Source organism: Poeciliopsis prolifica, unplaced genomic scaffold (assembly GCF_027474105.1).
Source record: "Poeciliopsis prolifica strain line A6 unplaced genomic scaffold, Auburn_PproV2 SCAFFOLD035, whole genome shotgun sequence".
Lineage (NCBI taxonomy): Eukaryota > Metazoa > Chordata > Actinopteri > Cyprinodontiformes > Poeciliidae > Poeciliopsis > Poeciliopsis prolifica.
This window is the reverse complement of record NW_026562410.1, coordinates 5,482,966-5,625,169: the sequence shown is the minus strand read 5'-3', so window position 1 is coordinate 5,625,169 and position 142,204 is coordinate 5,482,966. Positions and strand designations below refer to the sequence as shown.

At 41.3% G+C, this 142,204-nt stretch overlaps 8 protein-coding genes across 14 annotated transcripts in view; 3 read left to right on the top strand and 5 right to left on the bottom strand.

Annotated features, from left to right (window-relative positions):
- The window catches only part of LOC129374213 (heterogeneous nuclear ribonucleoprotein D0-like), a 5,661-nt gene extending 1,999 nt beyond the window's left edge, over positions 1-3,662 (bottom strand). For 2 of the 3 annotated variants that reach the window (XR_008607476.1, XM_055052494.1), the window contains exons 1-5: positions 3,163-3,662; positions 2,490-2,658; positions 1,091-1,471; positions 894-993; positions 27-182 (exon numbers count right to left, since the gene is read on the bottom strand). Coding sequence is in view for 2 of the 3 variants with exons in the window: in XM_055052494.1 (XP_054908469.1) it covers positions 27-182; positions 894-993; positions 1,091-1,471; positions 2,490-2,658; positions 3,163-3,329 (973 nt within the window). In the remaining variant the exon portion in view is untranslated. The remainder of the gene's footprint in view (positions 1-26; positions 183-893; positions 994-1,090; positions 1,472-2,489; positions 2,659-3,162) is intronic. The other variant, XM_055052495.1, reaches the window with a different exon arrangement.
- A 600-nt stretch (positions 3,663-4,262) lies between these two features.
- enoph1 (enolase-phosphatase 1) lies at positions 4,263-7,832 on the top strand. Its single transcript, XM_055052496.1, has 6 exons — positions 4,263-4,619; positions 5,080-5,181; positions 5,307-5,509; positions 5,631-5,763; positions 5,874-5,997; positions 6,825-7,832. The coding sequence occupies exons 1-6, from the start codon at positions 4,536-4,538 to the stop codon at positions 6,962-6,964; spliced, it is 786 nt and encodes a 261-aa protein (XP_054908471.1). The 5' UTR covers positions 4,263-4,535; the 3' UTR covers positions 6,965-7,832.
- A 239-nt stretch (positions 7,833-8,071) lies between these two features.
- Positions 8,072-13,999, bottom strand: tmem150c (transmembrane protein 150C). The gene is made up of 11 exons (XM_055052718.1): positions 13,441-13,999; positions 12,725-12,860; positions 11,674-11,757; positions 11,346-11,399; positions 11,239-11,274; positions 11,083-11,150; positions 10,598-10,725; positions 10,345-10,528; positions 9,814-9,944; positions 9,267-9,321; positions 8,072-8,706 (listed from the first exon to the last, which is right to left on the bottom strand). Exons 3-11 carry the CDS (start codon positions 11,754-11,756, stop codon positions 8,582-8,584), a joined length of 864 nt encoding a protein of 287 aa, XP_054908693.1. The 5' UTR covers position 11,757; positions 12,725-12,860; positions 13,441-13,999; the 3' UTR covers positions 8,072-8,581.
- A 711-nt stretch (positions 14,000-14,710) lies between these two features.
- sec31a (SEC31 homolog A, COPII coat complex component) lies at positions 14,711-33,543 on the bottom strand. Its single transcript, XM_055052377.1, is given in 29 exon segments — positions 14,711-16,111; positions 16,875-16,946; positions 17,032-17,151; positions 17,349-17,591; positions 18,023-18,078; positions 19,693-19,985; positions 19,987-20,089; positions 21,024-21,126; positions 21,512-21,619; positions 22,441-22,665; positions 22,920-23,093; positions 23,505-23,650; positions 23,743-23,869; positions 23,960-24,138; positions 24,600-24,711; positions 25,619-25,891; positions 26,806-26,847; positions 26,925-26,999; positions 27,082-27,297; positions 27,384-27,536; positions 27,775-27,936; positions 28,035-28,134; positions 28,793-28,935; positions 29,413-29,553; positions 30,252-30,347; positions 31,265-31,463; positions 31,563-31,686; positions 31,897-31,976; positions 33,339-33,543. Coding segments are annotated over 28 exon segments (4,044 nt in total). The 5' UTR covers position 31,976; positions 33,339-33,543; the 3' UTR covers positions 14,711-15,931.
- A 620-nt stretch (positions 33,544-34,163) lies between these two features.
- Positions 34,164-48,491, bottom strand: lin54 (lin-54 DREAM MuvB core complex component). 5 transcript variants are annotated; one of them, XM_055052373.1, is made up of 17 exons: positions 48,364-48,491; positions 45,701-46,431; positions 43,657-43,768; positions 43,444-43,574; positions 40,899-41,054; positions 40,573-40,774; positions 40,150-40,220; positions 39,861-40,058; positions 39,691-39,782; positions 39,479-39,550; positions 38,579-38,681; positions 38,346-38,483; positions 38,056-38,258; positions 34,827-37,550; positions 34,668-34,756; positions 34,489-34,528; positions 34,164-34,289 (listed from the first exon to the last, which is right to left on the bottom strand). In XM_055052373.1, the coding sequence occupies exons 2-14, from the start codon at positions 46,400-46,402 to the stop codon at positions 37,349-37,351; spliced, it is 2,382 nt and encodes a 793-aa protein (XP_054908348.1). In that variant the 5' UTR covers positions 46,403-46,431; positions 48,364-48,491; the 3' UTR covers positions 34,164-34,289; positions 34,489-34,528; positions 34,668-34,756; positions 34,827-37,348. The 5 variants fall into 5 exon arrangements, with proteins under 5 accessions (XP_054908348.1, XP_054908351.1, XP_054908347.1 ...); XM_055052376.1 differs by having other exon boundaries at positions 34,609-37,550; XM_055052372.1 differs by having other exon boundaries at positions 34,668-37,550.
- Positions 48,492-49,043: 552 nt separating this feature from the next.
- Positions 49,044-53,884, top strand: cops4 (COP9 constitutive photomorphogenic homolog subunit 4 (Arabidopsis)). The gene is made up of 10 exons (XM_055052456.1): positions 49,044-49,215; positions 49,923-50,002; positions 50,106-50,257; positions 50,691-50,794; positions 50,883-51,036; positions 51,138-51,288; positions 51,997-52,167; positions 53,015-53,130; positions 53,248-53,332; positions 53,662-53,884. The coding sequence occupies exons 1-10, from the start codon at positions 49,142-49,144 to the stop codon at positions 53,793-53,795; spliced, it is 1,221 nt and encodes a 406-aa protein (XP_054908431.1). The 5' UTR covers positions 49,044-49,141; the 3' UTR covers positions 53,796-53,884.
- Positions 53,885-54,634: 750 nt separating this feature from the next.
- LOC129374203 (placenta-specific gene 8 protein-like) lies at positions 54,635-57,468 on the bottom strand. Its single transcript, XM_055052485.1, has 5 exons — positions 57,338-57,468; positions 57,092-57,201; positions 56,310-56,434; positions 55,063-55,171; positions 54,635-54,989 (listed from the first exon to the last, which is right to left on the bottom strand). Exons 2-4 carry the CDS (start codon positions 57,174-57,176, stop codon positions 55,067-55,069), a joined length of 315 nt encoding a protein of 104 aa, XP_054908460.1. The 5' UTR covers positions 57,177-57,201; positions 57,338-57,468; the 3' UTR covers positions 54,635-54,989; positions 55,063-55,066.
- A 7,947-nt stretch (positions 57,469-65,415) lies between these two features.
- adamts6 (ADAM metallopeptidase with thrombospondin type 1 motif, 6) lies at positions 65,416-130,191 on the top strand. The gene is made up of 25 exons (XM_055052428.1): positions 65,416-65,595; positions 68,174-68,576; positions 69,562-69,926; positions 76,011-76,185; positions 77,347-77,570; positions 77,692-77,775; positions 79,446-79,591; positions 81,846-81,889; positions 84,691-84,796; positions 87,898-88,044; positions 90,761-90,902; positions 96,107-96,214; positions 99,075-99,220; positions 101,556-101,619; positions 103,607-103,709; positions 105,155-105,288; positions 109,566-109,689; positions 110,349-110,429; positions 112,983-113,146; positions 114,226-114,364; positions 117,336-117,465; positions 120,567-120,771; positions 120,859-121,035; positions 124,370-124,526; positions 126,783-130,191. The coding sequence occupies exons 2-25, from the start codon at positions 68,486-68,488 to the stop codon at positions 126,890-126,892; spliced, it is 3,366 nt and encodes a 1,121-aa protein (XP_054908403.1). The 5' UTR covers positions 65,416-65,595; positions 68,174-68,485; the 3' UTR covers positions 126,893-130,191.
- Positions 130,192-142,204: the final 12,013 nt, after the last annotated feature.

The window sequence follows — 142,204 nt, the reverse complement described above, 5'->3', positions numbered from 1 at the left end:
GTATCGATACGTCAGCAAACACTCACTGTTGTAGTCGGTATATCCATAATAATTGTTGTAGCCAGAGTAATCGTAGCCTCCATAGCCACCATATCCTTGATTGCCATAACCATAATTTCCATAATTCCCATATCCCTGATTCCAGTAGTTACCATAACCCGGGTTCCAGCTTTGGTTGGGTCCTGCAGACAAATAACACACAGACCACAATGTATTAATAGAAGATCATCTATATGCTTTTTTTTTCTTTCTTTTTGCCTGCCAAACTTCAAATATGAACTTTATTTTAGCAACAACTAAAGCAGATAATTTTTTAAAAAATGTAATTTTTGCTGTGACGGATAAAATTCTATGTTTCAACCACATAATTTGACAATTTAAGAGTAAAACACAAAGATTATATCACAAAGCATGACATTCAGAATAGTATAAATAGGAATAATACGATGTTCTTTAAGTACAATAACCGATTAATTTTGGGAATTATTACTTTCTCACGACAGCAGATTCTGCTGATACATTTTCCCAGAAATTATCGTGATAACCAATAATATTGTTGCTTTGAGAACATTTTCAAGTAAAATGCCGTTAATGGCAAAAAATGCTAAAAAGTTGGCCCTCTCAACGACTAACAAGCTTTTAATTTGGTAAGAACATTTAATGATGGAGCACCTTAAATGTCAAAAATAAGACTTAATGACAATAAAACCAAACAGAATCAGAACCATAAAATAAAATGGTCTGTGAAAGCTATGTAAACACTATTTCCTTTCAAACATTATTAACGGTGAGATTAGTTCTCATAAGTCTGTTTTGGGTCATGTGCTGCTTTCCTGCTCCATTCCCTGAACCGACCACCAGGTGGAGCTGGAGGTCTACCGTGAGAAACTCACCCCCACCTCTCCCTCGAGACCTGGAGGAGTATCCTCCTCTGCCTCCCCAGTACTGCTGCTGCTGGTACTGCTCCTTGGACACGGCCACCTTCACCTCACACTGAGGGAACCAATCACACTTGTTTATTGTACCTTTTACAGACGCCACTGCACGCGACAAGACAAAAAACAAATAAATAAAAAAAGACAGATGGAACCTTGCTGAGCCCGATATTGTGGTATTTCTTCTCCATGATCATCTTCACTGGTTCCTCCTCCTTGAAGGTGATGAAGCAGAAGCCCCGCCGCTTGTTCGTTTTGGTCTCCATGGGAAGCTCGATGGATTCCACCTGATTGTTTACAGCACAGACATGGCGTCCAGTGGGTTTAAGGAAAATAATAGCGCGGGCACATTTGTAACTTAGGAGACCACGCACCTCTCCAAAGGCACCGAAATACTCTCTGACTTTCTCCTCGGGCGTGTCTGGGGACAGCCCACCTACAAAGATCTTCTTCACGGGCTCCTTGCTCTTCATGGCCTTTGCTTTTTTGGGATCAATCACTTTCCCGTTGAGCTTGTGTTCCTTCTGTGAGGCAACCTTCGTGGAAAGAAAGCAAATAGAACAGCGGAAAAGAAACAGAGCCTTTCAAGGCATGTTTAACATAAGAACCAGTTTAAGAAAACACCAAATATATTAGACTGATATCACGGCAGAAAAAAAACAAATACAAAGAAAATAAATGTAACTCTGCAGAGATGCAGTAATGGCCACTGCTAGCTAAAAAGTTAGTTGAGCTAAGATTAAAACACTTATCATAAATATTAGCTCCATTAACACTACAGCGCTACCAACACCTCGCTTAGCAGAAGCTAATGCTAAAGTGCTACACAAACATGTTATTAAGATAACAATGAAATGCTAACCAACATTATGTTTAGCATAGGCTAATCCCAAAATGCTAACTTCAACTGAAATTATATCTGCCCTTGAAGTACAACAATGACCATAACAATCGACAAGCTAACTTTCAACACAGACGTCAAACTTTACTTGACTAAAGTTTTATAAGACGACAAAGAAAAATTAGCACTTTTGAGCTCATTAGAAAAAGCTCCAAAGTGGAAGCTAAGTGCGCTAACTGTTTTCAAAGTTAGCAAAAGCGCTAAATGGAAAGGGAGCTCCAGTAATGTGCCCTCTTCTTCTTCAATAGCGCTTTCTGGCAGTTTACAAACTTTGTGCATTACTGCCATCAACTGGACAGAGATGTAATTCAGAAATTCATTTTCCTTATTTATCTTCAAAACTTAAAATGACTAAATTATATACTAAGTATGTATATAATTTACAATTATGTAAATTATATACATACTTGTAATTTGTATGTTTACACAAACATACAAATTAAATCCTCTCAAATGCGCCCTCCACTGCAAAGATGGTATAAAAACACCTTAATACGTTTCCATTGTGAAATATTTCGCCAACAGTAAGTCCAAACTAGGCGTCAAAGAAATAAAGTGTCAAATAAATTTAAAAATTGAATAATTTGCTCTCCAAACTTAAGATGCACAACAGAGTTTCTAGAGAAGCGCAGCCTCCAGCAGCAAAGGGATACCTTTTCAACGCTTTCTGGATTTTTAAAGAGCACGAAGCCGAAGCCCCGTGAGCGCCCGGTCATAGGGTCCAGTTTTAAAGTGCAGTCCACCACCTCCCCGAACTTTGTGAAGTAATCCTTCAGGTCCTTCTTGGTCGTGTCCCAGCTGAGCCCTCCAACAAACATCTTCCTGGAAACAAAACAGTCCACTTCCTTTACTGCTGCACTGTTTACAATGAATGCAAGTGTCATTACATTCATAATGATGTAATTGCAAAAGGCAAAGTGGACAGCAATGCAATAAATGTGGTTGGAGCAATGTGACTTTGTGACGTCAGAGGAAATCCTAGTTTGAATATTGTAAATTCATTAATTGATCATAAAACAAGAATAATCATTTGCTTCTGGCAAATGTATGACTTTGACTGATTTTTCTATCAAACATATAATGATGGAGTAAAACAAGTCCATCCATGCACCGTGACGACAAACTGTTGCATGCAAAGCTGCATAAAACACCACAGTTTTTGGACTTTTATTACAAACACGCTTTGCTTTCCTCTAGACGTGTTCAGGTGCCAGCAGAAAAAGTTGGTCATTAGGAATCCGTATAGGTGACAAACCATGACACGCTGCCCACCTGGGTTAACACGTCATAAACAGTAAATACGAGCGGAGTCGCCGTAAAACATACCCTTCATCCTCCTCATTTTTACTGGCATCGATCTTCGACCCGTCGGCCTCTCCTCCCATCAGGCCACAGTCCCCAGAGGTGGACATGGGATCGTCACAGTTGCCCTCCCCATCCTCCTCCATTCTCATCATGCTCGAGTCTTCGCTGAATTCATAATCTTCCGACATGTCTCCGATCGATCAGCAGACAGCGGCTGCAGAGGGGAACACAAAACGACACAGTGCGAGAAGGAGCTAAGCTAACGGTAAAGCTGACAGCGAGTGGCTCGAGAGGCAATTTGTTGTCCAGTGCGCTTCGAGGAAAGAGCCGGTCCCGATCAGGCGATCAAAGTCGGCTCGCAAAAAAAAAAAATCTATCACAGACTGAAGTTCAAATAAGCGGATTGCTTTTCAGGAGGAAAGAGATAGAGTTTTGCATAAATTTAAGGGTTAATTTCTGAGCGTCGTTTTGTTTTCATCGCAGTGACTCCTTCTGCGCTTTCGAAACACGTCAGTAAACAAAGTGGAATGGCATACAGCGCCACCTATCGATTCGGAGTGTGTAACGTAAACACTCCGTTGAAGAATAAATAACGTATTGCATATTCATTTTAGTAACTAAAAACACCGTCAATTGACAAACACAACAAAACACTTTGAGCTAAGTTTAACCTTAAAGAATACAAACCCACATACATATATTAGTGGTGACTACCAAGTTATTTAGTCTGATTTTTGTGTTAAAATATTGCTGAAGGGGTGGTAGTAGTGTCTTATTATTTTGCCCCACCCACCTCTGCCCACCCAAAAATATGATATGATGTCGGGAAATCATAATTATTAACAGGAATAAATACTTTAAAACATAACCCTGTGTATTTAATTTATATTGTGTTTATATAGATAGATAGATAGATAGATAGATAGATAGATAGATAGATAGATAGATAGATAGATAGATAGATAGATAGATAGATAGATAGATAGATAGATAGATAGATAGATAGATAGATAGATAGATAGATAGATAGATAGATAGATAGATAGATAGATAGATAGATTACAAAATACCACTCAAAATATCACTACCTTGGCAGAAAAAATGAGATAATATCGCCACCTGCTGGACTGGAGACTGAAGTGACAGCAGAACATGTGAGCTGGTCATAGCTTTGTGCAGTAGCTAACGGCGGGGTAATGGCGTCTTCAGTCAATTAGAGGTAAACCCCTGGTTTGCCGTGAATTGTTGCTAAACTCTCCCGTGTCCCACCTGTCCGGCCCGGAGAAGAAGCCGGAAAGAGAGGGGCTGCCGCCGGGCTGTTGCATAGCACTGCTGCTGCTAGCTTAGCTAACGTCAGCTAACCCACTGCCAGCGGTAAACACTCGGGTCAAAAAATGGCCTCGGTTTCGATTCCTGCCTGCACCACTGCACTTTTACTGGACATCGAGGGAACCACGACGCCAATCACGTTTGTTAAGGCGAGTTTTATTTGTTTAACTCTTCAGTCTTGTTCAAAGAAGATTGGGTCGTGCTAACTGCTTTCTGGTACCGACGAGCTCTCAGTGAAACATTGTTTTGTCTTTTTATTTTGTGTTTAGCTTTCTTTCTTTTATTGTTTGCTCAGAAATCATACAGATCCTTTATGCTGGCTTCACGTTCAACGATTCGTGACGTAACTAGCGCTTTCCTCTCGTGAAGGTCGACGTCATCAACCAAGCCCCTTTTAGAGATTGTTTTCCTTTTTTTGTTCTTTTACCCAGTCACGTCTGTAGCCACGGGGATTGCCAAACGTCTTTGTATTTTACTTAAGAAGCATCAAGACCAAGGGAGCCTGAATGCACCACAATATTAGATGCGCTTCAGGTCATTTATTTATTTATTTTTAAAGAAATACAAACAATTAACTTTCTGTGTTGGCGATTTTATTATCTTTTTCAGGACATCCTGTTTCCTTATATCAGAGAGCATCTTGAGGATCATCTGTCCACGCACTGGGAGGAAGATGAGTGCAAACAAGACGTCCACCTGCTCAAGAAGCAGGTGAGTTGTGTGTTACACTAAGAATCACTGGAGGTCTGGGAAACACTCAGCGACTCGACAGAGGAGGAAGTGCTGACGGCTCTCCCATCCATCATGCCCTCTAAAAGCCCGGCCTGTCCTTTCAGATCGAAGAGGACATGAGGCAGAACCGGGCGTGTCCCGTCCACACCGTGGACCAGACGGTCCACACGGACGAGGAGAAGGCCATCAGGGAGGTGGTGGAGAGCGTGATGTGGCAGATGGCGGCGGACAGGAAGTCCACGGCGCTCAAGCAGCTGCAGGGCCACATGTGGAGGGCGGCCTACACGTCTGGGAGAATCAAAGGCGAGTAAGTACGCCGACGTGTTCGCTCGCTTCCCAAGATTTCAAAAGACTAAGGATTAATGTCTTTATTTAAAGAAAAAACACATGTCTTGACGACGTTGTGTGTGTGTTCCGTTTGCAAACAGGATCTACCCCGACGTGGTGCCGTCCGTCAAAAAGTGGCGGGAATGCGGCCTGAAGGTTTACATCTACTCCTCTGGCAGCGTGGAGGCCCAGAAGCTCCTGTTCAGACACTCGGTGGAAGGAGACGTTTTAGACGTGAGCCGCTCGTCTAGACTTAACCGGGGGGGGATTTTTTTTTTTTTGCTCCCGTGAAGTTTGGTCCAGTTTCGTTGTCCCAACTGTTCCGATCCTGTGTGTGATTCCAGCTCTTCGACGGCCACTTCGACACCACGATAGGAGCCAAAGTGGACTCAAAGAGCTACGAGAGGATCGGCGAGCGGATCGGCTGCCAGCCGGGAGAAATCACCTTCCTCACCGACGTCAGCAGAGGTGAGCCGCGCTTCGCCTTGTCGGACCGGCTGGACCGGACCAGCCGGTTCCGCCGGCTTCCTGTCTGTTCTGCTGCTCTGAAAACCGTCGACTAAAAATGACGAAGGAACAACTGACGTTTAAAACAAAGACGTAGATATAACTGCAAATTCAGATTTGAGCTAATTTCCAGTTTTTCATGGAGCCATTATGTTTAATTTCAGAAACAGAATGACACTGAAAGTACCAGTCAGTTTATTTACAATCATTTTTCTTATTATTCTGGGACCTTTTTGCGAATGTTAACATTCAATAAAGAAAACGTAGCCCTCGTTTAAGAAAAAGTGTTATTTACATTAAAACCTAAAAAGATTAATATAAAAAATACAGCAGATTTCCTGTTGTAGATATTTACCAAAAATAGGTTTTGTTGCTTGCAAAAAGTGAGGTAATATTTGTGACTCCAAGTTGCTTCATGTAGATGGACTGATGAGACAAAAATGTCTCTTTGGATTGTAACCATGTTTGTCATCAAGACTAAAACCAAATATTTTTAACACTTTGGCTTCACTATGTGACTGCGCCACTCGTACAGGACTGGGTGTCAGATGAAGAGGCTTCAGGTGTCAGATTAAGATGCTTCAGGTGTCAGATTAAGATGCTTCAGGTGTCAGATTAAGATGCTTCAGGTGTCGTTACATTTAGGTCGACAGATTGAAACTCCTGACTCCGTGGTAAACGTGCGGCGAGCCGTTGTCGTGTTCGGGCTGCAGAGCGAGCCTGGCTCGAGGTGAAAGCTTGTGTCAAATCGTCTTGACCCGTCCTCACCCGTGGTTTTGTGGTTGCAGAGGCCAAAGCGGCGGAGGAAGCCGGGCTGAACGTCCTGCTGGTGGTCCGGCCCGGAAACATGGAGCTGACGGACGAGGAGAGCGCTCACTACAACCTCATTACCTCCTTTAGTCAAGTTCAGCTGACGGGGCGAGCTTAACGCTGACGCAGTCCGCTTCTCCTCTCCCATCCCTGACTTTCTCTCTTTTTTTTTTTTTATCTACTCTGGTGTTCTTGATTTTGACTGTTGGCAGAAACTGGGACTTTTTATTTTCTTTTGTTCACTGTATGGCTAATTATGTAGCCTTGAATTCCTTTTCTTGTAACAATGAAAGCCTGCGCCCTGCATGGTTTTGAAGCAAAATTCTCTACCAGTCGCTTAGGTAGATCTCTGCTTTGACTAGACCGTTCTAACACGAGAACGTTGCTCGTTAGGGTCACTCCACCTCCGTCTCAAGGGTCTTACGGCTTTCCAGCAGGGTTTATTTCCACCAATAGAAACCCCAAAACATTATGCTGCTACACGGCGGAGATGATGTTTGCATTGTTGCTCTTTAAGCTGTGCAATTCTTTTTTTTTAAACAATGCTTTGAATATCTCTACGACTGTATAACCCTGTTTGTTCTCCGACAAATCTGTGACGCCTTCACAGAACATCTGGATTTCTCAGTCTCTCCGAGGAGATGCTACGAATGCAAATTCAATCGTCGCCCTTGCAATTTTCACCAATCATTGCGACTTTTCTGCAAATCGGACCAATCTCTGACCAGTTTTCAGTTTCATCCCTTTCTGACCAGCCACTGCAGCTCTCCACCTTAAGCTAAAAGACGAGTTAAGCCACATGACTCTGTCATATCAAGCCTGTTGCTGCCTGTTTTGCAGCCGTTGCACGTCAGTCAATCCCTTTTTTGTTTCTCTACAGTTTGCTGTTGCTTCCCACATATTTAAAGTAAATTTTTATTGCCGGTCAGTCAGATATTGAACGTTAGAAACAACACAGCAATAGCAACAATGACGTGAGTTTTTTTTTTTTTTTTTTTTTTTTGGGAGGGGGGGGAGGGGGGTATGGGGGGGGGGTTCCTGAATAAGGAAAGATTACAACTTGATGAGAAAATCAGAGGAAAGGGAAGGTTATGTGCAACATTTTTTTTTACAAGACCATGTTATGGAAAAAATAAAGTTTAAAAAGAAAAATCACAAATTTATGTAAAAGATGCTGCAAAATGAGTAACTTTTTACCAAAACGTAGACAAAAACAACTAAAAGATTCTCTGTCCAATGTAGTTTTATTTAAGGGTATCAGAGTAAAATAGCTGAATAGAAATAGCTTCAGATTTTCATTTGCTTCCACTTAACTATTATTTGCTCCTCTTTTTTTTTCTTTTTTTTTTGTTGGTCTATTCCATAAAATACATAGAAGTTTGACAAAGTGTGGAAAAGCTGAATGCTCTTTGCTTGGCGTTTGTATCCCTGAGATCACGGCAGGAACGCCTTCATGTGTACAGAGTGACATAACCACCAGCAGAGGGAGGTCGGTGTCATGGCAACCCGAGCAGGACAGTGAGACTGCAGATGGGTGCTATACAATCGCAGAAAACCGTGAGGTCACTACTTGACGTTTGAACTTTTAGGTGAACCGTGTGTCTGACTGCCACTTTCCAGCTGTTTGTGTATGAGAGTGATGTATCCGTTCCCCGTTTTGTAAAAACGTGGTCTGCCTGTGCGACGGCGAGACGCGCTTCCGTCGGGACCTCTGGTCGTGTTTTAGAGCGTAGAATCACTGTGTAGAAGCACTCCGGCGCGCGCGGCGCCGACGGCAAGCGCTCGCTCCCTGCCAGAGTGCGAAAGTCTTAACCCCTCCGCAGGCGGGCGGTGTCTGTCTTAACGTGTGCCGTCTGTCGCCTGTAACGGAGGAAAACGATCAAATGTGTAAACGGAGTCGGTACTAATCCAGAAATAAACACCTTCTCTCACACAAGATGCCTGCGTCTCTTTAGTTTGAACAATTTTTTTTTATTTTTATTTTGACAAGACTCTGGTATGCTATGATTGAATAGCTAAACTTTTACTCGTAGGAAACTGTCAGCATCTTCGCTTTGAAGCAAAAATTAGTTTTTAGCTAACAGCTACTCGCTGTCATTGTCACTATGTGCAGGGGATAAATAAAATGTTGTGTGAACCAGGTTTAAATGGAGCCACGGATGTACAATAAGGAATAAAAGATTCTATCTTATTTCACTCAGACACTTTTTCCTTCCACTCAACTTTCTGCCCCATCTAATATGCTTGGATACATCAATGGAACATCCAGCTTTAATAACTTTGTGGTTTTCTCCTCAACGTGGAAGGAGTCAGGTACTTATTAATTACTTGTCTTATGTATTTAATACTCAGAATTAGTAAAACTGATTTTTAGATTTTTATAGCTAAAAATGATTGACATAAACATCTGAAGTATTTACCTGTGTAACGAGTCCAAGAAGGACTTTTTGATCCGATCTGCTGAAATGAATGAGCCTTTCACATGTATGATGCGTACCAAACAAGAAAAAAGAAATCAAAATTCATGTAATCACAAAAATACAAATTTTTCTGTCATGAAAAACTCAACTTTAATAAGTTGAACACTTTATTGCTTTAAAAATGTAAAATCTATTTGGCATTTCTTCCAGGTTGGTGGTATGATATTTTTACCAAGGCTAAACCAGCCATATGTCACATCCAGCTTAGCGGTGGTCAGCACCAGTTAGAAGAAATAACTAACTTTCCTTAGATGGAGACATAAACTGTAACAAGTATCTTATTAAGACATCTCAAAATAAATCCTGAAAATAAAAAAAAATCTATATGTGAAACATTAATACAAAGCATGTCATTGTAACCAACTTGAATAGTGAGATATGTTCATCGTCTGCAGGTGTTCGAACACAAGACCTTGTGGCATTCCTATGGCTCTGGTTGCAACTCTATGGAGCCATCAGCATCTTCATGCTGACTCTTGGCGCTCACCGTGTCTCTGCACACCACCTCAAAGCGGCAGTGACGAAAGTCGAAGGCAAAAGTGCTGATGTATATGAGGAAGAGCATGACCACGGCCCACTGGCAGCGAACCGTGTGCATGTGGGGGATAACAGCCAAGCCTGCATTGGGAGAGTCAAGGATGAAGACGGGAAGGCAATAACTGAACATTAAATCTCACAAATATAACATTAAGACAAAAAGCAAACAGTGGTGGGCTCCAAATAGAGGAGCTAATTTTTCATTCAGCGCTTTAGCTCTTTTAATCATTTGGACAACGTTTACCCCACTTAAGTTCTCCTACATAAATTTTTCTAAATTTTCTAGGCTGTTGTGAAAACTAATGTTTAGTTTAAGTGCTTCAGAGTTAGCCTGGCAAACTTTTGAGAATTGATGTCCACCACTGGTAAACAAAAAAGAATCCTAGAACATTTCTAATAACCAACAGGCTAATTAATGTAACTGAACACAAGACAATCCGAGACGCAGGTTTTCCTTTACTACCTGAGAGTGAAAGGATACCATACTTCAGTATAATGCAGAGAGAGATGGCTGCAGACAGCACCAAACGGCCGATAGCAAGCACCCTCCCCTGGTTGTTCAGATTAACTTTCCAGGTGATGTAAGTCTGAAGCCAGCAGTACAAGTTGCCCAGTCCAAACGCCAGTAACGTGCCCATGTTGTGAGTCACCCTCATTGCCAGGAGCTACAAAAACGGACACGAGTCAGTCTGTCGCAGTGTCATAAAGTCGATTTCTTAATGATCAGCGTTTACCTGGAAGTTTCCCACAATCGTCATCCCAAAACAGGCGACGGAGAAACACACCACACTGAAAACGTTCAGCCACCGCTTGTCTAATTTGGTCTTCAGCTGAAAGTACCTGAGGACGCCCACGACAAACGCTTAAACAGAGAAAAAGCAGGAAGAGCCACAGGGGTCAGCGAACCGATCATTCGAAATAGAACAATTAGGATTCATACCGCTTAAACATTTACATATTTTGCCAAACAACAACCACAAAAATTAATATATTTCATTGGGATTTAATGTGAAAGAGCGACACCAAACGGTGTACAATTGTGAAAACGATACATGATGCTGAACATTTTTTTTTTTTTACAAATAAACTGAAAAGTGTGGTGTGCACAAGCATTCAGTCTCTTTTTCTTTTTCTGAGTGCAACCAATTGCCTTCAGACGTTGCCTGGTGACGCCTAACGCCAGCAGCCTGGACTTTGTGTCTGAACGGCGTTTCTTTACCTGCGAACGCTGCCAGGTTCAAGATCTCACTGAAGTAGCAGCTGGCTGGGGGGAAATTCCCTGTGATGCTGATAAAACACAAAGCATGACAAAATAACAGCAAGCGGCTCCGGCTTCACTGTTCAAAGGAGAAGGAAGAACAAACGCAGTGTGTACCTTATGAAAGGAGGAAGTGCAGATAGATTTCCCTTTCTAGAAATGAAAGAAACAAAATCTTATTCTAGGGCTGCACTGAGTAAATCCTCAGAGAGGGTCAGTCGTACCTGTATTCCGAGGTCAGAGGCAGCACTTTCCCATCATAGAGAGCTATGAAGTACCTGTTTGAGCACAAGGCGGCAGAACAGAAGCACAGAGGCGCGTTAGGAACAGGACGCGCTGCAGTCCTACATATTCTTCTTACAGTTTTAAGATTGTAGAAAAACCTTTTTGCCATTTGATTGAACAAATCAAAAGCACATCAATAAACTATCGATGAGTCGTGCTGATTCTTGAGTTTTTTTTTTTTTTTGTCCAATCTCTATTTAATGTTCAGGCATTAACTCTTTTACTTTTTCATTTTCTGAATGAAGGTCAAAAAGAGGTTGAACTTACACGACCCAAAGTCCAGCAGCAGTAAACATGGAGAGGACAGGAGGCAAGAGGACCAGCGGTCTGCACCACCACATGTTCACCATTCTGATGTCACGCACACACACGCACCACACGCACACACACGCACACACAGCATTACTTCACATGAAGATAATGAACTCTTTGTCAGCTTTAAAGCATACAGAAAACAAATAAGTGTGTTTATATTTATCCATTTCTAGTTGTCAGTTTTATTTTCATGCACACACATTCATATATATGTGTGTGTGTGTATATATATATTATATATATATATATATATATATATATATATATATATATATATATATATATATATATATATATATATATATATATATATATATATATATATATATATATATATATATCTATCTATCTATCTATCTATCTATCTATCTATCTATCTATCTATCTATCTATCTATATATATATATATATATATATATATATATATATATAGATATCTATCTATCTATCTATCTATCTATCTATCTATCTATCTATCTATCTATCTATCTATCTATCTATCTATATATATATATATATATATATATATATATATATATATATATATAGATAGATATCTATCTATCTATCTCTATCTATCTATCTATCTATCTATCTATCTATCTATCTATCTATCTATCTATCTATCTATCTATCTATATATATATATATATATATATATATATATATATAGATATATAGATATATATCTATCTATCTATCTATCTATCTATCTATCTATCTATCTATCTATCTATATATATATATATATATATATAATATATATATATATATATATATATATATAGATATCTATCTATCTATCTATCTATCTATCTATCTATCTATCTATCTATCTATCTATCTATCTATCTATCTATCTATCTATCTATATATATATATATATATATATATATATATATATATATATATATATATATATATATATATATATATATATATATATGCCTTCATCAATCACAGAAATGAGCGATGATGGCCTGCAGGTCTAATGAACCCTCACCTCAGCCTGAGTGCGGCGCTCTGGTGCTGGAAGAGTCAGATCTTTGGGGTGATTTCCTCATGCACACAGCCGCTCTCTGGATCCTCTTCACCTTGGCTTCAGGCCTTCTCACTCCGTTCAGATGCAAGCGAGTCGACTGTTCAGAAGGAAAAACCACATTCCTCTTCTCTGCAGGAGACTTTATAGGTCACTTTCCCATAGCGCAGTCTGCTTCACTTTTTCACCATCTTCTCTTCTTCAGTCAGAGGCGTCATCAGATTTGTTGCAGGACTGACTGCTACCACAGCTACTTTCCTTTCATTTCGCTTTAAATAACGCAGTTTTGAAATGAGTTGAATTAAACGCTTCCCCTTCCTGTATTTTTAGGTATTTTTAAATTGAGCTGAACTGAATGCATCTCTTCTAAGAAATATTGCATCTTCCTCTTTTTTTTTTGCAATGAAACTAATTATTAAAATACATTTTAGGGCAGATGAAGCTGATTACATTTGAACCTGAGCTGCTCTGTCACATCTGGAGGGAGAGTTTTTACTGTCAACATATTTTAACACTGAAACTGTCGAGAACGCAGAGAAATCTCTTCCCCCGCTAAATAACAGACGGAGCGAGTCGGACGTAACGACGTCACAAGCACTTCCCGACACGAGACGTCACGTTCCTGCGTCCTAAAAGCGGCAGGACGGAGGAAGCGGGAGTTCCACCGTGTGAAACCTTACCCCTCTCTGGGTTCGGTGGGTTTTCTTCAGTGCAGGTGGGTTCGGTTTAATAGAACATGGACGGACCTTCCCCGAGGCTTTAGCTGCGTTCAGACCGGTACATGGACGGGAAAAGAACCAGGATGTGCCAGGCCTCCACGACTCGCTCACCTTGTTTTTATACAAAGAAGAAGAAAGTCAGACTCGCTTCTGATTGGCTCATTTAGTTTCTAAGGCACGAGCTTCTGGAAATACAGGTGAAGGATGGAAAACACTGAATCATGTTATTATAGAGTAATATCATGACTTTTATCATTTAAAATAAATTTACTTAAAAAAAAAAAGAATTCTTGATATTGAAGCCATAAATGATTTTTCCATTAGAATCCAATGGCTGTATATTAAAATATGAACATTTTACACAAGAATGTAATCGTGTATGATTCAAGAGTTTATTAGTAGTTTTACATGTGCTTCTTTATAAATCTGAGTAAACAAAGTGGCTCCAAATATGATCACAGATTCCTGGAAACTCCAGACTTCAAAAACTATAAGACAGAAATAGGACTTTTTCATTGCTTTTGTTATAATAAGTGTAACATTACTCATATTCCTGTGCAGATTTAAATTTAAGATTATTTATTGTACCATGCATTTCATACTGTGATGTAAAATAAATCACACAAGCAACTAAAATCTGACTGAAAGACATGTTTATTCATATTTTATTGCTATAAATTATATCACTTTTTTTTTAGTTAATAGGAAAACCTCTTTTTTCCCCTGCATGGTCCCACTGGTGTTTTGAAGATTTATTGATGTCGCCGTAATTTTTAGCTAAGACTCACTATTCTGGTGGCGACTTCAAAACATTATTTCCAGTTGCTCAAACTAAAAAAATAAAACAAAAAAGGCCTCATCTGATTTGTTGCAGGACTGACTGCTACCAGAGGTACTTTCATTTCATTTTGCCTTAACTCAACTCATTTTGAAATGAGTTGAGTTAAACACTTCCCTTCTTTTAATTTCCCTCTAAGTATTTTTAAATTGTGCTGAATTGAATTATTAGAAATATTACATCTCCCTCTTGTTTTTTGCAAAGAAACTAATTATTAAAATAGATTTTAGGGCGGATAAAAGCAGGACAACAGCTGCTGCTGTTCAGCCATTAAACCTGGTGACAGGAAGAACGTTTCCTGACAGCTCTAATGACAGCTCTGTCACATCTGGAGTTATAAAAAGTAGAACAAACAAAAAAAAAAAGACAAAAAACAGAAACAAAGACATAAGGTAATTTGTAAATAAATACTATTTATTGAAAATATTGCCTGTAGTCAGTCAGAAACAAAAAGACTTGTTTTCTCCTAGAACAGAAAGTGAGGTCGACCAATCAGGCAGCAGCCCTCATCGTTGCTGGAATGAATTATCAAGTACAGACTCCTTCCAGGTTCCCTCTGAGGTCCGATGGATCAGCACAGAATTTTCTCCTAACATTTTAAAGACAGCCGAGCCGAATGTGTGTGTGTGTGTGTGTGTGTGTGTGTGAGAGCATGCATATGCTGAAATACGATAAGCTTGTTTCCATAAAGGTCATTGCACGCTGTAGAGCCTCGTGATTACACTGCTAAAAAACATCAAAGTAAGACGAAAATAAAAACGAATTTAATAAAAACATAGATATTGTCAATAGGAGGGACTTTGCTGCTGTGTTGGTCGTCCAACGTGTTGACCGCAGCGCCACCAGTGGTGAAAGTAAGCGAGCTGAACTTGAGATCACAACACGAACATGGATTTGTGAAAAAGTAACTGGCCCTAATTACATAATACCCAGTTTGTTTTAAGTTTATCAACATGATTTTCTAAAGGTTCATTGCAAATTTTATGGACCTAAATTAAAGAAGAAAAAAAAAGAAGAAATTTGTGGATTGGAAGGCATAGAAGCGTTGATGTAGTGCACAGATTAGAGATTATAAAGACGAACAAGCGAAAGTTTCCTAAATCTGAAACTTGTCGCATCGTTGAATGAAATGTGAGCGAAAAGCATGCAGCAGAAATCTGCTATTAATACATAATTAATGCTAGCTTTAATTTGTGACATTATAACACTGAGTAGGAACACAGATGTCCCGTTTTTTTCACCATCATCACTCCTGACAGTTTTTTTTCTATTATTTTACACAGTTTTACCTTAAAAAGAGGTTTTGCATATTATTTGCCGCATCTGATTTAAACCCGTGGTTCAGAACCCGCCAGCCCATGTAAAGGCCGGTGTGGTATTTTTCTGAATAGCCCTTAATTTGACTCAATATTTACTTTCACCACCGAGCGTGACCGACCGCATGGCTTGTTTGAGTTGCGTCGTAAAACAAGAACAAACAAAACAAAACAAAAAAACGCAAATGGCACTAAGAACAGCCGACCGTTACAGCTGAGAAGTCTCAGGAGTCGTTCGCGTCGCTGACCGAACGAAGCAGCTCGTGAAACGGGCGACCGGCGGCGCCGCACTCGGATCTCAAACGCCGAGCTTGTTGGCTTGCGTCAGCACCACCTTCAGCACGGGCATGAAGGCCGACGTCTCGCTGAAGTTGCTGCTGCCGACGATGTGGGTGTGGATGTTCAGGCCCTCGGCGTAGGAGCGAGACTCCACGCTCCGCGCTATGCTGTGGAGTCCTCCGATGATGGCAGGAGAGAGCTGAGCGGAGGAGAAACGGCAGCGTTAGAAATAAATTCAATTCAAGGAAGAAAAAAAAAGTGTCTCATTTAGAGAATAAAGTCATAATCTTATGAGAAAATCTGGTTACGAGAATAAAGTGGTGGAGCAAAGTTGTAATAATATGAGAATAGAGTAATCAAATACAAGAATGAATTCATAAAATTAACATAAAGCAGAAGTATTACAAGAAAGTTGCAAAATACGAGAATCAAATCATGAAAATGAGAGAAAAGTCATAATGATACAAAAACAATGTCACAAAATATGAAAACAAAGTTATAATAGGAGAAGATCGTAGTAATACAAGAATAAAGTTATATTACCATAAAAAAGTTGTAAAATACGAGAATAAAATCATAAAATATCAGAAGAAAAGTTGTGATAATACCATAATAAATTCATGATATGAGAAGAATGTCATAATAATAAAGTCATATTATCCCAAAATAACATGACTTTTGGTATGACTTTACAACTTTAATTATTAAAATCAAAGTATTTTTTTTTTGTATAATAAAAATAAATATTTTTATTTATTTATTCATTTTATAAATTTTATATACAATATAAAGTTGTAAAAAGATGCATATTTGACGACTTTAAAGTCAGCAGTTTGGATGAATTCATGTATTAAAGTGGTCTAGTCAAAGTCAAAGACGTGCACACATACTGGTCATCCAATCTGGCCGTTTTGCGGTGAAACATTTGCGCCAAAGTCGCCGTGGCAGCGAGACACACTCACCGTCTGCTCCCTGAGTTTGTCGTAGAGCGCTTCCAAGCGTTTGTTGGCGTCGTCGAGCTTCCTCTTGGTTTGCTGTGAGGAGAGGACGAATAAACAAAGGCTCAGGTGTGTTGAACGGAGACAGAGGCGAGGCAGAGCTCGTCCACGACAGACTCACAGGGTCGGTCGCTACGGCCAAGCATTTCTGGATCAGACCCTCGAACGTCGTCTTCAGCACCAGGTGTTCGTCGGGGATTGGCTTCTTCATGATCTTCTCAGCAGGGATCGACTGCAGAGTCTGACAGCAGCGAACGCCGATCAGAGGCATTGTACATTTAAAAAAAAGATGGAAGGAAGTACATTTTGCGCAAAAATATTTTTAGACTAATCAGAAATTTTCTAAAAAAAAAACCACGTGATTGAACATTTGTGAGCAAAAGACGTCAGAAATGTTGTGTTTGAAATGATATGGACAGATGGCCATTAGATCCGTACCTGGATGGCGTCTCCTGTCGGTGCTCCAGGTGGGCCCTCCATGTTGGAGTTGGGCATTGAGGCTGGGTTCATGCTTTGACTGGGGAGCTGGGTCTGGTGCATGCCTGAGTATGGGCCCTGGGGGCCCTGCAGCAAATCCTGGGGGCCTCCAGACGACATGGGCTGAGCCTGAGGGTCGGCGCCCGGCGGGGCCAGAATGGGAGCCGTGATCGGGGTGGGTGGGGTGTAGTTCTGTGGAACCTGCTGTGGAGAAAAAACAATCATAAAAACAAAACATTTGCTCTATTTCAGCATCTAAAAACTCCTGGACTGGTCAAATGAGGAAAGGTGCGTTCCAGGCTATATGCAGGTCCATTTGTAGTTTTGGAGCCTTTGTGCTGTTTGAAGATTTAGTGTTTTGTTCGGCCTTTTAAACCGAGTTCTAGACTCCAAACAGGTAGGAACTGTGTGTTTCTCTCCAATCTGTCCTGAATCTTAATGAACGTAATCTGTTCAACAACAGGAGTGGAACCCCCCCCCCCTGTATATTTGTGCATCATTTCTGCAACACTAATGCTAGCATGCTAGCTAAGTGAAACATGCTTGTGGTCCATGGATGGAAACATTTATATAATAGCAGTGTCTGGTTTTGTTGTTGGTTTTTTTTTTTATATAAATAATGAATGCAGACTCACCTTCTTCTTTGGGGCTCGGGTCAGAGCTGGAGGGTCGTTCCAGCCATTCTGGGGTCCTACACACACACACACACACACACACACACACGAACACGCACGCACCTCAGCTGTTTGTTTTACCTTTTCTACATTTGCCAGCACACAATGTTCCACATTTGGCCTTTCTGACTCCTTTAACAGAGCTAGATGAACTCAGACACAGCTAGAAAACTCTTCATTATTCAGCATTACACTCTACATATGTGTTTATACACAAAACATTTCATATAAAGACAGTTCTTTATGACATTCAATATCTTTAAAACTGGTTACCAAGTATAACAATCATTTAAATTTCACATGAACATATACTAATGAATGAAAGTGAAATTAAAGTTTGATTTCTTTGCCTGGATAGTTTGACAACCAAAACAAATCAAAACCCCACTCCTTGTTGGTTAATCATTCTGAGGTTAGAGACCAATGCAGTCTTTATTGCATCATTAATTTGAAGTCATTACCTACAGAAAGCCATGCAAATTAACGCCACATCATTCCGACATTTTCCCAGTCACGATTTCTGTCTGTCTTTTTTGCTCTCAGCCAATCAGTGAGCTAGCAGCGACCACGAAGGGAGAACCGCCGTTCCTGACCCACCCTGCAGCGTGGCTTTATCTTGTATTCAGTTTAATCAACGTAACTAAATCATGTCATGTGCTGAATATTTTTAATTTTTGTAGAAATTTAGAAAAAAAAACATCTCTCAGAGACATAATTATTCTTCAAAGGCGTCCCTCATCAGTCAATTTGCAGAAATCAAACAATATTTTTTTGTTTAAATCTTTTTTAGTTGAGCAGAAAACTTTTGAATTAATCTGTGACTTTAGGAGTCTCTACAAACACACGTCTGCCAACAAGAACAACACATTCTGTTAAGTTTATTATTATTTATTCATATTTTTATTACAATTAGCAACTGTTTTTAATTAAAAAAATAATGTTCTCATTTTCTATAACTTTTTTAAGAGTAGGGCCAGCCACACGGCAACACAATGAGGTTAATGTTAGCATTTTAGCTCATTTTGACATGTAAGCTAAAGATAACCTGAGTGGAGTAAGTCACTGTTAGCCAACATGCTACTGAAAGCACAGATGCTATTCATAGCATTCTAGCTAACCATAGCATCTTAGCTAACTTAACCTGGAACACTAATGATTGCTCAGTAATTGGCTCAAGTCAATGATACTGATAGCATCTTAGCTAACAGTAACATTTGGGCTAATTCTGAACGTTCTTACGAGACGCAACAAAAACTATCTGATGTTTTAAGCTGCCAAGGTTTTTACACTTAAACTTTAGGACTGCAGAACATTCGTGTCAGTTTTTATTTTTCAGAAATTTTCTATTTATTATTACGATTATTATTATTATCAATACCACTACCTTTTTACATTTTGTTTTACTTTTAAGTTTTACTTTTCTAAAATTTACTTCATCATCTTCGTTACCATTATTATCACTACCTAATTTTTTTTACTATTCTTAAAATATGTAATATGCTTATTTTTTACTACTCCTACTTCTAATAGTACTACAAATACTATCATAACTCATGTGAATCTTCCCTGTGAGGGTGAGTGAGCTGGTGAGCAGGACAGACAGAGTGAGAGATGATCAGAGCCATGCAGACCTGTTCTCTTAGAGGCGGGGATCAGCCCGGGGTCGGAGTCTAGCTGTGTACCTGAGCCTCCGCTCGGTGGAGGATGCAGAGGAGGCGGCATGTACGACACGGGAGATCCTGGCCCGCCGTGCTGGAAAGACGCTCCGGAGGACGGCGGAGCGGAGAAGGAAGACGAGGTGGGAAAGAAAGGAGGGCGAGAGGGAGGAGAGGAGGACAGGCCGTGGCTGGCAGGAGGCTGGCCCGGATAGAGAGGAGGCGGGACGGGTTGGGTGTACTGAGAGAGGAAGCCCGGGGGCTGAGGGCTCAGCAGGAGGACTGTGAGGAGGAGCGGTAGAAGAGTACTGAAGAGGCTGATAGACAGGAGCCCCCCCAGGTCCAGGCGGGTACTGGTTGATCTGGGGGTAGGCTGGGAGGCACACGGGAAGTTCTGTTAGTACAACAAAACAGCTGCGACGTGCAACAGTACGGCTACACTGCAGGCTCTACGTGTAGCTAGAGAGGAGTCGATGAGCAGAGAGCTGAGAGCTCACACAGACGAGTCATAGACATTCCAGAATCAGGCGTTAGAATCTAACATTTCCACAGACAAATGTTGTTCTAGAGAGCAGAGCTGAAGGCGTTCACTGGAAATGACATGTCAGAGAAAGTTGCCCCTACGCTGCTAGTTGGACTGGAGGTCAGAAGGATGCTACCTTCTCCCCCGAGCCTCTTTTACTTTCAAAAAAAAGAAAAGACAAATCTCACTGTTTGGGAACATTTCTGTTCATGCTCTGGATTGAAAACGCTGCCAACAGTTACTTTCATGAAGGAAAGCTGCTTTAGAAGCCCAGATGGGATACAGACAGGAGATCAGTTCAGCAGGTGACAGCTGAGCAGATAACCTGAATATCAGCTTGTACACATGTAAGAATTTATGGCAAAAAAAAGCATAATATTTTACACAAAGACCTGAAATCGAGTTAGCGTTAACAGAACTAATGAAGGCCGCATGAAATTCCTAGTAAGTAGAACTACATGACCAATAAGTTTAATTTGGATTAGTGCAGCTAACGTTTTAGCTAGCGGTGCCCACCACTGCCTGGTTCTGGTTCAGAATACCAGTGTCTCATAGTGTAAGCAGCTACATCAGTTCAAGACCTCAGAAAGTGCTGATCTGGTCGTATTAAGCCCGATTAGTGTATCTGGGCATCACAGGAGCTTCATTTAAAAGTTCTGCAACATTGACTGGATAATACATGTCATCTATCTGGTTTCTAAAACAACAAGACATGGAAACTCACGTTCGCATCGACAGCTTCATTACACCTGGACACCAATAACACACTTGAAGTCCCACTTACGCTGGTACTGATGAGAGTACATGTAGCCAGGAGTGGAGGAGGCCGAAGGGGCTGCTGGTGTGCTGGAGGCTGGCAGGCCGAACATCGGGTTTGGAGGCTCCGCCTGAAAGATTGAAGCAATTTCAGTGAAACTAATAGCAACAGAAAGAGGGCGAGCTAATTACCTACTAAACTGGCTCCCACAAAAATCCATTCAGCTAAAGGCTGCGGTTCATTATCAAAGAACGGCAAGTGTTTACACGTATGAAGAAAAATGCAAGTCGTGCAATGAAATAATCCAAACGGAGACAATTGGATGAGAGGAAACGCATCAGAGCCTCAGGAAAAAAAGAGGAAACGGTTGACAGGAAGTGGGCTACCGAAGCGGGCATCGCCATAACGAAGCAACAATTTTGGACCTGGAGCATGTGTCCGACACATAAAAGTTGGATTTATTTGATCGTTTTGAAACAGGATGCATGTCAAGTCAGGGATGGAGGTTTGTGTACCTGCTGGTCTGGGGTGTTGCCTACATGAGGAGGAGGAGGAAGAGGGACATTTGGGAGGGCTGTGGGAGTTTGGTTACTCCAGGAGGTGACGGTGGAGGCAGCCCTCACCTGAAGCAAACAGAGACACAGGGTGATGCAACAGAGGAGGGATGGCCACAGCATGGGACAGAGGGAGAGGAACGCCACCAGGAGAACATCACTATGAAGACGAGTTAAAGGGAAAGCTTTGGTTTTTAAAAAAGGGATGAAGTACCGATGAGCAGTCGGAGTGAGCTAGGTAGTTCTCATTTGAAGCGGAAGCCATGTGTCTTTTTCAGGCAGATGGTGTCATTTTACAGCACAATCACGTTACCTTCAGTCGCTTTAAAAATGATACATACGCTGATATGGCTTCAAAGAAATTTACTTTGCAATTTAACGCCTAGATATTGGGACTTTGTCTCTTTAAAAACTCCTGCTCTTTCTGAAACTCCACCATCAGGAAGTCACCACAACATGGCTCCTCTATCAACCCTATAGAAACATTTTTACCACCATGTCACTGAGAAGTGACTCATACAATTAGTTCAGCAGGTGCTCAGTTCTACCAGGTGTTTGCTCATTGCTACTGGGTAGGGTTTGGGTTCCCCCACTCAGTCTGAAGGAGCTGAGTGGGGAGTCAAGGAGGAAGGCAACTTGGAGAAAGCTTGGAAACTGCAGGTCTGAGGAGGCGTTTTGCACAGCACAATGGTTGCCATGGAGATTAAAGGATTTCTCAAACATCATAAAAGAATCAAAGCAACTCCAATTGGGTTTTTCATGTGGGAATGACATCATGACGTGACGTAAAGCTAAAAAAATAAACGTTGATTTTACGCAATCCTGCCCCTTTAAACCACGACTTGTAAGAAAACCTTTGACCCCTTGACGGGTTCGTTAGGAGAACATACCGGCTGGTAATACTGTGGCTGAGGTGGGGCAGAAGCAGGCGTAGGGCCCGGTGCTGGAACTCCCGCAGCAGGTTGCGGGACCAACGCCGGCTGGACCTGAGGGAACGGATGCTGGGGGAGAGCTGGGCGGCCGGGCAGCTGAGATGCAACTCTTTGGGTTTGTGCCGGCGCTGCTTGCTGCCCTAAAGCCCGGATCAGACGGTCCCGGAGCTGCTGCACCACAACCTGGAGGGACGGAGATCGAACTGAGACCCAACACTCAGGAAACACGGCCAGGCTTAGGTCCTGCGCACTCAAACCCATATGTGCACTTCGACTGAGTACACACTTCATAGAAGGGTGTAGGGTGCCATTTTTTAAAATTTATTATCGTTAATTCACCAATTAGTGCATACAAAACAAACATTACAGACCAACAAACAAACTCCAGTGTATTTAGGTTTAACTGAATGAACCATGGTAACAGCGGTGCTGCAGACCTGGTTGGTGTTGTCGGGCAGGTATGTGATGGCCGTGGACAGACCGCCCTGAGAGGCCAGCAGGCTGGCGTACTGGCTCATCTTCTCAGCCAGCAGGATGCCGATCGCTGCAGGTCCGGAGCGCTGAGTCAGCTCCACCGCCCGACGCAGCACCACCACCTTCTCCACTAGGTCCTGAGGCAAACGAAGGTGGGATAATCTGAATAAAACATGCTCAGGATCATCTATATTTCAGTTTTTATGTTTGTTCTCTCCAGGTACTCCGGCTTCCTCCCACAGTCCAAAAACATGACTGTCAGGTTAACTGGTCTCTCTAAATTCTCCCTAGGAATGTGTGGATTCCTAGTGTGTGTGCATGGTTGTTTGTCATGTAATTGTGTGTGTGGTGCTACAAATGCTGTGCAATGTAGTCACTGTGCTGCAAAACTATTTATTACCTAAAGAATAAGTAAATTTTTTTAACCAAAAATAGTACTTCAAAATATTGCGATAAAATTCTAAGTCTATTTCGCCCACTCCTACAGGAAGTCGGCCATTTTGAAGCCTCCCCATTCAGTTTGCAGCGTTAAGAAGAAATCCACAAACCTGCAGGGAAAGAGGGCAGTGTCCATCCTGAGCTCTGCTCCAGCAGGACACCAGCTTCTCCACGTTACCCGCACAGATGTAGCACAGACAGGCCTGAGACTGGAGCTGCGGGTCCTCTGCTGCCTCCAGTCTGCTGCCGAGAAGGTCTGACAAACGGAGGCGTAAAAAAAAGAAGGTAAAGGTAAAGGTGGTAAAACTGGGATAAGTTTATAACAAGAACAGGCGCGTGACGCCTCACCGCAGAGGGAAGAGAACTCCTCGGGCCGAGCGTAGGTCATGACGGCAGCCATAGCCTCCCTCCAGTTCTGCAGATCGCACGTCTTCAGGATGTCGTGCCAGTCTTTCATGACCACGGCGCTGATCAGCTGCGGGTCAGACGCAGACTTCCATCATAAATAATAGACTCTCTTTAATGAGCAAACTCTCACAGCGGCGGTTTTTCCCCGAGGAGTCACCTTGGTGATCTTGCTGTTTGCTTTGGTGAAATACTTCCTCTGGGTTTTCTCCAACAGGTCGGCTCCTCCGGCGATCGCCAGGATGATGCTGTCTGCCATTCGGTTGTCATGGAGACAGAGCTCCACGGCGCCCTGAAAGTCTCCAGTCAGCAGGGCCTGAGTGATCAACCCGTCCACATCTAATGAAAAGAAAGTAAATACAGTGACTTTTTTATATGAATAGTAATTTTTTGAAAAATAATTTGCTATAAATAATCTGCATAAAAACATCCTGGTCTGGTCAATCTTTAAAATGGACTAAACGTTATTTCCTCAACAATTAAAGCCAAATTCGTTCCAATAAATTAAAAAAAGTTTAATTTGAGCTTCTGCAACATGCTATGTTGGTTTAGCACATTAGCATCAGCCACTGCTAAATACTATGTTGGTTTAGCACATTGGCATTAATGTGATGCCCGCCACAGTCAGAGCTGTCAGAAAACCCAGTGCTTCACGGTGTGGTGTGTCAGAAACTACATCGGTTCAAAACCATATCTTAAATATGTTGTGAAAAAAAAAGGCTTTATTTGGCTAAAATTTTTCAACACAGTTTTATGGATTCTTTCTTTCTCTCTCTCTCCTTGAGCCAGCATGGCGATACCTTGACTGACGCAGAGATGGACTCCTCCTGCAGGAGTGGGAACTGGAGGGGGGATCTCTGCTGGTGTCGCAACAAGACTGCTCTCCTCCACCTCCACCTGGGCTGTCAGGTCCTGAAGCATAAAATGAAATGTTTTCTACATCTAAAAGCTGCAGAATAACTTCAAATCATTAAAAAAGACAGAGAGGACTTGCTTTGATGCAAGGAGTACAGTAAAGGCTCAATTTTGTGGTCCAACACATTTAAATCTGATTGCTACCTTTTTGTGACTGTCATCTTATTTGTAATGAGTTTTATGTCCATAAATCCTTTTTAAACCTCTGCAGCGCATTTTGCATTGCAATTTTTTACACATTATTTTCTCATATATTTTTCCAAAATGGTTCTGCAACAAATTTGATTGGAAATAACAGGTGTTAGGAATCACAACACGCAAACAGAGATATCTTCTGTGATATTTTCAGAATTCAGAAAGTCTAACATGGCATCATGTTGGATGTGCAATTCTTGCACTGCACAAAAATCCACAGGTTTAATCTTTTTCAATGGAAATGCTGCTTTGTTTGCCTAAAACGTCCAACACACTTACGTCTACGATCCTTTCTTTTTTCTTTTTTTTAGAGACTTACTCACAAGCCAAGAAAATTTTGGGAAGTTCTTAAAATGCAACCGAGTTCAACTGGAATTTTCTTTTGCGCTGCCGTGTGAACAGGAGTTATTCAGCATGAACGCAGCACCTTCACTTGAATGAACCCACATTACTCTGACTGACAGATATTCTCATTGATTAATCTCCTCTCAGTGGCTCCTAATAGAGAATCACCAGCGGTATGCAGCGAGCTGAACAACTGGCACCGAGGACAGAGAGCAAGACTAAACCTGCACAAACTTTTCCCAAACAGTGGAGACAATAAACCTTACTTCCAGAGCAACTGCATTAAAAAGCACCTGCGTGAGCCTGTGTTTAGTCGTGCAGTGATATTAAATGCAGCTTAAGAATAGTTCTCATCAAACTATACCTCATTCAGAGGAATCTCCTCCTCTTCGTCCTGTTTCTCCTCCTCCTCCTCTTCCTCCTCTACCATGTTGGTGTCCAGTTCGCTGTCAGGACCATCTTCCGGCTCTGCCGGCTCCTCGCTGTCCGGATCTGGTGTGGAGTTCAGCTGGAGCGCGGCTGCAGGCTGGAGGTTTGAGGCAGCGATCAGGTCGAACGCTGCCTCTGGAGAGTCAGCAGGGGGCGCCAGGCTGAGGTCCGCTGGAGGCAGTGGAGAAGCGGGGGCGGACAAGTCCGGCTGTAGAGCAAAAAGACAAGTTCGGGACGGAGACGAGACGAGATGGAGGATTTGAGAAAATTTTTTTACAAATATAAAGAAAGAAACAAACAAGCCAATGTCTGATTTCATTGGTTGGAAACATCTCTGGGTTTCATGTTACAAGGAGTCGATGTATGGAAGGATGGACAGACATAAAAATGGTGGTCAAACAGACAAAAGGGTTGGGAAAGATGGTGGACAGACAGCTGGATGATTGAAGGCACAAAAATGGTGGATGGATGGATCCAACTATTTACAAAAATACAAATAAGTGAGATGAAGATTTTAAATAAAACAAAACTCCCCGTATTTATTCCTTACCAGAATTTTCTTGCTACATAAAACCATTTTTTCTGCTCTTTATGGCTGCTTCAAAGTTAAATGTTGATTTATATGCAAATTATTTTAATTTGCTTTCTGACTGGGAAGTTTGTTAAAATAGGATTTTATTTCAGTTCGCTTTTTTTCACCCCAACTGAGTGAAAATCCTGAAGCTACAAAAACAGGAGATGAAATCTTGCAACACTTCCTTATTGCACAACCTGACAAACCCACAGCCTCAAGCCTGATGATGCACAACTATCATCACAATAATAACAGTTATTACTTTTGGCAGAAAATAAATGTTACTAAAACAATTAAGTTAGTGCATTTTTACTAATAATAATGGATGAACTGGGTTCCTGTCTAAGAAAGAAATTCAAATAATTTACTAAATTATTTGAATCTGCTAAATTGGTACTGCGGCCATAAGATGCAGCATTAGTCCAACGCCATGCTGCTTTTGCTCTGAGAAAAAGTTGAGTAATGAGCACAATTTTTTTTTTCTGGACGCATCTTCCCAAATGCTAAAAAATTCCCTTAAAACATAGAAGTTAAGCGTTTCAGCTTACCTGAGAGATGTTAGCAGGTTTCTCCTCTAAAGCTGCCGAAATCTGTAAACATGACAAACACATTTATCACAAGACGTCAAGATGAACAGACAAGCTCGAGGCTATGTGAATGCAGTCACCTTGGAGGCGACCTCCTCTTTGTTGTAGCCCAGGAGCTCCAGGTACTTGCTGCGAACATCGCTTTCGAAATTCACCTAGCAGAAAGAAATAACTTAGAAACAAAAAGCGAGTGTGTTGTACTGGAGACTCTTCTTTGAAACAGGCCGACACTCCTACCTTCAGGAAGGACCAAACTGTTCTCTCAAACTCGTTGGCAGCCACGCTGATCTTCTCCTGGCAGAAGTCCATGAAGCCGCCCGAGCTCAGCGTGGCCTGCAGCCGGTCGGAGCGCTCCAAAAAGGCCGTTTCAGTAACGACCTGACTGATGTGAACGACGTGGGATGCGGGCTGCTGAGGCTTCGCGTTCTCCAACGACACCAGCTTCCCTCCGAACTGGGAGAAAAAACAAAAACAAAACAAAAAACACAGAATATAAACGATGCCGGTTTCCACTAAATAACGGAGCAAAGCTGACTCACGGCAAAGGAGGCTCCCACTGGTCTGCGGATCCACTTGGGGGGCTTCTTCAGGGGGTTGACCGCAGCCGGAGCGGCGGGGGTTTGCGGCAGCTGCAGAGGAGGCAGCGGCTGCCCCGTCCCAAACGGGTCCAGGTTCCCAAAGGAGTTGCTGATCTGAAGCGGAGCAAAGAAAGACGCACTGGAAATCTCACTAACTCTCGCAGCACAAAGCAGAAATGATAACAGATGCAGAAGCAGTCATGCTTTTCACAGCTAAAACGTTTTGCCGTGATTTTATGTGTGAATAATAATAAGACACATAGCTGAAAATCATCAAGTTTCTTTTCATTTATCATGAAGTTCATTTGATTCATTGCTTAAATTGCGATGGGCTTAATAGTGAAGCTCTCACCTGATCGGCATGCCTCTGGCTCTGCGCCTGGCTGCTGCCTCCCATGATGGAGTAGATGTCGATGTGGCCGTCGAAGCCCGCGGCCGACAGCACCGCGGGGTTCCTGGGGCACCACTGGATGTCAAAGCACCACTGGCTGCTGGTGGGCAGCTCGTACAGAACCTGGAGGTTTAGGCCAATTGTTCTCTTGTGAACCAAATGCTGAGAAGGTGAAGAAAATTTAGACGAACCGACGTGACAGACAGTAGGGGAGGCGTTACCTCTCCTGTGTTGGGGTTCCAGCACAAGATGCGGCTGTCCTTCCCGCAGCTCAGGAGCAGCTCCGGATCGGCCAAGCTCCAGGCGATAGCCAGGACCCCTCTGCACAAAACAGAGCAGCATCATTAGGCCAACTGGGTCGGGAGACTGAAAGGTTTTCACAGCCACTCGGCTCCTTCAGACTAGCCAGCAGCAATTAGCAAACACCTGGTGGAACTGCTGAGATCATTATAGGAGCTACTCAGAGTAACGCCGGAAAAGACCTTGTTAAAGAGTTAATGGAGTCATGCTGCGATGACTTCCTGAAGGTGGAGTTTCAGAAAGAGCAGGAGCTTCTTAAAGAGACAGAGGGCCAATTTCAAAGCGCTAAATTTCAAAGTTTAAATTTCTTTTAAGTCATATTTGATAAAAATAGTATTTTTACAACAATTCAAGGCAACATAGTTACTTCACTGTGCTATAAAATGCCTGAAAAATACATAATACAGCCCCTTAAAGTGTAGCCATTTCTGTTTCTGTGTGATGAGGCAGCGTGTGGCCTAAGGAGATTAACACCCTGCATCAAGGTGAGCATAATTATTACTTTTTCTTTAGAGGCAAACAGGAGATTTAACCAACTCTGAAATGTCAAAAATGACCAAAAAGACTCTCAGAGACATGCAGCACTCATTACAGACTCTGTTTACATTTACATTATAAAAGCCTAAATATAAAGACTGGTGAATAAAGCATGCCAGAGGAAGGGAACAGAAGTTTTTACCGCGTGTGGTGCTCTAAAATCTTGAGAGGAGAGGAAGCGAATCGCAAGTCCCACATCTGGATGACCGGCAGCCGGTCGTCTTCTGAGGCCAAGACCAGCTGAGTGGCCACTTCAGGGTTCCAGGCCAGCCCAGAGCAATGCATCTGGAGGCAGACGCAGGAGAGCACAGCAGCAGGGTGAGAGCCGCTCCACAACAGGGCAGAAACTAACGGCTATTTTTAGTGATCGATTATTCTCACGATTAAGCAATTAATCATATAAAAAATGAAAAATTCTACAGATGTTTTCTTTAAGCCTTTTTACCTAAGCGATGTTGGAACTATATTAAGCAGTGCAAATAAACAAATTATTCAATTCCTTTTTAAATAAGATTGTATTGCCTAAAATGCAATAGCATGCAGTTCTTTTAGTAAATTTAAAATTGAAACTTGAGGAGTTTTGGCTAAAACTCATTTAGTTGCAATATATTTTGTACAGTTTTGGCTCTGGGTCTCTGTACACCAGTTGACAATTAATCGATGACCAAACTAGTCGTCCATCGTTCCAATAAGCGATAAATCACAATGAATTGTTTCAGCCCGGCTCCGTGATGTTCTGCACGCGCTCGGCGGAGGACCTACTCTGTTGCTGTGGTCGCTGACTTTGATGATGAGGTCGTTCTTCCGCAGGTCCCACACCGAGGCCCTGCCGCTCGGGCAAGCCGAGGCCAGGATGTGCTGGACCTGTTTGTTCCACGCCACGCAGCTGATGTCCTCCTGCGGCTTCAAGAAAAAAACCCCGATATGTTTTAATACATTCGATAGAACTCAACATAGACAATATGGAGAGTGAAGTGTGCCAAATTACAAAATATAAAATTACTTTTGAAATAACTTAAATCTGTCATTAGTTTTTTGCAGTGTAAAGAAATACAGAAATAATTTGATAAATATAGAATTCATTATATGTGTCTCATGTGAAAGAATTGATTTCATTTTAAAGACTACATGTTATTATTTTATGATTTAATTAATTATTCCATGCTCCTATGCTGAAGCGTATCATCAATTGATACATTTCACGATTTATAACTATAGTTTAAACTATAGGCGGGATTAAAGCAAGATCCTGACATCTGATTGGCTGATTCAAACATGAGATTAATTCATAAAGTGCTTCAGTACAGAAACATGAAATAATTTATTTCTAGTTTTTAAAATGAATACCTTTATTTGAGAAACAAATAAATCTACGAATAAGTCATTTTCTATTTTCATTTCCAGTTTTATCAAATGAATGACAACTGAATTATTTATTTAGTCTAATTTGGCTCTCTTCATGTTCCACAATAATGTTTGAAGGTCATCTCAGTTGCAAAGTGAAGACTGGCATTTTTTTCCAACTTTTGTTAAAGCAATTTTTAACTTTCAGCAAAGTTAGATATTAATAAAGCCTAAAAATGCTGCAAACATAAACCTACCTGCGCTTTAGGTCCTGGTGTCATGGGAGAGCCAAAATTATTCATGTCCCAGATGTAAATTTCTGATTCATTCCCACCAGATGCAACCAAGTTTGACTACGGAAAAAAAAGGGAAAATAGTCAGAATAAAAATCTCCTTGGAAAAAATTCATACCTCTTAAACTTTCCCAGTGGTTTTCAGGTAATTTGATTGGTGTGTTTCACTGACACAAACCATCCAACTAGGAAAGTGGTTTTCAAAAGTAGCTAATAACTAAAACTAAAAAATGTGTCATGCATTTTATTATTTTGAGACCATTATCAAGTAAAACACTGATACAGGTTGAATAATGCAAGTTTGTTCTCTCACAGTTCAGAACATTTTGTTCAAATCTTGTTTGAAATTTAATTTGGATTTTGTTCAGAACTCTCCACGCTGAAACTGGAAGATGTTTTAAAGTATCCAAGATGAAACATGCCACCCAAAAGCAATACATCGTAAGGAAACAGAAAAAAAACCCACAAACGAAACCATAAATAAAATACATTATTAATGATTGATCATCAAAATGGAAACTAATTGAATGACAGCTTATTGAGGCAATTTTAGCAAGTTCTCACTTAAAATGTAAAAAAAATAATACAAACAAACAAGGTTTATGTCCTCTCATTACTACTTTGCAATTCAAAAAATACTTTATTGATCCCAGAGGGTAATGAAATGTTGCTGTCGCTCATATTAATTCAAATTCTTCAAAGATTTGTTGCAGCTGGTGACAGATATGGGAAGTAAAGATCCCCTGTAGCAGTCTATATTACAGCAAACTTGAAGAAGCCTCTGACTAAAGACACTGTTTTTCCAAGACAAATTCTCTCCTGAAGAGAATGAGCTGCTGGTCCAATAATTTTCTTGATTTTATATTTTAAAAAGTAACGTGAAAAAGGTTAAAAAAAAACATGAAGATTTTTTCCATTGGAGCTAAAAGGGAAATAATTTAGACAAAAACAATTCTCGGGGCCGGAAGGCTATATACCTGGAAATGGTTGATGTCGAGGGCCCTCACTGGCCCCGTGTGCCTGACGCTCTCGGCTACGATGACGTCGCTCTCTCCGGCCATGATCTTGGCGGCGTCGTACAGGATGACGTTGCCGTTCTCCCCGCCGGCGATCAGCACGCCGGACGGGTGGCCCTGAGCGTCCATGCCAGATGGGCCCCACACCAGTTTATGATATCTGTGGGGAGCAAAAAAAAAAAAAGTGAACGTGTGAGAGGAGAAAGGGCAAAACGCACACACACACAAAAACAGGAGAAATAGAGAAACTCTTCTCCACCTGTGAGTGGAGGAGAAGCTGCCACATGACTTCATGTCCAGAGACGGATCAGCCAGGTCCAACTCGAAGATCTCAAGGGAGGCACTGGTGCTGAAGGAGGCGTCCAGCTGCTGGGCGGACGTTCCTGCACAGACAGAACCGGAGAAGTACAGCATTTAAGTAGACGGGTCTTCCTTTCCTTAAACCACAGAAGCAAGTCATTTACACAAACCATGGCAACAAAGACTCCAAGATTCACTTATATTCAAGAACAACCTTCCTTTTGATACCTTTTGGTGTCAAAAGGCCAAAATAATAAAGTTAAATCCCTTTATTTTCGTTATTAGGCTCAAACCTGTTGCCAGGTAGATCGGGTGATGCTGAGCCGGACTCCAGCTCTGAATGGCTGTGCGGCTGATCTCTTTGAGTTTCATCCTGGACGAAAAAACAAAACCAAAAAAAAAAGAAAAAAAATGTTAGAATGTGACATATTAAAATTATGACAGAACTGGTGAAAGCTGTGCTGGTTTGTTGGGAGTGGGGGGCCGTCATGCAGCTTTTCTCCCAACATCTTTTTTAGAATTTTTTTTTTCGACACTACGTTTAGTTTTTTTTTCGAGTGAAGATTTCTGCACACTCTACCCTCTCTTAGTAGCTTCATTACATGGAGCCAAAAAAAAAAGTGCATCAGATACGCACACACCTGCTGTTTAAGCTAAAGTGAGAAGACCTATTGTTTATACACAAGATATTTAAAATCATATTTTGTATTGGTATGTTTTTGTTATTTTTTTTATTTTAGCCTTTAAAATACCAGAATAAGTATATGACATAATATTTTTTGTTATTATGACATGTTAAATACAATGTTACTCAGTACTTCAGTAGATTTTTGTATTTTCTTTATCCCTACTTGAGTCACTTATTAGTTTTACTTCAGCAGAACAATGTTCATTTAGCTCTCACTTGAGTGCAAATCGTTGGCTACTCTACCGCTTTTTCATTTAATCACAGCAGAATTTTGTTTTCAAGAAAATCTGTGATCTTATAATGCAGATCATTGTAAGATCAAGGTGGATAAGCAGAAGAGCAGACTGTAGTAACACTGCTGTTCAGAGTTAATCATTCTAGAAGCAGAACAGATGCAGCAGGCTGAACTTGGGGCCATTTTTAGCTCTTCCCAAACCTGATAACATACATGGATGCAACAAAAAGAGAGTGACACTGAATATTCTCAGAAACAATAGGAAACACTGAAAAGTTTGAAATGGGGCCGGTTTGAATGGCTCATGCTGCACAAAATTGTTTATATTGATCTTCCAGAATCTGATCTGTCCTTAAAGAGACAGTAACCTAGCACGGCTTCAATGACACTTTAGAAATATGTGGCATGTTTTTCACACTTGAGTCTGATTCCAGGACAGCTTAGTTCCAGAATAACAGACACAGGCCTCGTTTTCACACTGCCTCTATGATTCATATGAAGTGACAGAGGGGGAATTTCACAGAAAGGAGGATTTCTCTCAAGAAATTGAGAATCTGGATTGATTTCGCAGGGAAAAACACTCGAGCTAACAGCAGGAAGCTAACAGCTGATGCAGGAGAGCAAAAAGCTTTAAAGAGTGGGAACACTGCTGCTGAAACGCAGCCCGCGTGCCACTGTCAACTCCACAAGCTGTCCGCGAGAGCGTTACCTGTTTTCAGTTAGTGCCGTAGTAGCAACATAAGCAATGAAAATCAGTAGCAGACCTACACACTCGCAGACAGAGATCTTATTACTTCTCTAAAGCGGCTTACCTTCCCCTCCGAACCGCTCCTCACATGAACGCAACAACGAAACAAACACACGCAGCCTCCGGCCTGAGGAAGTTCCCGTTTCGAGTCTGCTCCGGTGAATAACGGGTGTGTAGACAGAGGAACAGGCTACCGGGTCCCGGCTGCGGACTCTCAGGACAGGTTTCCACGTCCCCACTGGTCTCCATCAACGTGGCACTAAGCAACAACCTCCTCCCACGAAGAAGAACGCCGGCTTCCGGGTAGACGAACCGCACCGTCTTCCCCTTGCTAGCGAGCTAAGAAGCTAAGATAACTCATGCTAATTTCGTCAAGAGCAGCTGTTCTTCATAAAAAAATGCGTCTTATTAAAGGATTTTTTTAAATTTTCCGTACATTTCTAGTATTTAATGAATAAATATAAAATGCTTAAAAACAAGCAATACTACCTTATAAACTATCCAAAAATGACAAATAAAAAAAAACTATACGTTTCAGCGCTTCCAGATCTTATATTTAATTAAGCACATACATTCATACGTTTAGATTTAAAAACAGACATATTACTTGTCTATTTTTGTTACTACACACCATAAACTTTGCTTGAAATCTTAGTTTTAAAATCAAAATGTATGAGTCAAGGTTTGCCAATGAAAATGTTATCTAATTCTGTTGAAATCAACATAATCATCCACTTACTCAATGTCTGATTATTATAACAAAGGAAGAATTGTTATTTTAAGACACTTTTATGTTACATATTGTGTACTTGAGGCTTATTCGCTTTTAACAGACACCCTTTAGAAAAAGGCACAGACGTGTTTGGGGGAAAGAAACTCTCACACCGTGTCTACTTCAAATTTTATTTGCTAAATTACAAAGAAAAACAAAAGACAAAGTGGTCCATTTTTGTCAACACCACCCAGATGTCCAGTGACTCATCTCCAACTCTGTATTCTGCAAACCAGGCCAACTCTGAAAGAACAATGAGGAAATGTTAATTGGTGTAGAAAAGGCAAAACCTCAACATGACCTTAGGAAAAATACCCTCATTTTAATCTTTATCTATAATCTCTCCCATACATGCATGTGTATGGGTCAGATGGGTAGTGATTGATATAATCATTGGGACAGCTATGCACATGGCAGAAACATAACCGATGACAATACGTACCTGTAAGAATGGAAAATCAGCTCCTCTTGATCAACATATTCTAGAAAACAAAATGAGGTCAGACGCTTTAACAAGAAATGTTCTAATTAACTCAATGTTGAGGAATATTTAGTCTCTTACACAAACGTGCTTAAAATACACATAATAAGCGAAGAAATGGCAACTAAACGTTTTAATACCCAGGTAGAAAGACAAACTCTCGGACTCCTCCAACACGCTGCCGCTGCACGTTGTCCAAGCCGTCCTTTTCCGCCTTCCTCTTCTTCTACTGTGGATTAATGGTTGTCAGCAGCGACAACCAAGGTGTTGCCACCCACCTGCAGCTCTAATTTACTCACTTTCTGCCGCTACCGCCACGTAGCGGCTGGAATGTGCCGAGACGCGTCATGCTCGTGTTCCGTTTCTTTTTTTGTTAGCAAAGTATTTTCATGAGTTATGATAATTCATCGAAAAAAAAAGGCTCGCATCCCAAGAGTAATTTAATGGATATCATCAACGTATCATTGTGAGCTGCGCGGTGACGTAGTCGTCCGTACTGTTGGTCTGCTACTGGCAGAACACTGCCATCAAGTGGTGGCATTGGAAAATCAAATATTCAGCAAACTAGCTTCTTTTCACGTTGACACGTGCAAACATTCTTACCTGGTGGGGAAGAGTGTGTTGCACCCTGTTAACTAAATACAATGGTGACTGCATATGAACCTGATTTAGGGGCCATTTTTGTAAAAATGGAATAAAAATAGTTATAATCCATTGAAGTGTTTCAAACGCAGACAAAAATTCAACAACTGGCGATTTCTGACATGGGCAACCACCCAGGGCGACACGAGACCTCAGCATGTGTAATTTTAAAGCCGCAATATTTCTGCACATACAATAGTAAAAAAAATAAATTGATCATATTGAAGCGGGTGAAAGCATTTGAAATTAAACATCTCCGTGTGACACCGGCTCATAAAATCTGCTGGAAATTCAAAATGAAGTAAGTTTTAGCAAATTGTCTTTGCTAAAACTAGCAAAGACAATTTCAATTTTGGGCAAAACGCATCACATACTTAATCACAAGGCTCCTCTTGTTTCATATCATCTCTGATATTACCACACCTGAAAAGGCAAAAACTCAACATGACCTCAAGAAAAACACCCTCATTTTGGTCGAGTGGAAGTTCGGGGTATAACACAGAATCGGTTTACTTCCTGGAAACATTCAACAAATGTTTAGTGACGGAGAAGAGGAGGTACAATTTAAGAGGTCAACTTAATTAACAAAAAGATAACACTGTTCATACTGCAAGGAGGAGTATGTGTATCAATTTGTGGAGCGTATATGGAATGGAATGAGAGAGGAGTTGAAGCAATGCACAAACAAGCTACTTTGCAAAGCAATACAAAAAAAAGAGGAGCTACTAATTGAGGAGGGGTTGTACTGATGATAGAAATTGAAATAGTCCCAGAGAAAAAGTTATTGAGTCATGAAGTGTTATAACAGTCCAGATATAATCAAATATGAACCGTATCAAATATGTAAATAATGTCTAGAAATTATTGTGACATATTCTGTAAAAGAAGAGGAATGGGAATACAGGGCAGGATTGAGGGCTGCATAGCTGAAGTAAACAACGATAAATATTGGTTAATTAACCATAACACCAAGCTTAATATCAATATTGGTATTGGTCAAAATTTTCATATTGGTGCGTCCCTAAATTAGACTGTTTGTGGAAGGTGGCATGGGTTTATACATTATTTTTTTTGAACAAATGCAGCAAGTAAACCTGGAAAGTTCATTTCAAAAACCGGAACAAAAGTCATCTTGGCTGTGAACGTCCAGTATGACGTATTTAACCTACTGACCGTATTTTTAGTGTGGTTCTATTGTTGCAAAGTTCTGTTTGAATTCTGGGTTTCTGAGCAGTGAGGGCCTGTTGCTTTTAACCTCCCCGCGGCCGTCGCGCTTTTTAAAGCTTGCGTCAGCGTGCGAGCAAAGCCAGCGATGTGTCGTTTGCAGCCGACGTCACAGCCGGGCTTCCGAGTTGATGCAAGAAGACCGTCACTTCCCGAAACCACGCACCGCACACATTAGTGCGAGCCCGCCGGACCACGCGAAGGGTGTTAATTTACTCTTTTACGACCGCGGGAGGGTTAAAACTAAAGTTGTAGTCGGACGAAAACAGCTGGTGTACATCCCAGTAATTTGTCAATATGACATGGATCTAATGTTTTCTCAAGTCAGCTGTGAGTTCATGTGCAGTATGCGTTTAATAAAGCACAAAAGAGCACCTGGGGAAAATGTGGAACTCTATCAGTCTGAGTGTGTTCAGCTGCTACGAGGAGGGCTCTCTCTCTCTCTCTCTCTCTCTCTCTCTCTCTCTCCTTTTATCTCTCTGTACACCTGTAGAAAATCTCCACTTTCTGCTGCTGGAATAGCTTAGCCTAGCCTCAGTTAATAATCGACAGACTGCAGAGCTCTAAACCTTGCATATTAACACTCACACTTGATTACAAAGATTTGTTAAAATAAATATAAAAAAGATAGTTCGTCTACTGATGAACAAAGATAAACTGTTGACATAAAACAGTTCTTGGAAAATGTCAGGATGGCAAAAGAATAGAGTGTACAAAACAAAAACAGAGAGGAGAGGAGATCCGGAGAGCCCTTAGAGGGCAAGAAATCGGGCTGAAGTTCATGTTTCGGAGGCAGTGTGCTCTGTCCTTTTGTTTTCCAGCTCAAGTCTATTAATGCAGCTTAACTCCAGCAGTCTGGAGGATCTCTCCGCTTTCAGCGTTTCCGGAGGGCAGCCAGATGGTCCGGCTCTTCCTTGCCCAAGAGTTTGCGGACAGAGAGCCAGAAGAGTTTGGCCTAGCAGTTGATGGAGGCGCAGTCTGTTTTAGCTTTCCCGGCAGAGCTGATTATGCTCATGAGGCAGTGTCCGAACTCCTCCAGGATCGCCCTCTCCGCCTCCGCCTGAGGCTGACGAGTCTGTTCGGCCCGTTTGGCCTGCTCTAGTAAACACTCGCACGTCGCTTCCAGCACTTCTTTCGTTACGAACGTGTACGGCAGCCTGCGGCAGGAAAGAAAAGACAGAGGTATAAGCAAAACGGCACGTTTATTCGTGTTGATTTTTTTTTCTTCCTCAAGTTCAAATGTTTGCAGAACTAAGATGGACGATGTCATTTTACAGTGGCAGCTGCAGGCTAGGCAATGATAAAGATTTAAATTAAACTGCCTTTCATTATTTTACGAAGATGACGATACAGATTTTGATTAGACGGAACGTCCATCACTCCTGGATTACACTAGAGAAGAAGGGTGGCAAGAACACACCCCAGAGGAACGCCGTTTCTGATAGATCTTATAATGGCGACTCACTTCAATTTTCAATTAAGTTAACGACTGATCGCAGCAGAAAGGCTCAAAACAAACATTTTTAAACTGTACATTTTCATATATTATAGTTCTTAAAACCGATTTTGGATATGAAATGGCAAAAAAACAAAACAAAATAAACTGATAGCTGCATTTCTATTGAAGTAAACGTTAGAAAAGGACGGAAGTGTTTTGAGTACCTCCCGCCTCCACTTGATATAATGGGAGTCGTCCTCATCAGCAGGTCTGAGATCTGTGAGGACAGTTTGGTCTTGGCTGCCGTCTGCTGCTGGACCCTCACTTCTGCCGCGTCAGCAAGGTGCATGAGCGTCTTCCTCTCCGGGCTCTCCTCAAAGTTTTTGCAACCGATACACTTGCAGATGGACGAGCACATGATCTTTGCCTTCAAGATGAGAAAAAAACGTCATTAAAAAGGAGAGAAAAAAAAAGGGATTTTTTGTTTTTTTGAATGAGACGGCGGTACACAGACCTCATAGCACTCGCAGTAGTTCTTCAGGCAGCCCGACCGCTTGCAGTTGCAGCCTTTGCTGTGCCGGCGGTCCGACTCGCCCTCTTTGCCTTTGCCAATTTTAGGTTTGAAGGCCTCTGGGTTTCTGTCCAAGCAGGTCTGTAAAAAAAAACAAAAAACAAACAGTATCCTCTCAGTATCCATCAAACGGTTTAAGAGACAGTATCCCTGCAGACACCAAACCTGGAAACTACCTTAATGGCTTTGAGTCGTTCCGTTTCGTGCTCCAGGTTGTTGAAGCAGTTGTTACAGTTACAGTTATTACAAAACTCTCCGTTTGCAAAGCAGTCACAGTACCTGAGGGAGGAAACATGAAATAAATTAATTTTGATGCTTTGCTCCTCCGCTAAAATTGTCTAAGAACTCGACATCAAGTCTGAGGCAGCAGAAGTAAAGAAATTCTGCCACCTGCAGGTGGGAGTTGGCATCATTTAAATCCAAAGTTTTGGACGGTATTTGCAAAATAAAGAGAGAAAAAAATAGCAATAAACTCACAATTATTATTAAATTACACAATTTTTAGAGGAACACCTACAAAAAGTAATGTAATATAATATGGAACTCATTAATAATGCATGTTCACTCTCTTTACTGATAAACATTCATTTAGTAAACAATATTCAAGACTGGAAAACATTTTACATATGCTAAAATTAAAAAACAACTAAAAACTACAAATTAAACTAACATAAAAACCACACACACACCTGCAACCATAAATAAAATGCATTAAAATATCTCTGAACAAAATTGCAATTACAAAAAAATCTTAATGATCAGAATTGAAATTGGAGATCATATTACTTTGTTATATGACTAATCGATCGTCAAAAACCACAATCATAACGAAAAAAAGTTTACCTTGTGATGAGGCAATTTAAACATAAAAAGCTTATTATGATTCAATGTAAAAAATTAATTAAAAAAAAAAAATCAGCCATTATTGTGTAATTTCTTTTCCTCGCTCATTCTTTCTTCTCCAGATCTTGAAAGTGATGAAAGCTAATTCGACACTTTGCAGGACGCTGGATGAACCCTGACAGTGAACACATGTCCCACTACCACATTGACGGAGCAAAACCAGTCAGACTTACAGCTTGAGGCACTGTGACTTGGTGCAGTTGCATGGTTTTCTGGGTCTTGAGGTCGTCTCTGCTGCCGACACGCTTTAAAGCAACGATTATATTACAACACGGACAAATCAAAGAGAACAAGTATGGCGTCTAACATCGTTAGAGACAAAGTAAATACAATCTATAAACAATAACTATAAAGGCCAAATAAAATAAAAGCTGTCCTGTCTTACCCATTATAAGGGAGTTTGGCCTGAGTTTGGATGCTGCTGGACGCAGGAAAACTAGAGCTGCTGGCGAGCGTCACAAACTGTGACTGCTGGAGCTGCAGCAGAAGACGTTCCCACATCAGAAATGTTCTACAAATGCTTCAAGAAAACCAATAAAGAAAAGTAGTGCTAACCTGTGTGACGTATTGTGCTGGAACAACGGCGTAACCCACGTTGCTGCCACCGGGGGCAGATGTGAGGACGGTCCCTGGGGGCAGGTTGGTGAAGTTGGGCTGGATCTGGGGCAGAGGGGTGGCGGGCATGATGAGCCGCTGCTGCGCCTGAGTGGCAGTGACCACTTGTGGTGCAGATGTCAACGGCTTAGGCGCCACCTACAGGCAGCAGAATGCAAGAGGACAGCTTAGGGAAATCCGCACACACAAACCCCCCCAGAAACCAGCGACCACACGGCGTCTGCTTTACTTGTTTCATTGTCTGTTGGACGACTGGGACCGACATCCTGACCGCTCCGGTGTTCACCACGATAGGTTTACCTGGAAAACATAAAACACGCACACTATAACACGCTTTAAACGATTAATTTAATAATCGATTAATTGCCGATTAATCAGATAAGACTAAAATTGGCACATTCTGTAGGGTTTTAAGCCTTTTATAAAATATTAACAATACTTGAAATACAAATAAATATTTAAATTCCCTTTTCAATTCTTAAATGCAGTTGTTCACTGTATTCTCCAGTTAACGATTAACTGATTACCAAATTTGTTAACGATCATTTCAATAGTTGATTCATCGCGATTAATCGTTTCGTCCCCATTTCCTGCCAACACAAGGAAGCTAGCTCTGAATTAGCAGATGAAGCAGAAGGAGTGTAGAGTTTACCCGTGGGCACTGAGCTGGTGTTGGGAGTGCTGGGCTGGCCCACCGCGCTGGCCGTGGTCGCCGTGACGAGGCGGACGTAGTGAAACCTGCTCCCCGGCACCTGAATCTGCTGCACGTTCGGCTGGGTGGCCAGAGGGATAATGGTCTTGAACTGGGGGCTGCCCACTCCTCCCACGGCGACGGACTGGACAGGCTTAATGTTCTGAGGCGGTTCAGAAAGAAGCAACAGAGCGAGGTTGATGATTGCGGGGTCATTGAGCAGAAAACCCATAACTGGAATAAAGAGAGAGCAGGGGATTCTGCAGACATGCAGCAGGTGGCCTCACCTGCGCCGTCGTCTGGCTGGTGGCCACCTTGACCGGAGATGCAGGCGCCGACTGCTGGACTGCAAGAATTTGCTGGCCAAGTGCGACATTGACGGGCAGAGCTACCGACTTCTGGCTGGTGTTGGACGGCGGGGAAGCCACAGACACCACGGTTACCTGGACGACACAAATAACATGCAGATTAAATATTTACATATCAGTGTCATAGCTAGGTTTTCTCTGAATACAAAAGGGATTTATCTTTAGGTACACATAAAAAAATATCTATAAACATATACATATATATGAATATTGTATTGCATAAAATGCAATGATAGCATTCCTTTAGCGTACTCTTGATAATTTTAGCTAAAAAGAAAGAGAAAAAAAAAAACTTACTTTACTTTCTGCTTTACTTAACATCAACACTGTGAAGAGCTGATCTGTTGATTAGTGTTTTGATCAATAATTGGATAGCAAAATGTGCTTACCAAAAGATTTTGTCTTTTTACACAATTTAAAGCAATTGAAGCTCAAAATATGCGCTTGAGATTTGAGCTTTCACACAGAAAGAATATCATTTTTGAAATCTTCAAAGCAAAATGCAGACATTTTTTGCACAATTTTAGTTTAATTACTGCTCTGAGTGTGCTGTTCCTTTAGCAATTGGTCTTTTTTTGAGTCTCTATACTCAAGTTAGCAATTAATTGACAATTAATTCAGTAATGGTGCAGGGTTTCCTCCAGTGTATTATCAGCCTGGCGGACCACCAGGCTTTACTTATGCCCCCACCAGGCTTAGCTAGGCCTGTCGCGATAAATGATAAATCAATTAATCGCACAATAAATTAAAACTATAGATGTCATTTCAATTATCGGCTATATCTTTTCTTCCTACCTTTTTCTCTTACTGTTGATGACACTGAATGAAAAAAGGCTCAACTCCAGTGCTCTCCACTCACCCTCTCTTCCTTATTTCTTAGTATAATGCCCAGCGCGCTGCACGATCTTATGTCACCGATTGTCGGCCCATTATCAAAACCTGAGAGACATTAGCCGACAGAATCCTCGGTATAACGGTTCGATCGAACCGTATTGTGTCCGACAATGGACACAAAATAATAAATCCAGTTCACTAATATTAATCAATTCCTTACTACAATCTACCTGCAACGCATGTAGCTAGTGTCAGTCTGACTGAATGAAAATCATTATAACCTATTTATGTCACGTTAACGAAGAACAGCTGAAAAGTTACCGGGTTTTCTGGTAGAAATCCAACTCCTCCCCTAGTTATTTATATTTTCTTTGCACGAACTGTTGAATAAACATTCATGTTGTTTCCGATGTCTGCTGGACTTCGGGTTGCACCGTGTCAGCTGTTCGGGATTCCCTCCGTTTCCCCTCAGAAAGCAGGAGGAGAATCCGCGCTTTCTGATTGGCTCCCGGTCACATTCAACAGGCTGCGTTCAGCTCCCAGTCTGGATAAATCATTGATTTAGATAGGAGCGATCTACCGTAACACACAAGTGACAATCTCAGAACGAAGAACGTTCTAAGATTGTCGTTCGGGGTAAAAAAAATCCTGTAGTTTGAACTATTGCATCAGGCAAGTCAGATTCTTCTCTATTTAAATCTAATTATTACTGAAGGGCAATATACTATACAGACTTCATAATCTGTACTCTTTTGGTTGAATGCAGTATTTATTTCCACTTTGGCTTCATGTTGTTTACGTAGCTTTTATTCAAGTACATTTATTGTTAATGGAGACTGAGAATCTATTTCAGTCTCCGTCTATTTTTGTTTTTGGTTGTTTTATTTATTTTGTGTATCAGTCCCAGTGTTAAGTGTTCTTTTGAAAGTAAAGTGCATCTATCTGTGGCAGGAAATCGCATGTATTATTATGTAATTTCCATTAAATCAATGTAAAAAGGTCTTCAAACAATATTATTGTTTATCGCAATAATTTTTTTGAGACAATCGCCCAGCAAAATCTGTTATCATGACAGGCCTAAGCTTAGCATTGCTCATTTATTTGAGTTTTTTTAAATGTCTACATTTTTTAAGACTTTATAGCTGGTGTTCAGATATTAATCTTCCAATAACACGTAATTGCCAAGTGATATTTTCAAATTTCCTGTCAACTTTAGACATTTTTTAACTCAAAAACACAACGGGACACTGGATGAATAACTGCCTATGCCCCAACCACCAGGCCTCGCAAGTTTTCAGGGGGGAAACTCTGTTGCGTAAAACAACAAAAAACAAAACAGCCTCTCCTATTAAGCACCTTTTACCATCCAGTTATCAAATTAAATGATCTTATTTGCAATTTGTTACACATTTCTAATTCCAAATGAAACAAGCATATGTGGTCAGGTGAAAAATCTGCAGAATGTGCCAATTTTACATCTCATTAATCAATTAATCACCAGATTAATCAATACAATGATCAGTAACTAAAAGCACCGTCAGCTGCGGGCCTGACCGGGCTTCAGAGCTCGGCGTTTGGCACCATCCTTAGCCTGAACACACTGAACCCAGCAGCTCTCCCAGCAGCTCACCTTGCTGGGAGTCTTCAGAGGCGAGATGGCGATCTTTTTGCCAGGAATGCTCTGGATCGTAGTGTTGTGGGGCTCGGACAGCGTGATGGTTTTCGGCGACATCACCGGAGACGTTTGTGTCACCACGCGCCCTAGAAACGCACCGCGGGGCATTAACGAAGCAGACATGCATCGAATGCAGCAGGCAGTCCTGGCGTCAGAGGAGACGCTTACCTGCGATAACAGGAGTCACCGACGTCTGAGGACTCAGGCCTTTGCTGTTGACCGTCTTTGTGATTATGAACTTGATTGGAGCGGTTGAGGATGCTGGTGTTTTCTTGGGGATCTAAAGGACGCGAGCAATTAAAAAAAAAAAAATAGGAAAGAAAATAATAAATCAGCGTTACTTGCAGCTGATTTTTTTGAGGAGCCCCGATAAAGAAAAAGCACAAAACTACGACTTTTAAATTCATACCTACACACATAAATGTTAGACAACAGAAAGTAATCATTCTTTTCAAGCTTTCTGGTTTCTTTCCATCGTCACGGTTATTAGGATCATATTCCTCATTGGCAGTCTATGTACAGGATCTATGTACAAAATACACTTAAAATTCACCCAATTGCTGTATTAAAACTCAGCTGACTCCAGCAAGTGTTTTCAAATAAAAACTGAGCAATATTCTCTTTTCATTACAGAGAATAGACTAAATATTGTTTTAGTTTTCTCCATTTGAGCCCAGAATGACAAGCAAACTGAATGTTTTTGATCTGACAAGAAACATTTTTAGTTTTGGATCTACAATCCCATTGTGATATATATATTTAAAACAGTAAAATCAATAAAATAATAGTTTGTAGTTTATTGTATGTTTTTTTAAATCACAACATTTTTGGTAATCTTAGTGATTAAGTACTGACGCTTTTGACTTTGGCCTACATGACAAGATGTTTGGAGACACCAGATGTTTGTTAATAAAAAAAAATTAATAAAAAAAAAAATCCTAATGCATTCATACCAGAAGTTTTTCACCAATATTGCTAACTATATTCAGTGTCATTCAAATCAAAAGCATAAGACTGATGCAATGTGGAGCTGAATAGGTCTGTCCCAATAACAAATTTAGCTGGAAGATAAATTGGACTTTTGTTGATGTTTCGAGGGCATTTTTAAATGTTTAAATATTATGTAGCAAAATATAAATCTGTAAGATCACTTAAAAAAATAAAATAACTAATAATAATAATAAAGAGGCTTTGAATACAAATCAGAGTTGTGGAGAGCTGTTGCCGGGTAAAATATATTCAGAGAAAATATTTCAAAGTCGAGATGCGTGATGCCGATAGGCTCCAACCAAAGATGGCTGATTTAAAAGGCGCTCCAACAAGTATTAGCATATTAGCATATTAGTATCAGGGTGCACACCCTCATGCTAACAGGCTGTTGCAGTTTTTGCTTTTTCTTCCCTTCCACTAAGAGTTGTTTGCTTTTCAGCTGAGTCGCACTGCATGGGAGAAGGTTGCAATTCACAAACTTCTGGCATCTTAACAAGGATCCATGTAACAGACTTTCTGTAACCTCTTATGATTCATAACCCTGTATGCTGGGCTCTATTTGGCGTTTGTTTACACAGAGGTCTTTGGTTACTATACCAGCCAGGTCTGCAATCCACTAAACCTTTGTGCGTGTGAAACAATATTTACAAAGCAGAACACGTTAAGCACATGAGCAGAGAAGATGTTTAATAGAGAGTAGAGTTTAGATTCATGCAGAATGCTGCATGAACCTGTGCTAATCTAATTAGAGTAGTAGATAGCTTAGCCTGTTGAGGAAATAAAGAAAATATCTCAACAACCGGATGTTACTAAAAGAAACAGAAGACGACAGCATGTAGTAGGAAGACGATATGTTCAATGACTAGCATGAAGAAATGTTGATTCAGATGTGATTTTCATTGCGTTTCCTATTTAATGGAAACAGCAATTGCACAATTGTGCTTTTTCACAACTGACAGAACATCACCAAAGTTTTTGTGCACATTTGTAGTGGAAACACAGTTACTGACAGTAGAGCAAACTTTGGCTCTTGTTCAGTCGGTTGTTTCAGTCATCATGTTTCAGTGCATTCACCACTCGGGTGAAAGAAGGACAGGCTTTAATTCTCCAACCAGAAGGCAGAGTGTCAAACTGGCTAACGCAGGTCATCAATAACAATCCTCTGTTGTTTTTTTAACAACTGTTAAATCCTCAGTGGTTGTTCCAAACTAAGCATTATTACCTGCATGGTCTTCAGCTGTTGGGCCTGTAACGTGGTCACCTGGTTGCCAGTGCTCCCCACCACTGGTTTCAGCTCTCGCCCACCGATAGTCACCACTTTGAACTGCGGCGCTGGAGACTTCGCGTCCCCAGAAGTCTGTGAAACTCCGGGCTTGCTGCCCATGTGGGGCAACTGGACCACTATCGGCTGCCCCGACTTCCCTATCGTCGTGACCAAAAGTTTCTGCCCTTCTTGCTTGATGAGTTGGGCCGGCGCAGCTGCAGCTTTCGCCGCCTCCGTGGCTTGAGCCGAGGCCACCTTGTTCAGGATGATCTGGTGGTTGGCGGCAGAAATGGCGAACGAAGTCGCGAGCTTCTGCGTGCCGCTCGTGGAAACCGTCGTCCCGGTGAGGCTGTCTGTGGTTTTGGTCGCAGCTGTGGAAGTAGCCAAGGCGGGCTTGATGGTGAACAAGGTCGTGACGGAAGACTGACTCCCGGCGGCGGAGTCGGCAGCCGCAGCGGTGGTCACGGCCTGGACGTGCTCCGCCGGAGCGGCGTTGGAGCAGATGTTCAAACTTTCCGATGTCACGGGAGCGTCCGTTTCCATGGGGACAGACGTGTCATGCGGGGGCTCCGGCTGGGAGTGAGGGACCTCCTCTATGGCCTCCGTATCCATGATTTCATCAGGAAGGAGACTGTTGAGCTCCGGTGACACCACATCCATGCTTGCTGTGTCTTATCTCTCTGTTAGGCCTACAAAAAAAAAATAATAATAATAAAAAAAACTTTTCTATTAGACGTGTCAAAACTGAATGGAATACAAGTCTCTAATCAAACAAATCCATAAAATACCCAAAAAAGAAACAAGCCAACAAAAAAAAAACAAATTCATGAGTGAAGTTCATTATTATTCATTATCATTATTATTATTTTATTGATGCACTGTCATGGTAATAAACTTTGCTGGACAATAAATTATCCCATACGTTACAGCAATAATCAATAATATTGTTGTTTTGAGACCGCTCCAGTCATGTGGCAATGGCACAACAACACATCTTCAAAGACACACAAACTTTAAAGTTGCAATGAACATTTAATGCTGGTACTGGTGTTGGATATGAGCAGAGATGCGCTTATTGAGGACCGAGACTCAATTCATTTCTCATTTCTATCCAAGATGTGTTTTACATTCACAACCCATAGCTTTTGTCTTTAGATGTCATGCTTCGTTTGCACGTTTAATGCATTTATCTGCTCGTTTTTCTTCTGCAATCCAAAGTGCCTCCCTTGCTTTGCCATGATAACTGAAACCAAAACAATGGGGGCAAAATTAAGAGGACGGTTCATTATCGGGACGGCGACGCGCACCGAGGGTTAAAACAAACATAAAGCTAGCCAAGCCGCAGCTATCCGGGGAGCTGACACCAAAAATGCCCGCTTTGAGAACTTGACCTGTAAAGGGAGGGAAGATGAAACGAGCGCAGTGACGAGCTGGAGGCTCTTTCGGGTCTTGACAGAAGCTTGACAGCTGACGGCGGGTCCGCTAGGCCGCGCCGTTCATCTGCGGCGTATCTTTGTCTTTGCCGCACTCTGCTCCACGTTAATCCAGCGAAACGCTCACACATGAGCCCCCCGCCACCCGCCGTCCCTCCCGCCCCGTATTTACTCCACATAGACGCACTCGCTGCTCCAAGTGTTTTCCCCCCAGGAGCCTGGAAGGGCAGCCGACAGCCGCGGGCCGCGTTAAAAAAACAACCCGAGACGCGATGTCGCTCGGGCTGAAAGACGGCGGGGGGAGAAAAGCGTCAAGCTCGCCGCGTTACTATTTCAGGCCGGAGTTGGATTTCGAAAGATCCGCCATTTTTACCTCGTCATCAACTCGGCTAGCTCTCCGGCTAACATTGTCCATTTCATATTCTCCCCCCCAGTCTACTTTTACAGAGACAACTCGTTCAAAAAAAACAAACAAACAAACAAAAAAAAAAACCCTAGAAACAAGCTCTGGAAATTAATAAGAAACTTGTTGGAAATGTGCACTCGGCGATGGGGTACATTCTTTCTACACGCTGACAGTGTAAACAAAGCTAGCTTTCATTAATTGCTCCTGTCACCTGAGAAATCCATTTAGAAGCACGCCAGCTTGGACTGGTACAGTTCCAGTTCAAGCTGCTCTAACTGTGTGTTTTCAATTAAACAGGCTCCACTGTGTAGTCTGATTCGACTTGTGCTCATCAGCAATAATTTACACATCTTGTATTAAACAGGTCAGTCGCTTAAAAGAACAAAAATTGCGTCACTAGACCGACCGTACCTGTCATTGTCCAGGTGAAGCGTTTACTTTATGGTAAGTTAACCAACCAGACGGTTCACAAAATATCCTACATTGAAAAAAAGTGTTCCCTTTGTCCCGAAATTGTTTAAACATTCACCTTACTGTACACGATCCTTCCTATGGAGACTCTGCGCCTTCCTGGCTATCTTTATGATCAGAAGCAGCAGCTTCATGAAGCCAGCCCAGCGGGCAGGACAAACTGACTGTACTAGCGAAGTTGCTGAGCTGGCTAACCCGAGCTAGCTAGCACAACATTATACCTCAACATTATTTACATCCTCAACTTTGCAGCTTCCGGTGGGATACGCTGCAGCCAAGCGTAGAGGAGGCCGATATGCAGCCGTGCTTACCCGAGATTTCAACGCTGGGCAGCGTTTCCAGGTGAAGCGAGGAAAGGAAAAGGCGATTGTTCAAAATACCGCGCCGAGCGCCATTCCTCCCTGACATTTCACAGAGCGGCCACGCCCTCCACGTTCGACGTCACAGTGACACTTTGTTTAAAGGTACAGCGCGCTTTTTACTCATAATCGAAATGTAATTAACGTCGTCACAAATCTGAAACGCATTTTAGAAATATATAAATTCGAAACACCGGTGATATTAAGCAGGTTTCCTTTATAAAGAATTGCAATGTACACTTTAAAACCCATGAAAGTGGAGAAATAGCACCAACAAGGACATTCCAAAACATTTATGATGATGTATTGGTCAGGCCGTGTGTTCGGTCTTTGCTCGATCTACTCACTTAGTCCAAAAAAAAAAAAAAAAAAAAAAAAAAAACTTTCAAATCCACTTAATTATGGTGTGGGCATGGTTTTAGTCCTGGTCATATTTTCTGGCCTCAATTGCCCCTTGTTTTTAATTTATTTTTTCAGAAACAGCATCAGACGCTCCAACTACCAAAAAAAACTTTTGTGGGAGACATTGTACCTGTATAATATGGACAAATTACTCTCTCCTGGTCAGTAGTCAGAGTCAGTCCCTTACGTCAGAGCGTTCAGCGTGCGCGCTCATGTGACTCGCAGGAGGACTGACGGCGCACGCACCTCCAGCCCGCACACGCGCAGAGAAGAGAGGCTAGCAAACCGGCTGTTGTTGACATTTTTTTTAGCAACACATTTCGCTACGATGGCGGCCGAAGTGAGACAGGAGCTTGCACAGTTGATGAATTCAACCGGATCTCACAAGGACCTTGCTGCCAAGTACGTAGCTATCAGCGGACAATGACACAAGCTGCTAATAAGAAACGCCGCATTCGTGTTTAGCTAGCAGCAATGTAGCTTTGTTAGACTTAGCTATGCTAATATCATTCACTCAGTTTTATTAGCCACCTAGCAATTCGTTAGACTGAACGCTTCAGTCTGACAGTGTAATTTAAGAGTATTTTGTGTTCACGAAGCAAGAGGTTACTCTGGGTTATTGATGTACTTTTGCGATGCTTGCTGACTTGCATGGAAGCTAATGTTGCTTTTTAATTTGCAGGTAGTAATAAAAAAAAACTAAAACGAGTTACAATTACTAAATGTCAAATGATCCGCAGATATTGTGGGTAAAATCTTCTGAGTGTATGTTCTTATGAAGACCGACAAATACTGTACAAGATGCTATTGAACTTCCATTTTCACTTGCTGTCTGTATCCCCAAAAAGCAGTCAGTGGCGATTCTTTTATTGTTCTAAGAGTGAATGACTTAAACTACAAGGACATGTCGGATGTTGAGTTGATCAGGACTTTTGACTTGCAGAAAAATGATCAATTTCAATCACTGGCCTGGTGATTGGTATGTCCAGCTTTCTTGCTGAACTGTTTGTTTCTTCTCATTACCTTAACATGAAACATTTATGTCACATTTTTAAGAAGACTTCCACAAGAAACCTTAATAGTGCGTGTGATCGGTAAAATCTCTGCAGATACCGACAGATTTTGGAGAAAGCCATTCAGCTTACGGATGCAGAGCAGCTGGAGTCCTTGAAGGCCTTTGTCGAAGCGAGTATGCATTACGGATGTTTTTCTCCTGTGGCCAGCCTTATCTACAAGTCTGTTTTTTGTCGAGCGACTGTGAAATGTCACGCTTTTTGTTTTGTTTTCGGCAGTGGTCAATGAGAACGTCAGCCTTGTCATCTCGAGACAGCTGCTGACCGACTTCTGCACGCACCTGCCCAACCTGCCGGACGCCACGGCCAAAGCGGTGTATCACTTCACCTTGGAAAAGATCCAGCCGAGGGTCATCTCCTTTGAGGAGCAGGTAGATTTCTTTATGTTCTCCCACAACCTCCACGGAGATTTCCTTTTGTTTGTAAAAGTATTTTTTTCACATATTTGTTAAAACTGTCACCACGTCGTGACGGTAGAAGATTGCACGGATAATCTGTGAAAAGATTCAACTTCTCCGCCGCTCCCGGTTAAAAACCACCAATCAGAGCCAGAGGGCGGGTCTTAGTGTTGTCAAACATCCTCGTAAACGTGCTGAGAAACAATTCACCGTTACAGTAAAACCGCCGTCATCTGCTAACTAACCTTAACGTTCACAACAGGCTCTGCTAACGGGGAGTGACAATTTAAACAAATATGTAAAAAAAAAATATATATATTTCTTATGAAAGTTGCATCCTTCAGCTTTAATTCCTTGTAATGTTAAAGAAAATGTGCATGGCTAAATAATGCTCCTGTGTCTTCAGGTGGCGTCAATCAGACAGCACTTAGCAACCATTTATGAAAAGGAGGGAGACTGGAGAAACGCCGCGCAAGTTTTAGTTGGCATTCCTCTGGAAACCGGGCAAAAGTACGCAGTTCGTTTACAGATCAACATTCAGATGTCTGGAAAAGTTTCACGTTATTTGAACGCCTCTTTGCTGCTCCCCTAAACGCAGACAGTATAACGTCGACTATAAGTTGGACACGTACCTAAAAATTGCCAGGCTCTACTTAGAAGACGACGACCCTGTGCAAGCGGAGGCCTACATCAACAGAGCCTCGCTGCTTCAGAATGAGTCGTCGAACGAACAGCTGCAGATCCACTATAAGGTGCGCCATCTCTTCATCGAAAACACAGCCGGGGTGCGAAGTCTTCACGGTGAAGTCTGTCCGCCTGTTGTACTGCGACTAAAGCTGTTGCTCTTTGCCAGGTGTGCTACGCCAGAGTCCTTGATTTCAGGAGGAAGTTCATTGAAGCTGCGCAGAGATACAACGAGCTGTCTTATAAGTCTATCGTCCACGAAAGTGAACGACTGGAGGCGCTGAAACACGCCCTGAACTGCACCATCCTGGCCTCCGCAGGTACAGAACATCTGACTTTGACTCGCATTTTTCAGAAATGATCTCATCAGGTCTTTCCTTGCTTGTCGTTATATTAAGGATGCATTAATATGAACATTTCGGTCAGTATATTCCATATTACTATTGCTGGCCAATAATCAATATATACCAATCTTAATCAAAAAACGAAACATAAACATTTATTCATTTGTAGCGTACTCGCCACTAACGGTCAATAAAGTTCCTTGGCGAAACACAAAAGAGAGATTGTGAGGAGAGGAAACAGGACTGCTGTGTAAACAGACTTCAAAATAAGAGCATGAAAACAGGCTTCACTAACCAAAACTTCAACACAGATAGTCGAGCTTTATTTAAACTGAGTTTACCAGGCAGCCTAGAGGATTAGGATTAGGATTTATTGGAAACATTTATTTAGGGGAAGTCAAGTATGCTAGTTGTTTTCAAAGTTAGCTAAAGCGCTTCGCCAAAAAAAATGTCTTGCTAATTCTGGCTACTGCAAATACCACATGACCAACCCTGCCACCTTCCTCTTGAGAAACACAAACAAGATGGAAATAATTGTCGGTTGTTAATATCGGCCAGTTTTACTTATCGAGCCGATTCTGGTATTTTGAAAACTTGATAACTTTGCCCGATAGCGCTTCTTTTTTTTTTTCTGTTTTTTTTTTGTGTCATGCTTCCCAACATTCTGTTTTTGATCCGCCGCAGGACAGCAGCGCTCCCGTATGTTGGCCACCCTCTTCAAAGACGAGCGCTGCCAGCAGCTGGCCGCTTACGGGATCCTGGAGAAGATGTACCTGGACCGCATCATCAGAGGGAACCAGCTGCAAGAGTTCGCTGCGATGCTGATGCCCCATCAGAAAGCCACAACGGCAGACGGTAACAACACAGGACCGATTTCTTTTTTTTTTTCTGTTGTTGTCGTTGTTTTTTTACACAACAGAAACTCATACGTTGCTTAACCGTGCTTTACACCAACTGTGACCAACCTTTTTTTTTTAGTTTTTTTATGAGTCCTTAGATAATTTGGTCCTTAGCATAGTTCAACAAAGTTTTATCTTATCATATGCAAACAAAGCTCATCAAACATGAGCAGTTATGATCGCATCCACAGCAGATTAACTTTTTAATCATCTTAGTCCGAACAGAGTTTTGATTCAGATCTGATGGTTTTTGACGATAACAGTAATAAGCAGATTTAGTGTTGGCAGATTTCTTTGGGTATTTTACCGCTTTTAGTTTTAGTCGTTTTATTTTCAGGGAACTTTAAACTTGAGACAGTCTGTGTGTTTCATTGAAAACCAAACATACACATTCAAAAAGTCCAATTTCTTTTTCTGAAAAATTTAAAGGGACAAACAAAAGCGATTGGAACCGATCCTTCTTACAAGAAAATGAAATATAGTCCTTCTGGATGCGCCGTTCTAAAAATTTGAGCCAATGATTCTATCCAATATTTATCTATACATAAATTTTTCTATGCTTTGAAAAAACAACCATAGTGCTGATATTGCTTCTGTGCTTTAGGAAAAAAAACCCACAATCCTCTGCTGCATCACTGTCACGCAGCCAAGACCCTCCCCTTCCAGAAACACAAATGGCAACAATATCATCTAACTTTTATTTAAAGAATCGATACGGATATGTTTTTTTTTTCTTTTTTTTTCTAACTTTACAAATTTGGCAACAGCTTGACAAACTGGCTAGAGGAACTCTCTCGTTTCAGGCTCCAGCATCCTGGACAGAGCCGTGATCGAGCACAACCTGCTGTCGGCCAGCAAACTCTACAACAACATCACGTTCGAGGAGCTGGGAGCGCTGCTGGAAATCCCCCCGGCGAAGGTGACGGCTTAGCGTTCTCATGTTCAAACAGAGCACATTGCTCTGTTGCGGATGTGCGTGTTGTCCTACAGGTTACGTGTTTCACCGGCAATAAGCAAACAGCGTCTCTGTGTCTAGGCTGAGAAGATTGCTTCTCAGATGATCACTGAGGGACGCATGAACGGCTTCATTGACCAGATAGACGGCATCGTTCACTTTGAAAGTGAGTCTCTGTGATCTGGCAGGATGATCGGTTATGATTATCGCCGAGTTCTAAGATTGTCATGAGGGGAAGATCGGGGCAAAAAATTGTCCCCCTCCCCATCCCATCATGCAGGTGATATAACCTCTTGGGAATTTATTCGTCCCCAATGGGGGATATTGGCATTTCAGTTCAGTGTGTCCAAGAGAGCAAAAAAGTTGCCTTTGCACCGAGCAAAATGGACCATTTTGCACTAGCAAAATTGTTCCGTCTTGCGTCCTGAAGGGGGCAGCCTCATTAAGCTGCCTGCATGTCGTCCTTCACCTGGTTGTTCTCTGTGTCTCTGGCAGCCCGGGAGCCCCTACCCACCTGGGACAAGCAGATCCAGTCTCTGTGTTTTCAAGTCAACAACCTGCTGGAGAAGATTCGCCAGGCGGCTCCAGAGTGGGCGGCTCAGACTATGGAAGCCCAGATGACCCAGTGAACATCAGCACGCCTCCCCCGCCTACCTCCATCTTCCTGCTCAAGCAGTGTCATTTCTGAAGCCCCAGTTATTAAAACACCCGAGAAGAACTTCATGTTGTTTGTATTTTCATTTATTTATTTTTTTATGATGGATATTGTTTAAATAACAACAATCCTCCAGCCATGGAGGAAGAACGACTAATAATTAACATGTTAACAATCTCATATGTAATAAGGTTGACAACGAGCCGCGTCAGAGGCTGGTGAATACTTGTTGGTAAGAGAGATAAATCTAAAGTTAAAAGTCACCTGTTGAGCTAAATAGTTTTAAAAGTCGTGAAAGAGAAACATTATTCAAAATTAAACTTCATGGATCATTGGTAAACGTGGACAGCTCTATTAAAGCAGGAGTTTGGCTCTTAACTCATATCATCCAGGGATTATGACACCATAAAAACATCTGACATGAGCAGGGTCATGTAGGTGTGGGTCATTTTCCCCGTTGCCTGGTAGTTATTTAAGAGGAGGAGGAAAAATTGTCCAAAAAGATCTTCCCGTGGTATTGAGACTATTAATACATAGAATATTCTCAATACAAAATAGAGAATAGGAGAAGGAAACAGTGAAGAGTAAATGTCAACCCAAAAACGAAAAATAAATAACATTTTGAGGTTTATCTCAGAAACGTTCTAGAAATTTATTAGCTGAATCTAAAAATTTCAAAGTTTTTTTTTTCTTAAAAAAAAAAAAAAAAAAAAAAAAAAAGAGGGGGTGGGGGGACCGGAAAATGTAAGACAGGATATTTTGTAGACTCGGAAAACGAAAGAGAATTCAGGAGCAGAAACACAAAGAGCTCAGTGTCCATTAAAACCATTTAATTTAAAATCAAGCTTTCAGTGCCTTCCTGTGGAAGATGACGACATTTTTTACAAGCTGGTGTTGACAGATGGAGAGTTTTACAACATGATATCGAACTATTATACATCATAACTCGGCAGGAGATAAATGTGGAGCAAAGGTCAGAGGATGAAGGAAAAAAAGAATCACGAGGTTACTGGTGGAAAAGGTGAATGACAACGTAGAAAAAAAACACAAAAAACAACGTCGTAAACAGAATTTCGAAATCAAGAGAGAAAGAAAGGCTCCTCTTCATCAGTCCAGTGTGAGGCGAGATGGGGGGCTTTACGGCTTCTCCGTCGTCATGACGTCACGTCTACAAGTCACAGAGGAAACGCGCGTCAGTTTCGCCCTCATAATGACGCAAACGCCGGATGGTTTCCGCTCACCTGGTCAGAAGATGCCCTGCTCCTTTCTGCGGTCGATGTCCCGCTTCAGCTGGCAGGTGGCGCACAGCGGGCAGCACCCGGCCGCCAGGTAATCCCAACACAGCGACCCCTGCAGGAGCACAACATTGTGAGAGGCCGCTCCCTCCTGACCGACCCGATGAGGTCAAGAGGTCAAGAATAAGCCCGCTTAAACAATAAAAACAATAGCAAAAAAAAAAAAAAAAAAACACAAAAAAAGAAGCATGGATGCCAGGAGGAAGTCCAGTTTGTGTGGACATAAATGTGGCGTGCGCTCAGCAGGGGGTTGTAAATTTATACAGGCTTTAAACAGGAACTGGGAAACAAAAGAGGTTCCTGCAGCTTCTGCATGTTTTTGGTTGACTAGATTTTCCTAAAAAAAAAATAAAATAAAATAAAAAAACACTTTCAGTCTTCGCTTTTCACCAAACCCAAAGGCTTTTTGATCATCCAGTTTTTGGCAGAAAGAAAAAAAAGATAAATCTTGCAGGAAAAAAATAAATGAATAAAAAATTTACAAATCGCGAAATTATCGAGCAAGTTTTCAGTCATCGTGCGATGGATTGATTTATTGCTTATTGCGACAGGCAGGCCTATGTATTCGTGAAAGAAATGGGAAAAAAAATCTTTAGGGGCCACCCCCCCAAAATGAGAGCCCTGGGCTACTGCCCCGTTAAGTCCATTTTAAAGTAAGAACAACAAACCAGTTGTGATTCCCACCCAGTACAAAATGCCGGATAATTCCAAAATAAATACATTATCTTGACAATGCAGCTAAACTTCCTGGGAAAATACTGCAAGAACACGACACTTTTAGCTTGTGGAGGTAAAACGTGAGCGTTTTTAGACGCATTTATTCTTTAAAAGTTTGTTTAAAGTGATGTCACTATGTGGAAAGATGCCAATGTGGCGACAGTAATGTCCCTCATCTCATAAATGGTTCCCTGGGCCCTGTGGGCTCCATGCCATTCTTACACTGTGAGGATGGACAGATAATTATTCAACCAACTTTTGAAGTTGCTAAAAAGATACTTACTTTAACCACCCATGCTCTGAAACAGTCATTTAAATATTAAATTGAATCCATCTTGTCAAATTGCATTTCTGGGTTCTTTCAGGTGCATTCATTTGAACCGTTTCCCAAAGCTCCCTTTAATGGGACATTCTCCTCTAACTTCCTACAGTGGAAGTTGTGAATTGGACGTGCTGGCGTTGCTTCGGGAGCTCACCCTGATGTTGTATCTGGTTCTGTAGACGCTGCGGATCGTCATGCCGATGCCGCACAGGCAGCACTCTTGCATGTCTCTGGCGATGGAGCAGCCGAGACACAGGAAGCAGAAGCACCCGTAGCAACCTTAAGGCACAATGAGATGAAATATGTTGAAATATATCAAGAAAAGAAGCCACTGTAAAAGAAAATACATAAGAACTTCTATGCACCACTTTGGTAACGATAGGCAAATGGTAAGAAGCAGAAATCTTGGCTCTTGTGGCGTGACGAAATATGAAAAAGTTCAAGAGATATTTTTGCGTTTTTAGCACCTTCTGATTGCTTCTTTTTTTTTCTCGCTGAAATTGCAACAGAGAAATATTGTAAAGTGTGAAACATAAATGTGGCGCTTGCTGTCCAGTGACCTTTCGCAAACTTGCAAACAAAATGCCTGTGTCGTTTCCACAGCAGCAGTACAGGAGCATTATCAAATGTATTTCTTAAAGCTATAAGTGGTGATGGCAGGCAGAAAAACGTTGCTATAGTCGTAAAGCAACTCTGCTCACATCACATTCAAAAACTTAAAAAAACTGTAAGTTTTGTCATCTGTTGTTGAAAATACGAACTGCATCAGTCACTGAATGCTGTAGTTTTTACATAGAACACTGCTGAACATTAACATTTAACTGTTGCAGACTTAACTTCTTCTTATTAATGTAATCCAGCTGTAATTTCAACAATTAAAAAATGCTGAAAATGATCAAAAAAAAAAAAAAAAAAAAGGAGTAGAAAGCTCCTTACAGGTTCCAACGTCATCGCAGCAGTCGAACAGACTGGTCTGGAAGTTAGAGGGCTCGTATCTGCCTGGTTGGTTGGTCACAGCCATGATGACGACGATGGGAAACTTCTCTCTGTGTGTGATGAAGAGAATCCTAAATCACCTAAATCTCATCCCTCACAGGTCTCCGTCAATCTCTCCTCGCCTCAAGCATCAAACGGCGTGGAAACGGCGGCTTCCAGGGAGGCGGTCAGAAGAGTAAGTCTTACCAGGTGGAGATCAGAAGGACGACGATGCAGCTGAGTTAATCTCCTGGGCGACAGGTAAGAGAGCAGGAGACGACGGCCTTTTTATGAGCGACCGAAGGTGGCTGTCTGGGTCCGCCTGCGTGTGACACCTGCCCAACTGTGGCGAAATGGTTCTGGAAAATCGATCACAAGACACGCCCCACTGTAAGGTAGTTAAGGTAGTTTCCTCTTTCTGTTATTTTCCACTTGTGTCTTTTTCCGGAGACATTTACAGCTCATGTGACGTTCCCCGTTGGGCGTGACGGCATCAAACTGAAGCAGTTTGAGACAAATCCTGGAAGGAGGTTTGAAGGTGTGTGAAAGAGATTAGAGATAAGTTAAGGTTTTAATCGAGAGGCGGAATTTGACACATAATGTGTTTAGTCAGCTGGAGGCAAATGTTGACTGTGAGTCCCTTTGGTAAAAGGGGAATGTCACCTGAACAATTCCTCAAATCTATCTGTAATGCTTCATATTCATAGACTTTTTTACTCTCATGCTTTTGTGAGATACCATGAAAACCCCGCCCCCAGAATTTTCCCTTCAAAAATATTCGTTTTGCTCATCAAAAACCTGCATATTGTCACATTTCTCCACAGAAACTATCAGTCTTTTAAAAATACATTGTAAAAAGACTGAAACAAAAGAAAGGCATATGAAAACATGCTGACATGATGTTCTTATGCAGCACACACTCAAAAACATAAACTGAAGATGATTTAAAGCTTCATTTTTCACGTTTTTCTCTATTTCCTTTCCGTACCCTCTTTTTCCTCCAGCAATTCAAGAAACTAAAAAATTTCTTTGTCTTTTTTCTCTTTCTTTGTCAACGCCGTCGTTACCAACTCTGCAAACTGTTGCCATGTTTCGCAACTTTTCAGACTAAAACATCGGTATCGACCGAAATCGGAATCGATCTATTGGCAGATTCGGATGTATATGTATATATATATATATATATATATATATATATATATATATATATATATATATATATATATATATATATATATATATATATATTTTTATATATATATATATATATATATATATATATATATATATATATATATATATATATATGTATATATATATATATATATATAAAAAATAGTATTATCCCCCACACCAGCTAAATAAATGCGACGTGTGTTTCGTGTCAAACCAACTCTGAGACTTTGAGAGGCCATGTTAATAACGACCCGCCCTTTAGCACCGATAGCATTAATGTCAGATAACATAAATGCCACGCAATATTAATGACAGGCCTGACAGCACGTCATAAACCCCTTATCTTGTACGGGTTGCGCTATCAGTTGGTGGACAGTTTTGAATTTTATGGACGCTGTTTGCGGGAAGCTAGATTAGGTTATGTAAAGCCATCCATCCTGGACTGACTCAACTGGGCGGTGGTCCCGCTCCGACACCAAGAGTGAGAGGATGTTTTTATACTCACTTTTATTGTGCTACTTTAATTGAGCTAATACACGATGACTATAAGATGGGGAAACGATTTCAAACTTTTTTTGCACCATGAGCCAAAAAAGTTGGAGTGGCATCATTTTGTTTTTGCCAGGTTTTCTTCCAACATGATGCTGCCACCACCAGTGTTGCACTTCTCTTCTGCATAAAGAACTTTGCACATGAGCCAAAAAGCTCATTTTGTTCATTCATTTTTCAAACATAAAAATATGGATCTTTAAACGATTAAACAATTGAACATTGAACGATTGAACAAGGTTGCTGCACACCAGGAAACAAAATTACACTCACATGACATGTAGCACCACATTTCTCAATACTGCTCACTTATAAACCGTAAAAGTTATATGCTTATGACTTTTCAAAACATTCCACTCTTTTCCAATGTGTCAACGCCATAAACCTTGAAGCTGCCGCTCCAACGCCACCCCTAGTCCTCTGTTTTTTATAAATAAAAAAGTCGCTTCACAACTTTTTTTATTTATACCCACAGATATATTTTCATATCCATTGCTTTCCTCCATGTATAGTTAGGGCCAGAAATATTTGGACAGTGACACAGGTTTTGTTATTTTAGCTGTTGACAAAAATATGTTCAGAAATACAATTTATATATAGTATGGGCTGAAAGTGCACACTCCCAGCTGCAATATGAGAGTTTCCACATCCAAATCGGAGAAAGGGTTTAGGAATCATAGCTCTGTAATGCAGAGCCTCCTCTTTTTCAAGGGATCAAAAGTAATTGGACAATGGATCTAAAGGCTGCAGGTAACTCAGAAGGCCTTTCCCTCGTTAACCTGTAATCAAGTAAGTAGTTAAAAGGTCTGGGGTTGTTTCCAGGTGTGTGGTTTTGCATTTGGAAGCTGTTGCTGTGACCAGACAACATGCGGTCAAAGGAACTCTCAATTGAGGTAAAGCAGAACATCCTGAGGCTGAAAAAAAGGAAAAAATCCATCAGAGAGATAGCAGACATGCTTGGAGTAAGAAAATCAACAGTCTGGTACATTCTGAGGAAAAAGGAATTGACTGGTGAGCTTGGGAACTCAAAAAGGCCTGGGCGTCCACGGAAGACAACGGTGGTGGATGATCGCCGCATACTTTCTTTGGTGAAGAAGAACCCGTTCACAACATCAACTGAGGTCCAGAACACTCTCAGAGAAGTAGGTGTATCTGTCTCTAAGTCAACAGTAAAGAGAAGACTCCATGAAAGCAAATACAAAGGGTTCACATGTAGATGCAAACCATTCATCAATTCCAAAAATAGACAGGCCAGAGTTAAATTTGCCCAAAAACACCTCAAGAAGCCAGCCCAGTTCTGGAAAAGTATTCTATGGACAGATGAGACAAAGATCAACCTGTACCAGAATGATGGGAAGAAAAAAGTTTGGAGAAGAAAGGGAACGGCACATGATCCAAGGCACACCAGATCCTCTGTAAAACATGGTGGAGGCAACGTGATGGCATGGGCATGCATGGCTTTCAATGGCACTGGGTCACTTGTGTTTATTGATGACATAACAGCAGACAAGAGTAGCCGGATGAATTCTGAAGTGTACCGGGATATACTGTCAGCCCAGATTCAGCCAAATGCTGCAAAGTTGATCGGACGGCGCTTCACAGTACAGATGGACAATGACCCCAAGCATACAGCCAAAGCTACCCAGGAGTTCATGAGAGCAAAAAGGTGGAATATTCTGCAATGGCCAAGTCAATCACCAGATCTTAACCCAATTGAGCATGCATTTCACTTGCTCAAATCCAGACTTCAGACGGAAAGACCCACTAACAAGCAAGACCTGAAGGCTGCGGCTGTAAAGGCCTGGCAAAGCATTAAGAAGGAGGAAACCCAGCGTTTGGTGATGTCCATGGGTTCCAGACTTAAGGCAGTGATTGCCTCCAAAGGATTCGCAACAAAATATTGAGAAAAAACTTTTTTGTTTGGGTTATGTTTATATGTCCAATTACTTTTGAGCTTCTAAAATGTGGAGTGTTTGTAAACAAATGTGTACAATTCCTACATTTTCTATCAGATATTTTTGTTCAACCCTTTAAATTAAACGTTACAATCTGCACTTGAATTTTGTTGTAGCGGTTTCATTTCAAATCCAATGCGGTGGCATGCAGAGCCCAACTCACGAAAATTGTGTTACTGTCCAAATATTTCTGGCCCTAACTGTATCTCTTTCCGTTTTGCACACACAGTGGCGCTGCTCCCCTATGAAAGCACACGGGTCTTTCTGCGTCGTAAGCTCACATAATGACGACCTGGCTGTAATGACATGGGCTCCCGACATAATGAGCGGCTGTGACTGAAACTCAGGAAGGGGCATGATTTTCAATTTCCGACAGAATAAAGATAGACGCGCTCCAAATGACTCTGAACAGGGCTGTCATTAGGCTGCAGCTCCCGGGCAGCGGCTCTAGAGGTCCACGTGTGTTTCAATGAAACAGCAGAATGTGGAGATGTGCTTTCTGATTATTTCTAAAAACAAAACCAGAAAACATCATTTTACATTCCCATTTATCTGACTTTTGCTAAGACAAATTTCAATACAAACTGGACAAATCATACTGTGTTATTGTGGAGACGGTATCAAAATGTTTCCATCAAAATGTTGTTTTTGTCTCTTTTTTTTTTTTTTTGTAATATCTTGGGAGACCGTAGCTGAAATTGTTAATGGTGCTACAAACAAATTTGGATTTTTGTCAACATTGTAACAAAGTAACAGTGATGTCATATTTTCTGCCAAGTTATCAGATTATTGAGATCTGAATCAAACACGCTATTCGATTCAGATCTCGCTTCACAACTTAATCTAGGCTTTCTCCCATTAACTCCAGACTCCTCCAGTAGAAGTTCTACTGGACCGATCAGTGAGCAGGAGGAGAAGTTCGGAATGTCAATTTTCCACGATGTTTTACAATCCAAATGTGCCTGGAGTTTTAACAATGGCAACGGTGGAAGTGAACGAGTCCATTGTTGTTAAAGCTTCCAAATATAAAGTTGACAGCCGAGTTGCTTGGCTCCGCACTTCTTTCTTTGCAGTGCAGGGTGGTTACTTACAGCCCCGGCAACTTTAGGTAAGCTTCATAGCATTGGAACGGCGCATCACAGAAGTCAGGGGCAAACAATTGTTTTTCAATAGTTGAGACCCTCTGCATGAAACAAAGCACAGAACATGGGACCGGTTTTTACTAGGCTACATGATGACTGGATTGTTGTTCATTTTATGCTTTCATTATCTAGCTGAGAAAAAGGGGATGTCTTCACTTTCTGATAACCTGAAGAATAACAGCATCACTGTCTTTGTGCAACAATTTGACTGACTTGTTTTTTTCTTTTGCTATTGTAAATGTTCCTAAGCATTTGTCTTGTTTGTAAGTGAGCGAAAAGTGTAGTCTCTTCAGTTCATCCAGTTGACCAGCAGAGTGCAGGTGGCGGAGGGACGAGTCAGCTGTACGTTAAGCTCCACACGTCATGAATCCTTAGCGAAACTGTCATTCTGGAGCTTTCACTGACATTCTCAACAAAAGAACCTCGAACCACTAAAATGTCATGATGGGAGATTTGACCGCTTTCGACGCAACCAAAGCTTTTTGAACTCTTGATATAGCTGTAATTGGTGAATAATGGGTCTCAATGTGGTTCACTTCCAACATCATAGAAAAGCCTTTGTAATGATTTTATGTCTTCTGTTCTTGAAGTTCTTCAGATCAGGGCATGAAGTTTTGCTCTTTGAGGTCTTTCAGTATAATTCATGTGGTCAGACAGGTTCTGTTTCAGTGATTTCTAAACATCAGATTGTGTTTTGTCCCTGGGCCAGGCTGGTTTGGACAGACTTTCCCCCGTAATCAAAGTCTAAATTAAAAATCTGAAACACCGAAGTGTATCAAAACTGAATGCGAGAGGAAAAGTGATTTTTCCCCAAACTGTTACGTAAATCCAAGATTACTCTCATTTGAGGATCTCTTTGAGCCAGTTTCACAGCATTTATTTCCTCAGAAATGAGTCTAAACCAAATGTAGACCAAACTGTCGACAACAAGAAGACGCCAGAAGAAGCCTTGTCATTGTTTACCAGCCTCCATTTTGAAGTAACTAATGACATAAAAAAGAAGCTCGAGTATGAAATAATTAGATGGTCAAATGCTTTCAAATATTTATTTACCATCGGTGAGTTTGAGATAAAGACTGCAGGAGACTTTGTGAAAGACGTTTCTTCACTTAACACAACGTTACTCTTTAATTCGCTAAACAGTTGACACAAGCAGTTGCTAGCTATGTACTATGTTCACACTTTGGCCAAAAGATTTGGTCAAAACGTTGGTTTTTACACAAACTAAGAAGCTGTAACCAAAAGTCTTATTAGATCGTATGAGTTTATTTTTAAAAAATCCGATCATTTCTAACACAAAACTAAACTGAACACAGAATCCTTTATTTTCGGCCAAATGTTACTTTATTCAGGAATTCAAGTTACCTTCGATTCTTTTCAACTCAAGTCTTTTGACCTCGGATTGAAACTCTAGCCCTGTTAGAACCTCGATTGAATCAATGGGTTGGTTTAACCCTACTGAATTAAATCAATTCAGGATCGAGGAATGGCTCAGACAAAAATAGAATAGACTATTTTCAATTAAGCCTGTGCTATAGTCCATAAAGACCTCCAGAATCCTAATTTGACATGGAAATGAAATTTTAAACTTAGTTTTTGTTTGATTTAAAAACAACCAGGAGTTCACAAAAAATAACCACCACGAACAACATCTAAGGCACTGCAGACCTTACATGCATTGGTTATGGTTCATAATTCAAAAAAGAAGAAGAACAAAGACTTGGAGGTGGAGGGGGTGGGGCGGACTGCATCAACGGGAGGGCTGTAAGGCAAAAACCACCGCTGACCAAAAACACTCAGAGGCTCATCTCACATTTTTCCAAAATATGTTGATGATCCCAAGACTACAAAGAGGCATGGTGAGGTAAAAGCGGATTATGTGGAGGTAAAAGCGGATTATGTGGATCTGTTTTTGGAAGGTGTGCATCTCATTACATCTGGGTCAACATTGCCAAACATGGTGGTGGTAATCATGAGCTCGGTCTTCTAGCAGAAAACCCCGAAGGAGAGAGTCCTGCCATCAGTTTATGACCATAAGGCGAGGTCTGCGCTGAAATCCAATTGAGATGTCTTGGGATGACCTTAAATAGGCGTTTCTTGCCTGAAAATCCTCCAGTGTGGCTGAATTAAAAATATTTCTGCTCTGAAAAGTGTGCCAAGGTTCCTTCACAGTCTGATCGCCAGTTGTCTAAAATGCTAGATGATGGCTTTAAGCTCTATTGTTGGCACTAGGGATTCAACCAATTATAAAAGTAGTTCCAGTCGGTTATCTGATGACGTCTTCTTAGAACTTCTTCTGAATCTTTTAGTTTGGTCGCCGTCCAGCAGAGGGCGCTGGTGGTCATCCTTAAGGCGGAGCCGTACAGAAATAAAGATGGCGGAGCGATACCTGAGAAACGGCCCAGGAGCCTGTGGAAAATGCACTTAATGCGGTTCCGTTTTGAAATGTAGCTGCTCGAAAAGTTCACCTGAAGAGCGCTCATTCAGTCTCATTCAAAAACTTACTGATGTGATAGAGAGGTAAGATGAATAAAGCAGAAAATTTGTAACACGATGGAAAAAAAAAATACTGCGGCAATGAGGACGGGCCACTTCATGGTGTAAAGCTTTAACTCTCCTCCCAGAGCAAACAATATCGTAATGTGTTATTTTATATAAATATTTGTATGTGAGAAAGCCATAGTGTTCAGTGTTTAATTCCGCGTTATTAAGAACGTAAATTCTTAATAATGTAAGAATTTACATTATTTTGCGTATCATGAAAAATGCGGCCCTTTTATATGAAATACGGTCGTCGCTCTTGATACCAGCGTAAACTCGGGGCTTTTAAGAAAATGGCCGCCTATCAGTTAATTGACAGTCGGCGCGGTGGCTTATGGGGCTCGCGAGCGGTCAAACTTCCGGGTTGATTTGGGTAGAGGTCCCCTTAGTAAAAGCAAACTTTGTGTCAAATCTGAATTTTGTTGCGTCTGACCGACATTAAAAAGATGAGACACGCGAAAGCGCAACTGTGAGGCTTCAAAGAGCTCTAGTGTTATTTCAGGCCAGCACTGATAGACATGCGCACAGCTGATGGGAGAGAGGCACATCTGCACTGACGTCATCACCAAAGGAAAAAAAAAAGAAAAAAAAGAAAGCAGCCAATTTGAAGGCGTCCTGGACATACCCGGTCCTCTGCGCAGTGAGGAGAGGCAGCCTCCCGGCCAACTTTTGCTGCTGTTTGATGCACTCCCCCCCGGCTTCTCTCTCTCTCCTTCCCTCCTCTATCCAAACCTTCCAGAGCTACGCTGAGCCACAAGCATGAACACAAAGTCCAGATTATAAAGGAGAGGAGATAGACTTTGAATGGACCCTTCTGCTGGAAGTCCAATACTCCTCTAAAAAAAAAAAAAAAGCTGAGTAAGAACTCTTCTTTTTTTTCTGTATTTTTTTTCGGGTGTCCCCACGGGCTGAGGGTGGAAGAACTCACTGCAGATCCAGCAGAGGATGGCAGGATTCAAAAAGGAGATGAGAAGAGCATAGTGGAGGAAGTTTGCGTGCGGAACTTTGCAAAGAAAAAAAAAAGAAGAAGAGCTGGAGAAGACTTCTGTGCCGAGCTTCACTTTGCACACTCGGACCGGAGCTGACAGTGAGGATGGGCATGGTAAATCTAACCCCGCACTCCTCTCTCTCACCTCTCAGGGAGCAGGTCGGTGTCTTGGCGCTGCGTTTCTCTCGGTGCGTGCAGTTAAAGCCTCTCAGGCTGGGGTTTTTGCACATGCAGCCGCCGTTTATTTCGGGCGACGCGAGGTGAAGCCTGGGGGTAGTAGATCTGGGAGCCGGTTGCATGGAAATAAACGCAACGTTTTACGCACAGGTTTTTTCCCCCCTTTTCTGTCTGCAGAGTGTGAAGTTCCGCAGGACGGCCGTATGCAAACTGATGATCTCCACGTTGCGTGCAGCAAATAATTAGAATGTTAATAACAATAATAACAAGCTGCACGGTTTATTTTGATTTGTTGGGGCTCCCGGAGGGTTGCGTTTGAGGTACGGGTGTAATGCATGCGGGCCGGCTGCCAGCTGTCTGGGTCAGAGTGGCCAAGTCGGCTGCGCTCTGTCTGGACCGCTGGAGCTCCACAGCTGGGGGAAACGCACTCGCAACCCGCCGATGTTCTCCCAGTTACTTTCGCCACGATTCTCTCCACCCCACCGCTCCTCTGTTTTTGTTCTTTTGCACCGGACGTGTCCCCGCGTCATAAATCATCGACGTGAAGTTCGATCAGCGCCGACGTTCTTTTTTTGTTTTTGTTTTTTGTTTTGCGATTCACGCGCGCCTTTCAGCGACGTCACAAATCCTCCGGTTTTTAAGTTCCCACCGAGTCGGTCATGAAACTGTCATCAGCGTATGATTTAATAAGACGCAGAAAGCAAAGTGGGGAATCTGTCGAGGAACCTGTTGAGACTGGGAGACGCGTTCGGGTTCTGGCTTCCTTCAGCTGCGAAGCTTTGGGCTGTTCTGGCTGAAGATGAGGTGAATCAAAACCTTCTGTTCAACCAGTGTACAGTGGTGGTGCACTGCCTCACTACCCCTCCCACAAGTCAGCAGTCTGCAGAACCCTCTTTGGTTCTCTCGTCTTTCAGGGTTTGTCTTTACCAGTGAGTTTGGGTGATGAGCAGTTCAAAGTCATTCCATTGTAAGGTCTTGTTGTCTGAGTTTGAGGCAGTATGTAGACTTGTCTCCTAACTCCAGACAGGCCCCCATTCATTTTCCCTTCAGAGGAACAGCATCCCCGCAGTATGACGTTTCCACCACCGTGCTTCACAGAGAGTGTGTTCTGCTTGAAGCACAGTATCAGGTCCAGCATTTTACAGGCAGGGAAGGACGTTTCACCTTGGTCTCATCTTTGTCACCTGCATGGCTTTTGGCAGCTTTTCAAACAGGACTTCCTAAATGATCCTTTTAAACAATAGCTTTCTTCTTGCCACTCCGGGTCAGATCTCAGGCTAGTAATTCCCCTTTCAGTTGCTTCCTCAACCAGACCTCTGGATCATTTAAAAAAACAGTCAGTTTAGATTGACTGCTATATCTAGGTAGACTTGCCACATTCTTTGGACTAAATTGTAATTTGTGTGATCTAGTTTGAGATGTTGTTTTATGACCTGTTTTTATTGCTCTGAACGAGGCTGCTTTTTCACCAGGTTCTCTAAAACCTCTTCTCCTTTGAGTCTCCAGCTGGTTAATGTCTGGTTCAGTTCTAGCCAAGTTGGTGGGAATGTGAGTGAAGGACAGTGGGTCCACAGAAACTATCATCAGTGCTCTGATTATGTCAATTGCAGGTTTCTCCAAAATCTCTTGGTATGTTTGTTCACTGCGGTGTTAGCCTATCCAGTTGAGACAGACGGCATCGACTGGATAATTGATAACATTTCAACCTGAAGGTTTGACTGTGGAATTATTGATTTTGCATCTAGTCTTCTTCGCAACTACTATGGTCTTGTTACAGGTTGATAATGGCGGCTGAGATGTCGTTCATAAATCCACGGACCGATCAACAAAAGCAGTCGATCAAATCGCTTGTGCGCAATACTCAGCTCGGTCCGGCTTGCACCCGCTGATTAAAATAAAAATGGGGTACATCCATGCAGTATCTGCAAATGTAGACGAATCTGGCCGGGGTTGTCTGAGGAAGAACCGGTTAAAGCCACAACCGTAGAGGAAGTAGCTTAAAACTATGAGGCAAATTTCCATAGCACTTTTATTGAATGAACCAATCATGTTTAGTTTGCTTTAATTGAACTCTAATTTGTCTACAAAATCCAATTCATTTGGGGAGGTGTGAATGCATATTCAAACTGATGTGGACCAAAACCAGGTTTGTCTAAATCTTAAGCTAAAGAGAATCAAGAACCAGAGGAATAGCTCAGAATCTGTTGATTGGATGTGCATATTATCAATACTGACAAGCTGACAAGCATTAAATTTATAATTTTTTTTTTTGGGAGACGCCCCTTGTGCAAGGGCGACCTGAATGAAGAGTCATATTGCTCAAATCAAAACAACTAATAATTGTTTTGATTTTTTTCTTTTTAAACTCATTTGCCATTTTATATCATTTCAAACTAAAATGTGTTTTTACATTTTATTTATTTTTTAACTACATATCCAGATACATGATCAACAAGTTGATTTCAAAAGCAATAGTTCTGGCATACGGTAAAACCCAGTCTGATGTCCTGCACAGGAACGTAGATGGGTCAGTCAGGACAGGCGTCTGAGACAGAGCCTCTGATTTCTCGACTTCCACCCGGGACCGATGGAGGACGGCGTTTTCCCCCGAGCTGCTGACATGCTTTCAGAGGCCTGTAAGATGTGGACGGGCTCGCCTTCGGGGGAAATCTGAGACCTTGAATGAGCCGCGGGACACAGGCGGGAGTGTTTCAGTGAAGAAGAGAAACCATGGACCTGTTACGGCGCGGCGCCAGACTGACTTTGCGCCTCTAACCCGACTGTAGCGCCCTCTAGCCGCACCCCATGTCACAGCCTTCTCCGAATTATGGAAATTTTGTGGAAGACGCTGACTTGGACACTGAGCTTTGTGGTGATGGCAGCTTCGGAATTTCAAAGACTTTCTCACAGCTCTCAAGGTAGGACAGCACTGGAAAACCTAATTAGAAATATATGCAAACTCTTTGCCTCAAAGTTGTTTGATTTTCATTAAGTTAATTGACTGAGTGACATTAATGTGTGTAATTTTACTGAGTGTAACTTAAGCAAACTTAATAAATCCATGTTGTAATTATCTAAATGGCACGTGAAGCTGAATTTCTTTTTTTTGTATATTGTCACCTTCCTAAATTTGTTTCATTTTTGCCTATATTGTCTTTTTACAATAATCCCCACTGATTTTTTTTTTCCACAATCCCCAGCCTTTCACATTACCTCAAATTAACTAAATAAATTTTTAAAAGGTTTTCACTTCTGGAGGCTGTCAACTTGTTTAAAGACTTTGCATTGTGCATTTTCCAGGTGCATAGTGCCAGTTTGTAGTACAATCAACTAACTATGTCACCTTTAGTAGTTATAAAAATGAAATATTCAAGTATGATTTGAAAGAAATTTAACTTGAAGCCTTGAAATTGGGCCTCTGTCTCTTTTGCTCTTTCTAAAATTCTGACTTCAGGAAGTCGTCACATCTCTCCTCTATTAACCCTTCAGCAATGGTTTTACCAGCTTTGCACTGAGCTGAGTTCGTATAATGAGTTAAGCAGATATGCACTTCCACTAGGTGTTTGCTAATTGCTGCTGGCTAGTCTGAAGGAGCTTGGTGGGGTAAGGTGGCGGAAGGGTTCTCTGAGGTGGAAGCTTGGCAACTACAGCTCCACTTTGAGGCGTTTTTTTAATTTTCATTCAACTAAAGTCAATATTATAATTCACCATACACCCAAAAATTTACTGGACTTAGTTTAATTGAGTGTTAGCAAAACCTTCACTAAAGTCAAGTTATATTCACTCAACTTTTTTCAATTAAATACAATGTTTTGGTGTATGGTGTGGGACAATTGGTTAAAAAAAAAAAAAAACCCAACTGATTAATCTTTTTGCTCTTCTTCTCTTGCGTTCCTGCGAAAGAGGAGTTCCTGTCTTACCTGCAGCACTACCAGCTGACCGTCCCGGTGCGCGTGGACGAGAACGGGAACTTTCTGAGCTACAGCGTGAAGCACCAGCGGCCGGGCCGGCGGAGGCGGGCGCTGGCGGACCCCGCCGCCGACCCGCCAGGCTCCCAGATCTTCTACAGGCTGTCGGCGTATGGGAAGCACTTCCACCTGAACCTGACGCTTAACCCCAACCTGGTGTCGAAGCATTTCACGGTGGAGTACTGGGGCAAAGAGGGGCCCGAGTGGCGTCACGACGTGCTGGACCACTGCCACTACGTGGGCTCCCTGCAAAGCCAGCACAGCACGACCCGAGTGGCGCTCAGCAACTGCAAGGGCTTGGTGAGTACGACGCTCGCCTCTAAGCCGACGAGGGCACGAGACGATTCACGCCGCTTGCCTCAAACAAACCCTCACATAAACGTCAGATAACTCACACATGCCGCCGCTGCTGCTCAGCCGGAGGATCCTGCTGGTTGTCTTGGCTCTTTTCCACCTGGCAGGCCGACTCTGCTGGCAGCTCAGAGTGAGGTCATGCTCATGTAGGAGAAACAAACAATGTCTGCGATCTGGGAATGTGACGCCTCAGCAGATCTGCTCACGTTCCTCCGGTTGTCACGTTAAGCTCACGTGTCTCAGGGGGCCCACAGACGAGCGCTCTCTGTTTTACCGCGCCTCGCAAGGAAGCCCGTTGCATTTCTTCACCACAGACGTCGGCGCGTTTTATTAAGGTTCAACATGCCAGACAAACACAGAGGCTGTTAGGTTTTCTCCATGCGTATTGTGCTATTTTTGCATGTAGGCCGGATAGTTTCTGACCAGAGCATTTCCTTCTCACAATTTTTGCTATTTGAGTTATTGTTAATTTTTGAAAGTAGTTGGTTGCTCTGGATTTTATTTTGGGGTATTAGTTTAAAAAGGGTCGATGAAACAAAGTCTGATCTGGTTTCTTTACATTCTAGTCGAATTCTGTTAGCTTAGCAGACTGCACTTAAAATTCTCAAGATGTTGGTTAATAAATCACATTTTAATCTAAACCTATACACTGACAGAATAAAAGCTTTCAACTCAAAAACCCCTTTTTGCTACTAAATGATTGACTAAATACATATAAAAGCTTGATATTTTTGTGTCCAATCTACTTTTTGGTTCTTCACAACGTTTGAATTGAAATAATAAAAATGGTCTTAAAAAAATTCTCTGATTAATTTGGCATTTAGGACGTAAAAAAAAAAAAAAGAAGTTTGTTCTGATTTCATGAGTGTTAAAAAAACAAAACACATTTCTTTTTTATACAGTGTATGTAACCTTCTGGTTTCAGCTCTTTGTACATGTACAGTTGAGGCATGCCGCCAAGCACCAAAGTCTTAATACGCCTTAAACTTTTCACATTTCTTCGCCACAAATGTCAGGGTGTTTTATTAGAGTTTAATGTCCCAGACAAACTTAGTGGCAACAAGCTCTGTGGCATAGCGGACGCCGAGAAGCACTCAGCACGGAAAATAATAAGCCAATAACGTAACATCTCTATAGACGGAGATCTCCTATCGATCAGAAATCATTTTAGCTGATCTTTACTTTTTTTTACCTGTAACGTCGTCATACCCAGACCTTTGAGAAACATAGGGCTCCTATACACAAAAAGCAATTTATTTCTTAAACAAACTTTCAGGGAAAACTTTTTTCTAAAAAGTAAAACATTTTATGTTTTGCTAATATGTTTTTTTTTTGTTTTTTTTAATCATTCTAACAATATACATTTGTATTATTGCTATATTTAATCAAGAAAGACCCAGAGAGATTTAATGTCTCATTGGACCAAACAGACATTAACCTTACAAATAAACTTTTACTAAACATTTTAAGATATAATGAAAGAACAAATAATCTAAAATGACAAACATCCATCCAAATGGATACTCATGTGACATAATTTTATCTTTTGAGAGATACGGGTTTCATTTCCTTTCAAGGAGCAGTGTCATGTAAAATCTACTTTTTTGAGCTTTTCATCGTGTTATAATCTTATCCCCTCATCAAAAACATATCTGGAGTGTTGTTCATTCATGTTTGAGAAGTCCTTTACTCTAATCTTCCAAGGCAACCATTCAGAGTTTGAGAAAGAGTCGGGGCTTCTCAAAGGGCCAGAAGCTCCATTTTAACACATTAAACAACTGAAGGTAACATCCATACTTGACTGTGCTTTGAAATGGCACTATGTGCATAGAAAACACATAATACTGCCGCTTTAGAAGGAGAATCTTTTGAGTCATTTTCACGGCATTTTTGTTCTTTATGCCTTTTCTGTATAAATCAGGACAGATAGTTTAACATCATGTCCGTTCAATTCAATTCATACTTTATTTGGACTTTTTAAAACCGTATATTGTTATTATAATCCTTTATTTATTTATCTTTTTAATAAGAGTGCAATAGTTTGTGTTAATAGTCACATAAAAATAAATTAAATGTAAGTTAGCAGTCCTAATGTGACAAAATAGTTATGAAAAAAAAAAACTCCAAGGGATATTAATAGTTATGCAAGGCACTGTAAAACAAACTTTTAGAAACACTAATAAAGTGTCTAATTATCCTGTCTGGGCTTTTAGTCGTCCAGAGACTCTCTGACTGTCCAGCGTCTCCCTGCTAATCAAGAACTTGGACGAGGTTTTAATAGCTGCTATCCCTCCGTGCTTTGAGTAACTCTAAAGAAGGAAGAAAGGGCCCAGCTTCTTATTGGCAACCAGAATCATGCGAAGCAAACATGTGGCCAAATGTGTTGGCAAGACCCGCGCTGAGTATCATAAATTGAATTAGTGTTTGCTCCTTTTTTCTTTTTTCTTTTTTTCCCCCCCTCCAGCACCAAAAATGGACAAAAACTGTGTCCTTGCTTTAATGTAATCAGCTGTCTGGACGGTATGAGATCCTGACATCACACACTAGTAAAACCTTTGCATCGAACGTGTTCCTACTTGGGAGTGTGTTACGTCTTGAATTGCTTTTATTGTAGGTTTTGCGTAGCCAAGGCTGTGTGTAAACCCAAACCAATGGGGCTTCTCATCATTTATGCTCCACACAAGCTCTTGGAACATGAAGAGGAATATTTTAAAGTTTGTCTTGGGATAATTGATTGTTTTTGGTTTGTTAAAGTAACAAAAGATTACCGATTCACGTGTATGTAAAACACTTCTTCACTGGACAGAGTAGGATTTTTATAAAGTACTGTTTCTGAAGACTATATATACATATATATATATATATGAGAAATCAGAACTAAAGTGGAAATAATGAGATGTTAATAATTCCAACTCGACAGATTACCTTTCCTCTGCCTGATAGACAATATTACTAATGCTAACAATATACACATGTTTATATATGTGTACATATACATGTTTTTGCGATTTATTTTCCAAAAAAGATGCCAATATATGGGATGATATGTTCCTTGGATTATGGATGGCTGCACCTAGAACTCAGCATTTCCCTACCTGTAGGTGTGTTGGGCCTTTTCTAACTTCCTTTTGTACTTAACTCTGCTGCAACAATAATATTTATAATTACTTTCTTTTAGTAATAAAATGTAGTAACAGCAATGTTTTCTATTAACCTGGCACCATTCTGAGTCCTTTCAGGCAATAGCACTTGTCCGATGAACTTTTATGTTTTATCAACTTCACAGTTCTACCTTTACAGCTTTATTGACAGTTAAAACGCCTGAATGTAATCGCTGAAATTTTGGGTAATAAAATGGCTGCCAGAGGACAAAAATAATGAACTCAGTGAAAGAACAATCTAATGACTTTTCACATAATATCAGCTTGTAAGGAAATCTTCCCCTCGGTGCTAGCATCTGTTTTGTTAGCACTGCTGCTTTTAAGCTGCTCCTTTCCTGTAGCTGCTAGCTAAGCTGAATGTTGGCACACACATCAACGAGAACAAGTAGAGATTCTACTTCAGCAAATTTCTTTTTCCCTTTGTGAAGGGAAAAGATAACAATCATAACAAGTGAGACCAAATGACTACCAACAAATTTATTAGCATTACCACAAACAAAGGCATACTCTGTTCTTCGATGGTATTATTCGGTGAAGTTAAGAAGGTTTCACATAACGACTGCTGGCATAAAATTGTTTCTATGCATGCTTCTTCGGAAAGTTTTTATAGTTTCAGGAGTACCTAGCTATGCCCATTAAATACAGAAAGCAGTCATTGTTAGGACAACTTCTATCCTGGTGGCTTTTGTTTGCTGATATTGAAGCGCCATCTTCAGCTTTACTGACATTGGAAACCACTGAAGATATAAAAGCTGGTGTTTTTGGATCTTCGAAGTGATGGCTCTTTGAAGTTTATAAACGGCTATTTTTCTAAATTACTTTAGCGATTAGTCGTGCTGCAGTGTTAATGGCCTGTACGTAATTAGAAACAACAAGTAGAGAATTGGTTTCAGCTGTTTATTATTTATTTCGCTCCTTTTTTAAAGCAGTGCTACTACGGCCACCACGCGTTTCGTCAGCACCTGTGCCTTTGAGCTACAAAGAGCAGCAGGAAGAGACTACTATGACATGCTATCGGTGAACAGGGTATCTAAGTTAATAGAAGCAAGCACTCCTGCTTTATAGCTGAATGTAAGTAAGAAGTTCCATCAAAATATAAACTATGATTTTTCTGTCACATTCTATTTAATATAAGAAAATCTAACATACATGTTTTTCTTTTAATTTTTAATGCGATATATCAACACAAAGTAGTGGCTGGTGGTGAAATGGAAAGAAAAAGCGGCATGTTGAAAATTCTCAATGTGCAAAATCTTAAAAGTGCGGCATGCATTTGTATTCATCCCTCTTTACTTTGATACCCCCTAATAGCATCTAGGATCATTAGCTGTGTTTCCACTGATCATGTAATCGCACAGTTTGACATTTTGAAGATGAATTTGCTTAATGGAAGCACAGCAATTTAAAACAAAAAGACTTTGTTTTTAAATAAAAAGTTTTCCTTCTAGGAGGAGGTGGTTTTTCGGTTGTATCAAAATTGATTTGATTAGCAAAACTGCAGTAGAAACACTTTTTTTTAGTATCGCACGAGTTGCGTTATCAACAACGGGATGTTGCCACTGGCAGAAAAGTTGAAGAAGACGACAACGGGAAGTAGTTCGAGAAAAATGACACAGCATTTCTTTAAATGATATGTGTGATTAAACCTGTTCATGTTTTAACTTCAATCACTTTTCTTAGTGGAAAAGCCGCCATTGTTAAATTGTGATTTTTTTTTTTTTTTTCCACATTAGCGGAATATTGACAAACGTTTGCACTCATTTGTGATGGAAACACAGTTATTGACTGGTTTCAGAAATCACCTGATTGGTAACTGGAGTCCTATAGCTGTGTGCTGGTTTTAAATAGAGCTGTTCTGAATTGGCCAGACCACTATGAATTACATGTGGTCCACACAAACATGACTAATATGGAAAAGTAGCATTAAAAATAAAACGGTGGTGAGAGAAAATCATAACCAGCGAGACCAAAATACAACTTTTTTTCATTTATTTTTATTGCTTTAGTGCAAAACAGTGTGTGGAGGAAAACTAACACTGCACATCACCCTAAGCACACTATCCCCAAACAGGAAGTGGCTCCATCATGCTGTGGGGATGCATTTCTTGTTCACTGACAGGGAAACTGGTCAGAATTAATGAGATTCTGACCAGGAGGTGATTACTCTGAAATCCTGAAAGAAGCTTATTTCTTACACTTTACAGTACTTTAGTACTTTGTTAGTCTATAAACTAAAATCCCAGGAAAACAAACTGAAACTTGTTGCCGTCATGTAAAAAAATGATGCACCGAGGTCACAGATGCAATTAAAAAGTAGTAAACTCCCTATGCGCTTCAGTGGTTAGCTCTCCATTCCTTTAAACACAATGAGAAGTGAAGGCATTTTGTGCACCGACTCGTATTATTAAACAAAGTACTCCGCTCCCATTTTCCTACAATCTATAGTTTGTTGGAGCCGTTGGATCACAGAGAAAACATCTCCTCTGTGCGACGACTCCAAGCCAATTAGTGGATATATGCCAGATGAGCATTTTCCATTTAGGTATATTTTGAGAGTGCACTCAAATTGCCTAGCAACTGTACGACTACAGTGCTTTCTAAGACAAAGAATCGTTTGTATAAGGTGGGCACTTAAACAGAACGGGAAGCTGTTTGCCAGGATTGACATATTATGCCAGATTTCTGCGGCTATCTTCATTTCATAACTCCAGATATCTGCGTTTTATCTTTACACAATGCATTTTTCCAAACACAAATCAACTCAAAATTAGCCTGTTTGTATGATATCGCCTCTGAGATTAATCTGGTTTTTATTCACTGTGTGAATTTTTTGACCTGTTTCTTACTTTGATTTTCTTCACCCAACCAGCACGGCGTCATAACAACAGAGGAAGAGCAGTATTTAATAGAGCCTTTAAAGAACACGTCCTGCGCCACCTCCAGTGAACGGAACCTGGACGGAGCTCAGCAACATGTTATTTATAAAACGTCTTCCATCCCCTCGCCGCAAGAGCAAAGCCAGGAGTTCAACTGTGGCATTTCAGGTTGGTGAACCTCCATCTGGGTTGGATTCAGTGAGGGTGGAGCTGACGTAAAGGAAGAGCTAAACATAGCAGGTCAGAGGAAATGCTGGTTTGGTACCAGGCCCGGGTTCTGGTAGACATAACTGGACCTCTTGTGTGCCAAAACGAGCTCCCGCGGCAAACACCTTTCAACCTGTAAGAGTAAGTGTTCACTTTGACTCTCACAAAAGCCCCTTCAGGGGGATGCAGTGCCGTACTTCAGCTCTTCCACGTTTTGTGGGATAGCGGCCACAAACTTTGGTTTATCTCATTGGGATGTCCTGTGACGGACCAGCATGAAGTAGAACGAAGAGAGAGACCACAGTTTTCAAACTGCATTACAAATAAAAATTATAGAAATTCATCCCTCTGAGTTAAAACTGTCTGTGTAGTTTCAGATGGAAATATTTTGGAGTATTTCCTTGTCAGCTTTGCTTTTCTAAATACTAATGTTTTATCCTGTGTTCTCTCTGAATTGCTCAATCAGATTGGATGGAGAGGGTTTGGTGTTCAACGGCTTTTTTAGTTGAACTCACCTGTGGACTTTCAATGGGTCAAATTAATACCCCATAATCTATTTGATCATAGCTCCAGCTCTATGCTTTGGGTCGTTGTCATGCAGGAATGTGAACCTTCGCCTCAGTCTGTCGTCTTTCAGACCAAAAAAGGTGTATTTAGCTCCATTAATCCCTCTGTCAACTGGGAAAAGCGTCCACACTGAATGATGTTTCCACCACCATGTTTCACGATGACAGTGCTGTCCCCTCATCGATCTTTTTGCATGTAGGTGAGAACAGAAGGTTTTGGGTGTCACTACCTTCTTCCACATATTTACTGTGTTCAAATTGGACTTTGTGTGGCTTTCCTTAAACAGTGCCTTTCATACAGGGTAAATATGCAGAGTCCCCAGAGGATATTCCCAGCTTTGAATTTCTCCATAGCATTTTTGTTGCAATTCAGCTGCTTGTTTACACGTTACCAGTGATCGGAGTGTTTTTTGACACCGTGTCTCACAGGGAACATTCCCGATCTGCCTCTATTACACACAATAACAATGTGTGTCTCTGATAACAATGTGTCGTCATTCCGATTGCCCGGTTGCCGCGTCATGACACTCTCTCTTTGCCTCCCTGTCGTTCACAGACCTCACAAAAAGCAACGCACCTTGCCAGTTTAGCACACCCTCCCCTGTCCACCTGTCCCCCGTCCCTCAAAATGCCAGCCAGCAGCCGGCCGGCGCTCACAGGCGCCGGAGGTCCGTCAGCTCCGAGCGCTTCGTGGAGACGCTCGTGGTCGCAGACAAGATGATGGTCGGCTACCACGGACGCAAAGACATAGAGCACTACATCCTGTCTGTGATGAATATTGTAAGTTTGGTCTTACTCTTTGCTCTAACGTGTTGCAGATGTCCGCGGTTAGCGGCGGATTTATGGACTCTTGGGGCTAAGACATCTGACTTTGTGTCTTTCCTTCTTTTCTGGAGGTCAGGTTGCCAAACTGTACCGTGATTCCAGTCTGGGAAATGTTGTGAACATCATTGTGACCCGTCTAATTGTTCTCACGGAGGACCAGGTACGTCCGAGTCTCTCTTCCTAAGCCTGAATCGTTTACCTTTTCGAGTGCGAGCTCTCTTGTCTGCAGTGGGTGTAAAGACGGATGCTCTTGGCATCAGTGGGCTGCCGTATTTTTATTTGTCTGCTGTGGCTAAAGGGGCAGAGGGAAGATAGACTACTCACCATATGGACAGCGCTTTACATAAAAGCCGCGCTCCAGCATGGCTCCTCAGGGAGCTTTGATTAAAGCAGTGCTTCTCAATTATTTTCCGTTACGCCCCCCATATCAAGAAGAAAACTATTCGCGCCCCCCACTCCCCACCGTGACTATCCATGTCTACTGCAGGCAGTATCAGCTCCTCTGCTATGGTGTGGGGCTTTTTGCACTGCGCAATTTGGTACGCCACCTTATATGATGCTAGCAGCGCTCGATGGTTTACTGAAGTAGCCTTCACAAAGCGGGATGACTGTTGGCAATATTCAGCACGTTTTCGCTGAAAAAACTCTAGCGGCTTACGCGTGATTGGGATGTAACATATTTAAGTGACGCGCTAATTTATTTGGCTTCATGCTGTCCGCTGCGAGCATTTTTAGACACAGCAAACACACCGGTCTTTCCTCTTCTCCAACTGTAGTCACAGTGAAGCCAAGCGCTAAATACGCTTCGTCGTATTTCCTCTTCTTAGCTTTCGGTTGACTTTCTGTTGTCTCATTATCTTTGTCTCTCTCCGCTTTTCTTTTCATCCCTGTAAAACTTTTTCATGTTGGGGGTTGTTGAATAACGGAGGCCATAGACAGAACGCAGTCGGAGCTTTTTGTTGACTTAACACTGCTAACCAAGGCAAACCTGTTGTCTTGTAAGTCGAAATGTTGCACTGTCGCAAACATGACAGAAGTAACAATGAGAGCGCCACTGCCGCCTACTGTGCGCAATTACACTTTATACTAGTACGGCCAAAAAAAAAGCCTGTTCCCCAGGATCACACGCGCCCCCCCAAGTATCGCACCGCGCCCCCCAAAGGGGGCCCGCCCCACTATTTGAGAAGCACTGGATTAAAGGTTTTAGATGCACAGAACATACAGTATAGTTGACGGGAGAAACATCTGCTTTTTCAAAGATACCTACAGTTGAAGCCACATATTTACATACGCTGAATAAAACGACACAAACATTTTTTTCCCTCCGCCGTCTGAAGTTAAATTTGACCAAATTTTTCTTGTTTTAGCTTTGCAAGAATTCCCAAATTTATTTTCTTTTGCTAAATGGCAGAAAGCTTTATTTTAGAAAAAAAATTGTAACTCATTAAATTCAAATGTTTTTACATTTGACCAGTTTAATCAGGGGAAACCATTAAACTGCAGGGCTTAACAAACATTTTGGCAATTCTAACTAAATGAAGCCCAAAAAAGTTTGGTCTCATTCAAGTGAAGACAAAATATTATTCTTATATATATTTATATTAATAAAAAACTTATGATGCTTCATTAAAAATGAGATGTTATAAAAACGGCAAAACCCAAAAAGATGGCAAGCTTTCAAACGGAATCTAATAATTACATCCAACATGTAACAAATAGGCCACAACAGAGGACAGGATGTGTTGATACGAACAGGTTTGTACTGTATGCATCACTTGGCTGCATACAGCTGTTTCATGCTGCACTGTGTTGCACGTGTGTCTCTCCCAGCCAAACCTGGAAATTAATCATCATGCTGACAAGTCTCTGGACAGTTTCTGTAAGTGGCAAAGGTCCATCCTGTCTCATCACAGCAGCGGGAACAGCATTCCCGAGAACGGAATGGCTCATCACGACAACGCTGTTCTAATCACCCGGTAAGAGTTGGCCCGCAGCTGCCGCTGCCGCTACAGGCTTAGCTTACTGCCAGCACAGCGGTCCAGCATTCGATTCAGTGTAATTGTCTCATTTTAGAGCAAATAGCTTGCAGGTTACTCAGCAGCCGCCAGCTATGCGCTACCGGTTCGGTTCGGTCCACATCTGTACACTATGTATACCTGCCTGTGAGGGAATAAAGAACTCGGTCCTGGAAATAAATTGTGCTTTTACAGACGTATTGTACCTGTCACCCTGCAATTTATGTCAAGGCTGTTAGCATAAAGCAGCAAGAATTCTGACGTTAGCTGGAAAAAGGCTTTAATGTATCCAGAAGTGTTTTGGCCAGGTTTCGTAGCAACTGGAAACTGTATTCTCCTTCTGGTTTGCTCTGGAGAGGAAAGCTTTGATTGACAGGAGTGTTTGGTTTCCGTACAAAAAACAGCTTTTCCATCATTAGTGAACACTTTCATGTTGTCTGTCACTTGATGTTCTCCAGGCTCTTTTTTTCTTTTTTTATCGGTTCTAGCTGAACGTGGTGAGCACAAGAGGCTACATTCATCAGACAGAAGGCAGTAACTATTGTTGCAAAATAAAATTTTTAAATATGTCAACTTCTGAGGGGCAGAAGGCCAAGTTGGGCATAGAGAAGAGTCGGATTTATTTAGTGCTGTCACCATTTTAAATGTGTGCAAAACAATAAAAGCAAAATTTTTGCGATTGCAGTGTTTCCATTAAATAAAAAATGCAGTCAAAATCACAAGTGAATATGTTTGTTTATGCAATTAATCTTTAAAAATGTCACAACATGATCCTCAATCCACTTCATGTGGTCTTCTTTGTAATTTGCAGAAGTAGAAACATTCGGTTATTAATCATGTGACTTGTGATGTGGAAAAAAGCATTTCCTTGGCAGTTTTTCAAAATAAACCAATTTTATTACAAGCAAAAATCCTCATCCTAGTGCCAAAACGTTTTTTTTAATCAAAAATGAGAGTTTTATGAAATGGCTATTTCCGTAAAGCAAGTTTATTTTAAAAATGTCCGATTATATTCGCAGTTATATGGCCAAAGGAAACGTTTGGCTAACTTTAGAGTGCTAACATTAACACTTTAAAATTTAATGTGTTAATGTTTCATAAACCTGATTAATCCGTTTGCCCATCTTGAACTAAAAGCCTCTGTTCTGTGAAGGCTTACCTAGTTCACAGTCTTGTACTGCGTTCAACAAAGCAGAGTCAAAAATGGAAGTGAAAAGATGAGCGAGGAGAGTCGGGCTGGTGTGCTCAGCTGCAAATTTTGCTTTAAGAAACACCACGTCTGGAGCGGGCGCTCTGGTTATAGACTGTGACTTTTAGTTCAGGTCCCCGCTTTGGTTTCTTTGCTGCATACTTTCTTCCCTTTTACTTTTTCCCTCTTTCTGTCACAATGTCGAATAAAGTCCACTAGTCTTCAAAAAAACAACAAAAACCAACGTCACTGTGACGGACGTTTGAATAAAATCAAGGTAGCATGTAGCCTACTTATTGCAACGGTGTCTTCTTTTGAGGTTTTCATGTCATTTCTTTGAGTAGTTCTTCTTTGAGTAGTTCTTGGTGCAGCACCACCACAGGTGTGGAAGGGAACAGTTTGCTCAAAGGGTTTGGTTCATTTGAGACAGTGCAGTGTTGAAAAGGAAGATATGACCTGTCAGGCTCAGAAAACAGCAAATATTGAGGGAATCGATCAAAACAAATAAATGTTGTGAAGGTGACTGTGACTCTAAAGGGAAGAAGGTTGCAGAAAAGGAAAGCAAGGTGGAAATTCAGTTAGTGGTGCTTTTGAATTTAATAGATTAAAAGCTTCTGCAATGATTGGATCCTTCATTTGAATTGTATGATGTGTTGTTGGAGCGTGTCAGAGTCTTCCTCCGCTCTATCGGATGATGTCATTGTGGCGTTATAGGGCGAACGAAGCCTTTCTGTTTATTCCACTTTGCGTTGGAGCGCTGCAGCTCTGCAGCTACGGCTGCAGAATGCTCCGGCAGTGGACAGAGGAGGGAACCAGGTGTTTTTCTAGAAGCAAACCTGTCATGACTTCACCATTGTTATACTAAAGGCTGAGATTATATCTGGCCAGACTGTGATTAAACAAAGAAAGAATGGAATGGCCAGGAGCCAGCGGAAGAAAAACTGCATAGACGTGAAAAGAAAATAGTTAATTTAACGTTAATATTTGTGTTTCTGTCTTCTTTTTTTTTTCTGAATCTGTTTTTAGATATGACATCTGCACCTACAAGAACAAACCCTGTGGGACTCTAGGTGAGTTGTTTAACTTCACTGGTGATGACTAGTTGTGTTGGTTTTCTCATTTGGCCTTCAGCGTGTCCTCAGACAAACCTTATTTAGCAACTTTGTGTGTCTCTCAGAAGAACTCAAGACTGTTCCTGTGAGACGTAATGAGAAGAATGTTTTAATTTGTGTTAATATAGCTCCTCTGTTGCCCCCCTGCCTCTACCCCCATGCTTGTTGGCTGAGGCCGGGAGCCCAGAACAGGGACAAGTTGTGGTCAACTCCTCTTGGGTTCCTCCAGTTCATAAAACTCCTCCGTGCCTGTCCTTCAGCTCTAACCTCGGTTTGTTTAAGGTGTTTACACATCCACTGGCGGCTTTCGAGAAGAGAGAGTGGAGGGGAGAAGAATGGTAGGGATGTTGGAGTGAGGTAGAAAGAGGAGATGGACTGCAAGTAGAGGAGGTGGAGTTGAAAGAAAAATAGAAGGGGAAAGAGACAATTACAGGGAGTGTTAGGGAATGATGGGGTGATAACCAGGTTTTGCTGATATTGGGGGGTGAGTAGGGTGGGAAAGGACATCAACCAGTGGCAAACTGCCCCTTCAACTCCACCTCAAATCTCCTCCCTGTCCATCTCTCCCCATCTTATCTGGGCGAAGGCCCCGCAGGCTCCACAGTATGTCTCGGAGGTAATATCGTGACCTCAGAGGTGCTTTGACAGATTGACCGCATTCGTCACACCCCCCCCCCAACGTTGCCTTAATTGCCCCGGCATCTGCTTGGCTTCCTCGCAGTCCCCCTCTCCCCTGCTTTCCCTCTCTTCGTCGGGGATCACGCTCGGAGGTCAGATCAACAGACCTTTAGGGTCGCCGAGTAATCACGGGGCTGGAAGATAATGTGCAATACGCCCTGGTGTTAAGAAAACAGCCTTCAGTGCAGTGTGTGTGTTTGCACTCAACACACTCTCATCCCCTCCCCGCCCAACACACACAAACATTCTCAGGCTAATCGTAGAGTAGCCACCCTCCTTCCTTTCCCCTCCCTCACCTCTTTCTTTCTTCACCTTCAGGCTCCCTCTTTCCCCCCCACGGTAATGGTTTCAGTAGCCTCCTGATTTGCGTGTCTATTCTTGTTTTAGCCTCTTAGCCAAGAGGATAGTAAAGCCAAGCCACCTTAAGTAGGGAGTTCTGTCAGGCTCCGCATGAAAATGTGGAACAGTGTTTCCCACCAGTCCAGGAGGTGGAAAGGCAAGCAGTGCAGACCTTGTTGTGAATACGGTGACAGATCAGGCTAACCTTGGCATGAAGCGCATCCTCCATTCGTCCATCACATGACGACAGCTGATCTCGTTGTATTCCATTCTGATTTGATGTGATAGGAAAACAGAAAGTAACATATTATTGTGAAGTAGGAGAGAGTGATACATAGCTTTGGGGTATGTCTACCAGTTTTGGACTCAATAAAATCCCTTTTGTCCTTTCATTCTTGCAAAATAGGGAAAGTCACTGCTTCCCCTCATTAAAAGGATGCAGTTGAGTTGCTGATGAAGGAGCCACCAGTTCATCTCCTGTTGGAGGTTTTTCTGGCGAGTCTCTGGGGAATACCCAGCACTCGATTACAATGACGTTTAGGGTTGCAGGGTTTCCCCAAGAGTGTTGTAATCCGTGTGGGTCCACCAGGCTTTACCTGCTCCCCACCCCACTGGGAATTTAAATACAGTTTTCTAGACAGAGAAAACACTGAAAGTAAATACAGATTAAGCTAGGTTTATAGTTGACACATTAAACTGGGCCTGTGAGAGGTTGCCCACCAATTGTGACGTTCCTGCCTCTCCCCATTGGTCTATTATTTGCAAACTAGAGTACCTGCTCATGCATCTTTGAATTTTTGTAACTTTAAAAATTTTTTTAACACAAAAACACGGTGGGCTGCTTGCGGATTGTCCTAGCGCCCCAACACTGGGTTTAGCAGGTTTTCTGGGGGAAACCCTGAATGGTTGGCGCACAGTTCAGGAGCTATGAATACTTTTCAAGGCTCAGTAAGTGAAACTGCACAAGAGCCGAGAACAAAAAGTACGCCTGGATGTTACTGGCCCTCGTTCAGTTAAATAATTTCTTCTCTTGTATCCTGAATTGTAACAATGTTGCTGCTAACTTGTAAGTTTTCTTGCAAGTTTCAAGTAAGATTCAACTCGATTAGATTAGACCAGACGGTCTCGAGCAGCACTACTTTGTAAAAAAAAAAAAACAAAAAAAACTTTACCTTTAAAAAAAAGTGTGGGAATGGTTTTAACCAAAGTGAGCCATTACACAATAACTCAACACACACTCTCAAACAGACCCACACACCTGCTTCGTGCTGTTATATGATCCCCTCTCAGGCCGGTAGATGTAATCTGTGAAGAATTGCAAGCGGTCCCCTTATCTGACCTGTCAGGCTTTAAGGGAGGAAAAAAAAAGAACCTGCGACACCTGGATTGTGGAGCAGTTTTGGCTTTAACCTCACCCCCCCAACCCGTTTCCACCTCTCTATGAGGAAAACAGAGACCGTCTGACAGGTTTCTGCTGAGGCACGGCGCTAGCAATCCCTGCCTTTGTAGCCAATACTCCATGCCGCAAACCTATAGGTATAAATCCATAACCCCGTCCAGACATTTCCTGAGTCTTTTTTTTTTCTCTAAGTCAGCCATGCGTGTGATTTCAAACTAAAATCTCCATCCTGAATCTCCATTTGAGTTTGTTGAGGAGTCACCCGTTTTATGACCATGTCTCCTAAGAATGCACTGCCTTGACCCTGTGTTTGTGTGTCTGTCTGGCGTGTGTGGATCTGCAGGCTTGGCCTCTGTGGCTGGAATGTGTGAGCCGGAGAGAAGCTGCAGCATCAATGAAGACATCGGCCTTGGCTCGGCTTTCACCATCGCACACGAGATAGGCCACAAGTGAGTTCTGAAGGCTTTTTACAACGAGATACTAGCGTGAAATATTAGGTTTGACGTACTCCCAGATGCAAAATGCAGGCGAAACAAAACGGTTGAGTTTATAAGCGACTTGTTGGGATTCAAGAGTTTCATTGTCAGGACTGTTTTTATGTTTCAATATCAGGATAGTTGTAGAAATTCAGCATGTTTGATCTTTGATTCAGAATCCTTTATTTTAAGTTCCAACCAGGGATTGGGTTTGCAAATGTGGCGAGACAAGCGATGCACAAAAACAACAGTTGCACTGTTTTAAAAATGTAACATTGCTGTCCTTGATGAAATAAAATGGAATCAAATTGAATCGAATCTCAATCAGATGCTAATTGTGTGGCTTTCTAGAAAATTTAATTTCTTAAATATGTGTAAAAAATTTCTGCGATTGTGCTTTTTTTCTAATGATTTTAGCTTGTCTTGCTAAATTATTTGCACTGTATCTTGTGGTGCATTCACACCAGCCGTGTTTAGTCCATTTAAATCGAATTCACGTTTATTTGATTAGAAAATCGAGTTCGTTTGATGAGGTGTGAATGTGCAGTAGAACCTTGATCTGGACCAAAAAATAAACAACCTCTGGTCTGTCTACAAACCTCAGTCTGGGTTTGATTGGCACGGTTCAAATTCATATGTGAACGCCAAGCTCCAAAAGCAGGAAGCACTCTTCAGTGCAGGGCATTCTGGGTAAACACAACCAAAATAAACATGTGTGTCTAGCACTAGCGGAAAAATGGCTTGTAGTCTTTTGCCAAAAGACAAAAGAGAAATCCTACAACCTCTGACGTCATTTCATTTGTGTTTAAGAGAGATCAGCGGAATTGTTTTTTGAAGGTTTTGGATCATTTGACAGTGCAGAGTGAAAGAGATCCGCAGCAGCTGAAAATGTAACAAGTGTTGCAATTTTAGCCTACAACTGAATGCAATTTACCGCTCCACCAGCTGTGAATACAACCTAAACAGACTTTCAAAGAAACATAAAATATTGCCCTGCTGTATGTTTTCTGTCTTTGTGAGTCGACTTCCTCTCTATTTTTACATAAACATCCACCGTCTTTCTGTACTTCATTATTATCTCATTAAAGCGGGTAAAATCATCTGATTGTTATGTCTTTGTACTAGATTTTAAAGCTTGTTCTCCGAATAGTCTTTGGTAAGTTTCCGTTCCAAATGTTGCAGAAGTACATTCTGCAGCATTAATTCTGTTAAATGACTTTATCTGTCTGTCAGATTGTTGTTCAGAAGGTTTGACTCATTCTTCTTTGTGACATTGGCCTCTGTTCTTGTGCTTTAACCCAAATTGTCAGTTCTTCACTTCACCCCTCGACTGATTAGCTGCTTTTAGATAAAGTATCTCTGAACATGTTGTTGTGCTTTACAGCCAAACATCTCTGCTGACTGCAGCCTGTGCAGAAACTTTCTCAGTGTTTCCATTAAATAAGACACCCGATTAAAATCACACGTGAATCAGTTTGCGCACGCGATGAGTCATTAAGTCCAGAAATCCAGGACTGTTCCTTTAGACGATTCTGTGGCCAGATCTTGCACAGGAGCTCATGAACAGCTGTCGTTCTTCAAGTTGCGGTGAACACCAGCAGGTTGGAGTTTGATGGATTGCTCTGAAATTTAGTACAGGCAATCAAGGCTGTTTTGGGCTTCTCCTGATTTCTCATCTTCCCCAATTATCAGGTGCAAATTTCTCTGGTACTTTGGTTTGCAGTCCAGGCCAATTTTAGAAAATATTAGCATTCTGCGGTATTTATATTTGCCAATTCTACTTTGGTGTTATGAAGCCGTAAACAACCGTCCTCAAGCCGCTTTTAAAGGTCACTCAATATTTGGAAACAGGTTCAAGACGGACTGACTGTCTTTATTCACTTCCTCCACTGCTACAGCCTGAATTTCCAAAACGGCGCAGAAAATCAACGTCACCATTCACGACTTAGAAAACCCCATTGAGCTGTGAAGCGAGATTTGAATCGAGAGGAATCGCACAAGAAGGCAATTGCCGGGTTACCAAAAACGCTATTCAACATGACTGCCATGCCTCACTCGTGATAAACTCCACACAGGACCTGTGGAGCTTTGTGTTGCGCGTTATGAGCCGGAGTCAGGTTTCCAGGCCGTGTCGGTCAGGTGAAGCTCGCCTCGGGTCGTCTCTAAAAACCTTTGATTCCTTTCACGACTCCGACTCCTGGCTCCTAAACAAACATCACCTCCTGCTGCTGCTGATGTGTCTCTCCACCTACATGTCTCTGCTTCTCTCCACCTGAATATAAAGCAAAAAAAAACAAAAAACAATTATAATGATGATGTATTAGTCTATGTATCCATGTCGGGGAGAGGTCAGCAAAATGGCGATTTCCTTTATTATGTCTCGTGTCTGCCTCCGCAGGGCGGTTGTAAAAATAGTCTCGGCTTCTGGAGGATGTATTAAAAAATAAAAAGATTTTAAAAAACACGTGCCTCTTAGCGTGGGCTTCACCCGGCCTGATTTATTTCCAGAGTTGGGTAAAATGTCATAAACGCCAGGCTTAGAAAAACAGCTTGAGCCTGCGCGATGCGGTCGCGTTTGTTATATACATCAGACCTGATTTGTGCTCCTAAGAGTCTGATTTGACATCCTTTTCCATCGCTCAATTTTCTTTCCAGACAGATAAGGCTTTTTGTTATTTGATGATGATTTTTTTTTTTTGGCAACATAAATCCTTTTGCGTCTGAACACAAGCTGTTTAGGGGTTTCTCTGTTCTCGGATCCAAAGGATTCCTGCGTCCTGGCTGCAGCCGGCCGCCGCTCTCCCCGGCGACCTGCTCAGACCTGCAGGCGCTGATTGACAGGCAGGCATCTGAGCGGTGATTAGAACTTTTTTTTTTTTTTTTGGTTACCGCCCAGACAAGGTTTGACCTCTGACCCCTGCCACCACATCTGTTTCAGAGCTCCACTGAGGTGGATATGTCCTCCTCTTATTGGAAACCTGGAGCTTCTCTCATGTCTCTCTGTGTGTTTGCAGGAAAAGGCCTGCCGTCGCTCCCAGCTGCGCTCATTCACCTTCCTGTTTTGTGTGTTTCAGCTTCGGAATGAACCACGACGGCATCGGCAACTCCTGCGGCACCAAGGGCCACGAGACGGCCAAGCTGATGGCCGCTCACATAACGGCCAACACCAACCCGTTCTCCTGGTCCGCCTGCAGCAAAGACTACATCACCAGCTTTCTCGAGTAAGTGGATGACGGTCGCTCCCCCCCGTGGGACAGTCTGAGTGGGTTGGCCCTCGCCTGCGTGTGTGTGCGTTTTGAGCCGAAGAGGAAAAAGGTGCTTGGATGTTTTCCTGCTCGCTCCCAGATGTCTCAGTTTACAACCTGCTGCCTTCGGCTGCCCCTAGCGTTCCTCGGTAGGTCTCTCCCCACCCTGTTCCCTCACAACCAGACCTTCTTCTGGCCGCCTGTGACGTCGAAGCGCTTTTCACGTTCCGTGGCAAGATCCACTCAAAGGGTTTTCCTGTGTATGAACGACACTCCCTGGCCACTTTCCTTTCATTTTTATTTTATTCACTCAGTAAATATCAGTGGCTTAGGGCTGCAACTAACGTTTATTTTAGTCATTGATTCTTAGGACGATGAATCGATTGACTAAATTAAAAAAAACTTTTCTTTTACAGTTTTAGCTTAATTTCTGCTCTGTTTTTCTTTCACCAAATCACCATTTTTGAATCTGTAAGCACAAGTTAACAATCAGTCAATTATTAAGTTAGTTGACGATTATTTCAATAATTGATTAATCAAAATTATTCTTGTTATTAAGGGCTTTTCAGCCCTAGAATAAAAGGGCTGACAAAACTTTTGTTCTTGGGTTGAATAATCGTCTGCTTGACCTCTACCATACCGGTGCCTTATATGAGGTTGTTTTTACTGCCTTTTCTTTTTCCGTGTTTCACACAAGAGTTGTGTGTGTGTGTAAACTCTAATTATCCTTGGTTTCGCTCTCAATCGGAGCGTTGGATGTCGCGCAGGCGTCTCTGCCAAATAAACAACCCTGGCTGAGGTATTGGCCTAGATCCCCCATCTTGCTTGATCAAGAGTTTTTCTTTTTTAGTTTCATAGGGATGTTTTATGAATATATTCTCCCAATTTGCCTGCCAGTTTGTCATAAATCCCCAAGGTCAGGAAGTCTATTGAACTCAGTTTTAGTGTTTTGTTTTTTTTCCTGCATGGTTTTTGGTTGGAGTGAATCATCCCGCTGGCCCCGGCGCTGCCAGCATCCTCTCTGTAGTGACATAACTGAACGCTGCGTGAGCTCATTGATCGCTGACTGTGCTGCTTATTAGAGAATATTTCTGTTCACTCTAACAAATTTGTCCGAGTACAGCAGATGGGAAGCCTTGGCGGCCACGTCAAACAGCAGCGGCCATGTTGACGCCGCTACAAAACCAGACACTCTGTGCGAGAGTCTGGTTTTGTCTGCTTCTCTCACTGATGACCGAGTCCCTCGACGGACGAGATGCGGAGTTGTTTTCTGGTCTTTCTTGAAATAATGGAATGAAATTTGGACTGGTTTCCTTCTTAGGAACAGAAGCAATAGGATGTATGTAAGCTTTTCCAAATAAGCAATAAATCCATTATTCATGTCATAAATTAAAATGAGCACAGTAATTTTCATTTGGTTGCTAAATAGATGCGTCCCTTTAATGTTGTTGATTTTTGAGAAATTTTGCAAACATTTGATTGTACAAAGTAGACAGTTTTGACTTTTTCCAATTTTCCCTGTCTAAGCTCAATGATTATTAGTTTTTCAAATGCAATTTTGGATAATGAGGCTTCATAATCCAGTTTTATTACTGCGGCTTTGATTGTTTTTTCTATTTTTTGTTTATTGAAAATGTTTTCCAGTTCCATTGTTAAATGTTCTTACATTTATGACATTTAATAGGTTATTATTATGCTTATCATTACATTAGTTTTAAGTGGTCTCAAAAGAACAATATTATTGTTTATCACTGTAATGTCTGGGACAGTTTATCCCCAAATTTTGCCAGACGACAAACTGTATCAGAAATTGTCACGATAAACAATAATATTGTCGCCTTGAGACTATTTCAGTGTGATAATGGCTTAATAAAATGAAGTTCACCCTATCAAAGATCAATAAACTTGAATTACTATTGAACACTTGGAGCTGGAAGACATTTTGAATATCTAAAAAAACAACAACCCCAAAACAAATAAAACAGAAACTGAATTCTCTGCGAATAAGATTCCCCTGGAAACCAACGCACCAGATTTTCTTTCTCCAGTATTTGGTAGAAAGAGGAAGAAAGACGAGAAAAACAACCAGTCCTGCCAAAGGAAACGATTACCCTTTTGATTCTCCTTTAATTCTCAGAGACTCAGAGCCTTAGAAACTGTTTCAAACATCGAGCTGTCCGTCGTGCTCCCTGGTCTCCATGACGCCGTTTGATCACGTAATGTCCTCCAAGAAACCTCTGAAGTCAGAAACGCAACAGGCGGGTGCATATGGAGAGTTAAGCCCCACTCAGGTGTGAGTGCACAACTTTGAACCCACTCCAGATCTTTCTCTCTCAGCCTGCGTTGCCATTTTATTGGCTCCTCCATGGATACAGTCCAAGCAGAGACACATACAGTATTGTATCAAAGAGCCGTGTAATCAGAGAGGGCTGGTCAGTTCCTTCCTGCTGCCTCCGGTGGAACGTTGCTGTTTGTGCATCTCTTCCCTTTGATTATTAGGCGTCGGTGTGTAATATCGACATTAATGATATATTATTTTGGACCTCTGTCAAGCGTCCCGCCGCGGTAGTTTGGTAGTTAAAGCGCATGAGTCAAGCGGCAGCAGACGAGGTGTGCTGGGTCCCGCGGACGGCAGCAGCGAAGGCTCCTCCGTGTTGGAAACAGTCCTAATGTAGGTTTGTCTTTTCGACAGCTCAGGTCGGGGAACGTGTCTGGACAACGAGCCTCCAAAACAAGATTTCCTGTATCCGACCGTGGCCCCGGGGCAGGTGTACGACGCCGATGAGCAGTGTCGCTTCCAGTACGGAACCTCCTCGCGTCAGTGCAAGTATGGGGTAAGAAGGCAGCATCTGACACGGTGCAGTAATGCTTTAAGAATAATAAAAAAAATAAAGAAAACTCTAAACAGTTCCCTCATCCTGACCCTTCAGAAAATCACTTTTATGTTAAGACACCAATTATAGTTCTGAGTATTTTTATAGAGCAAAGAATGTTGCTGTAACAGCTCGATGCTGATTCTACACAAGCATTTTATCCCTTATTCTTAGCTAAATTACTATTCATTAAGCCTCCATAAACAGTAAGGGGTTGGTGTAAAAATATGTTTTTTTTTTTTTTCTCATCTGGTGCGTAAATATACTTCACTGCTGCTCTTCTTTTGTTTTAAATGTAATTATTTTTTGTATACAACGTCGTTTTTTTCATTATTATTATTATTACAAAAGTGGTCCCAAATGGCTCCCTGTGAGACTCCATATCGTATTAAAGCAGGGATGGATGTACAGCCACCGATCCTAACAAATTGGGGTCAATTGTTAAACAGCCATTTGAAAATGTTTCTACAAATCCAGAATGTTAGCAGATTTAAAATTGAAAGTGTGGGGACTAAATGTGTCCAATTATTACTTTTTTATTTGTTGACGAGGCTGTAAAGTTACTAAATAATTCAGCTCTCAGTCCACTTTCCACATGAGCAGCTTCATGGTAAAACATGAAGACTTTTCAACAAGTGGACCCAGATTGCTGCTCATTACATAAATATTTTGGCGCAAACCAGGAAAAAAAAGTCAACTAATCTCCACTAAGCAGGGATTTGCTAAGAACATGAGGGATTATCTGGGTTATTTCATTTTATTGAAAGAAATATCTGACAGCAGATTACGACAGACTCCAAAATGACGTCCCGTTATTTTGGCCCCTAAGCTCATAATTGTGGTTTTAGATCAGGATGACAGACATGCAGTTATGGAGACAATCCAACACTGCTAAGCTGGAGGTTTTATTATGGAAATCAAATGATAATGCCTCCTATGATTGATATGCTCCCCCTATGATCACAGCTCCAGAGGAGACTTGAGGATACCAGGTCTAATAAATTAAAATGCCTCGTTTGTATATCAAACACCAACTATTAACTTTTTCATGTTTTTATTTTTTTATTTTTTATTATTTTTCTTATTCTATTATATGATCCGATACCTGCGCATTTATTTGCCCATAAATGCATAAATAAATGCGCAGTCATTTTATGGTTGCAGTATTTCACTGCTAAAAGATGTTGCCTAACACTTCATTCCTCTGGCTCAGTGTGTGAAATAACAGAAAAAAATGATTTGCAGGGTTAAAGATAGAGAAAATGCAAAATTACATCCAGAAATCTGCACTACGTTCATTAATCTTCTGCGTAAAAAATTCACTGCCACGCGTGGATAAATAAAGCAGAGTTGCTTGAATGAAGAATGATAAACTGAGGCCTGTCAGTATTTCATATTTTATTAGCAAAGAAAGAAAAAGGTAAATTTAGCCCTAAATAAGCAAAGAGATATTTCCTTTACAGTCTCTCTCTTTCTTATTTTTTATTTTTTGTTGGGATCTGGCTTCTACAAAGTTTTTTTTTTTTTAGCTTATAAATTACAGAGGTGTGGGAATGAGCTGTTTGTGCGTTGTCACACATTACTCAGACGTGTAAGATTTAACGAAACGAAAACCCGCTTGGCTGACTTCTTCGTTTTGTTTGGGATTCAAACAAACATGATCTCATGAAACCGTGTAATAAAAAACAGCAGTCTGACATCTGCCCGGTGTCATCCTAGCACATTTTAATTATGTGTGCTTTACTTTTTGTTCCCTTTAAATTATTGTGCAAGTTAGAGGTCAGAGGAAGGAAAATAACACCGCGGTGTGTTTGCTTCATGTCAGTGGACGGCATAATATCACTGTAGCCTGTCCCATTATCACAATGAAATAAAATTAATTTGATGTATGTTTTATAAATAACAGCGCCGACATATAGGACTAAATCAAAGTGTTGGGCAAGCAGATATGAATCCTTATTACCTAACGTTTTTGTAGAGATGCCAAGCAAGTACTGGAGACAATCCTGCATCCTTGCTACTTTGATCAAATTTTAAAATAATTGGAAAATTAGCAGCCAAATATTTAAGATAGTTATCTCAGGAGTTAATGTATCAGCAGCTTCACCTTAAGATCAGACCTAGTGATATTCAAGTAAATAAAAAATGTATCTGAACTTTTGCAGCTATGCATCACAGTCTGTACAGACAATGCTAACGTTTAGCCGCGATGCGTGTAATTCACCAGTTGAGTGTTATGAAGCTTACTGGAAGCCGAATTACTCTGCGAGCAAATGCGACGAGAGAAGTGCCAAAGACAAGCTGTCTTTAATTCAGTATTTGGAGGCTCAATTGAAGGAATGGCTTCGTTCACTTCTTCTGCCACCATCTCTAAAGCTACAGGCAGACTACAATTCTAAATCGGTGAAGAAAAACAATGTCAGCGATCACAACCTCTCCTGTTTACTGATTGCCCCGCTAGAAATTTTACCGGCGACAATCCAAGTCAATGGGAGAAATTCCAGAACATTGTGTGAAAAAAGATTAAAGTGGAGTGGAATTGCGTCATTTGGCAGTGACCAGCATTGGATGTAATGAGTGACTTATACCTTTAGATTGAAATTCAAAGAATGTGAAATATTTAATTTGTTTGAGGCTACCTTAACCCCAGTAGGGTACACACATGAAAGGAAATAAAGGTTTGTTAAAATCTACCACAATGACAAAGCAAACCTTTCTTGAGCTGAAGAGCACACAGGCAGTATATTACTTTGTGTTTTTGGTATTTTGGTGGGGAATTGCGCAACAAAGTTTGGAAACACGACTGCAATATTTCACCGACTATGGGCTTTAGAGGCTTTAACTAAACGCACTCATGTTGACGACTGAGCCCGGGGGGTCATCACAGACTTTAAATCTCAGCTTGAGACTGCGTCAGAGGTAGGAAAAGCATTACAGTCGTCAACAGAGAATGTTTGGGTCTTTTTACAGCGGTAATTTAGCTATGTGGATCCATCCCATCGTTGAGTTGCACTGGAAGCTTACCGGCATAGATGGGAGATCTTCTCAAGTGCAGTGGAAGCGGGAACCTTTAAAATAAAACACACACCATTTGATGGCTGTATTAGAAAAGTCTTTTTTTATCGTCAGCTTGTCGTTGGCTCGCATAAATCCATCCTAGCGCTCATCCCCGTTCTTTGAGGTCTGGACGGCTTGACCTTTGAGTGTGGCTGATGATAGTGAACGGAGCGGCGCGGCGGCTTATTGAAAGCAGCTGGCAGAAGGGGGGAACTTGCAACCCGAGAGTGTCAGTTTGCTGCTTTATTTAATATGGACACTGTCTGGGAGCTGCAAGCATATTTACTGACCCCGGGCCTCAGGATCTATGCGTGGAGCCGTAACTTTCTTTCATTTGCCGCTTACAACTGTCCCGTTAAAGAAAGCCTTTGAAGTCGAGAGATTGGGGCAGTCCAGTTTGGCTTAATGGGAAATCTAATGCGGGGTTGGACCAGGCTGTTCTGGTCGCACGGATGATCCGGTAATGCTGCTTTGCTTTTCTGCGGTGATCCAAATGGATTCTATAGGAGTTCCAGGAGCGATGCTTCAGAACTACTCGGCAGAACCGGCCCCAGGCATATGAGAGTGAAGTGGCTGATTACCACTTAGGGATCCCACATCACCAAGGTGATGGCTTGATGCTACACACAGAACTGTTGCCATAGCAACTGACTGACAACGGCTCCCCTTGTGTATCAGGATTCAACACCAAAAAACATGCAAAAAGGTCCCACACAAAGCACAGAACATTCAGTCTGTTGCAGGATCATTCTTTCAAGCTCAAAGTTTATTTTGCGATTATTAATAAATGATCGCCTGAACACAGTGGTGAATGATTGGCTAATTTAAACCCCTGCTCTACTGATGATCCGTCACAGTTGGTGTATGAGTCGCCCTTTCTTTCTTTAACTGAACCAAAACACACCAAATTCTGCAGCACATCTACATGTTAAATGGTCAAAGTCAAGCTAGCATATCTGACCTACTTCCCTCTCCCTCACTAATTTTTAAATTCAAACTTTTTCTCGACCTTGAAATCCAGTTGTCACAGTGTTCACGGTCAGCAGCAAAGAACTGCGTCCCTTTTTCTTTTTTAGGTCGCACGTACATTTAAGATTTAACATTATGTTGACAACTTCACAGCTAAAACTGCTGCTTGTCATCGTGACGTCACATTAGAATGTGACATTTAAGAAATACATTAAAAAAATAAAACTTATTTTTTAATGTGATTTTTAAGAAAAGTTTTCTTTTGAAAGTAACACTGGATAAAAACTATTTCTTGTTTTTATAGTTGGTATACACATAACAGATTAATCTCTTTCTGCTGATACATCAAACTTGTCAACTTGCTCACTGTAAATTTAATGTTTATCAGTTGTTACTTTTAAATAATTAAAACAATATGGCACACATTAATACCACTAATTTCTGCAAATCATAATAGGTATGTTTACACACATAAGATGGCGTATGAATGAAAAAGCATCAGGTGTCGACATATAGGGGCCCCATATTAAAATCTGCTTACGGCCCCACAAAGGCTTAGTCTGGCCCTGCCGCTCAGTAATACTGCAGATGTCTGTCAGGGCTTGGAACTTGTCTTTATCTTAGACTTGGGAGGCATGTTGCTCACCCATGGTTTCCCATAATGAGGCGCCAAAATGGGGATTTCTTGAACTGATGTCACGGTCCCATGTGGTTCTGAGGCAAACGCGGAAAAAAAAGAAAAAAATGTTAGTCATGCTACTGATCCAGCTGACTCTTCATTTCTCATAAAAGCACATTAAGAGCACCGGATGACCCTTGGCTTATTGCTTAAGATGCACTGTGATCTAAAGCATATGGCCTCTTGATGTCAGAAGACAAGACTCGGTCTCAACTCCTCTCGTTTTCTGATTTCATCTCAAACGATGCCGATTTATAGATGAATTTCTGTCATTTATCTTCTTCTTTTTTTTTGCTGCTCTCACAACTGCCAGGCAGCAGAAGAAAAACACCAAGAGGAAAACCACAAAAATCCAATAATAAATCATCCTCACTCTTTTCCCAACAGTTCACCCCCCGCAGCCCCTCAGTCTGCCGATGTGATTTATTCTGACCAACTTGCTTTTTGCCTTCTTTCCTAGGAAGTGTGTAGAGAGCTCTGGTGCCTTAGCAAAAGCAACCGCTGTGTAACTAACAGTATCCCGGCTGCAGAGGGGACTCTGTGTCAGACTGGCAGCATTGAGAAAGGGGTAAGTAAGCACATTTTTTTTTTTTTTTTTACATATAAAGATTATAGGAAACAACCCAAAAGAATCCCTCTCCCAACTATTCCACAGTTTCTTTTCACAACAAAAAGAAACTAGTTTCTTTTCCAGACTCATGAGATCACCCAATCTTCAAACGACCAGTTAGAAGATTGAACCTCATCTTAAACCAGGGATGTCCAAAATCATCTGGCCCTCCAGATGATTTTGTTTTGCCCCTTGGCTCACAATTTAAGAATTAATTTGAGATTTTTACATCCAAATAAAATCTTCTTAAACATTTATTTAAGTACTTGTTTTTTAAAAAAAATAAAATTAGCTTACTTTTGTTTCATTAAGCTAATATCTATTTAATATGTTACTGAAGAGATAAATGTAGTCTAGACTCATAAAAGAACTGAAAACAGTCATTTAGCTTCGCACCACTTGGAAGCTGTAGACAGCTAGCTAACGGTTAACCAGTCGAGGAATTAGTTTGTGTTGCACTGTGTCACAGCATCCTTAAAGCCATAGCACCCAAAGCTAGTGAAGCACCTCACCTGTGAAGGCGCTGCATCAAGAACAACAGAAGGAAACGACATGAAAACCTCTGAAGAAGATTTCTTTCTTCACAAAATGTAAACAAAAATGGAGTGGCTTTAGTTTTTTCCAGTTGTAGGATTTCTCTTTTGTCTTTAGCAAAAGACTGCAACCCATTTCTCCTGCTAACGGTTCACTGACACATTTGTTTGGGTTGTATTTTACCCAGAATGCCTTGTGCTATAGTCAGCTTCCTGCTTTTGGAGTAGGAAGCTGCTCCTGTGCGAAGCATTCACATATTCATTTGAACCGCACCAGAGTCCACTTCAACCGAACTGAGACTGAGGTTTATAGGCCGACCCGAGTTTCATTACGTATTCATGTTGGCTAAGTTTTAAAACCATCTAATACTTTGACACTTCATCATTATGCACGTCTTTCTTGAATCTATTAAATAAAATAGCTTTTTTGGTAGTAAGTTCAAGGGAAATATATACTTTTGCAAGGCATCATAGACATACATGCCTTACCTTTTAAGGCCTGTAGACTTTCTTACTAGTTTCCTTTAAACCTTTTGGTGATCATTTGTTTGGTGACATTCACCAATCTCAACTTCCACAAGGGTTCTTTTCCATAAATATGCAGTCCTCCAGTTGCTACTGCCATTCACACACACACACACACACACACACACACACACACGCACACACACACACACACACACACACACACACACACACACACACACACACACACACACACACACACACACACACACACACTCGTGCAATCCCGATGAGCTGTAGGTCATCAGGCCTCTGATTATGCCAGTCAGTCAGGTTAGGGGGAGACAGTTTTAACGCGGATTATGGCGGCCATTGTCGCCGGACGGTCCGAGCTCCAAAAGGGAAGAATAGGAGAGCGTCACGAGCTGTCGCCTGTGATTACCATTAGCTGGTTGGAGCCTTTGAGGACCAGAGCTCACGTACGGGTGTCCAGGACTACACAGGGAGGCCCCAGGTTGAAAAAAAAAAGGGGGCTGGGGGGGAAAAATATGACTGTCAGCCGTTTCTCTTCCAGCGTATGAAGAGGAGAGAAGCAGAGAGTTTGGAGGGAGTGGAGGGGATAAGAGAGAGTCAGTCAAGCTTTTGAGTTTTTACTGTCTTCAAACGAACCCATGGATATTAATTATACTCTAAAGTTTTGAGTACCGATCCCTTCATCCTCTCTTCCTCCGCTAATGCTGATCTTGTTTAGACAGGGCCTCGGCACATGAATGGAGCGAGTCAGACAAATAGAACGGCGGCCCTAGCGAAGCCCTCACCTTGACCGTTTCAGTTTCACTTTCAGCGAGACAATAACCCACTGACCCAGTTGGAGAGACAAAAGCCACTTTCTGATCCCCTCCTCCACCTCTAACGCTAACTGGCTGAGCCCCTGAAAAACAACTCGCCGCTCTCTTTGTTCCTCTCCTGCCTCGGGAACCATCACACATCCACGGAAATTGTCAAGCCATGAGCTAGAGTGTTTCAAATAGTCAGATAATAGCTGAAACTTTTTCTTTTTTTATGATGTTTTAAACAGCTCTTTTCTTTTTTGTTGCGCAACTATAGGGGTTGTGATGGAAGGTTTTCATTGATATGATGTTAACCACTGTCACAAAGTGAAGTTCCTTGCTAAAAAACGTCAACCCTATTAATTGCTTTATTTTTTTTTTCCGTATAAAGGATCTACTATATTCATGTTTCTGTTACACCAGTAAATCTGACTCACAAGCGACATCTGCAAAAAAACCCGACAAAGTCTGTTCTTTTGGACAACAAAGGGTAAAAGTTTGGTTTAAAAAAAATCTGATTGGACGCTGGAACAGACTATTGCTCAAGTTGTGCTAAAACTTATCCTATCAGCGACGCAAAACAGCAACTCAAAGCCAATCAGCGTTCCCACTGCTAACATCAGCATTTGTAAAGAGAGATTTTTCCAAAAAAGTTCCATGATTGATTCCTGTAACACTTGAAAGCTGAATGGATATAATAACACTTTGCACCAAACTGAGGGTTTAATAATCTCCATAACAGATTAAAAAGTAGATTAAAATATAATTATTGTTGAACTTTTATGTCTATTTATTCAATAAGTCAGCGGCAAGAAAGGTTTGTGTTACTTGTTTTGTTGATCTAGTTTTTGATGAAGATGGGACTCATTAATTACAGACACAACAATAAATTTTTATCAAATTCCACTACTACTTAATATCAGATTTAACTCTATACTAACCAAAGCTTCCTATTTTGCTCTCTGCTTGTTTTCGCCCATCCATGACCAGTGGTGTTACCAGGGAGAATGTGTCACGTTCGGCTCCCAGCCCGAGAGTGCGGACGGCGGCTGGGGGCCGTGGTCCTTGTGGGGAGAGTGCAGCCGGACCTGCGGAGGCGGCGTTTCCTCCTCCATGAGGCACTGTGACAGCCCAGCGTAAGTAGGCAAAAGTAAGCCACAGCAAGCCGAACACACACATCCAGGTCCTGCCTACAAGTGTGTGTTTGTGTCTATTCCGTTTGTTGCATGTGCGCTACATCCACGTGGGAGCAGAGCGACGGGAACTGGGCTGTGTTGTTGTAAAATACGCTCTGAAATGTTTTTTGGGTGGATTTATTCCTCATTCACAGACTGAAAAAAACATTTAATTTGTGTTTTATTTGCATTTGCTTTCATAAAGCTTGAGGCAGTGGCATATGTGAAACAAATATTTTGGATCCTGAAAAGTGATTATTAAAAGACTTTGGAAAATGATCTTACTAAATCTGACATGTTTCCTTTTGAAAAACAACAAAAATTTAGATGAAATCGTTTTACACTATTCCTAATTCACTTTGCGGTGAACAGAAGAAAGCAGAAATTTTGAAGAGTGATGGATGATTGTCTTTTTCAGCCTTACACACTGAGTTCCCACAATTAGTTCACCGAGTTCAAACAATGAAGCTCTTAGTCAGCAAACTGATAGATTATCCTATCAACACTCCAGAGAAATACATTTCTAACAATGTTTCCAAATCATGAAATGTTTTTCAGCCATATTATCCAGCCTTCTGTGGGCAGGAAGAACCTCCAGCAGCAGTCAGTTATGCAGTGAATCTGAAGTGGCCTCTGACTGAAGGCTGTTGCCATATGACATCCTCATGACTGTCATCACATGCTGACAGCTCAATATCCAGGCAGCAGAGATGATATTTGTCAGCTGTTGGCTAGCACTGCTTATCTGTCTCATTTGCTTTTGTCGCTCCTCTTGTAACTTCTGTCTGGTTGTTTGGTTCAAAATTTGAGCAGAGAGATGTTGGAGTCAGGGAAATGATCCATGCTTGTTCAGATAGATGGAAGAGGTGTTTTGAATTTCCTCCGTCTCTCATTGGTCCTGCCTTCCATCCATGAAGCCTCCTTTTCAAATCCTCTGTGATTCGGTGTCGTGGTTCAGGTAGCATTTGCGATGCTAATCAGCTAATCGCCCTGATTTCTTTACTTTTTGGTGATGGGCCAATCATATCTACTTATCTTATTGGCAAAGGACTAAAAATCAACCACTGTCCTCTTTTCTCTGCAGTGAGAAGTCAGACTGTCCACCAGGTCACATCTGCATGTTTACAGTTAGCAATAGTCATCCCACTGTTAACTCGACAACTTTCTTGCTTTATTTAGCAACATTTCAGACAAAAAAAAAAAATCAGTATAAGCCAAATTGGGAATCAGCAGGTTAGGCTCTTTAAAGATCAGTCTGAAAACTGCAATTGGAGCACACCTAACCGTAACGCTTTATGACTAACTATCCGAAAGTTTAAAAAATAGCCCAAGAATCCTTCCAGTCGTACGGCATCTAAAACTAGACGAAATTATTGTTCAATGTGGAATGTCTTAACCTCGAAAAATTCTGAACTAAAATCTACAAGAACAAGCCAGAGCTACTGTACAAAATGATCTTCTAGTTCAAAATCTAACAGTTTTAAAACGAGTCAAACCAGAAGTGGATAATTCCTCAAACCGTTGGGTTGGTAAAATGTAAATGTTTTATTTTTTTATTTTAAAGCTACAAGCGCATCTCCGGCCTGCATGTAGACATCTGGGGGTTTTTACTCTCCTTTCACTGTCGCATGCTGTTGTTTTGGAAGCAGAGGTGTTACATCAGACACGCCACGGGAAGACAAAAAGGAAGAGACGGTGAATGAGATGAGGGGTGGGGAGAGAAACAGGGTGGGAAAGGGGAGGCACCAGCGTAATGTGGACCACCTGTGTACGGTAATCAGTGCAGCTCAGGCATCGGTGCAAAGTGGAGGGGAGGGATGAATAAACACAGCCAGAGGAGCCTCGAACACATTCATTACAGGAGCCTCTTTTGCACTGAAGTGGAAATAATCATGGAGGAAAAAGAGAGGCTAATGAAGGAGAAAGGAGGGATAAAAGAAGAAAAATAAATCCCTCAAAGACGGAGTGGAGGTAGAAAAAAATAAGATTTCTGAGAATGGTTCTGGAGTTACAGAGCGCTCGTCTCGTCCAAATCTAAATGTCACGTCACACTTAAGGGGTCTCGGCGGAGCTTGGGTTTCATGACTGAAACGCAGACTCAGCAAGGCAGCGCATTCACACACAAACACGCTACTGTGTCCCCGCAGAGACTTTGTCACCAAAACTTGTCCCCTTGCGGAGTCCAGACGCTCGCTCTTGTGTCGCATCCTAAAAATAAATAATCGTTGTAATTTGAGATGCTAAATTAACTATTTCTTTTTTTCCCCCATTCATTCAAATCTCCTCTTCCTTTCAGCCCGTCTGGAGGAGGCAAGTACTGCCTTGGAGAGAGAAAACGGTACAGATCCTGTAACACCGACGTGAGTCCATTTTTATGACTTTGCCTGAGGGGAGGGCATTTATCATATTTAGCATTATTTATGGACACTTCTTATCACAATAAGAATTTGGATTTATCATTGTTATGATCAATTTCAGTTATTGATGTTATAAAAAAAAGCAGATAAGGTGACATTGTGATCAGTAATGTTATTTTAGACACTTTTTACTCCACGACAGCATCAATTAATACCAATAAATATGATTAAATGCACAGACTGTGTACAGTTTAGTGATATAAATCACATGTTTTAAAGTAAGTGGTGTCCTGAAGAAGCCTGTTTCTGATAGGCTTGCGCTTCAAGAACAACCTTTGTGTTTGTTGTGCTGTGAATTCTGTGCCATGCAGCCAAAAGCTTGCTTTTTTTTTAAACTAAAAAATAAGTAATAAATTAAACTATAATCTTAATCGTTATCACAACAGTGTCACAAAATTTCACAATAAAATGTTATCATGGCATAGTAGCCACTTAACCGATGCGAGTTAAGTGGCTACTTAGGGTCTCCACACCACCAGGGGGCCCTCAAGAGCACCAAGTTAGGATGATATATATATATATATATATATATATATATATATATATATATATATATATATATATAATATATATATATATATATATATATATATATATGTGTGTGTGTGTGTGTGTGTGTGTATATATATGTGTATGTATATATATATATATGTGTGTGTGTGTATATGTATATATGTGTATGTATATATATATTTAAAATAACAGTGACTAATACAAAGTAATTGCTATTACGATAGCAAAAAATTATTTCTATAATATTTTGTATTGTTCTTAGACAATAAGTTCATCTTTTTCTGCTGTTGGTGGAAGATTGTTCCACTGTTGTCGAAATATAATTAAACTTCCTAACTGTAAATTCAATGTTTATCAGCTGATATGCTTTCAAATAGTGAAAATATTGTGGTGCACTTCAATACCACTCTGTATTTCAAAATCCAAATTATTGCATTTTTTTCTTTTTCTTTTGCGACTCTGTAAGGTTTGCTTTGTGCAAATATTTAAGATGGCTGCAAACTGAGACCTCAGTTCAACTATTTCTGATGTTTGGTTGATGTTTCTTTTTTTTTTTTCCTCTTGGTGAAAATTGAAATAATTTAAGCCCTACTAGACATTTAACCACAAATTTTATAAATAACAGCAGCGAGCAAGGGGCGAGTGCTTTCTTTGGAAAACAAACAGGTGGCCCCGACCGCTACTTCATACCGCCGACCGATCTCCGTCCAGGGAATTCTGCGAGCGCGTGTGTGATGCTCGGTGAAAAATACAAACGCTTCCCCGCGCAGACTGCGGTTTGTGTTGTTTCTGTTTCTAAATCAGATCAATTATTTATCGTAGAACCGATTCCCAATGAAAAGTAAGCTTCAGGGAAACGTGCCTGCGGACCACAGTTCCCGCTGTGTCAACAATGAATCGCTGGAAGATGCTCAGATTTTTTTATTTTATTTTGAAATTGTCCTTTGTTGTCGTCTCCGCGCGAGATCCTGGCGTTTTTATTGGCCCGTTGCTGCGAACTGGAGGTAGTGGAGACGGAGTTATCATGATCGGCCTCTGCGTCGGTAAACTCACACACATATCAAAAGGCGTTTATGTAAACTTTGGTTCAGGAGAGTTGGGGGGGGAGATAAAATCACTGTTTTTATGCTTTTCATGCATTGCAGAATTTGAAAGTTCCAAAATAAATATGAATAAAATACATTTTGGACAGAAATGGTGCGCTTTTGGTTAAATAAATCTTTTAGCTTATTAACCTTTCTTCGGACTGAAAGTAATGTTATCTCCAGTGTTTACTGGGTGAGAGGCTGGATATAACATGGATCTTTACTTAACATATCTGGGATTTGAATCGCATGAAAATAAAAAAGGAGTGAATGATGTTTAAGTGTTTGATTATTAAAATCCTAACTATTAATTTTTTATTTTTATTTTTCAGGCTTGCCCAGCTGGGTCTCAGGATTTCAGGGAGAAGCAGTGCGCTGATTTTGATAACATGCCTTTCCGTGGGAAGTATTACAACTGGAAGCCTTACACTGGGGGTGAGTTCACGACTGCAGGATGTTTTTCCACAAGATCCTCATGAAAGAAGCAACAATTACAGGCTAAAGCCAACCTTTAAAGGGGTGTTATTATGTAAAATTGACTTTTTTGAGCTTTACATCATATTTTAAAAACACACCTGGAGTGTTGCTTTGACTCTTTCATTCATGTTTGAGAAATCCTTTAGACTCCGTGGCAACCATTCAGCTGTGAAAAACACCTGGGTGGACCTAGCTCCGCCTTCGAGGACGAAGCCCGTTGTCTGAGCTGCAGCTTCCAAGCTTGCGCCTCACAGAGGGACCGTCCCTTAAAGTCTCCCCAGGCAGCTCCTTCAGACTAGCCAGCAGCAATTAGCAAACACCTGGTGGAACTGAGTATCTTTATAGCTCATTATAGGAGCTACTTCTCAGTGAAACGCTGGTAAAATTGTTGTTTAAGGGTTCATAGAGCAGCCATGTTGTGATCATTTCCTGAAGGAGGAGTTTCGGAAAGAGCAAGAGTTTTTTTTAAAGAGACAGAAACCCAATTTCAAGGCTTTAAATTACAAAATCAAAAAACTTTTAAGTCATATTTGATATATTCAGCATTTTTATAACAACATAGTTACTTGATTGTGTTATAAAATGGCACTGTGTGCCTGGAAAATACATAATATGGTCCCTTTAAGATCCATAAAATGAACCTCAGTGGTCAGATTTTACATTTGGAAGAGAAACTGATGAAGGAATGGAGACAGTGGGAAGAAACCTGCTCCATAAATATCCTACTCTCCTTTTCCATACTCGCTCAAATACTTCAATCGGACCCCAGACCCATCCAGACTGCATAGGAAGCCTGTTTTTCTAAGTGTCCGTCGTCCTCTCCGTGTCACCGCTGACAGCTTGCAGGCCCGTGTGGAGCCGTGTTCCCTGTTCACTCCAACAAAGAGTCGCTTCTGTTTGATGTCTGCAGAGTTCCTGACATTCCTCTGAATCCTTTCAGCCACTGCTGCTGGACCAAACTTGGAGTCCTAGACTCCTCACTCGATGCATTTCGGGTCAACAGTCAACCAGAAGATGAGACATAGTTGTCTGACTCGGAACGAGCAGAGATTTTGGGAACCGGTCGATCTTTGAAATTCTTGCAATGCAAGTGTGATCTCATTTGTCAAAAGAGCTGTTCAGTTCAACCGTTGACCTCTTGACCTACATTGCTTCATGTTTATGTAAAAAAAAAGAAAGAAAAAGAAACTGATAGCGTTGGCAGGTTGTTGCGTTTCTTTTGGATTTCACTATTTCTTTTTTTGGTGAGTGGATTTTAGTTTGTATTTCTCCGCGTTTACGTTTTGTCAACACCGGCTGCAGCTCAGCATGCGGCTCGGGTTCTGCGAGGGTTCGGGTCACGCCGACCTGTCTCAGTGCGCAGGCTCTGCTGGAGGTAACGACGTGTTCGCTGTGTGTTCCAGGTGGCGTGAAGCCCTGCGCACTAAACTGCCTGGCGGAGGGCTATAACTTTTACACGGAGCGCTCCCCTGCTGTCGTCGACGGCACCCGATGTCAGGCTGACTCTCTGGACATCTGCATCAACGGGGAGTGTAAGGTAAGGCATCACTCATCTGGAATGCTGAGCACATGCAAGGATAATTTACCCCAACATCTGAAGGAAAAACTTCAATGGTGGTGGTTTTTATACAGAAACACATTAATGTTTAGATTTGTGCATAAATTATGTTTTATATAATTTTTTATGGACTCTAGCTTGGTAATTTTTGAGTACTTTAGCTTGCAACTCAAACAGCCTTCAAGAAGAAATAGTTGAGATTATTTTAGCAATAAAACATGAATTTCAAAAGTATTCGCACCATAAACTGAAGGGGGGGATAAACGAAAAAGCTTTTTAAATCCAGAGATTGAAATCATTGCCAGGGGCGACACTAGGGTTTAAAGACAAGGGGGGCTTTGCCCCCTGGAGTCACACAGTATGTTAGCAAACGTCGCGAGAAAGTACAACAATAAAAACAAAGAAGTGGCTTTTTTACTTTTAAAATAGTGTTCAGGATAATAGAACATCCTCTACTACAAAATATGACTGCAAGCAGTTAATAAAGTGATTTCCTAGCAAACATTACTAACAATGCAACTATTATATAATTATATGTTGATATAATGGTGTCACTTTACAATAAGGCTTATAGATGACTAATAAATAGTTTGTGTATATATATATCTATATATGTATATATATAGATATATATACATATGTATGTATATATGTATGTATGTTTTCACTCAATCTATAAACTATTAACTTATAAATTATTAATAACTGTTATGCTTTACGTAAGGATGAGAAGGAAACTATATGGTAACAAACTACATTTACTAATGCATATTAGACTTGCATGGCATAACAACTCTAGATATAATATCTATGTGAAGAGCTTTGGCTCATTAAAACAGTGGATTTTGTCTGATGTCTCCAGAGTTCCTGACATTCCTCAAAATCCTTTCAGCCACTCCTGCTGGACCAAATTTTGAGTACTGGACTCCTCACTTGATACATCTCAGGTCAAAGGTCGATGAGAAGATGAGACGACCAGTAAATTTTGTCTCCTTAATCAATGCATAACTCACAGTTGTCAGTGATTTATAAAATATTTAGAGGTGAATTAATAACATATCTACAAACTATTTTCAATCATCTACAAGGGGAGACTTATTGTAAAGTAGTGCCAATATAATTAACAAAAGATTTTGATTTTTCTGCAGCGTTCTTTGCAAAGTGGCTCGGCTCATTCAGATTGTATGGAGAACATCTGTAAACAGCTGTTTTTGGAGGCTTGCGGAAAAAACAAAAAAATGATTTCTGACTTTAATCTGAGAATTGTGACTTTTGATCCTCGCCGTGCTGCTCTTCACTCAGGTCAGCCCGAACAAGAGGCAGAGAGCGAGTCGCAAACAGAACAGTAATGACCTGGCGCGGCGGCGCTCGCAAGGAAACCCATTATTTAGGTCTGTTCGCACAGCTCCAGACTTCATGTAGCAGCCTCCCTCTTAAATAATTCTGGAGAAAGTCAACATTTTACAGTTATGGTCATTTGCCCAATTATACTTAATTCCCTAGAAAAGAGGAGAAAACCCTCCCTTCGCTTTGTAGGAGTAAGCTCAAAGGAAAGCGGAGACGCTCGCCCTGGAAGCCCGCATTCATCACACGGCCGTAGCGCGAGCTCGCTCCGATAGCGCGTAATCTTAAGTACACTCTTGTGATTGTAAACCCTGGCCGTTTAATTTTGTCAAATAAAAAGCTCCGCCGTCGCTCTATCTCGGCTTTTCCCTCCTCTTCCTCCTCCTCCAGCTCGTCGCTGGGTCGTCTTTAACGGCTGGATACCGATTCCGTAAACACGATTCGTGAAGCAGAAAGAGAGAGAAGAGAAAAAAAACCTTATTCTCCAGTGAGGAACAATCAGGCCTTTGAGTCTCTGATTGCGATCGAGTGACGCTCTTATCAGGGCCCTGCAGCCTCACTCTGGATTGTTTCATGGTAAATAAAACAGCAAAAAAAAAACAAAAAAAAAATTCCAGTTTTTATTGAATAACGACTTTCTTTATATTTGAAAAGGCCGATTTAATAACAAGGCAAAATACGGTTTTATTGAAAGAAGTTGGCAGCTTGTGCTAGCTTTGTTTTCATGAGCATAAATCATGTTGTGGGGCTTGTGTTTGTCCATGCGTGTGTGTGTGTGTGTGTGTGTGTGTGTGTGTGTGTGTGTGTGTGTGTGTGTGTGTGTGTGTGTGTGTGTGTGTGGGTGTGTGTGTGTGTGTGTGTGTGTGTGTGTGTGTGTGTGTGTGTGCAGGACAAGGTTTTTCTGTGTAATCTTCCAGATGCAGCTGAAATAACTTTTTGGTTCCTCACTTAAAGTATTTGCTTTGACTTCCACCTGACCGTACAATTTGATTCCAGCTTGGCACAGAAAACGCAGCGGCTCTACCCACAACTTTAATCTGATTCTCATTAAAAAAAAGAGAGTGGAACCAACACACACACACGCCCACACACACCACATTGTGTGTTGTTAGATGGCCAGAAGATCGACCAGCACACTTTTGTTTACAGTTTGAATCCTGCGACCCACTTTTATCTCTGATGTTCTGATCCTTAAACTTTATTTCCAACTCAAAATTGCTTAAATTTTGATAATTAAAAAAATATATATATTTGTATTTTATGTGCCAAAAAGGAGTAGCACATAATGATTTTACTTTTTTCTTCACTTTCACAACAAAAAATAAAATCTGAAAAGCTTGACATACATTTGCATTTAGTTCCCTTTGAGTAACATCTTAGTTGAGGTGTAAAACAGAGTCTGTCTGCTCACAACATCTCCACTGTGAAACGTGGTGGTGGAAGCATCATGCAATGGGATTTTGCTTCCAGCAGAGTTGATAGAGACCACAACAGATTCAAGGCTGAGGCAGAACTTCACCTTTGGTGCACCGATTGGATTTTGCTTTCCGACTGCCAATTACGATTTTGCACTATACTGATGTTTCTGTCTGCAATGTTGCTAAACACAGGAAGAAAGTTGCTGAATTTGCAACAGGAGTGACTATTGTTAACTGCGAACGTCCAGACATGACCTGGCTAACAGTTAGACTTTTGCCCAGGGTTAGATCTTACAAAGTAAAGAAAATCAGGGCCGATTTATCAGTGCTCCTCCGTCTTCCACTAAAACAAAGGTGTAACAGGGTGGTGTTGATCGGAGCGGTTTGTAAGAACGGCCTAGTCAACGTCTTGACCTAAATACTGTTGAAAGTCTCTGGCAAGGCTGAATTATTGATGCCCTCCCTCACAATCTGATTGATTTTTGTGTATTGTGCTAAAAAAAATATAGAAAAGGAACTGGAAATGGTTGAAAACTGAGGTGTCAAATGACAAATCAGGGTGCTGGATGTCAATAAGCTCCTAAGGTCAGGTGACAAAATGAACCATAAAGCAATCTTGTAAAACTAAACTCTTCGACTTCGAACTCAGCTGAATTATCATATCGTTCGTGTTATCAGAATATTAGAGGATTAACGTTCTAGCAACAACACACACCCGCTGCATTTTATTATTATACTACAGCTCATGTATGAAATGTCTGAATCTGGAGTTGAAACAGTGGAGGAAGTGGCTTTCCATGAGGCTGTGGGAATACTGGCTAAATAAAAGGTGGAGGGCATTGTTATACTCTGGTGACTTCCTTCATAAATAAACAAAAGACAAATCCTTCCCTCTGAAATCCCCCACACTGGATGAGCCCGTCCTGTTTCAGCTCTCGGAGGGAAGTGTGTTCATTTGTTTTCTGTTACACTGATGCCAGCTCTCCATGTGCAGCAGCTGTTAGCTTAGCATAGCGAAAACCCTGGAAAAAGACAGAAATCGCTGGGACGGTACTGCCGGAAGGACACAGCAAGCCTGCAAACAGCACAAAACGCTGCACAAGCCTATCCCGACATGGCTGCTCTCGATTAAAAGTGTCGCAAAAAGTAAGAACCTAAGCTAGAAGCAAAATTGTCTCACTCTGGTCCAGAAAGAAAAGCATTCGAAACATGTATAAAGGAGGATAATGTCACTCCACTGAAGCGATAAGTCAGCATGAGAACCTTGAGTAAAAAGAAAAAAAAAAGAAACCTCCCCCCCCCAGAAATCACCATATTATACAGTACAACTGTATAATGTGCATGCAACAATTTAAACATGCAAATATTACAAAAACAAGTTACTTTTATCTTAAACCAAATAAATTTTGCGTTCATTCTTCTTTTAAAATAACATCTAAGATGTATTTTTTGTTTTTTCCTGACTTTGCCTCTCTTCCTCTGTTGCCTCCAAAGCATGTGGGCTGCGACAACATCCTGGACTCAGCCGCAAGAGAAGACCGCTGCCGTGTGTGTGGAGGGGACGGTAGCACCTGTGAGGCCACCGAGGGGCTCTTCAACGACTCTCTGCCTAGAGGAGGTAAACCATGTCTGACCTCCTGCCCCAACGTTTAGGATGCTAGCTTTGTTTTCATGAGCATAAATCATGTTGTGGGGCTTGTGTTTGTCCATGTGTGTGTGTGTGTGTGTGTGTGTGTGTGTGTGTGTGTGTGTGTGTGTGTGTGTGTGTGTGTGTGTGTGTGTGTGGTGTGTTCATCCACTGATGAACTGCAGTAGTGAGATAGCACTTTGCTTGCGAGACCATAATGTGACTCAGCCCTCTTTTGGTAAACCGGTCTTGGTTGGAACTGGGAAGGTAAACGTTTCTCTTTATCATCATCACCATAGCTGAAATCAGCCGCTTGATGTTTAGTGCAGTCTGGGTTTGTCTATAGAGAGCAGGAGTACAAGAAAACATATTTCTCCTTCTATGGTACGGCTTGTGAACCATCTAAAATATGACGTGCATGATGGACAGTAAAAAAAGAAAAGGGGAAAAGATATGGAGCCGTTTTGTCCTGCAGGGTTGCTTTGTCCTTTTTGGGTTGTTGGTTTGGAATTTAATCTATATGTCCTCCCACTTAGATTCAGACGTAACCTTACGTTTCGTCTGTGCTGGAGAAATATGTCACTACAGGAGGTTGGTTAAGGAGGAGGAATCACGGTCCCTTCAAATTATCTTTTTTTTTTGGATTCCAGGCTACATGGAGGTGGTTGAGATCCCAAAAGGATCTGTTCACATCGAGATCAGAGAAGTCGCTGTGTCAAAGAACTACATAGGTGAGTTATAGACCCCAGTACTCTCCTGTTTGCAACCTCACTGAGAACAAGTTGGTGGTATGAGATTCCAAAATATGTTGAAATCAGCAGGGACTTTCTATGGGGTTAATTTTCTGTCAAAATATTCCAAACATTATACAAACTCCCATCATGGACAAAATGATCTCTACACGCATACAAACCAAAATTTCTGCCAAAAGTCAGAGACACCTTCGATGAAATTAGGTATTTCTACCCCTTCAAATTTATACAGGAGTAACAAGAAAACAGGATAATGAATTTTGTGTCGTGAAGATCTGGACCACTGCAGAAATTTAATATTCTTAGCTATATTCAAACGTTTTACCTCTTCCAAAATTAAATGTAAGAAGTCAGACACGAACATGCACAACTTCAAGCATTTTAAGAAGATTCCCTTACAGTCTAGTTTTTTGGCTGACATGTAGTGGAGTTAATTTATCACCTCGCGATGATTTAGCAGTTTGCTACGCCAGGCTGTTTCATATTTAGGTCCACGTCATCCACATTTCCTCACGTCTGTTTTTAAAAGAGAAAAAAGCAAATTGGAGAATCCCATCATCTAATCTCCTCTGACTTAACGCAAAGCCGTAAAACACAATCTCTCATAAGTGGAAAAAAAAAACCCTCCCTGAATTCTATTAGCAACCACCTTGGCATAAGACTCATCCAGACTAAATCAAAAAAAACCCAAAACAAATAAATAGTATTCACATCGCTGGCTGCATCAGAAGCAAAACAATCAGACAACCGGATTCAATTAAGTCGGCCCCGCGTCTTATCATTAGCCACAGAAAGACGTGTGGCAGCGTGTTGGATTTATAGCGGACGGCGTTGATGGACGACTTAAGTCACACTCTGAAGCGGAGAGCCGCGTCGGATTTATAGGGCCGTGGTGACAGCTGCCTGCTCCGCCGGGAACACCAAGGATATGATGTTCATATATCACAGTTTAAAGACTTGCTTTTTTGGGGGGGGTCTATTATTTTCCCGTCCGAGCGGTTTGCAACTTTGTTATGAATTTCATCTGTGACCTCAGTTGATAATGATAATATTGTTCTTATGTAGCGTTGCCTGACTTTCTGCTTCTCTGGTTAGAGAAGTTTGGATTTTTTCCACCCAGTGTTTTATTAGGTCTGCATGAGGAAGCATAAATACAGAGACGGGTGGCGGCTGAAGGGTGATGGCGGTGAGGGAGGGGAATATTTGCAGACTGCAATGGTCAAAAAAAAAAATCACAATGCTCGCGTTCAGTGCCAGATGTGCTGAAATGGATTTATAGAAAAATAAGGAGGCTGTGATATGTTAAGGAGCGTTGTTTGTCAAGTAAAAGTTGTGGAGGACGATACAGAGTGTCAGAATATTAAGTAACTGCATAGTTTGTTTTTCCTGATTGGATGCACAGAAAACATAACTTTGAAAGCGATGCTCTTGTGTGAATTCAGTGAACAAGTTTGAATTGATTGTGGATTTTTTTCTAGGCCTCAGCCCACATAAATTTTTGATTAAATGGGCAGTATTGTGTAAAGGCAACTTTTTTGAGTTTTATATTATGTTATGATTATCAAAGACATGCAGGGTATCACTTTATTTGAAGGGGCGTGCAGGAGACTGTCATGACACCTGTCATGTAATGAAAGAGTCTTCATGAATGTTTACAACTGTTGTCATAGAATACAAAGTTGCACTAAAATTAGCATAAAATGTCCATTAAAAGTGTTATTTACCAAATAACGCTTCATGACAACGGTCATAAACATTCATGAAGACTCCTTTATGTTTATGACAGTGTCATGTCAGTCTCATGCACACCCCTTCAAATACAGTGTTACCAAGCTGCATTTTCCAAGTATTTTAGCTTTTGCTTCACAGAGCAGCCCCGCCTCCTGCAATTGCCCCACTCAACTCCTTCAGACTAGCCAGCAGCAATTAGCAAACACCTATTGGAATTGCGCATCAGCACATTATAGAAGCTACTTCTCAGTGCAACGCTGGTTAAAAAAAAAAAAAACGGTAAAGGGTTAGTAGAGGAGCCATGTTGTGATGACTTCCTGAAGGCGGAGTTTCACAGAAAGGAGGAATTTCTTAAAGTGACAGAGACCCAATTTCAAGGCGTTAAAATACAAAGTGAAATGCAACTCCACACTGGTGAAGCTTATTTACTTTGGTTGGTTTCCAGTGACTCATTGAGGACGACCTTCCCTCCATGCAGGAAGGTCATCCAGGAAAAGAGCAAATAGTATCTCTGCAGACCCCACACATCCTGGACACACTGTTTACCTTTATGCTAAAGCATCTATTTAGAAAATTGAGATGTTTTGAATTTTTTTTGTCTTGGTAAAAAAAGTTATAAATATTTATTAAAAATAGTTGCTAACCTTCTCCGTAGTGAGTAGGACATCGTTTCTAAAACTGCTGGTCATGTTTTTGCATGTTTCCTCTGGTATTTGGTGACGAGCTCCAAGTCTTTAAAGTCATAAATTCTCTTTGCAAATGCTTATTCTGTTTTTTTTTCTTTTTGTTGTAATATCTCAGCTCTAAAATCCAAAGAAGACGATTACTACATCAACGGAGCTTGGACCATCGACTGGCCCAGGAAGTTTGACATCGCCGGGACGGCCTTCCACTACAGGAGACCCACCGATGAACCCGAGTCTCTGGAGGCGCTGGGACCCACCGCCGAAAACCTCTCTGTTATGGTAGGAAAGCTGCTTTTTGGTGTCAAACTCAGAGCTGTAAAACCATAAAAAGTGATAAAAATGTAACTTGTATTTCACAACAGGAGAAAGAGAACGAGGAATTGGCTAATTATAGTTTGAAGTTGTGCTCATAACACGTTTCTTTCCCCTCCTCATAAAATCTTTGGTAGTTCCAATAAAATCACTGCTTTAGCACACTTGACCTCCAATAAATGTGATCATAAACTATTTAACACCCAGTGGTGTTGCTGTGGTGTTGCTGTTTATGCATCATTTCCTTCGATCTTTCTCTTTAGGTTTGTTGATGAATTGCTGTGTTTTCTTGCCATTCGAGTGGCGATGAGAGAACAGTGCGGCGATGAACTGTAATGCCCTCATGTCTGTCGCACTGTTAGCAGGATGAACAGCGCTTTGCTAATGTCTTCATGCCCCTTAAGCTTTTCCACTACTGGCCTACATCACCCAGAATGCTGTGCATTGAACATGAATCTATTCATGTCGATCGCGTGTCTATTGCCTTATCAATTCATCGATTTAGTGCCCAGTTTTGTCTGCCCCATTTACTCTGACATCCCAAAAATAAAATCTTTCAAAAGCCAACTAATTAGTAAGGGAAATTTGATCCAGTTGTTCTGTGAAGACCTCAGACATTTGTTAAAGGATATTGGTGAACAAAAAGACATCCAATCTGGTACTGTATCTCTGATAAGATTTGAAAATTGATGTCTAGTCTGACTGAGCGTCAGCATCTGAAGGGACTGGAAGCTAGCTCAACAAACCATAGATGCAGAGAAGCTCTTTATTGGTAAAAAACATCAAAATCCAAGTATCATTGGTCACATCTACATTTGACATTAAATGCATGCTGTATCATTTCATGGCAAACAGTGATAGCCACACAGTGAAGGCTATCAGTGTTTACAATGTGGTAGAGTAAGCCAGAGGTGCCCAAAGTGGGTCCTGGAGGGCCGACATCCTGCATGTTTTAGTTCTCTCCCTGGACATTTCTACTTCCAATAAATGTCTGCTACGAGTCTGAGAAGCTACGTGAACCTCTTTGTTCCCTCCTGTTGTTGCAGGTTCTCCTTCAAGAAGAGAACCTAGGAATACGCTACAGGTTCAATGTTCCCATCCAGCGGACAGGAAGCGGTGACAACGAGGTGGGCTTCTCCTGGCACCACCCCCCCTGGTCCGAGTGCTCAGCTACCTGCGCTGGCGGTAAGCCTGGAATTACTGTTCTTATTCCTGTTGCCAAAGGAACATTTTTTTTATTTTTTATGTGAAGCATTTTAGCTGCAAGAGAATGTTGGGGCCAAATGTCAGACAATTAGTAAAATGTTCAATGTTGTAGTTTTCGCACTTTTTACATTTTAATTGACATGTCAAACATCTTGGAACGGTGGAAAAAATGAATGGATATCATGTGTTTGTCACCTTCATGCTTTTGAAATGAGACTCTGTCACTAATTTGTGTCCATGGATCATGAAAAGTGCTAATTGGAATTATGAAATTGAAGTTGCTTAATGGAAACATGTCAAAATTGTACCGAAATTAGTTTCTTCCACAAAACTGAAAAGGAAACAGTCCTTGCATCACGCGATCAATAACCGCATGTTTCTACTGGTGGAAAGATGACGAAAAGGACAGGAAGTGGTAGGAGAATAATGACGTTGCATTCTTTTTAAAGACTTACCTGAACAAACTTACTCACATGTGATTGTAATTACAATTATTTCCTGATTGCATTTCTTTTTGCAATCGTAAAATTGTGTTTCTTCAACATCAGCAGAACATCGACTAAGTTTTGTGCACATTTGCAAAGGAAACCCATGTGGAGGTTGTTACCTAGCAGCCATTTTCTGGAATCAACCTGGATCTTCATATTTACGCACAAAACGTCTGTTTGCCTAAACTTTGACTGTTTTAGATCAGTTAGAATTATTAAAATGATTTAGCATTTTCTTATACCCAGAACAAAGGTAAAAATGTTTTTCTTCTCTTTTGAAAGTGAGAAGTTTGCCTACATTTTCTTAATTTCTGGTGTTGCCTTTCGGCCCATTCGTCTTGACAGAACTAAAGAAGCAGAGTCAGTGTCATAGGCTGTCTTGCTCACACACATTTTCAGCTCAGCAAAGTTGTAACCACTCAAAAAATTTACTTTGTTGTCCTGCCCCTCTGAGATGTGAGAATGCTGCCTAGCTGATGTCTAAAGATGTTGTTTCAATATTTCCACATATTGTTCATTCCTCGCAGCGTTCTGTTGTGTAAAGTGCAACAATTCCTTATTCAGCCAAACACACACAACACCATGCTGCCGCCCCGTTCTTCACAATTGGTGTTTTAAGGCTCGACACGTCTCTGGGGCGTTAAAGTTTGTCCAAAAGAAAAATAATTGAATCTGAACCTAAACATTTGCAACTGAAAAGTTATTTTGAACCTGAGGAAAAAAAAAAATAAATAATTTCGTAACTACTTTTCAGATTCAAGATGATTTTGTGGTGGGCTGCGATTTGTGATTCCACACCTGAGGCTGAAACAGAGCCAAAGGTTTGAAACTGGAAAATAAAAAAATCCAAAGCTGAAAAATAAACTTTATATGAACATTTTTAATTTCAAATCTTAATTTTTAAGTTTTTCCCCTTTTTTTTCAGTTCCATCATTATCTTTGAATCTTAAAATATTTCTGTTTTGTTTAAATTTTTTAAATCAAACTTTCTGACCCCTTTTTTTCCTAAAATGTAATCCCTCCGCCTGTCCTGGATCATCTCACCCAACACAAAAATACTCAAGAAAAACAGCCATGCAGAAGACACAAACGCACTAAAGGACAAAAACGTTAATTACATCCTTCTCGACTCTTGACTAGTCTCTAGTTCAAACTGTGCCAAACTCATTTTTATTTTAGGCCATGTCGAGATTAGGAATGTCCTTAAAGGGCCAGTTCTCCTTATAAATAAATAATATTGAACTTCTTTTGCCATTGATGTAATTTGGTAGTGTACCAAATTACTGCTTGGATTTGATTGTTGAAATTATTGAAACACACAACCGTTATCTTTTATGTGGGCCTCAACAGGGATCTCAAAACAGCTTCTTGTTGCATATAGTGTTTAGTGTACTAGCAAAATACTGGATCATATTTTTGATATGATCCAGACTAATGAAAATTCATTCTGTGGATGAGCTTTTGGTTTACCCGTGCTGTGCAGAGATGTGACCGTTCTACCCGTCTTACAAAATCAGACATTCGGTCTGAAACCACAGGGAAATGCTGCCCGTGGCCTCAAGAATAGCAAACCCAAACCTTTTAGCTCAAAAGATATGGGTCTCATGTTACAATAAATAGCGCTTCTATGCAGTTGTCAAACGTGGCCTGGACTGGGTTTGTAATATTTTGTAAAAGCATGACTGAGTAAGCTTGCGGGTTATTCTGGGGAAGGATTTCCAAGTCGACAGCAGAGCTATTTTTTTTTTTTTTCTGTGGGGAAGCACGTTTGGCTTTCCTGTTTCCTAAACTCCACTTTGTATTGTAAATCACAACTTTGAAACTTGAGCCAGATGTATGCGTCTTCTGACCATACGGGGATTTAAATCAGCAAAATGGGGTTTAATCATTCTCCCTTTTGATAGGACGAGTTCAAGGAATCACTAAGTGGCATTTAGTATGTCACTGAACTAATAATGTGTCCAAAACAAACACTTTTTGACACATTACAACTGAAACTGTTTAACCACAAGGCCTGGGCTATTCATCTTAACTGCGTTTCACTCAGAACCCAGATGGATAGATTTCCTATTCTTCACACACACACACGCATACAACCATATCTCATTACATTTGCCAGACAAGTCTAACGTCGGATATGTCCCTTGAGGGTCCAAACAGACCCAGCACAGGTTAGTGTGCCACTTACACACATATTCTTGCACACGCATTCACACAGCGGACAGTGTGACACCGATACGGTAGCCCTGGCTTTCTCTGGCAGGAGCCAAAGTAAAGAGCTCCCTGCTCTGTAAAAACCATCTGCCAACATATCCCGCAAAGAATCGGGAATTTACATGTCTGGATCTACTGCGGAACGCAAACAATACCCAAACACGGCGCCTGGCTTGTATCTGAAGGGCCGACTTGCCTTATTGATCTTTGTTTTGTTGGGTTTCTTTTTTTCTTTCTCCCAATTGCAGGCTCCCAGAAGCAGGAGGTGGTGTGTAAGAGGCTTGACGACAACTCGGTGGTGCAGAACAGCTACTGTGAGCCAGACAGCAAACCGCCAGAGAACCTGAGAGAGTGCAACCCTGAGCCGTGTCCTCCAGAGTTCGTAACGTTTCAGCTTGTAATATCAGCTGGTTGGGTTTGGGTCACATACACAAGGTGCCAATGACTACCATTGGTTTTAACTGTCAAGTTGTCAACATGACGTGCTAAATTTTAAATGTATGGGTGATGTATAAAAGTAAATGGGATTCAATGTTTTGCTACTAGATAATATTGTCCAGGATTCCACATTTCATAGGTCAGTAAAAAACTTTAATCAAACACAAAGAGCGAGGGAGAAGGAAGTCGTTCAGTTATGCTAACTTGACTTTGATAACTTGACATGTAGATGTGCTGTTGAATTCAGTGGGTTTTGGTTCAGTTGGAAAAAAATAAAGCCGACTCTCACACCAACTCCGACAGATCATCAGTAGAGTAGTGGTTGATTAAATTAGCTAATCAGCCACTGCTGTGTTCCGACAGTCATTTATTAATAATCGCAAAATAAACATCAAGCCTGAAAACATAAAACTGTAACAGACTGAATGTTCTGGTCTTAGTGTGGGAAATGTCTGTGCTTATTGGTGTTGAGACTCTGTACTCCAGTGGAGCTGTTGTCAGTCAACAAAGTCATTGTCAAAACTTATGGATATTCATATTATTATACAGGACTGTTGTAATTTCTTACTGTTTACTATTTTATCAGTAGGAAATGTTCAGTGAAGTCTGATCAGCTCGTTTCGTCGTCCACGTTTCTCTAATCCAAAACCTGGTCACAGGTTGAGAGCCAACATTTGGTTAAATCTACCCAACCTCTGTCACAACAATAATGACACATGAAACCTGCTATTTAGTCTTTTTACCTTTTTTTTTTTTGTTTATTTTATTATATTGATGCAATTATAAACTTCTTTCATTAAAAAAAAAGTTCTTACATTAATTTGCATTTTTTTAACATGTAAAAAAAAAAAGTTACATACACTCAACACGCAGGGTCGTGTACATTTTGGATGTAACCTGTGCTGCGTTGTAAAAAATTTCCGTCTCCGTTTCTTACAAAAGCAATTTCTGACGAGAGCTCCGCTCTCTCCTGTCTGCCCCAGAGCACAGGAAGAACGTCAAAATGATGTTACTGTTGTAGACAAAACAACGTGCAGATGTTCACGACTGAAGCCACACTAAACTGCTTTGAACAAATAAAAAATATGAGCAACGATGAAGCATCAAAGGCATGAGGAATTATCCCATGTTCTGCCTGCTACATTTTGTTTTCATCAATTGACACCCCTAATAAAAACTTTTTTTTTTCACAATTAATTAATCACAGTTAATTCACAGCTACCCTGCAATTAATCAGACAAAAATGTGTAATCGTTTGACAGCCCTGGTCAGTTTGCGAGTGAATTTTGTCTCTGTTGTAGTGTTTTATTTGAGAATGTCAATGAGTTCACTAGACCCCAGTTGCCTTCGCATTTACCAGATCTCAACCGAACAGAGCGCCTCCAGGATGCGGCTAAGTGGAAGATTTGCATCAGGAATGCGCGGCCAACAAATCTCTTGCAACTATGTGATGTCATCATGTTGATATGGACCAAAATTGTCTGAGAAATGTTTCTGACACCTTGTCCAATCTGTAATACAAAGAAGGAAGGCAGCTCTGAAGGCTAGAGGCTTGGACGATGTAACTACTGAAGTGGAGGATGAGTGCAGACGTTCATTATCCGCAGTTGTGTTCGCCGGAGTCGGACGTGCCGCGTCGCATCTATTTTGATTAAAGCGGCGGCGTTGCATTTCTGTGCTGAGTTATGGCGCACACATGACATTTGTTTCTGCTAAGGAAGGCAAACAACCCCTCACCGAGTCAGGAAAGGCCTGCTAAAGACCATAAACATCACTGTTTTAGAATCGCCAGGTTTTATGGGCTCTGCTAATGAAAGCTGACACAGATGTTTGACCAAGTTGTTAATTCTGTATACATTCCAGCACATGATGTAATATCTCATTGGCTGAAAATGTTTGGAGGGCTGTTGTTTTATGATAATTTTTTTAGTGTGTAGACAGACTTGAACAGGAATGTCATATTTTCTCCAGGCCAAAAGCAGCTTTCTGGTCTGCGATATGACGCACCGGACACTAAAATACGCTCATCTTTTGCTGGCTGCCAAGTAGCCACGATCGGCTTACTGACATCATTCATGTCGATGTGGTTACGTACAGCCAACAAGGTCCTAATTAGTGTTGAACATTTTTTTCTTGGTAAGTTTTATAGTAAGTTTTTACTTTCAGGAGTTAGCTAGTTGTTGAGATTCTAGGCGTATGTGGCTTATACTTGATAAAACTTGCTACACTTGCCAACCTTATTATGTCCCTTTTCTAAAAAAAAAAACAAAAAAAAAAAGCACAATTTAAACAGATAAAGTTACACACTTTTTAAATGACTGATGTTACCCTGATAAATTAATCTTAAACTTTTGAGAACAGGTGCAAGGCAAGTCGGGTTTACCTGGCCACAAAGTCAGGGCACAATAAAGATAAATGAAAATGACACAAAATGTCTTCTTCATGCATCATACTTCCATTTCTTTCTGACCGGACAAGAGGTCATCCTGTATCAGGAGAGAAAGGTTCTCCTCTGCCGTTCTCTCCCCATACAGAGACAAGACCATAAACATGGTTTTCTTTTTCTTTTATTAGCTGGCATCTTTCTCTTTTTTTTTTTACTGATATTTTTCCCGATGTCTATGTGGATGACATACAATTAAAAGTTAGTCACTGGCTCTGTTGAAAACTCTTGTTTTAAATGACAACAAAAAAGAGACGCTGATCAAAGCTGAGGAAGTTTTACATCTTAAAATCAAGCAGGCGGATGTTTCCTTTAGCTCATCGGGTCACTCTGTTGTTTCAAATTTTATCTGTTTGATTCTACTATGTTTTATGACTTGGTGAATACAGCACTAAGTGGCCTAAGTTAGATTTTTTTTTGGACTAGAGTTGAAGTAACTTCTGGAGCTACTAGCAGGTAGCTTGTTCCACGAATTATAGTTTTCACAGAAAAAGCCGATTGCCCAAAAAGTAAAAACTTTTGATAGGTATTATATAAGTTTTTGTTGCTGTTGTTGTAATTTTCCTGTCCCAGTAACCTTCTTTCTTTTCTCGGTCAGGTGGTTCATCGGCGACTGGTCAGAGTGCGGAAAGACGTGTGATGGTGGGACCAGGACCAGGACCGTCTTGTGTATCAGGAAGATTGGCCCCACTGAGGAGGAGACGCTGGAAGACGCCTCCTGCCTGACTCATCGACCCATTGAAAGAGAGTCCTGCAACAACCAGTCCTGCCCGCCGAAGTGGGTAACTCTGGAATGGTCAGAGGTAAGACGACATTTTCTAGTTTGTTGAAGTTAACTGCGCCTTTGGGACCTTGGGATTTTTATATGACGTTTTATTCTTGCGCCTCAGTGCACGCCAAAGTGTGGCCCCGGCTTCAAGCACCGCATCGCATTGTGCAAGAGCAGCGACCTGACCAAAACCTTCCCGCCCACCACCTGCCCGAGCCACAACAAGCCTCCGGTCCGAATGCGCTGCAGTTCTGGACGCTGCCCTCCTCCTCGCTGGATCCCCGGGGACTGGGGACAGGTACGACTGGAGCGAGGTTGCTAGATTGACCCAATAGGGCGTCTTTTGGAGAAAAAAAAACAACTGGTTTTGGGCTGGTTGTAAAAACTTTGGCTGCTTTTCACAACATCTTTTTAGAAAGTGTTCAGAGGAAAATTCTTTCAAAATAGTCGACATCCTGCGACAGAAAAACACAAAGCTTTTACTGAAATTGTGTGTTACAATATATAAAGGTTTGTCGTGTGTGAGAAAAAGCATAAATATGTAACTTAGGGTCAAACCTCTAAAACATAGCATGCTGTTTCATATGTTCGAGCAACATGGTAGTTTTTGTATAAATTACACCTGAAGTTTGCAGAGTGAGCTGCTGTGACACGTATGTGTGTGCGTGCGTATGCGCTCAGCGGTCTAAGCGTTCCAGCAGGCCTGTGTGTGATTTTTGGCAGTAATTTCCTCCTGGCTGTTTGAAGTTTATCTCTGCCTTGGAGCAGGACTCTCTGTCACTTCCAGGAACCTGGTTTGGACGGAGCGACACAGAGGAGTAGCATTCTTCAGCTCACCCTGACATGACTGAGTGCGTCCTGAAAAAAATAAAATAAAATGCTGAACACTTTACAGCACAGCTGATTCACACTGGTGAGAAGAGGCCAAAAAGTTGTGCGTCACACATAGCTGTATGTGCAAAAAAAAAAAAAAGTATGGCACAATATTTTTGCAGGATTTATCTGTAATTTAAAGTGAAAGTGGTATTTTTAAACGACGTGTTCGCCTTGTCATGATGTCATGGGTTTGTTGCATCAGAGGCAGCAGCTTTTATCCTTGCGTGGGTAGAAAAGAGAGGATGAAAGTCTGAGGGCAAAAGGTCAGGAGTTCAAATCCCATATACGTCGCACCACTGACGCACGCCGTCTGTCAGGGCCGGCCATAATAAAGACGCTCTAATTGGGAAGGGATGACATGCGAGGTCGCTGATCTGGCACAGGGAGATGAAATCTTTGAAGGTGACAGGAAGAAGGATGTTGGCTCACGCTGCACCACCGCAGCCAAGACTGCTTTGCAAAACTTTTCTGCTTCAGTTTTTGTGCTCACAAATTGTTCATTTTTATTTTCATTCTGCTGGGTTTTTTTTTAATTGAGGAAAAAAATTGTCTTTATTTTTGCTGAATAAAACAAAGTACAGGTAAAATACACATCCATCCATATATTCAGCATTATTTTTATTAAAGTAAGTTTGGCAAAACACCCAAATCATATAAAAACATTCGATGACATCACACCCTGATGTTAAGAGGATGATTAGGGCAACAGCAAGAAGAAAAAAAAAAAACATAATAATAAATCACTTTTTTTTCCCTCAGAATTCTTTAAATCTGAGATTTTTTTCCATTTACATTTTTTAAAATGATTTCTGACTTTAATTTTGAGGAAAAAAACATCAGGTTTTTAGTTTCAAATCAGATTTCTGAAGAAAAAGTCTGAATTTCATCCAATTAACATTTTTAATATTGATTCTGACTTTGATCTCAGAATGTTGACATTTTTCGAGGACGCCTTAATATCCAAAGAGAAAAAAAATAACTTTTTTTCAATCATGCCATCTAAATAAAGTGCAAATGCGTAGAGTCAGAAAACAACAGCGGTGATACTTTTCGGCCACAGGTGTGTTGTTCAACCTCGGCTGCTTCATTGTAGGAAAATGTTGTTTACTACAGTAAAGTCAAAGGTGACCTGGCACCTCCTGTCTTTGTGTTTTATGAGCCTTTGTTTGTTTCTCTGTTTCTTTTGAGAACTTAAATGGGCCAAACATCAGTTTTTTATTACAACTGGCACATTGACAAAGGTTAGTCCAAAAAACAAAAAAAAAGAAAGAAAACACTTTGGGTCACATCCCACCAAAACATTCATTAGTAACCTCCAGAAGAACTGCGTCAGAGTCAGCTTGACCCGCATGCCGTCAGAGTTTGCTCGTTTTAATAAAACATTTCATTCTTCTGGGAATCCGTCCCGATTAATAATATTTATTAGATACTTGTGTGTTGCTTTTTTCAATACAAGAGATTCTTTCCAGGGTGGAAAGATCTTACAACATGTAACTTTGAAACAAAGGTTACAAAAAAACCATAGAGACGTGATTGTCCATTAGCAAGAGGAATCTCTCTTCACATGTGGACACTTTTGTTTTGCTGGATGGATGTTTAACAGTTCTTGTTGGACTGGGAACCAAGTTTGAACCGTTTCTGCAACCTGCCATCCTTTAGCTCAGTGGTCCCCAACCTTTTTATTACCGCGGACCAGTCAAGACTTGGCAGTTTTGCTGTGGCCCTGGGGAGGAACCGTCAAACAATGTTTCTCCATGTTGGTGTTCTGGCTAAAGCATTTTTTCTTTTTTTGCCCTGATTTTCCCTTTGTGACAATCTTACAATGTCCTGCAGTGTGTGGTGTGGTAACACATCACACACTGTCTTGACCTGATTGTCGCAGCCTGTGGGGTTTTACCTGACCGGGAGCAGAACGCGACCTGTTGAATGTGACAGGTAGCCAATCAGAAAGCGCGGTGATGTAAGAACGGAGGGGAATCCCAAACATGGCGCAACTGAGAGTCCTGTGAACATCGGCGGTGATATGTAGAAATGTTTATTACTATGTGTAAAGGTCATTTTTATATTTGTTTATTATATGTGGTTAGGTTTATTCAGTTAAAAATGTTCACTACGAAAAAATAAAACTCGTCTCCAGATCATAGTGCAGCAAATAGAGCGCCTGCTCCCACCGTCATTCATCAAACGTCTTTTCTTTTTGTTACGTCTTTCATCGCTTAAATTGAGACCACAAACTATCACTACTGCTTCTACATAGTCATTTTCAACTTGTAAAGGGGATTTTAATCAAATACTATCTGAGGTTTATGTGTATATTTAGACCTGAATGTAATAGTTTTACCTTGTGTGGCTTGGAAAGAATTCAAACGTATGCGCCCAGTTTTCACTTTCAAAATAATAGAAATTCTTTGATTGACTGATTGGTCAGTCATACAAATGAAAAGTTAAATTAAATAATTCTTACTTGAAACACCTATGTTGAGAGCAGTGGTGAACAAAGTACTCAACTCTAGCACTTGAGTAAAAGTATTGATGCTCATGGTCAAATCTCACTCCACTATAAGTAAGAGTTGATCAGTCAAAGGTTTACTCAAGTTCAAGTACTGTAGTACTTACTTTTGGAAAATGCACGTAAGCAAATGTACTCTGTTACAGTTCACCACTGGATGATGGCCTGTAACCCTACGCATTGTGTCAAAAGTCCTGGAACTTTTTACCATCATCGTTGATGATACTCTGCGGTGACTCTGTTTCAGTGTTCAGCTCAGTGCGGCATGGGTCAGCAGATGAGGACGGTGACCTGCCTGTCCTACACCGGACAGATGTCCAATGAGTGTCCAGATCCCCTCCGGCCCGCCACCATGCAGCAGTGTGAGAGCAAGTGCGATGCCATCCCAAACTCCAACAGCGACGGTAAGGCCGTCAGACGAGAAAGTCCGGCAACGGGCGCACAGAAGAAGAATAAAAGCTTTCGGTCACCAAACGGCTCTCTGCCCAAACACCGAGCAGAAAGGGTTATAAACCATCTCTGTCTTCATCTTCACAGTTCTGCTGTGACCCAAACACTCCTGGATGACACACACCTCTACACTTTGCCAGCTACATTAATCTTTCCAGTGATGTTGGCTCGTGGTCAAAGCGAAACAGCTTGAGCCTCCATATACACTTACACATGATGGATGGCTATTCGGATGCGTACAGAGGGGGCTTTCGATTAGGCCGAATGGAAAACGTGAGCAGCTTTTACAGGCTGGCTAATGGGATTAGCTGTAGGCTAATTGTTCCTTTACGGAGAGCAGTGAGGCAACGTCTCGTTTGATTTGGCTCTGAGGAGGCAGGGGCCAAAGCCTAATAAGGGAAGACACTCTGATCATGATAAGGCATTTAGAGCACTGTCTGTCTGGCATCCAGTAGGAGTTTGAAGTGTGTGTGTGTGTGTGTAGGCGTGTGTGTGTGTATGTGTGTAACCCAGAAATGGCAGTCAGCCCAGTTAGTGAGCGAGGCCAGGATCTGTCTCAGTCCTAGTTTCTGTATCCAAGTGTAGCTGCAGAGTTTTGTTCTGTTGAGGCCTTTGCTCCACATAAACTAGCTGGAATTTAAGTGTTGGACCTGGTTATTTCACTAATCTATGATCAATAGAAGAACATTCTCGAAGTACACCTGCAACTATCAGGCTAAAAAATATAGATAAAACATGTATCAAATATATATATTTTGGTCTGTTTCACAGGTTAATTATATTGATTTAATTGTTCCTGCAGCTTTTGTGGAATAACACTTTATGGTCGTTAGTGACCTTAGAGTCAAATTTCAACATAAGTTAAAAAGTAGAGATGCACTAATGAGAAATTTATAGCAAATCTCTGTCTTCATAAGATTTTGAGCAGCTGATGCTGAAATTAGCCCATCTTGAGTTACAGTTTTAGCTAGTAATGGTTACAAAAGAAGATTACCTTTCCTGATCAGTGATTGTGTATGTTTGGAGCAGATGTGATGTTCCTGCATGTAAGAGAGCATAACTGTTTGAAATGAAACACAAAAGAGCTTTACTACCACGTAGCACAGTTAGCATGGTTAGCCAAATGGATGTCTCGTTGTAAATTTCCAATTGCAGAGTTGGGCAATTCTGCTGATTGGACAAAAACATTCCCAAGGGCGGTGTAGATGAATAACAAACATCTTCTCTTCTTGCCTAAAAAAATGATGGGCACAAATAAACCCAAAGAGCAAATATAACAAATTATCACGTGTTGAAGTTTAGCTAGGCTTCCTGTCGTAGCCTAAAGATGCTTTGTTCTTCATCTGACTTCATTCAAAAAACCTTCCCGAAACAAAAGTAGCTTTGTCTGAGTCCTCTTCTTGCCGAACCAATTTCCAGAGCAAAGAGTATTGTTAGCGTGATATTGCAGGTGTGCTGCATTTGCTTGGTAAAAAGGTCATGTTTTTGAGTTTCTAATCGGCTGGTCAAACTGCATCTCATGTAGCCTCGGTCACCAGTCTGTTTCCTTGCTAACCTCTGGATAAGACAGAAAACAACAAAGTGGCAGCCTAAATCCAACATGTGGAGTAATGTTTTAATAACCAGCTGATGTGGAAACCGAAGATTTTCCAAGTATTTATTGGCCAGTTTTGCAGTAAAGGGTTACTTCATATCCTTTGAAGAGAAGTTCCATGAAGTCATTATCAATAATAACTTCACTAGCCGTTATTATTGACTCTTTTGAGGTAGTTGGACGTCATCCCGGTGGTTTAAGCTCGCAAGCTACTCAGACCTGTTTTGAGATGACTGTAGCATTTTAATTTAACTGAAAATGAAAATGTTCAGTTCAGAGGGATACAACTCTGTGTTAACAGCACCATTTTACAGAACACTGTTACCGTGTTTGGTTCTCTTGTGTACGTCCGAAGCGCTAGCTAGTTAGCTTGAACAAGCTTCTGAGGATGTACTTGCAACTCCAACAAGCTCATAGTGACACAGTTTAAGCTTGAACAACTTTCTATGTAGCGATATTTCACATCCTTGTCTGAATCATGTCAGCTGTATCTGAAAATCAAAAACACACGAATGAAGAACACATGCTGGTCAACTATTTAAAAGGCTTACATGCTGATGAAAGCTGTTCCCACTCAATAACCAAACATTGTTCCTTTTTTTTTTTTTCTCCACAGAATGCAAAGATGTAAACAAAGTTGCTTACTGCCCGCTGGTGCTGAAGTTCAAGTTTTGCAGCCGAGGCTATTTCAGACAGATGTGCTGCAAGACCTGCCAGGGGCACTGACGCTGGCGCAAAAGCAACGAGTAGTGATAAAGAACGACATGGTTGCAAAGGCAAAGAAGATGGAGGGATAGAGCGCTGAAAAAAAGTAGGAGGGCTGATAAAACTGCTCAGTTCTCGAATGTTGGAAGAAGAGACCAGAGCTGCCGCCCGACCAAAAACAAGAAAAGGCCTTCCATGTTTGTCGGAGCCCTTCGTTCTGCCCTCCTTCCTGGTGGAAACCACACCACTGCTCAGCCCATAACGCTGAAAGAAACTCTTCCTTTTCATTTTTGCTTTTTGTGTTTTTCGCTTCTGTGAAGTGGAATTTAGAAGATCAACCGTTGGATGATATTATTTTTATTATAATAATAATCGATGATATCATCGTGAGCCTTCCTGCGTGTTTTGTTGTGGTGTAAATCCAAAGGGCTGGACACATCGCTCCTCACACCATGTACCACGAGACGAACACCAGAAAGAGGGGAGCCGCTCCGTTGGATTCCTGCCTTTGAGAAGGTGCTGGGTTGACGTTTGGCTTTGGTGCACTTTTTCCATGTAAATGCTCCAATTTACAGTTCAGACATAGTCGAGAACCCGTGTGTACTGTATATTTATTGTACAACTCCAAACAGAGCGTCCTCGGACATCTCTGTCAAACAGTAGCCTACTGCCACGGAAGGGAATGTAATGTGATTGAGTTTATAATCAATAACGTTGTGTGCTGGAATGGAATTATACTGTAATCCATGTTAGAATTGTGTATACTGTACGGATTTGTGTATTATAAATGATATTAATCTAAAACCAGAAGCTAACACATGGTTATAGAAGCATCCGTTACTTCTCGCAGAATTTCACATTAACCCCAGATAGACTGTCTGATGTTGCCTGGACCACATGAAACGTTGCCAACAAGAAGCCTTTTCTCAACTTCTATTCAATCAGAGCACAGCTCACGAGTGAAGGATTCATTTTGAGGAAGCGTTTGAAGCACCTTGTTCATTTGAGTAACGGTATGGATATTGTTCTCTTACGCTAGAAAGTGGCACAGTCTCTCAGTAAAAGCTGGGAAGAAATTGGGCAATACTGTGACCAATTGAGTCATTAAAAAAAAGAAGAAGAGAGAAAAAGGCAGATCTAGATAAGGTTTCGCTTTGAAAATTAAATGCCAGCATTGTTGCATCTTTCAGTTGTGGACATCAACACCTATTGATCTCACTGAACAAAGAGGATGTCAGATGTATCACCGATGCTCAATTGAATGTGGCATCGTCAAGAGTTCCTACTGTTACGTTTGTTTTGGTCGGTATGGGACCATACGGTTCTGGGAACTACTCAAGGGCCATTGAAATTGTGATTTGGAACGTTCTTAGTGGTTTTGAAAGAGTAGGAATAGGAGCATAAGAAGTTGAGTGAATGGCAGTGGTCCTCACATTTTGCAAATTCTTCCCAACATCACTGAACACCATAAGGACTTTGGAGGTTATTGGAACTGGGGAGGTCCCTGTTGAGGAGCATTGGTTCAACTTTTTCTGAGTTTACTTTTTTTTGCACTTCAAAAAAAGTAATCTTTGTAAACTCAATTCATTCCTGAATCCTTAACGTATTAGGACCATTCAGTGGGTAGTGAATCCCCTTTGACCAGTCACTATGCACCTCAATCACAGAAGGTTCCCATTCTGCTTGAAAGTTCCCTAAACTTGGTACCGAAAGATTCAGATAAGATGCAGCCACTCCAGATAATTTGCTGTGCAAATGCAGAAATAACAAGAAACCTTTCAAAAGTCTGAAAAGCAGGTGAAGTCCTTGGTAAATTGGATAATTGTTGGTACAATAAAAAAGTTGATTAGATTTCCATTTCAGTCTTCAGCATCCAGTCACTTACCAGGGCTTGTCTTTTGGTGTTGTGGAATCTGAGCCTCCTGGTGTCTTGATGCTGCATTCATGATCTTTAGGCAATATAACAAATAGACAAAGATCAGAACCCATTGCAGCTGCTTTACACCACTCCAAATTACGTCCCAGTTTCCACAGTGAGATTTGGAGGTGTGATTGGCTCAGCCTAATTTTAATCTCTTTTAAGACTGAATATTAAAGTTAAAAAGATCTCATACTGATGAGCCATTTTTCAATAAGGTTCTGTTGAAATATAAAAAAAAGTAACCATAAGATAAAAGGCTAGAATATTCACACTGGTGATTTTTGCTCAAACATCATTGTGTCGGCCCCTCTTAGCTTAGCTGCTAGGATTAGCCTCCCAATACAGTGAGATGTAACAGAACTTGGCTTAAAAAAATGTTGAACTATTGCTTTAAGTGGATCCCTCTTTTCCTCATCATTTCTATTTTATTCTGTTTTTTCTGGTGTTTTTTATTTTTTTTATTTCATTTTATTTTTTAGCTTTTTCCTCCTCCTAGCCTTCCCGGGCTTCTGGTGCTATCAACAGGTGCTTCCATTCAAAGCCCTCTCCGGTGTGCTTAAAAGTTCAAGTTTGAGCCAAATAAGACAAGTTGATATACTTGTTGATATCTCTGCTGGTAAATGCTGGTCGTGTTTTGATTTGATCTGATTTTTTTTTTCTGTTTTCTTTTTACTTGTTTATACCTCACACTGGGAACTTTAGCTGTTCAAATAGGGTAACGCTGTTCGTCCAATTGATCAAAACGGACGCTTGCCCAGATGTAACAGAAAGGGAAACACCTCTGTGGCGGTACGGGGGGGACAGGGGGGTCAAATCTGAGCGCCCACACAGGAAGAGCATGAATACGTCTCTGAGGCTGTTGACGACGATATTCTGATTTTGCTGCTGCTACTTCTTTTGTTGTTGTTTTTTAAATATATATTTTTTGGTAGCCACCTTCCATGTGACCGATTTCAAATATTTTTTGTTTTGTTTTTTTTTTTATTAGCCGCAGAAGCATTTTTCTGCAGGGACTGACCCAGCTGTGGGGACAAGCAGCCATCACAGACCGGAGAGTTGAACTCAGTCCAGCTGGTACTCATTGCTGTGAACCTGGATGTCTGAATGTCACGTTGCTCGTGTCTGTACCTGAAATCGCGAGGGAAATGGTCAGCGTCATGTGATTAAATTGCATTTATTTTATATTCAGTATTAATTGTTGGTAAACTGTTACTGCTTCTTTTTTTTTCTTCTTCTTCTTTTCGGATGTTAATAATGTGCTAATTTATTGCTGTGTCTCACATGTACATTTATTTCACTGCATGCAAACTGAAATTAAGCATAGTGAAAAAAGTGCAGTGATGCAGCTCTTCACCATGTTTTTTAAGGGTAGAAACAATAAAGAGCTTTTACAGAGGGGCATTTGTTAGTAGATTTTCATTATTTGCGGTGCCTTGCAAAAGTATTTACACCCCTTGATTTGTTTCACATTTTGCCACATTACAGCCACAAGCTTCATATACGAGTTTTATGCAATAACTTATTACAAAATAGTGTGTAATTAGCTGCGTTTACACTAAAAATGTGCGCAAAAGTTACTTAATATTTGGCTCGTCAAAGAAATTGCTTCCAGATAAATAATAAATGTAGTTGGACCCTCATATGAATGTTTGTCCGAGAGATAAGTCGTTAAGACGGTAAATCGCCAGGCCTAGTCAAAGTGTTTTGCTGCAGCTTATAGATTTTCTTCAAGAAGCGCCACTTCAACAACATGAAATGTAGTGTTAAGCTTAGTCCACGTGAAACATTGTGATACTATAAATGAAACTATCTGTCAATGGAACAAGTACTTTTTCATCAATATTAAGGAATTATTGACTTATAGGGGCTGTAATGTGTTTTCCATCCACACAGTGCTATTTTAGTTACATTTATTTTAACAGCTTGAAATTGTTTCTGAAACTCCTTCAGAAAGTTATCACAACATTGCTCCTCTATTAACCCTTTAACATTTTTACCAGTATTTCCACTGAGAAGTAGCTCCTATAAGGTGTTTGCTAATTGCTGCTGGCTAGTCTGAAGGAGCTCAGTGGGCGAGGGCTGCTCTGTGAGGTGGACGCTTGGAAACTTGCTCAGAGGAGGAGCTTCATTCTTGAAGGCGGAGCTAGATCTACCCAGGTGTTTTGCACAGCTGAATAGTTGTCATGGAAATTAAAGGATTTCTCAAACATGCATGGAAAAAATCAAAGCAAGACTCCAAGTATGTTTTTGATTGGGGAATAATATAATATGATGTATAGCTTAAAAAAAGTTGACTTGACACATTTAGTTTTGTTGAGTGCTGTGAACTAAATATTGACCTGAAGGGGAGGAATGATGCTAGCCCGTAGGCTAATCTACATGCTGAACATGTCCATGAAGTACTTTATCATGTACTTTATCTCTTGTCATTTTCATTTCACTGGTAACAGAAGTTTTCAGTCCAAAAATCCAACTGAAATCGACAACTTGATTTATGAAAGTGTGAGACATCGAAGGGGAGATGAATACTTTTCACAGGCCTTGTACCATCAGGCACGTTCAAACATTTGCAGATCAGATAAGAACAGTTGGTTTTAGAGGGTGATAAACTCTTGTTCATTCATTCAGCTCTTGGAAAGCACCCACAGCGAGAGAACAACTGCTGGCATGATGTCAACAAACGTGTTACCAAAGCTGAAGAGATCCGTTTACACGCCGACTCGGGGTATGGCGTTCAAACAGGGGGAATCACCCATAATTCTTACCTTTCTTAATCCAATATTTCGGTCTCATCAACTTCTAAGGCTCCACAGAACAAAGGTGGACCACCGGGAGAAGCGTCAGATGCCTTCCCTGAACCGTCTCAGCCATTGTTCCTGCTTCGCCCGAGACTGAAAGGGCTCCGTCTTCGGAAGCTGTAGGGTTTCCACTCTCCTTGGTAATTAAGTCCAAATAAACAGCCACTAAGCCCAGTCGGCTGGGAAATGCCGCCGTCTCCGTCTAATCCGCGGTGTCCGATTACAGACAGAGAATGGTGGCCTGTTTTGGCTTAGCAGAACCGCTTGAGAATAGGGCCAGCTTCTGTGGGGTTCTGGGATTACATTAGCTCTAACCTGCAGAGCTCAGGGAAACGCAAAGAGACAGAGAGACATCTTGGGCTGGTCAGAAGTCATCATACACTCATTTATGACATGAATATGACATTATTTCAGAGATTTAATGATTTACTTGAACGTTGCCCTACCGCTGAACTCATAAAACACAAACTTTAAAGGGGCAGGATTATGAAAAACAGACCTTTTAGAGATTTAAATTATGTTACAATGTTATTTCCTCATCCAAAACACACCTGGAATGTTGCCTTCATTTGTTCATACATGTTTGAGAAATCTTCTAATCTCCCATGGCAACCGTTCAGCTGACCCAAAACGCCTGGTTGGACCAAGCTCCGCCTTTGAAAACACAGCTCCTCCTCAGAGCCGAAGTTTCCAAGCGTCTGAGCTGGTGCCTCATTCAGCCCCTTCAGACTAGCGAACCGCAATTAGCAAACGTGTTGGAACTGCACATATGCTCATAGGAGCCACTTCTCGGTGAAATGCAGGTAGAAACGTTAATGGAAGAGCCACGTTGTGACTTCCTGAAGGCGGAGTTTCGGAAAGAGCAGGTGTATTTAAAGAGACAGAGGCCCAATTTCAAAGCGTTGCATTACAAAGTCAAATTTCTTTGAATTTATATTTGACAAAGCAGTTTTATAGCAACAGAAGATAACACAGCTTCTTGATGGTACTGTAAAATGGCACCATGTGCCTTGAAAATACATAATACTGCCGCTTTAAATAATCGGGTCCAAGTCAAAGGGAGTGACCCTTGAAATAGTTTGGAAATGGACTTACAACTCCTTCTGAGAGTAATGGATCACAGTTTCTTTTCAGAGTAATTGCTGATGTCTTCCTTCTTGGCATTGTGTAAACACACACACATCTGGACTCTTCAGACCAGCAAACCGCCAGAACCTGAGCTGGTCACACAGCTGCTAATGATCAACTGCATTTGATTAGCAACCCCTGGTACACTTAGCCTCCCCGAACCCCCTCAGAATCAGCGAGAGTTGAAGTAGTTTTCCAAAACAATTTGTCTTTTCCCCCCCCATTCGTCTCCTCGACTGGCACAAAGTGTGTCTCCAATTGGACAAATGTCCCAGTGACTGCTGGTGGAGACATGGTGTTCACAGCCTGTTTATGATAAGAGGTGTGGAGAGGACGGGGAGCAGATTTCTCCTCTCCTCTGCGATTCTGCACTTCAAATGGAAACCAAGGAGATTAAGAGAAGCCACTGCGTTTTGCTTATCGGCCATGAAATACCTCAGCAGCTGAGCCGCAGAGCGAAGCCGCAGAGCGAAGCCGCGCAGATACGGAGATAGCAGCAGGTCTGAAGTCCTTCAGAGAGAGTTTGTGTCCTTTTGAAGCGCTTTAGGCTCCCATCCAAACCGTGAACACTAGCTGATTTTTTTTTATTACAAATGTGCACAAATCTTTGTATTCTGATCATGTAAAAAAAAAAAGAAATGAAACTCACCCATGAATCAGCCTGTTTGCAACCGAATTAATGACTTGTCTCGTGAACGCAAAAATGTTTTCACATGTAAATTTTCATTTCGTTTCTCAACGCAGTGGAAATGCTGTCATTCCGAAACTGGTCATTTTTTTTTTCCCACATCACCAGAACACAGACAAAGATTTGGACATCTGAATCTATACGGAGCCACTCAGCAGTTTAACATGATCCGTTGGTAGTTTGACGATAAGCATGACCTCGGGTGACGCGGAGAAGGACACGGTCCACGCGCTGAGTGACTGGAGCGGTACAAACACTCTCCCATCCGAACCTGGCGCTGCAGAACAAACAGACCAAGATGGTGTGGCTGGAGATGGAGCATTCACAGACCCAAGGTGGGGGATGAAGAGGAAGGGTTTGGGGGGGTTTGGGAGGTATGACAGGCAGGAATGTTGGCCTGGGATGGGAAGGTCACGGCTCCAGCACCTGCTATCAACAGACCTCTGTCGTGTTAATCCTCACTGCTCTTTCCCACAGCTGAGAGCTCAGAATGAGCTGTTTGCAATCAAGAAAAAAAGAAAGAAAGAAAGAAAACAGCTTCAACACTGAATGAACCAGGAGGATGTGCGAAGAGAAGCTTCACACACACACACACGCACACACACACACACACACACACACACACACACACACACCACAGACACACACACACACACACACACACACACACACACACACACAGCCGGAATAATCTGGGAAACATCACCCAATCTGAAAACGGAACTTTTTTTTTCTTTCTTTCCAACATGCGATCTTGAACATCCACCCAAAGAAAAGAAAATTTACAAAATTAAATGGCCCAGTCAAAGTCCAAACCTAAAACCAATTGAGAATCTGTAGCAACCCCTAAACATTTGTCTGGTTACACAGTTCCTCTGTATTCTCATCTCCCTAAACTGATCCATCTTAGTTTTCTCCCTTTGACTTTGATTCCTTCAGTAGAATTCCTACCAATCAGCAAACAGAAGAAGTTGTGAACGACGACGTTGGTTTTCTGTGGATTTTTTTTTCTCAGAATTGTCGTCTGCCTGTAGTTTTATCAATAGCAGCGGAGAAAGTGAATCAAGCCGTTCAGTCCGGGGTTGGCCTAAACACTGAAATGACACCAGCAGCCATCTTGTTCGTCTCGGCGCTTCTCTCTATTCAACACAATACGGCTTTTTACAGCACAGACAATTTTCTGGTTAGCTTCATGACACCGAAATAGAAATGACATACCTCACAGACAAATGTTAGCGATTCGGTAACGTTTGTCTTTGTTTAACTCTGTTAAAACTTTGAACAGAGTCCACGCCTCCAGGAAGCAATCCTTCTCAACAGCGGAGAGTCCAGACCCTGTTTTTACCAGGCTGCTCAGAAACATCTGTTCACAGATGGTCTGTATTCAATCTGGGTGAGCTTGAACTGTACGACTTTGTGTTCCTTCAATACTTGCATGCGCGCGCGTGTGAGGTGTGTGCTACAAGTTTATTGAAGGTTTAAATCTTCTGGATTTGCATGGATCATAATTTGGCTGGAGGGAAAGTCACCTTCAAGGAGTTTTCCCTTCTTGGTCCGCTGTCCCCGTCCAGCCCTTCCTGTCAGCTCAGGGAGAGGACAGGTAAGTGGATTACGTGCATGAAGAATCAATAGCCAATCACTTAGGCCACTGGAATAAAGTCGAGGGCATTTCTCTTTGTTGTGAAGAGGTGTGTGTGTGTGTACGTGTGTGTGTGTGTGTGTGTACGTGTGTGCTGCCTCGCTTGGGTAAATGGTCCTTTATAACAGTAAGAACATTATGAAGTGCATCACCAATGAATTATGTCAGGATTTATCCTCCCCTGCCCGGTTCGCCTTCGGCTAATAAATGACAACAAGCTAAAGGGGACGGACGACGACAGGACGGCTGTCTTCTCTGGTTGTATTAAATTGCTCACATGTCCTTCCCAGAAGAAAGGAAAAAAGGTGAATCTCTTCATAAAATCCGATCAAGCTGTGATCGTCCAGTTGGCATTTTCTTGGCAGCTACCGGGAGGCGAGTGTTCTCTGAGATCAATCACTTTCAGTGACCTGTAACCGTCCGTAAAAAAAAAAAAAAAAAAATACACTGAGTCATCTTTTTTTAAATTTTTTTTATGAGTTCTGTAAGTTCTACTAAGTGTTATCGTTCCACCTTCTCACTGTGGCAAAACGGAGGCTGTAAAAGATGGAACGATCTGCCTCAGGGCAATTCATTTAATTAAAAGACAAAATCTTTAATTGGATCCAAGTCTTTCAAAGTCCATGTTCTTTTGTCCATCTGACTTTCAGATGGGACAGACAAAACTATATAAAGAAGCAGTCAACATAAAACTTTAAAGCCTGACTCATAAAAAACAGGATGTAAGGAGCGTCCCATATAACGAGAAATCGGTTGGACATGGGAAACATCATATGTGGGAGAAAACACAACTTTGGCCACCATTGCCATGGTTACATTTTGAGTCCAAAAGGACAGGAAACTAGCTGGTTTATCATGCTAACACTGATCCCAATAAGACGTTATGGTGGTGTTGTGGAACTTGTGCATTATGCGGAAATGTGGAGGCAACATCTCAAGACATAAAGCAGGAAGAATCAAACGTTTGGGGACAAATGAGACTTCTGAGTAGACGATGCTAAGCATACAGCCAACATGGTCACATAGAGTGACCATGTTGGCGTTTGGCAAATGAAAACTGGTACAACTACCTGACCGAAAAGGTAAGTCTTTTTATAAAAAAATAATAAGAATAAAATAAATAAAGCTGCAAGCGGCATTGATAACTTTTATTCTGTCATGCGTTATGAGCAAAATGACTAAGTATGAAACTGATCAATCAAAATCTGTGGGAGGAGTTCGACCAAATATGGAGGATGTAAACGCCAAAAAATTAGGTAAAAATCAGATGGTCAATCCAAGATGGCTGACTTCCTGTTTGGTGTAGCGCTTAGGTTCCAGAGCCTTTTCTGGAGCCCAAGTGCTACAAGAGTAGAGGGGAGTGGTACAAGTGAACCAACCTCCATGCAGAGGAAGTCATTTGAAAGTTGTGCTGTTGAGAAGTTCATTGTGCGACTTTTCCAAAACCCTTAGAACATGTACATTTCACACACGACTGACACATGAGAAAAGAGCAGAAAGCTGGTGAATTTTTGGTTATGTCATGAATAGTAAATTTATTTTTGTTAGTAATAATCCACATTTGGATGACAATAGACCTTTGCAGCACTTTTGCTGCTCGGCCCAAAAAGAATATTCCTGGTTTTTCATTGTAAATCCAGATGAGAGTATGAAGAAAAACATTGTCCTGGTCTGTCACTAAATACTCGTGACTCTAACATCACTAGAGGTGTGCTGTGTCTGGGAGTTTACTTTTATATTTGCTTTATTTTCTGAGCAACATCAAGCCCACACTTCAACACTGCTTAGATCCGTTTTGCCTTTGTAACGGTGAATCTGCATAGTTCAGAGATAAGGAGTCGCAGAGTGTGAGGCGGCAGCAGCTTCTCTGGCTCACTTCACCAACTCTTGGCTCCTAAATAACTCTTTATTTAGTGCTGATTCCAGCCTTCATATTTCAGCCAAGTATTGATTAGAGTCTTCCACAAAGATATCTGCTCAACCCTAATTCCTTTATAGTTTGTAATATGTATTTAATCATGTAAAGTGAGTTCAATCAATAGTTTTAGGTTTTTTCCCAAAGTTGCTTTGGACTTTTGAGCTGCTTTATGAATCTGCACATTGTTCCTGTCCTTAAAACAAAAACAATGCTGTAAAGTAACATCTTAAAGACTTTGCCTCTTTAAACCATCCTGTAGCAAAAAGCATTAGCACCTCATTTGAGCTGGCAGAGAAAAGCTTGGAGTCTTTCCAGAGCCCCGTTCTCTGTTTGCCATCTGGGTTCACCATCTGGACACCCGGGCCTCTGACACAGAATGGGGTGTTGGTACCAGGTTGGTACCTGGACCTTGGAGTATCGAGTGTGTTGGTGTATGGCGTCCAGTCTTGTGTGTCCTTTCTGACATTGGAAGACCCATTTTTCCAATGAATACTACCTACGTTGTTCAGGCTCCTTACATACACACATAGATAAATCCTATCTTCTGCTCTGGCTGCCATTAAATACATCTTGTGTCCATTAGGACTGTGTGCTTTCCAGTAACTGTTATTGACGTGTGCCTATCTTTGTAACTGTGGTTTCTTTGTTGTTTTCTCTCTTTTCACAGGTGAAGAGGCAGACTTTGTTTTTTTAAATATTCTCGTTATCCTTTTTTCTATCCTTCTTTTCTGTTTTCTATTTTCCCCTTTTTTTCCATTTTATTTGCCAAAATGTCTGTAGTGTTTGTTCTTATTACCCATCATGCTGAAATGTTGAAAAACATTTATTCTATGGGTCTAAGCTTTGAATTGGGTACTTTGCTTTTGCCATCCTTTGATGTTTAATTTCTTTTATGTAGGATCAACTGATTGCCTCAGGGTAGATTTCTGGGCAATCAAAAGTCCTTTGAGTTCCTCAGATAATCATCAGTTGAATTATTAAAGAAAGATGAAGCCGCCACTGCTACATTCAGCTTCATGCAGCCAGCATGCAGAGGTGAGTGGATCTTCATTTTTGCAGGCAACATACTAGCTTGAGATCAAGGGACGTTGTCAGCGTGATGCAATATTTGCGTTGTATCTGTGCTAAATTTAGATCAGTGGTGAACATGAACAGACTATGTAGTGAAAGCTGCAGGGCTAATTTTGTGGAAGCCACAAATGTTTCCGACATCATGGAAATGCAGATACTGTACACATGTTATAAATGCTCCCTCATTTATTAAAATAGGGTTTTTTTTTTTGTCTAAATAATTGATAGGTCAGAATTAAGTGGCCTTAATGAAAATGATGCAATCCTTGATTTCTAATAAGAGAATTTGAAATCATCATCGTCAATCTTGCTGCGAAAAGTTTGGCGTCATTCAAGTAGAAAACAAAGTAATTGGTTGAAACTGGTTTTTTGAAGAAAGGTCACAGCGACGTTTAAATCTTCAGGACGCATTACTGGGTGGACCACAAACGTCTGTGCCACATTCTGCACTCCGTCCAGCCGCGGTTCGTCCATTTGAGTTGGACTGGCCAACAAACTGACACCAACATCCCTCACAGTCACGGTGGCTGGAAACACAAAACTTACATCTTCAGATTTAACCGTCAACCGCTGCGTCCGACAAAAGCTAATATCTAAAATACTCCTATTAATACGGCATATACTCTGGCTGTTTGGCTTTCAAGCTTGCCAAACCATAATATTACAAGCTATGTGATTGTGGGTCTCTTGAAATATCTTTCATGCTTCATACTTACGGTGAATTCCTGGCCTGTATTTCCTACAATTGGAATAAGATGTTTGCTGGAACTCGTGTAACTCAATGCTAAATAATCCAACCCCAAGTCTGGGGTGAAATATTTGTGATGCTTTTTTTTGTGGGGGTGGAGGGGGGGATTCTTGTTGACGGAGGAGGGGGGGTGGTAGCCTTGGTTTTAGCCACAGCGGTGGTCTTGAACTGCTTTTTGAAAGACGAGGCATCGATTCTTGTCCTGTTCTGACCAAGTACCGTGGCAGACGGTGTTGGAAAGCATCCTGGAAGCTTTCGGAGGAACATGATTCACCACACTTCCCTGTACTCAAACTAGACCGTGTCCTAATTTTAGCTCGGTGAAGCACAAGAACTCAAAATCTTTTTCGGTAGATTTTGAGTTATGCAGAGGAGGGGGGAGAAAAATAAATAAATAAATAAATATAATAAATCTTATAAAGTGGCTGTGAAACTTAAGCAAAGACATGAGGACATTTATCCAAGTGAAGCATGTAAAAGGGTAATGAGTCCTGGATCTGCTTGTCCTGGACAGCATCCTGCACTTCCACAACCTTTCTGTTATCTTTCATTATGTTGCCGCATGAACTGTGACTGCACAACATATAAAACCTCTGGTCATGAGATGTGACTGTTTAAAGGGTTAATGTTTCCAAGTCAAATAATTAGCTCAACTCGACTGTAAAGTGTGTCAATTTGGCCTGATTTGGACTTTCTGTACCTAATAACTATATGACTGGGATGAGCTGGTTTTATTGGTACTAAATTTGGACCGAAACTGATCTTATGACCTGCTTTTCTTTTCCAAACGCCTTGATTTGATCAAGCCAAATTGAATTTGACCTTAAACCGTCTACACATTTTAGCTGTTTGAATTCATTTCCATTCGTTATTTTCGTTTTTCCCCTCAATTGACGACCAAGGAGCTGCTGGCTTCCTGCAGAGCCAGAACGAGCAGAAAGAACACTAACTCAGTGTTTTACTGTAGTCACAAGCACATGTCTGCTGCGTTAATGCGAGCTTGGAAAGTCCTGAAAGCTGTCCTCAGAACTGAGGCTCAGACAAAGAGCTGACAGCAGAGACAAACGCAGCGACTGCTCTGTCCTTGGACGTCTGAGACCGAGCAGCCATGATGCATAAAACGCTTCAGTGTTAATCGACGGAGTCTTTTTCTTAAATTTCTCAACGTCGTCACTGTTTCTTTGGTTGAACTCAAGTAAACTTATCCAACAGTCTCAGGTGGACGGGTCAGGAACGGTTTGCCAAACGTACATATGTAGGAAATGGACGCTAACAGACGGCGCCACAGTCTCCATCGCAGCTGAGCTGAGCGACTTGTGGTTGCAACTTGTGCTAATTGCTGGTGGTTGTAGGTGCTAACTAGCCAATAAAGGTTAGGCCTGTCACGATAACAGATTTTGCTGGGCAATTATTTGTCTCAAAAAGTTATTATGATAAACAATAATATTGTTTGAAGACCTTTTTACACTGATTTAATGGAAATTACATAATAATACATGCGATTTCCTGCTAAGGATAGAAACACTTTACTTTCAAAAGAACACTTAACACTGGGACTGATACACAAAATAAATAAAACAACCAAAAACAAAAATAAAATAGATTCTCAGGCTCCATTAACAAGGATTTGCCCAGACTGGGAGCTTAACGCAGCCTGTTGAATGTGACCGGGAGCCAATCAGAAAGCGCGGATTCTCCTCCTGCTTTCTGAGGGGAAACGGAGGAAATCCCGAACAGCTGACAAGCAACCGAAGTCCAGCAGACATCGGAAACAACATGAATGTTTATTCAACAGTTCGTGCAAAGAAAATATGAATAACTAGGGGAGGAGTTGGAGCGAAATTTCTACCAGAAAACCCGGTAACTTTTCATAAAAGTTCATAAAAGTCATAAAAGTTAACGTGACATAAATAGGTTATAATTTTCATTCAGTCAGACTGACACTAGCCACATGCATTGCAGGTAGATTGTAGTAAGGAATTGATTAATGCCTGGTTTCAAAATTAGTGAACTGGATTTATTATTTTGTGTCCATTGTTGGACACAATACGGTTCGATTGAACCGTTATACCGAGGATTCTGTCGGCTAATGTGACTCTCAGGTTTTGATAATACCATCTCAATGTTTCTCTACGTTGCTATCGCCTTCGACGCCGACGGGTTTGGCGGAACGTTGTTTCCGAATTGGAATCTCATGACGTGTATTCCCAGAGTGAATCCGCGCCGTAGGGAATTAGGCCTGATCTGTGTGACTCTGGCTGATAAAAAGGCCAAAGGTCATTCTGAGCTCACAGGAAGCAAACAAAGACAGAGGAACCCGTGACACTCCAGACTTGCTGCCTGTAATGAGAGCTCATCTAGTGCGAGACAGCTGTAGAATATCATAATGATCTCGGCTCCTTTAAAGTGACAAAGTGAAGATCGGTTTCTGAGCTGTGAGTGGCGTCACCATGTCCACGCCGTCCTGTCCTTCTCTTCAACCATCAATTACCGATTTATGTGTCAGGCGACGTCTTTGTAAAAAAATAAAATAAAAAAAAAAGCAGTCAAAGCTTTCTTGCGCATCTTCAATCAAATAAGTGGAAATTATTTGAAGTTGAATGGAGTAAAGGATGAGACCATATACACAACAAAACAACTTCTCAGAAAAAAAAACAAAAAAACAAAAGCGTTAAATTTCCCCAAAGACGTACTTGTGATAAAATGTATAATGCATTAAAATGATTAAAACAATATATTTTTAGCCCTAAAGATGACATTGGCTGCATAAAAGTAACTGGGGAGCTCTTTAGGCCGCGCGCAGACAGGAAGAAGAATTACCCTGAAAGTGCAGAAAGAACTCTTTGAACTCAGACTTAAAAGCTTCAACTTGTCATCTTTTTTTTTTTTGTTAGCTTCTCTAAGTAAGTCAACAGTAACACATTTGAAGCTGACAAGGGTCCCAGAGGAGAACACGGTTAGAGGATGGCCGTCTCACCTGGTTCACATTTTCACCACCACGCAGGCACCGGGCGTTCCCATAATGCAACATTAACTCTGCCCATTATTCCAGACAAAAATGGAAACACAATCCCATTAGTAAGAGAAATGGTGTGTAGGAGCACACACACACACACACACACACACACACACACACACACACACACACACACACACACACACACACACACACACACACACACACACACACACACACACACACACACACAGCAGTGGCAAGTCACTTATCCAAAAATAACGAGGTTAAAACTCCTGCCAGAATATTCAGCCTGAAAACTTTTCGTCGTGATGCAACTGTGACCTTCGACTTGTTTCACTGACTTCATGAGATAAAGCAGAACATTTGTGCAAAGCCAGAATTCAGATTTATTCAGACTTTTGATCTCGGAAGATTGAAGTCACAATTCTGAGAAGATAATCTG

Excerpts from the sequence above, each read along its gene's own strand:
- adamts6 (XM_055052428.1), top strand. The coding sequence starts at position 68,486 with ATGGAAATTTTGTGGAAGACGCTGACTTGGACACTGAGCTTTGTGGTG. Across the intron at positions 84,797-87,897 it reads GCACACGAGATAGGCCACAA|CTTCGGAATGAACCACGACG; the intron begins GTGAGTTCTGAA and ends TGTGTGTTTCAG. Across the intron at positions 88,045-90,760 it reads TACATCACCAGCTTTCTCGA|CTCAGGTCGGGGAACGTGTC; the intron begins GTAAGTGGATGA and ends TCTTTTCGACAG.
- cops4 (XM_055052456.1), top strand. The coding sequence starts at position 49,142 with ATGGCGGCCGAAGTGAGACAGGAGCTTGCACAGTTGATGAATTCAACC. Across the intron at positions 50,003-50,105 it reads GAAGGCCTTTGTCGAAGCGA|TGGTCAATGAGAACGTCAGC; the intron begins GTATGCATTACG and ends TGTTTTCGGCAG. Across the intron at positions 51,289-51,996 it reads CACCATCCTGGCCTCCGCAG|GACAGCAGCGCTCCCGTATG; the intron begins GTACAGAACATC and ends GATCCGCCGCAG.
- enoph1 (XM_055052496.1), top strand. The coding sequence starts at position 4,536 with ATGGCCTCGGTTTCGATTCCTGCCTGCACCACTGCACTTTTACTGGAC. Across the intron at positions 4,620-5,079 it reads CGCCAATCACGTTTGTTAAG|GACATCCTGTTTCCTTATAT; the intron begins GCGAGTTTTATT and ends TATCTTTTTCAG. Across the intron at positions 5,510-5,630 it reads TCTGGGAGAATCAAAGGCGA|GATCTACCCCGACGTGGTGC; the intron begins GTAAGTACGCCG and ends GTTTGCAAACAG.
- tmem150c (XM_055052718.1), bottom strand. The coding sequence starts at position 11,756 with ATGGTGAACATGTGGTGGTGCAGACCGCTGGTCCTCTTGCCTCCTGTC. Across the intron at positions 10,529-10,597 it reads CGATTGTGGGAAACTTCCAG|CTCCTGGCAATGAGGGTGAC; the intron begins GTAAACGCTGAT and ends CCGTTTTTGTAG. Across the intron at positions 9,945-10,344 it reads CTGCATTATACTGAAGTATG|GCTTGGCTGTTATCCCCCAC; the intron begins GTATCCTTTCAC and ends CTCCCAATGCAG.
- LOC129374203 (XM_055052485.1), bottom strand. The coding sequence starts at position 57,176 with ATGGCTGTGACCAACCAACCAGGCAGATACGAGCCCTCTAACTTCCAG. Across the intron at positions 56,435-57,091 it reads CTGCGATGACGTTGGAACCT|GTTGCTACGGGTGCTTCTGC; the intron begins GTAAGGAGCTTT and ends TTGTGCCTTAAG. Across the intron at positions 55,172-56,309 it reads GAACCAGATACAACATCAGG|GGGTCGCTGTGTTGGGATTA; the intron begins GTGAGCTCCCGA and ends GTGCTCCTGCAG.
- lin54 (XM_055052376.1), bottom strand. The coding sequence starts at position 46,402 with ATGGATGTGGTGTCACCGGAGCTCAACAGTCTCCTTCCTGATGAAATC. Across the intron at positions 43,575-43,656 it reads GGTGACTCCTGTTATCGCAG|GGCGCGTGGTGACACAAACG; the intron begins GTAAGCGTCTCC and ends GTGCGTTTCTAG. Across the intron at positions 41,055-43,443 it reads CTCTGAAGACTCCCAGCAAG|GTAACCGTGGTGTCTGTGGC; the intron begins GTGAGCTGCTGG and ends TGTGTCGTCCAG.